This window comes from Lynx rufus, unplaced genomic scaffold (assembly GCF_022079265.1).
Source record: "Lynx rufus isolate CCGP_SWC_20201006 ecotype Redwood Valley unplaced genomic scaffold, mLynRuf1.p SCAF_8, whole genome shotgun sequence".
NCBI classification, from domain to species: Eukaryota; Metazoa; Chordata; class Mammalia; order Carnivora; family Felidae; genus Lynx; species Lynx rufus.
In genome coordinates, this window is record NW_025814896.1 from 63,905,552 (window position 1) to 64,049,730 (window position 144,179).

At 38.1% G+C, this 144,179-nt stretch overlaps 1 protein-coding gene across 1 annotated transcript; it reads right to left on the reverse strand.

The window, feature by feature from the left end:
- Positions 1 to 529: 529 nt before the first annotated feature.
- Positions 530 to 111,196, reverse strand: LRPPRC (leucine rich pentatricopeptide repeat containing). The gene is made up of 38 exons (XM_047068807.1): positions 111,037 to 111,196; positions 96,032 to 96,228; positions 94,584 to 94,706; positions 91,748 to 91,869; positions 91,583 to 91,641; positions 90,797 to 90,883; positions 89,583 to 89,709; positions 89,089 to 89,233; positions 88,627 to 88,772; positions 88,267 to 88,372; positions 88,078 to 88,185; positions 79,391 to 79,509; positions 77,805 to 77,898; positions 74,712 to 74,778; positions 61,963 to 61,990; positions 59,905 to 59,962; positions 58,680 to 58,786; positions 58,382 to 58,459; positions 57,998 to 58,042; positions 57,533 to 57,646; positions 56,376 to 56,506; positions 55,586 to 55,671; positions 53,959 to 54,166; positions 44,035 to 44,159; positions 43,448 to 43,554; positions 34,121 to 34,189; positions 33,234 to 33,324; positions 25,841 to 25,983; positions 25,597 to 25,705; positions 22,162 to 22,288; positions 15,820 to 15,908; positions 12,162 to 12,366; positions 10,265 to 10,404; positions 10,017 to 10,132; positions 7,428 to 7,502; positions 5,472 to 5,556; positions 3,128 to 3,270; positions 530 to 1,260 (listed from the first exon to the last, which is right to left on the reverse strand). The coding sequence occupies exons 1-38, from the start codon at positions 111,183 to 111,185 to the stop codon at positions 1,204 to 1,206; spliced, it is 4,185 nt and encodes a 1,394-aa protein (XP_046924763.1). The 5' UTR covers positions 111,186 to 111,196; the 3' UTR covers positions 530 to 1,203.
- Between the last annotated feature and the right edge of the window lie 32,983 nt (positions 111,197 to 144,179).

A 144,179-nucleotide genomic window follows, 5' to 3' on the forward strand; every position in this document is an offset into this window, starting at 1 on the left:
AAACAATGCCACGATGACATTTACTTCTTGGCTTCCCTCCTTCAGCCTCCTCTTTCATGCTACTTGAAGGCTCTAGATGAAGGATGGTTGGTTCCATGAAGACTCAGGTTAGCAGCACAACCAGCATGAGGCCAGCTTACTTCCTGCAAGGCAAGGTCTCCCCTCGTGTAGATAGTGGGAACCACTGATTTCAAATGGGAGAAGCAATACGCCAAAACAAGGATAAACATTTTCAGCTTTCTTGGTAATTAACTACCTAATCCCCAAAGAGGTCACTGTTACATATTAAGATACTTTTGTAATGGTAAACTGTTTCACAACTCAGCCTGCATTCTTTTACAGTAACTGCTAAACGATTTGGGGATAACTTTGACAAAACTGAATACAAACCACAATCTCCTTCCTATATAAGATCACATATTCATAGGATGAGTATGAAGTAACAAGCCTGGTATGGGATGTACCTATGCTGACAAACACCCGAAACCAAGACAAGAGGAAATGCGCTGCTCGGCTTCATGACCAAGTCATGGCTAGGACTCAGAGGCATCTATGAACAGAGGCCCTTGGAATTCTTCGTGATAGAAGGGAAAGCATAGTGGGGAGTGTCCAGGTGTTGGCAAATAGCACACTGACCAAGAGCAAGCAACAGTCTGAGTTTCTGCTTTCCACTGGAAAACAAGTGCTAGATGACTTACAACATGGCTGCTAGTGCCAGCATTTTACAAAATTGGAAAATTATGCAGGGTTTCACACATGAAGAGAATTTCCTATCATAGAATAGTAAAGCCTTAGAAGGCGCACTGAGCATCATTTTGTCTAGCTCCAAAATTTTCACATAAACAATATTAACAAGCAAGTCTTAAATAAAGGAATAACATTTTATGAAAATAATGAACAAAACAGAGCAGGGGAGACATCACGAGTGTTTGAGAGAAGAACCTTGAAAAGGTACAGCTTCAAACGTCAGACACCATGAAGAAAATGCCGTATATTTATGTTGTAGGCAAAACCCCAACAAAGCCTAGTGACTAAGTGCACGCCATTGCTGTCAATAAGGTGTTGGACATGTACTTTATGAATAAAAAAAATACACAAAGTAACTTTTCATTTATTTATTCTGTCCTCTCAAATATATTTAAAAAATAACATTTTAGACACTGAACCACAAATACACACAAAATAAAGTAGTGACTGCTTATTTCACAGAGGATTTCCCCTTGATTCCTTTAGCTGCTTTGCATAAAATTCGAAGCTTTCCTGTTGAGACAAAAAGGGAGGGAAGTTACAGGTACAGTTTCTAGCAAGAGCTGATGGCACAAAACTCAGAAGTCATAAAATGCTGCAAAGTGATAGCAAAGACCACCGGGCCCGTGACAGCTGCTGTCTTCTCAAGCCTCCGCACTCCTTTCTATTCATGAAATCACCAGTTCAAAGGCCCCAAGTCCAGAGTTAAAGCCAGCACCAAGAGCCTCCACTGTGTGGGCACATAGGTATTTACACCTGGGTACGGAGGGTTCAAATAAACATGGTGTACTAACTTGCAAATTAATGACACAATAAAAAGGAATTTGGCATGTATGATTTCTTATTAGAACAAAGCAAAACAAAATTTACTGGGCAACCAATTAAAAATGGGCAGAGGACCTGAACAGACATTTTTTCCAAAGAAGACTTCCAGATGGCCAACAGACCCAAGAAAAGGTGCTCAACATCACTCATCATCAGGAAAAAGGCAAATCAAAACCACAGTGAGGTAGCACCTAATACCTGGCTAGTATCAGAAAGACAAGAAGTTAACTGATGGCAAGGATGTGGAGATAAGGGAACCCTCGTGCACTGCTGGTGAGAATGCAAACTGGTATAGCCAGTGGAAAAGGCAGTATGGAGGGGTTCTTCAAAAAACTAAAAATGGAAATACCATATGATCCAGTAAGTCCACTACTGAGTATTCACCAAAAGAAAACAAAAACAGCAATTTGAAAAGACATGCACCCTCATGTTCACCGCAGTATTATTTACGGTAGCCAAGACACGGAGACAACTTAAGTGTGCACGAGCGGAAGAATGGATAAAGAAAATGTGATGTACGTATCATTATATATGTATGACACATACAACGGATTATTATTCAGCCACAAGAAGAATAAAATCTTCTCATTTGCAACAACATGGATGGACCCTTGAGAACGTTAAGCGAAACGGAATAAATCAGAAAAGGTAGATAGTATATAGCCTCACTTACCTGTGGAATATAAAAAACAAAACAAAAATCAAAAAACATAAAGCCCCAAGCTCATGGATATAGAGAACAGACTTGTGGTTGCCTCAGGTGGGTGAAGGGGGTCAAAAGGTACAAATTTCTGGTTATAAAATGATTAAATCATGGGGATGTAATGTATAGGGCTAGAATATTGTAGTGCATGTCTTTTTTTTTTTTTTTTTTTAAATAGGCTCCACGTCCAACATGGGGCATAAACTCAAAACTCTGAGGTTAAGAGTCAGATGCTCTACCAACTGGGCCAAACAGGTGTCCCACATATTTTAAAGTAGCTAGGAGAGTGGATCTTGAAAATTCTCATCACAAGAAAAAAAAATTTATAACTATGTGTGGTATGGATATTAATGGATTTACTGTGATCATTATAAAAAAAAATACCGAATCATTACGTTATACTTCTGAAACTATTAATTATAAGGTTACGTCAATTACACCTCAATAAAAAAAGAAACCTTCCTAGATGAAGAAATAAAAACCAACTTGTTTAAAATGAACAAGTAATTAATAGGGACACAATATACTAGGCTATTGAAATACAGGCCATTAAATCCTATTTCAAGTTGAAATGATGAGAGAACTGCCCCAAGGACATTTGATAAATCCATACCTATAGTTGAAGGTCTGAGACTGACCTTGTGTTTTAAACCTCAGTCCCAGAGTGCTACGTTCTCCCACAGCCAAACTCACGGCAGGACTATTCAGTTCCTGAAGCTCTCCCCTGAGGGTTCTTCACAGAGATCTAATCCTCATGTAATTAAGTATTCAACTTATTTTTTTTTACACATTAATATGAAGCATACGTAAATCTGTAGAGGTATTTTTTCTCCTTAATTAAGAAATACTCACAGGGGGTTCGGTGAAAGGGACAGGCTCACCAGCATTCTTCAGCAAAACTGCATAACGCTTTAGAAACAGATCATTCAATTTTATATTCCTTGCAGTCAAATTTTCATACAGTGCTTTAGCAGACGCAGCATCCTTGTCTAAGACTGAAAAAAAAGATATTAATCATAGATAAAGACCACCTACCTTACTCTCTTCTCAAAACACAGCCGTTCAAGGACTCCCGAATCCCTTTATCCAAAGGCAAATGAATAGTTAACTACTTTCAGCAAAAAGCCACATTCAGAAACTACCAGCTCCCTCCCTCGCTCTTCCCCACACGTCTAATTCAGCATTATTCAGTATAAAAGAGAAGATGATAAATAAGGCTATTAAGAGACCCAGGATAGTTAAAGTGGCCATAAACCAAAGTAAACATACACCATTCAACACTCTTCTGCTTAAAACCATACTTAAAAAAAGAAAAAAATTTTAACACTTATTTATTTTTGAGAGAGAGAGAGAGACAGAGTGTGAGTGGGAGAGGGGCAGAGAGAGAGGGAGACAGAATCCAAAGTAGGCTCCAGGCTCTGAGCTTGTTAGCACAGAGCCCTACGCGGGGCTTAAACTCAAGGACCATAAGATCACGCTCTAAGCCGAAGTCGAACACTTAACTGACTGAGCCACCCAGGCACCCCTTAATCCACACTGCGAAATCAAGCCAATTCAAGGATTGTTGTGGGGAGGGTCATGTAAATTATGTGGATTCTAGATCTACATCATGGTGAAGATCATCAGCTAAACACCACCAAAAAGACTTTCAATACATTCTCCTATTGTAAACTAAGCAAATATGAGGGATATATAGTTAGCTACAATGACAAAAATAATCTAAATATGTTAATCAATCTACATAAAAAAAACTACATACATCTACATAACATTAACGACTTACACTAATATTTCACTTAAATGGATGATGAAGTAGCCTAGGAGCTAAGTTTAGCTGGCTTTCCAGTTGTAGCTGATGTGTAGAAATTTTACTTTGAGGTTTACTATTGGGATCACAAGGTCTCTGCTAACAATCACTGTTGGTAACTCAACTCTTTAACATTTAAGCACCTAACAATCTCCTACCCTACACCAGTGCTGTATAACCAATCCCAACTCCAGCACAGCCAGGGCAAGCCTGCAGGATGGATAGGAGAAGTCTAGGGATCAATCTCAGGATCTCCGAAAAGGGAACAAGTGTGGGTGACTCATCAGCTCTCACTGGGCTTGAACAGATCTTTGCAGTTTGGGTGAAGTCAATTTCCTATCTATAAATCCTTTGTTATCCTCCCTCAGGGACCAAATCCTTTCCCTGACACTGTCAAGGGCACAGCCCAAACTCTACCATCTTCCAGGAAGCTATTCAGAAAACTCTTCCCTCTTGCCTTTCACTACCTTCCTGGTCTCCCTGCTCTTTCCTGTCCCAATTCCCAAGTGGGATTACAAAAGTTAGTAGCAGTTTTATGCTGTTTGACACTATTTTGTGGTATTTAGTCATTATTTAACATCTCCCAATCCCCCAAATGGAACTTTGAGAAATTTTGTGATTATTGCCTCTATTTTGAAATAGATCACGGTCACCTTGTAAGGTGGGGAGAAACGAAGAACCAGTTGACTAATTCTGATTGCAGTTTGTTGTCCTGACAACAATAAAATCAACAAAGCAATTCTTTATTTAGCCCTTGCCTCATGTGAGCAAATCAGTTCGTGGCAGGTGGATAGGTGATCATCACTTAGAAATGAAATGCTTACATTTATCTTGACTACTGAGGAAACTTTAGCATGGCTCCCTTTCATGTGTGATGAGCTGGCAATCAGGGAGCAAAGTGCTTAAAAGAGTGGAATTTCAACTGTGGTTTAAAGTAAAATCTTGGGGCCCACTTTTAATGAAGAGGTCTGTTATTTCAGAAATGTAGGCAGGTGGGGAGGGTACTGAAGAGGCAAGAAGGAAAGTCACGTGACAGTCTCAAATATGTGCCTATCTCATGTTTTGTTTCAGGTGGCCTTGGGGAGACTGGATTAGTTCCCAGTGTGTGCACTCAAGTGGATTTCCAAGTCTTGCCAGGAGTCCAGGATCTATTCAACAAAGCTGGGCTCCTCTGAAGATGCCCAGTGATACTTTTTAATGTTAAAATTAGACGAATAATTACCTATTTTTCTTAAATGTGCTTTTAAAACATATTCTGAAGCTAAGTCAATTATTTATATCATGATTACCTGATATTTAGGATTACTGTCTTTGAGCCAAAGACTTAGTTGACAACACTACAAATATCTAAATGACTTAAATATAACATAGTCAGATTAAACTTATTACCATAGCTTTTCATGATAGAAGTGTATGCTTCTTCCTTTTCAATTAATTCAGGAATCAATTCTAACAAAGATTTCAGAGTTGATGCCTAGGAAATTAAATACAGGAAATGTTACCACAGCTCAAAAGAAGAGTGAAATAAAACACTGGTATACATACATTATATCAGAGAATCTTCACAACAGTTAGAACAGAACTGCCTATTCAATTTAATAAACTTTTTTCCCTTCTAGTGTATCTTAGTATTTTATTGTTGATTGGATAACTAACAGCCAAACAAACATTTTTCAAAAGTTAATGCAATTCCACTTACACTTCTATAAACTGTTTTCTAAAATATCATAAAGACTGCTTCTTTTGTCAACTAGTAACCTTAGCAAGAAATTAGGAAATCCTAAAGAGCAGAAACAGGTATCAACGATGTCTCAAGGTGCCAAGATTTTTAAACAAAATGTGAAGAATTCAGTCCTTCTGAGTTTTCATGCTTTGAATATAAACAGAGCATTTCCAGATATCCCTGGAATGTTTACTTGGTTACTTTCAGAGGTATCTAGACATGCCAATGGGTTTGGCTCCTATAGTGAAGACAGACCTGCCATACTCTAGTGAGTAACCAAACACATTCCAATATTGCTGGATAAACCAAGGATGGGTTTTATATACTACCTGGCTTAATTATTCTACTGTCAAACAGGCAGACACTGTAACTGGAATTTTAAAAAATCCTAATTCACTTTTTACATGTTTTCTCAACCTATATATCTGGACCTGCATCCTTCTAGGACTTCCTGCAATTTAAAGTCTCCTGGGAGGAACGTCCTCAACAGATGTTTTACTGTACATTTCCTGTCCATCTTCCAAGCAAGGCAGTAGGTACTTGGCACGTGGGCACAGACCCGTGTGTAGAGCGACAAATGCCTTTTAGATTCCTTATACTTTTTAATCCACAAATTAAAAAAAAAAGTCTCTTTGAAAGGAAAAAGAGCAACTAATAAGTACTTCTGAAAAGCTGTTTGCTGTAAATAAATATGAGTAAGAGATAAAAAGTGCAACTGGGTAAATTAAAAACACCCCAAAACCAGTATGTTAGTATGAGGGAAATTAAGGAGAACTAGACAGACTCTCAGACTAGAAACCTAAATGTTTTGCATAAAACAAACATTACAACTGGCACTTGGTTTAAAACTTTGTATGTACCCAAATAAACTGACAATGAGGTTTATGTTGCTTCAGAGGTAAAATCAGACCTACAAATATTTTTTGGAACTGTACTTTTATTTTTTTTCACATCAAAAATAGGACTTGGCTTTGTTTTATACACACATACACACACGTAGCTTTTTAGTGTAAATGAGGTAACCACACAAATTGAGAACATTAATTTGTGGCACGTGCCAGTTTTAAAGCCAAGTGGCTCATCTACCTGACGGCTTGGACCTGAGAAATGGCTGGCATAGCCACCAGCACAGAGACGCTCTGCAGGAGGACAGCTCCCTCTGTAGGGCTTCCCCACTGTTAAATGGACCAAGTGACCTAAGCAACAGGATATTTATCTTCCTTTCTAGGGCCCTGTCTTTCTTCTTCTTTTTTTTTTTTAAAGTAATCTCTGCTTATAATGAAGGGCTCAAACTTACAACCCTGAGATCAAGACTCGCACGCTCTGTCGACTGAGCCAGCTGGGTGCCCCTGTAAGGGCCCTTTCTTGAGGCTCTTCACACACAACTACATGAACGGGCGATTCACTGCATGAACGTGTTTTGCATTTCCAGGACAAAAGGAGCCTGGACTGACTCTGTCTCAGTATCTAAAAAAGTGAACAAGTATAGACAAGCAAAATCTTCGGTCTCTGTAGTGTTTTTATGTAAGGCACTGAACCAACAAGCTCTTCTGTGAAACTCAGGTTCCCGAACAAGACTGGCTTCTAGCCTCCTTGACTGGCTAGCAAATCCCGCACAGTACCTTTCCTGGTTTCCGAGAACTCCTAACGCAGAACACCAAGAAAATTGCAGTTTGTTCAGCAATCGCACCGCATCTCTAAAAATTGAAACGTTATTCAGTAAGCGAAGGTTTTTGATAAACAAGGAGACCAAGGTGAATATTTCCAATTAACAAAGTTCACAATAATACAGTAATGTGTCATTACCAACAGGAAGGCCTAATTGTCAACCACTTTTTTTAAGGCAAGAAAAAGAAAACAAACTCCAGCTATGCCAAGCTTTTGTGAGTGGAGTGCTGTCCTTGGCACCGCGAGTATGAAGTTTGTTTAAAAAGAAAAGGGAAAAATTAAACCGATGCTTCAACAACCACAGAATAAGGTTTAGGACTGCAAAGAAAGAGGGGAAAAAAGAAGCACTATTCCTCTCCAATTATTCTGCCAAGCATTCACAAGTGAGCTAGGGATCATAAGGTTAATTATACATTTAATAAGGTGTCAGGGAGATAACTGCTCGTTTCTTTATAAAAATTAAAATGTACAAAGCAAGTTCTCTTTAAAGTATAATTACCTACACTTATGCATACAAAAGGACTGATTTCAATCTCTCTATTTTATAAAAGGCTTTCATTGCAACAGACAGCCAGCGCTTGAGAAAGAGACAAAAGTTAAACTCAAAAAAAAAAGTTTATATGACAGACCAGAGAAATCAAGTGTCTATCCCATCTTAGATGCTATAGTAAAATCAAATATGGCAAGACAATATTTTAGTTTACACTCATCACGGATGTCATTCTCTTAAGTTTCTAAGAGCACACTGTTCTTTCAAAGCTTTAAAACATTGTCAATACTAAAACGGATAGTATAAAAAGAACTTTTGGGAACACACAGAGCATTTACATTATAAACTGATGTTTTCGACATCTGTGAATAAAATATTCTTCACCGTGGCAAGAATAACCTTTTACTGTTTGACAAGCAGGTAAAGGACAGGTGAAGGGTTTATCATCCAAAGCGTCTGTCTGCTGAAGGGGTTGACAACGAAGAGACTGTGGCCGATGTCTCAACGCACAGCTGCCACCAAGAGCCCTGCAGAGGCCGCCGTGTGAGTGCGGCTCCGAGGGCACAGGCACCCACCTCACCCGCTGGCCGCTGTGCACGCTAAGAGCCAGGGCGATGATGGCTCAGGACAAGCTGGCAGATAAAACAGCAAGTGCCACTTTCTGAAGAACTATCAAAATAGTGTGTTGAAATGGAGTGAATACTATCACATGTATAATTAGAGACACGTAACCCCCCCAGTAGGTACACTTAGATATGTACAGATACGTACACGCAAAGATAAAGCTTTAGAGTTTATTTCTTTTAGGTGGAACTTTTAACACTAAAGGCAGCAAGACAAAACCACGAAAAGATTCCTGAAATCCCTATGTATGATCAACTGCCTTTGCTGTTTAGTTAAAAAAAAAAAAAAAAAAAAAAAAAAAAAAGGCGGGGAAGGGGAGAGGAGAAAAAAGTAACCAAACCAAACAAGAACATTCCCAATTAATTAGAATTTCTCTCTGTCCAGGAACAAAAAGTAAAAAAAAAAAAAAAAAACAACAACCTCAGAGGCACATGCCAATTTCCACCTTTTGCAAAACTGTTCACACAGGAATTTCTCAAGAACTCCTTTTAAAAATGGCTTGGGTTCTGTTGTCAAACTAGCTGAACTTCAAGGATTAAAACTAGGGCTCCAGCACAGGGGTACGGTTTCCCCTTCCCCATCTACCACTTAATATGTTTCGCAGCTCGTAAAAATGGAATGGAATATAGTACTATTTACTATCAGAAATTGGTCCCAGGCCTCAATTTGACACAGGGAGTCTACACAAACACTGCTGTTGGCGGGATCACGGTGACTGTTTGACTGCCACCTGCTGGGAAGGGCTCCCCAGCGGTGCCTGTTTGTGTACATTGCCAGTGGCAGCTCCGATCACCCACCGTTCTGTCGGCACTTGGCACAGCTTTATATTTAGTGCTGTTAAAATGGCATGAATGCAGTTGTCTCCTTCCCTGAAGATTGCTAATTTAACTGCAAGTGCGGGCCACAGAGACCTGCATTTGTCATTTAATGTGTCTGTGACACACAAGTGAATAGAAAGCAAATTCAACTCTTAATAAACCTTGAATAAGGCACTGAGAATGTTTGAGTATTCAAGTGAGAAGCTGTACTTGAAAAGCAAACATTTCCTACTTTTTGTTTGCAAACTGTGTTGCCATGGTGATGCAGTCTTTAGAGCATTAGAGAAATTAAAGTAGGAAATCAAAGGAAGGGCTTTGCATTACCTATCTGCACAAAAGCATTTGTCTTTAAATCGTTCAGCAAAACACATCTTCCCTCACTCCCCCTTAAATCTAAGGGCAGTTCTAGTCCAGTCTGGCATCTTTCAAACCAACAACCTCCCGCTTACAAGCCAGTCTTTGTCATGTGACCTGGATCCACAGTGAATTTAAATGTACTAGCAGCACCATGCTCTATTTCCAGTATGCTACCCTATACTTAGGTCTAGTAATTTCTCAGTTTATTTCCCATAAGCCACAAGCCCCACTGTCCAGATGTGGTGACTCGTTACCTGTAGGAGAGCTCTGGCGTCATCCACTTTGCCTGAATCCAGAAGCTGAAGGAAAAGATCAGTGACAGGTTTGTAAACTGCAAACTGATTGGCCAGTCTCTCTGCCATGATGCTTACTGAAAAAATAACAGGTAAGAAAACTCTTTTGTTTAAACTGTAGTATAACTCATCCACCAAAGAAACCTGGTCCAGCCTCACCAGAGAGAAAATGTGCTTCTGTGTTCTTTTAGCAAGAACAGCTCACTTACTCTTTTCAACTGCTGGTTCCAACTGCTCCTCTATTACTTTTCTGAATAAGTATGTCAAGCCAAAGTACTGGGGTTTCACGGTTTCATTTCCAGAAGTAAGCATATTTTCAATGTTTTCAATTGCAACATCTATGTTATTGCTGTCAAAGAGTAAAACAAATTATTAAAGAAGTATTTGCTTTTGTATTAATCTTGTAGGCAGTTTCAGTATAAGAACTTAAGAGATTGACACATACAAATACTTTAGGAAAAAGGGAAAACAGATTTACAACTAACCAGATAAAAACCACTAGGCAAAGCTGAACTGCACATTTACGTCGCAAAAGCAATCGCTAGGCAGTTTATGCTACAATAATCGAAGTAGCTGCTCATTGTAAAACACTGCCCTAGAGACAAGATCAAACAGCTAATTAATGACAGTCCCTTAAGAAAATAGTTTACCTTAAATATTTAATTTGATTTTGTAGCTCTTTGGGTATCAAATGAAAACTTGTTTAAGTGCTCTAACTTCAGCTTTCTGATCTACAACTGCTTCCTGCTGCATGAGGTGAAGATAATAATTGCATAACACCTCAGGATTCTTCAAGCTGCTGCTGAGGTCTTCGAAGGTCTATTTGCATGTCTTTCAACCAGTCACATCAATTTGTTTTTGTCAGGTATCATACATTTGAAAAATAATTAATTTATACTAAAATTCTCAGAAAAAAGTACCTTTATACTCAAAAAAAAATCAATTACATGGCCCTATTTAACAAGTTATGATAAAAAATGATCTGTATGACTATCTTTTTGGCCAAGGTACTCCTGACTGATACTTTACAGTCATGATACGGTACTCAGAATCCAAATAATCAATTTTTTGTTGGAATTCTTACCTAAAACATAAGAATCCTCTAATAAAAATGAACACCCTGTTACAGTAAGTTTTTCTCATGGGTTTCAGTGAGATAGTTCCTTAATAGTGAATAAAATCACATTCTCTACATCATATAAAACTGTGTTTAATATGGTAGCATTTAAAAATTCATCCAGATCTTACTTGGATAATTTCCTTGATCTTCTAACCTAAAATAATCACATCCTCTTATTAAGGGAAAATTCAAAGTTCTCTCTGGCAGGGGATGGGAACCATTTTAAAAGGAAAAAACAAAACAAAACACAGCTTTTCTGCCCAAAGAAATAGAAACAAACAAAAGACCCTGCAAAAACAAACATTATATTTTGATTATCGCAACCCATCAACTGTATGTGAGATTAACTACTCAAGAACAAAGCACGCAGAGTGTCAATTCCATAATTATCCCATGAATCTTTAACTTAGGCAACGTACTTTGCTAGAGACGTTAATAAAAATCAAGTTCTGATTTACTGCTACAGTGGCATGTCTCCATAAGGAATCTAGAGGTGATGGTAAAAGAACCACCTCTAAACACCTCTTTTCCTATGCGTGTGTGTTGACAGCAGGGATGGGAAGGATGGTTGGGGGAGACAGAAATGCCTATTTTTAACAAGCTTGCTTGTCCCTCCCCACTCACAATGTTCTAGCAGAGTGTCACCTTCAGTGTTGATGACAATCATATGAACTCATTTTTCACGTTTGTAACAGTGTTTCAACACAAGGGCCTGGCATGCACATGAAGAAAGTTACCACCATGGAGAAAGTTTCACAATTTTGAAAAATTTGGTAAATGTCATTCGTTGGTCTAATTTAAAGCTAAAACACATTTTGTAACACATAATTATTCCCTAATAGTTCGAGGACAATCAGCAACTGACATCAATATTTCCTCTGTGTTGATACGGCTTCTAATAGCCTAAGAAAAGTTTTTAAAGGTGGTATTTGAGATAATGCTCTTTCTAGTATCCAGTGAAAGAAAAGAAACTTGAAAATACTCACTTCTTTATTTGTGCCAAAGCAATGTTATTGATGAAAACCATATTTGAAAGTCCAATCGAATCTTCAAGTCCATTTACCATCTTCTGAATCTCCTGTATACTTTCTACATCACCCTTCAAGGCACATGCCTGAATAAGGCGGGTCACTGCTATCCTAGAAGGTGTTTGCTCCAGATCTAAGGCGGTTTTTAGCGTTTTTAGAGCCTCTACAACAGAAAAGCAGGCGACAGAGTTCTTCTTTTATGAACCGTACTGACTAATGCATTTTGAAAACCAGCTTTTAGATACGAGTACCAAATGGCTACACACAAAAAGCTATGAATAATTTATTCTAGATTACAGAAAACATTAATACTTTATGAGAAACCTAAAAAAAAATAATGATCTATTTGGCTATCTATAAAATATCAGAGGCCAGAGAAATTTCTTCTTTAAATCTCAGAGAAAACACAAATGTTACTGACAGAATATGGGTTCCCTTCAGGGATAACATTTAGTGACCAATTTTAAGGAAACTGACAAGTTCAGAAAAATAGAAATAATTTTAAAAATTAAAGAGTCTCCATAAATACTGTAACTTCTACCACATTCATACTTTACCAGATTTTATTACATTCAAACATTACCTGCTTATCCAAATCTAATATCCCAAAGATTCATCTTTGGAAACAATGTCTCTCTCTAAACAGGAGCGATTACACAGAAGCAGCCAAACTAGAACATTCAACTTCCACACTAACAAATTCATTTTAAATGACTGAACACTTGGTAGATATAGAAAATAAAGATCATCAGATTCCCATGGATATAGCCACAGGTTTTTTTTTTTTTTTTTTTAAGTATCATGCTTGTAAGTACTTGATTATGGATAAATATGAAATATCTTGATTTACTGACTCATGTGCCAGTGTAGCGAAATCATTACATTAAAGTAAAGTGGTAGACTGGGGGGGAAATTTAACACTTAGCCTAACAATCACTACTGCTATCAAGAAAAACTTCACGGCTGTTTAGAATTAAAGCAATGTAACCTAGAAAAAATGGAGACTCTGAAGGCAGCTTCCAAATGAGAACAAACCTATCTTTTACAGAAGAACGAGGGAAAGGGAATAACTAAACAGTCTATTAAAAGTGCTACAATAAAAAAAAAAAAAATACGCTCAGTGTTTATTATTGAGGCAACAATTTTTAACTACTACAAACAAAAAATCCAAATCCGTGATTCTCAAATGGGAAAAATAGGTACTTCAAAAGGCACATTCTCTAATATTTTGTAAATACACACGTATAACTAGGAAACAAAATGTTATTGATATTGTTTTAATAATATAATCTATGAAACAAGCTTGATAAAATCTTCTTTAACTGGTAGTCACACATAGATAATCAACTTAAAAATATTCTTTTAACTAAGAATACAGGCTGCTAGGGAGGATCTTCCCATGACTGGATCAAAACAGTACCAAAAACAAGATAACAATAGTGTTGAGCATTTACTACACGTAGACACAATAGTCAGCAGCTACAATCACAAGTACCCTTCTGAAGTAAGTACCAATTTTATAAGTGAGAAACTGAGACAACAGAGTTTAAATAATTTGCCCAAGGTCATATTGCTAGACAGCAACCCAAGAATCCAACACCCCCACACCTGCATCTACGGGTGCATGTGTGAGTGAGAGAGAAGGACTGGGACAACAGACCATTGTATGTCCACTCAAAGGGAGCATGAGACCTTAGAACCTAAATCAAATTCCCAGAACAGGAATTGCCTTCCATATAGTTTAGGACCCAAGAGACACTCAAACGGTACCCATCCACACTCTCCCCGAGTCCTTTTCACAGTCTCCTTAATTTACTAGTAACACTGATTATATTGCCAAGATGCCATATAAATCAGCTATTAATATTCCAGAACAGTATACGCTTATAAAATTACATTAAGATTGAACTGGCTTTATTTTTCTGCGTTAGATGGCATTGAGAAAAAGAAACCTGAAAAAGAGAAGGGAATTTTAAAAACTGGGAGCCCTAGTCAGCCATGGAGCAAGATAAGGAGATGGGGACTGTACCAACACCATTGCCATCCTTGCCGACGACCACAGGACTCTAACAGGTTAGCTGACGGCGACGGTGGCATGGGGGGTGGAGGCGGGAGTGTGGCAGGGCTCCCACTCTCGGCCAACTTCCTGCTGAACTGAACAACTGAGAGGAGTAGATGTGAAATCACATCGTGAAGTTTCTTGTAGTTTTCATAGGGTATCTAATATACAAGCGAAGGACAGTAGTCAAGTTAAAAAAATTCAGTTCAGATTCAGCTCAAAAATTAACCCCTCAAAATTAAAAAAATGATGTGTCTTTATCTCCATGTCTACAGAAATATTTATATGGGGAGCAAGTTTACAATGTTTTAAAACTCTTTTTCATTCTACATTAAATGTCAACTTGACAAAAAGCCTTTTTTTTTTTTTACATTGAAAATGAAATGACAGCTTTTAAAGTTTTAGTAACAAGCCCTGTCCAAAAGGACTGTCTAGATGGGCTGGCCCTGCCTGTGGAGTGCTGTGATAGAAATTTTGCAAAAGAGAAAAATCATCATTTACCTACTCTGTCCTAATCAATGAGAAGACCTCTAAAGACCAGCGTATTTAAATATTACAGGCCAACATTAAAGATGCACAATTAACAACTTTCTCTCAGGGATGGGAAATTATTTTATAAATGTGCAAGTGAAGAATCACATCATTACTACAGAGCGAGGAAGAAAGGAGACACCATACTGAACAGTGAGAGTTTTTTCAACATTCCTTAAAGATTTCCTACGTGGGTTTTGTTAGATTGGAAAACTGTGGTTTTAATGGTTTTACTGTATTGACTAAAATTCAAACGTAAAGCCTGAGAGAGGACGCTTACCTACATTTAAGAGAGTCATCGTTTTCCTCCTGGGGAGCTCACTCATAAGATCTCCAGATCCAAATCCATCCACAAATACCCTCTACCAAACAAACGGCCCCCTTTCCAGTCTTCCCCAAAGTCCTCTCCGCAGCTTTCTAGGGTTATTTCCTTAACGTTAATTTAAAAACACTAAACTCTAAACTCCAAACACTGTATTTTATTGCTGTTGGTATTATGAACTATTGAAAAAGTATTAGATTAAGTTTTAAAAATCAATATTATAATCATTTGGTGCACAACCCCACACATTTAACACTCAATTTAACTCATTTGCTATCTCACACACAACCAACACAATATGCAAGAAACAACTGCTGGGAATTGTTTCAGATGCTCTAAAGTATGTTAATTTCCAAAGCAAAATGACTTGTGCTGTGAATTTTAACGCACTTGAAAGCCTGTACTTTCTCTCGTTCTGGAACACAAATTTTGCATGTCTGAAGAGCTGTGATTCATCTTAAGAAAACCCATCTTGTGTTAAATGGAATGGAAACTGGACTAAGTGGTCAAATGACAAGTACATTCATATTCAAGCTGTATTATAAATGCATGTACAGTAATTTACGTCTCTCAGCTACCACAAAAGGCTCTTGATAAGCAGGTAATTTGCTAAATGGACTCCTTTATCCAAGTATTCGAAGGGCGTTACAAGAAAAATCTGCAGAGGCATTAATGTGACGTAAAGGTCAAGCATTGTGACATACCTTTCAAATAATCCCGCCTAACTTGCGTTATGATGAGGAGGCTGTTGGCAGCATCGTTCAGTGTGAAGCCCTTGATGTGGGTCTCAGCGCTAAAAGAAGCAGACATTTAGAAAGGAATTACTGACATGCTTCTGATACGATAATAAATGGTTGAGCACCAAGGTGAAATTATAAAAACTACTGTTCGTATGTTAAAAATATTGCTGCAAAATATCGACCTGGAGACAGCTTTTGTGTTATCCTGTCAATGGTTATAGAAGGATAATTTTTTTTTGCATTCTGACAGATGACAAAGTTGGAAATGAGCAACAAAAGAAACAAAGTACAAGATTTTTTTTAAACAATCGGTTCAGATTCTTGAATGCTGACATATTAGATGACTAAAATAACTGCATGCCCTGCATTGTTCGGCTGTATCCTAAGCTGGATACTTTTTCCTCTTTTTTCTACATTCACCATAATTATAAAATGTAAAACTATTCTTTCGGCAACAAAAATGAACATTTATTTCCAGCGCTGTATATTTTAAATATAAATGAAAGCATATTACTAACACCATATCATTTGGTTGATTAATTTTCAAATTTCTGTCATCTAGATACATACAGGTTTTAAAGGTGAGCATACTGCACAACTAAATCCATCGTGACATTAAAATTGAAAATTTCACTCAACAATCTTGTCCCAGCCTTTTAATTTGGCAATCCCCCCCCCCCAACTTTTTAAAACTCAAGAGCAAAAATCGCTTGACTTCTGGCTAAAACCGACATGATTAAAAAACCCTAGCCTGGGATGATTTCTGTTTGCTACACTGTTTGCACATCTCCTGTGATGAAATTCCAGTACCCTTAATGCCCCCAAGGGTTCATCTCCCGATGAGGAAATCCCCACAGGTCACGAGGAGCAAAAGCAATCGCCGCCATTTGCCTTAGCAAGCTCGGTGCTGATCTTGCTGCCAACAACCTCAGCCTGTCGACATGAACATTGAAGCTGAGCAGATTGCGAGAAAAGCAGGGTCACTCCTAAATTATTCTCGTCAATCCCAAGAAAATCCTCCAAAGACACGGTGACGTGCCCAGCCTCTCAGTCACTTCCAGCCTCTGAGATTCACCCCTGCAGTCCCCGGGCACAGGATTTTCTTATCCCCCCCCACCCCTTGCCTGACCAATCCTCTTAATCCCACCAAAGCACCCATTGCTCAGTTTGACTTTTTTCCTTTGTCCCATCTGTCAAAGCTTTTAAGTCAACAACTCGTGCATGAGACTATAAACTGCATAAAGGATTTACTTTCTCATTCTTTAGCATGATTAAATAAACAGAAGACACATTAAAATTAAGCTCACTTCTTAAGTCAACATTATTACATGTATTATACCATATTTACATGAAAATATTACCTAAAATTCATTGAGACCATGCAGTAACAAAACTTCCCTTTTAACTGACATTAAGTGTGAACTATCAACCTTTCAAAAACCTCAGAACACAGAACATTTTCTTTCAATAATTTCTTTCAATCTCAAGAAACTGCCTTTTCTATACAAATATGAAAGTGGGGATCAACAGAAAGACAGAAACTCTCCTCAGTTCTATAATACACTGAGCATCTATATTTTACATATGTACAAACTGACCAATCACAATAAAAATATATTCCAAACTGGCAAAAGGAAAAAAAAAAAAAACTACAAAAAGTTACTGGCAGAGATCTTTTTGTTGGACAATAAAAGTTTACTTCTGACCTATACTTTGGATCTTTCCTTTTATTAAAAAAAAAAAAAAATCTAGTTCAGAGCCATCAAATCAAACTTCCTGTGATGATGGGAATATTCCTTATCCGTGTTGTCCAGCACGGTCGTTAGCCACCAGCCACACGTGGTTATACGGCTACTGTGATGGAGGAATGGAAATGTCAATTTCCTAAAAACGCAGTTTAGTGTTATCAGAGATTTAAAACAATAATTTATCTCCCTTACTGATCTTTGGATAAGCACTTCTCCTCCCTTGAAAGCATTCATTATATCTAAATTTTTATTTTGAAACATGAGGAAGTGTAATTCTAACTAAAAATGAAAGAAAGTTGACTTCTTTAATTTTTTAAAGGCTGCTGTCACTGTTGAGGTGACATACTTTTGAGGTGCCATTATTTGTGGGGAAGGTTTAAATGACCTCCTGAAAATGAAGAAATCTCATTAGAGGTCAAGTAAATGCAACATATCAGAGAGTACAGCAAGGGTACAGCAAAAAAGACTGCATTCTTTAGTTCACAGAGAAAACTGCTCTGAAGACTGAACAAGAGGCATCATGCAGGTAAAGTAACAACAGGTTGCTATCTATGGACTGCCAATAACAGTGCCAAAATACATGGGGGCACTGCCACTTGCTCATTTGGTCACGCTACATCACAATAAAGAAGGCCATTTGAAAAAAGCAACCGTTCTTTTTTACTCAGAGCACTGGTACGAAACTGGAAGAAGTGATGACCTAATTAGAAACGTGAACTTCAACTACCATTTCTGAAGTTCCAGGCCAGAGTTATTTTCAAAACAACCCAATGTAGATCTAACCCAAGGTACAATTCTTCAGAGTTCGATATAACATCTTCTCAGTTCAAGGGAAAGGATGTGCATCCAATCCCCAGATTAGGTGCTTATGGCATGGTAAGGCTTTGCATCTAGGATTCTCTTAGGTGCACCCAGCTGCATGTGGAAGGCAGCTACAAAATCCTCCTGGAAGGATAACACAGCTAAGATAAAAGTGCCCTCAGAGTACAGAAAGGCTTCATGGAGATCCAGAGAAGGAGGAAAAATCAACGTACATTTTACACGTTGTGCACATAAGGGCAAACAGGAGGGCTGTGATTGCAGGCATCTTCTACCATCTTCTAGATCAGCAGCTTTCACAACAACTTGTTTGATCAAGATCCCCATCACACAGGGTAAGGAACGTTTCACAGAACCTACTAGTGTACATTTTACTAAATAAAACTCACAAAACCATCTTTATCACATGGAATGCTTCGATATTTTCTATTCTATTTCATTTACACAAAATGTTGGTCCTGTCTCACTAAAGAGATTCCATGACCCTTACTGGTTACAACTGCAGTTTGAAAAACCACTTCAATGAAAGATGTGCACACTGCATGAGCACTCTAGGGGGGAGGCAAGAGGCTGTTTAATCCTCTATTTTTAAATCTTATCCTCTGAAAAGTGTCTATTTTTTAAAGTTTATTTATTTATTTTGAGAGAGAGTGAGTGCATGCAAGTGAGGGAGGGGCAGAAAGAGGGAGGGAGAGAATCCCAAGCAGGCTCTGCGCTGTCAGCACAGAGCCCGGCATGGGGCTTGATCTCAATGAACCATGAGATCATAACTTGAGCCAAGATCAAGAGTCAGATGCCCAAAAACTGAGTTACCCAGATGCCCCTCTATTTTTTGAGTATGTTTTATAATACACTTAACATGTGCTACATTAGTACAATTCATTACTAAAGGATATGATAAAAATGTTTATGACGTGATTATTGAATCACTTGGGGTGTTTAGTAATTCTGGGCCCCAAACCATTGCTGGGTGGATGGACTGAGTCAGATGGACTGAATCAGAACTTTTGGAGTGGGCTGTGGGGAATCTTCATGCTACCAGAATGTGAGGCTTACAGTTCTAGAACAAACCCAATTAAAATGAGAAAAAATTACAATCTGTGCTTTGGGGAATTTCAGAGATCTCTGTGACCAACCCCAGAATTAAAAGTTTAAAAAAAAAAGTTTGGGGGCGCCTAGTTGGCTCAGTCAGTTAAGTGTCTGACTTCGGCTCAGGCAGGTCATGATCTCATGGTTCATGGGCTCGAGCCCCACGTTGGGTTCTATGCTGATAGCTCAGAGCCTAGAGCCTGCTTTGGAATCTGTGTCTCCCTCTCTCTCTCGGCCCTTCCCCTGCTCATGCTGTCTCTTTCTCTCGCTCTTTCTCAAAAATAAATATGTTTTCTTTTAAAGTTAAAAAAAAAAAAAAACTTTCCTTCTTTGCTTCTATCCCTTCACTTAATCACACCCAGTTCACAACACAAAATGCTCTTCTCTTTATGCTGCCTCCCTTTCCTCCTAAATCACTATTGCTTCAGAATGCCTTTGATTACTATGCGCAGTGTTAGGATAGAGAGTTTAGGTAATAATTTTCTGAGAAAAGTAATTTTAGGAAAATACCACATCCCCTTGATGACTTCAATGATTACAGATGGCAATAGGCTGTTCAATGTAAAATTTTTCAAGTCACTAATGGAGCATGTCTCGAGTATTCTAGAGATACGTAATTTAATTAGCAACTGAGTAAAAACACAAATGGGATACAGAATACATTAAAAACCTGAACTTTCAAAAAGTCTTAGTGTGACTGTCCTTGATATAGGACATACAAATGATGGTTGAAGACCACAGATATATATAGTGTGCATGTGTGTGTATAAGTATATATTATACTTGTATGTATACATCTATATATACTATATGTATACACACTGTACATGGGTGTGTTATGTATTTCCAGACAAGTACAGTCAGATACATTTTTCAAAATGTAATGAAATACAAACAGTAAATATGACCCTATGGTGCATAACATTTTTTTTTTAATTTTTTTTTTAATGTTTATTTATTTTTGAGACAGGGAGAGACAGAGCATGAACTGGGGAGGGTCAGAGAGAGGGAGACACAGAATCTGAAACAGGCTCCAGGCTCTGAGCTGTCAGCACAGAGCCCGGCGCGGGGCTCGAACTCACGGACCGCGAGATCATGACCTGAGCCGAAGTCGGCCACTTAACTGACTGAGCCACCCAGGCGCCCCTATGGTGCATAACTTTAACGTAACACTAGCATTAACACCAAATTTTCCAGCAAACTGCAAGAATGCCAAGCACCCACTTTCTGTTCAGGACTCTAATATTCCAAAAGTACTGTGACTTAAAAATTCTGAAGGCCAACGTTGAGCCAAGAGAGATTATTTAAGAACTTGTAATATGTTAGGAAAAGGCTGACCTTTGCCACTGAAAATAAGGTTATTGACTCATCACCAGGACAGCTCTATATTCCTGGGCAGGTGACTGTGATCTATTCCTTTCTAGGCCCTTTCTGGTTAATAACTCAACTTTTCGCATTAACTTCTTGGGGATAAGACAACAGAGTCCATTACCTGACACACCAGGTAAGAAAACTTCACTCTTGTTCTGATTAACGAAGTATTTTACTCTGAGGAACTAGCCAGAGAAACAAAATCCCTACCATGACCACCACACAGATTTTTTTTTTTTTGTAAAAAGTCCAAAATCAAACAAAAAACCCAACAGAAGGGCAAAGAGAAAGGCATTTAAAATGTGCTGAGGGGCGCCTGGGTGGCTCAGTTGGTTAAGCCCGACTTGATTTCGGCTCAGGTCATGATCTCGTGATTTGTGAGACAGAGCCCTGCATCGGGCTCTGTGCCGACAGAGATTCTCTCTCTCCCTCCCACCCCCCAAATAAACATTTTTTTTTTTAAATAAGTAAAATCAGGGGTGCCTGGGTGGCGCAGTCGGTTAAGCGACCGACTTCAGCCAGGTCACGATCTCGCGGTGCGTGAGTTCGAGCCCCGCATCAGGCTCTGAGCTGATGGCTCAGAGCCTGGAGCCTGTTTCCGATTCTGTGTCTCCCTCTCTCTCTCTGCCCCTCCCCCGTTCATGCTCTGTCTCTCTCTGTCCCAAAAATAAATAAACGTTGAAAAAAAAAATTAAAAAAAAAATAAGTAAAATCAGTCATTCAATAAAATGTGTTGAGCACCTATATTTTCTCTACTTCACTCTATGTTCTTCAACACCTAGAAGAGATCTCTAATGTAAGTCTTATTATCATCTCCTCATCACATAAAAGAAAAAATGAGGCTCACAGATGGGAGGCAATTTCCCCAATAGAAATTTCAAGTAAGATTCGAACCCTTGCCTAAGTTCAAAGCCTTTGGGTGTTTTCATTATATTAGGGTCCTCCCACCAAAAAAGGTTCACAGATCTAGCTGCTGAACAAGAAACAGAGTATGATGAAGAAAAAGCAATTACTTTTCTGTATATGGACATCATAAATGAGTGGCAAAGTTATATTAGGCAAATAAAATGTACTGCACTGTGCAGGGCCAGTAAAGGTTTTTTTTTTTTTTGTAGGTTAAAAAGAAACCCATAAAATTAGAAAACCATTTCATAGGATTTTTGTGTGTAGTTGAGGATAATTAAGCAGCTGCTGCTACCAGTACAAATCATTAGAAAAATTCTAATGAGAGCTGATACTTTTTTTAAGTGACAGGTTTAATACAGAGACTAATACTTACACATCTTTCACTTGTATTGCTTGTAAGAAGCTATCCTTCTCCAAAAGTAATTTTATAAGACTGCCATAAGTTTCATTGTTCAGCACAATGTTTTGCTTGTGTGCTTTCAGGAAAATACTATATGCATCTATGAAGGAAAAAAACATAAAATGAGGTGACATTACTCTGAAATGGCAAAAAAGGAGGGAAGAAACCCTAGAACATGGCCCCCAAACCACATTATTTCTCCTTGTTTCCATACTCAGCCACCATACCACTCTCCACACACACACTGACCTAAACAGCAGATGCCGTCACCCTTCTCATCTTTGTAAACACAAAGTCACAGCTTTGGAAACTCTACTTAAGCCACATGGAAGGTACCTGAAAGGACTTCCTTTTAAAATGACTTTTCATACTAGTTTTTCTGAAGTCAATAAATTATTCTCATGCCAATAAAAATGAAAAAGAGCTCTTCTGAATTTGTTTGTCAAAAGATGATACCAGTTTCAAAATAAGCTGCAAAATGTGTGTTAAAGTCCAAATAAACCACAGTTATAATTTAGATTGAGGGGAGCAAAAGATGCATTTTAAAGCACTCTTTAATCTATAAGTGGGTGGTTACAATGGTTAACATTTCAACACAATAGCATTAAAATGAATATAGCCTATAATTCTAAAATTAGGAGATCAAATTATTTGGCTACGACAGGACTTATACAAAAACATACAATTTTCAAATATACAGGTATCTAACAAGTAAACTAAGCAACATTTGTTTGACTGATTAACAGTTTTATTTCACTTGTTCACAATAACTGTCAGTGAATGAAAAGATGTTACCAAAAGAGAAGTAACTACACTTTTCAGTCACTTACTTTTCTGAAATAAAATTGCCTGGCTATAAACATCCAACTGAAACTATAATCCACTCTCTGGTGTGTATAAACAAACCACAAAAGAGAGGGCATAAGTGAACTACACGTACGAACTTCTATAGGTATAAAGCTCAATGTAAGGAAATGCAGTACATACAATTAGGAGGGAACACGATATTAATGCTCAAAAAAACATTCAGAGCTACTTTAGAGGTTTCTGAACAAGCAGACATTACACTTGTATTTCTAAGTTAGGGGAGTTTGTATGAGCCCTTCAATTTAAACTGAAGTGACAATGTGAAAAACCCTCTTTCAAGGTAAACTCAGAGAAAACAAGAGAGAAAAGGTATGACATTAATATCTGTGTCTTAACCAAGGAGAACAGATAAAATCTGTCATTCTGTACACAGTGCTCCCTTTTAAGGGAGCTAAGAGGTTAAATGCAGTGCAATTTTTGTTTACTCCCCAACAAGCATGGTTTCCTGAATGGAAATATAAGTATAAGTCGAATATTTAAGATTGACAAAACAATCTAGAAAATCTTACTGTTTTCTAAAACTATAGGCATTGTAAGAAATCAGTATGTCTGTTTATTATTCTCTACTAGTTGAAGGAAGGAAGGATTGAAGGAGGGAAGGAAAGAGGGAAAAGAAGGAAGGGGCTATCATTGTAAAGTGCCACACTCATTCACCACAGGTTTCTGGTGTAAAAGTTGGTAAGGATGCTAAACTACCAGAAATTCGATAAAGTGCTATCATGTAAAGCATTCAAATTCCAAAGTATTTATATTTTGCTAAGCACTCAAATCCTGAGATTTGTGAATAAAAACTCTGAAGAATTAACAGGATAAAACAAGTACAATAAATGTAAGTTGCATACTAAAACCAGAATTGGGGTGTATCTCCACGTTTATAATAAACACTACATTATATTTATCTAGTTAACTAGGTAAGGTTTTCATTTAAAAACAATTTTTTTAATTAAATGTTTAATTTCTGAGAGAGACAGAGCATGAGTGGGGGACGGGCAGAGAGAGTGAGGGAGACACAGAATCTGAAGCAGGCTCCAGGATCTGAGCTGTCAGCACAGAGCCTGATGCGGGGCTCAAACCCACCAACCACGAGATCGTGACCTGAGCTGAAGTCAGATGCTTTAAGGGGCGCCTGGGTGGCGCAGTCGGTTAAGCGTCCGACTTCAGCCAGGTCACGATCTCGCGGTCCGGGAGTTCGAGCCCCGCGTCAGGCTCTGGGCTGATGGCTCAGAGCCTGGAGCCTGCTTCCGGTTCTGTGTCTCCCTCTCTCTCTGCCCCTCCCCCGTTCATGCTCTGTCTCTCTCTGTCCCAAAAATAAATAAACGTTGAAAAAAAAAAAAAATTTTTTTTTGAAGTCAGATGCTTTAACTGACTGAGCCACCCAGGTGCCCCCCAAAACAACAATTTTTAAAAAGGTAATATATGAAGGAGCTCTAGAGTCTTCAAAAAGTAACCATATACTAATTTCATATTTGTTTCAGTCAAATAAATACTCCACTGGAATATTTAAATAGTATTGATGATCATAATTAATTTTATATTTAGGTTTACCATATATAAGGTAAGGACTCAAGGATGTATAGGGTGAGTATGCAGCAAAGGAAAATGACACAAAGGATAAAGTTACTCTTCGTGACCCTGTACACTTTACATCAGTGTCACAAAATTCAGTTAAGAAATAAGAGGAAATTATAAATTTCTAAATTGATTCCTTTCTATTGAACAGAGCTCAAAATGATCAATACTAAAATGAATAAAAATCTACGTAACGGTTTAAGTATCATAAAGCATACTTGAAAATCCACAGAAAACTGAAAGAATTAAAGAGCATGCTAGCATGCTGTGGAGAAAAATTAACAACAAAAAAAGGGAAACAACAGTAATGTATGATTCTGAAAGAGTACAATGAAGTCTAAATGGAAATGTCTACAACGTAATAGGCAAGCTGCTATCAGAGTGTTCAAGATGGTCATAAAATTTTTAAAGTAGTCATAAAGGTGGTAGGCACGTCACGTCAGAAGTTTACTGCTAGAAAACAGGAAGATGAGCAAGACACAGGGTTCACGTCCAGCCTCTAACCTTGGAATGGTCCTTGATCACTTTGGCTTAGATATTTTAAAACAAGTTTTAGATATCTTGATTTTTTTTTTCATCTCTCAGTACTTCATTATAGATCTCAACATTTAAGGATATTGTCCTATAAGTCGTAAATTCCACTATCATACCTAATAAAAATGAGATGGGGCACCTGGCTAGCTCAGTCAGAAGAGCATGCGACTCTTGATCTCAGGGTCATGAGTTCAAGCCCCACACTAGACATAAAGATTACTAAAAAAATAAACATAAAAACAAAATGAGATAATTCCTTATTATTATCTACTACTCAGTTTATATGTAAGTTTTCCCAACTATCCCAAAATATCTTTGTTAATTTAAAAAATGAAAGAAAGTAATTTAAACAAGTTCCATCTCTGTCCTAGAGCACTTCTAATTTGTTAAATGGACTTGGATCTCATGCTACTATTAGACCCCTGTGTACAGGTTTACCTTTGCTTTTCTTTCGTTGGCAGGCATTCAACAGATCTTTCTGGATATTTGCTTCTTCACGTGAAGGTGGTGATGAACTCAGGGAATGCTTTTCATCCTCATACCACAACTTAAAAACAAAATTCTTCAGTTAAACAAAAACTGGTATACACAGTGATTTTTTTAGTATAAAACCGGGCTCACCTATGCCCTAACATTATACTGACAACAAAATCTGTTATGCTTACAGTTAAAAACAAATTACCTCAGGTACATCAAATGGAACCTCCTGATTATTGTTTCTAAGGATTTCTGCTAATAATCTTAAGGTCTTCGCACGAGGAATAATATTTTCTTCTTGCATTTTATTCCAGACAGCATCAGCTCTTTGCCAGTCACCATTTATTTCTGTAAAATTTGATTAGGCAGAAATTAATGAGCATAACGAAGTAGAATTCATAAAAATGTTTAGAATTTCCTCCTATTTGATGTTGAATTGTAAGCATTACCCCCAAATTACTGCTACCAGGGAAAGGAACAGGATGATTGTGGACCAAAGATGAGAAGACTTCTTTATGTATACCTTTTGAATTTTCAAATTCAAATAGAAATCCCTTACCTATTAAAAAATAACAACAAACCTCCTACCCTTTACTACATACTCTGAAAACCTTTTTAAAGTAACTGAGAAGTTGCCCATTTCTGAAATCAAAATCAGAAATAGCTAACAATTCAACTATGTCCGTGAAACTCTGGAAAGATGATGGGTACATGTATGCAGTATAATACACAGCTGAAGGTCTAAAGGGAGTGAATACGCGCAGATGTATGATTTTCTTCAAAGGGGACGAATCAACAAATGCTTTTCACTTAGTCGAATAGGGAGAATTCTGTCTCTTCTGCTGACTTGAAGAATGTCTGTGACATTGTGTGATAGATTTCTCACCCCAACAAATAATGCCACCAGACTATAAGTATTATAGGGCAAGGGAAGTTTACTGGAAGGAAATAGGCAGATTCCTTCATACTGAATATGTGGTATTCCTTTTATGTTCCTTTTGTGTCGTAACCTAGTCTTCACAAATAGCAAAAATTTAATAATCAAGACTTTTTTAAAACCTTCTAATGGGTTTTAAAAAGAGAAAAGCTCAAAGTCATTTAATATAATAAACTTTTACTTGTGAAAAACTAGACCAAAATATGAAAAATATCATGACACTAATTAAGTTCAATATAACTATTAAGCACAAAGAAATACTCCTTTAAAAGTGTTTTTTAAATTTTCAAATATGAATAAAGAGTCTTCATTGTGTACCATCAGCTCTAGGAAAGGGGTTATTTCAGAGCACAAAATGTTCCAGAAAACATAAATAAATGTTTCTCAGGAATTCCAAAATATTAAAACAAATCGGATTTTCCTAGATTCTCCCTGACCCCTCCAACTGAAAAGCTAAGTTTTTTGATAACTAATGACTCCTAAAAGTAAACAACTCAAACAAGAAAAACAAAACACATTCATACTCCATCAGAAACCTAAGTAAAAGGGTAGTAAGTAGGAAAATTTCACCAGGTCATACACAGATTGCAGTGATTTTGTACACACTTTGATAATAAAATCATTTGTATATAAAACGCTTAAATTTACAATCTATTTTCAAAACAAGATTCACATAAGCTAATTATGCTTATCCTTCATTAGAATGTTCTTATGTAACGTAAAATTCAGCAGCAACTTTTCAATTATGTGAATATAGAAAACTAATTGAACTAAACACATTAAAAGCAAAATGCCAAGCTCCAGTATCTTTAATCCTGTAGAAAAGGTGGAACACTTCTGTTCCCTGCCAGAGTACTATGGACTATACAAGACACAGGAAAGGTTTCCAAGAACTGGAAACAGCACTGCTAAGGTGCTTTCTAAAGAGATTCATTTTTACACTAACATAACTATTCCAAACACTGAAGAGAAGATGGGTAGAGGATGTACAAGTCTGTGCCTTCAACTGTAAGAATTAGAGGAAGACAATTTTCTTCTAAAAGAGGCACATGTATATGGAAGCTTCCAGTTTGGGGGTACAAGATATTACAGAGATGTACCTTTAATTAACTAGCAACTTATACAAGAGAATATTTCAAAATACATGAAAATTAGATAGTGTTTATACCATGAAACAACTCAGTCATTTATATTTACACACCCACACCCACACCCCCCCCCCCCCCACACACACACAAAACACAGACGCTTTTTTTTTGTTTAAAGGGAAAAAACTTCTTGGAAATATGCCTGGGTCACAAAATACGTAACAAACCTTTGAGGCAAACTAGTCAGCGTGCCAACATTTGCACCTGTGTACAAAAACTCACAAAGGCACAGAAAGGCCATGCCTTTCTTGTATAATATCCCTCTGGGGCTTAAAATGCCTTCTACCAAGACAACAACACTCCTACTCGTTGCCTGGGCTGTGGCCAGGGAATGGACACTCTGCCTCTATAATCCCATCACCAACCTCCTGGCACTCTTGGTTCCCCCTCTTTAAAGAATGAGAGGACTGACCACTACACAATCTCTGAGGATTGTTAAGCTATACAACCAACGATTCTGGACACCACTAGTGATTTTACCAGAATCCACACTATTGTGGGATTGTAATTTATGGCAATAGGACCAGTGTGTAACAAGTTGTCACTGTATGCGTAGCCGCTATGGTAATGAACTAAGAAATGAAAATGTCTAGTTTGGGGTTTTGGTTGAAATCGAAAGTTTTTACATATTACTGATCAGAGGGGGTAATTTCCAAATGATGGTTCCACTCTAAAATAACAAATCTAGGGCTCAGACAGGGATCTCGCTATGCAAGCCTGCACAGTCTTGCTTTGCCTGAATACAATCCAAGACTAGCGAGGGGTGTTCTATGACCTGGGAGACAAGGTAAAGGAGTACCCACTGGTCAAAGATGGAACAATGTGAGCACCTAGAAAACAATGATCGCAATAAACTGAAACACAAATAAATTTTTAAAATATGAGCTCACGAATTGAAAAAAAAAATCAATGTTCAACTTTGGAGATTCCAAGGACACCAGCACTTAAATATGGTAATTAAAAAGAGAAAAGGCACTGATCTTTCCCTGTGAATTTATTTCACATTAAGTAAAAAAGGAAGCCACAGACCATAACGTAGAGTATGAAACATGTAGAGGATAAAATAATCAAAATAATATGTGTATATGTAAAAACTATATGGATACAAATATACAGAAAAAAGGCTGGAAGGCTGGCCAATTGACAAGTTACTTCTGAGGTGTGGACAAAAGGACATTTCCACATTTTGTTCTGTATACTACACTACTGCATTGCTTGACTCTTTAGTAATTTGGAATATACTCATGCCTTATTTGTATAATAAATACACAGTGTGAAAAGAAATGTCAATGGAAGTACTTGAAAAAAAGGAAAAGCACATAAATAACTTCAGAGGTAGAATAAATGCTAAAGTGTAAATGTTGGCTTTTTAAAAATCGATTTGTAAGTCATATAGAGAAGGACAGATTCCATATGTTTTCACTCCTATGTGGATCCTGAGAAACTTGACAGAAGACCATGGGGGAGGGGAAGGAAAAAAAAATGGTTAGAGAGGGAGGGAGCCAAGATATAAGAGACTCCTAAAAACTGAGAACAAACTGAGGGTTTATGGGGGGTGGGAGGGAAGGGTGGGTGGGTGATGGGTATTGAGGAGGGCACCTGTTGGGATAAGCACTGGTATTGTATGGAAACCAATTTGACAATAAATTTCCTATTAAAAAAATAATAAATAAAAATAAAAATCGATTTGTAACATTTTAAGACAAAATTACAAACAAACATAAAGCAGTCTGTTTTCCAATAATGTATACAAATAATAAGCTATCTGTATATATGTAAAAAGAAATTGACATGTTTAGAATATAAGAAAATGTTCAATAAGGTAAAAATACTATCTCAAAATAATAGTATATTCATTATGCAGATGAGGGGGCTGCTTCATTCATGTTTGTTACAGGTCTTAGGAACTAATTTTGCAAGACTATCACCATGAAAGGTGATATTAGAAAATGTACTAGAAAAGACAGAGGGGCACCCGGGTGGCTCAGTTGGTTAAGAGTCCAACTTCGGCTCAGGTCATGATCTCACGGTTTGTGAGTTCGAGCCCTGCATCAGGCTCTGTGCTGACAGCTTGCTCAGAGCCTGGAGCCTGCTCCAGATTGTCTCCCTTTCTCTCTGGCCCTGCCCTGCTCACACTCTGTCTCTGTCTCTCTCAAAAATAAATAAACATTAAAAAAAAAAAATTAAAAAAAAAAAGAAAAGATAGTTCAAACTAAAATTTGAATTGTGACAGATTCTTTTTAACAGATCACCTATGGACATCATACTGTATACAGTAAGTAGAAAATGAAACGCGTTTAGTACAATTAGTATTTATTTATTTATTTATTTTAGTACAACTAGTATTTAAAGATATGAAAAGTTTCATTTTCTATTTCTTCATCTAGATTACAGTTACATGAATGTTGGCTATCATAAACCACTGAGCCATGTGTATCGTTGTTTTGTGCCTGTTTCTGTAGTATGCTGTAATTCACAACCTGAAGGGTGTGGTGGGTGGGGGATACTCTTTTAAAACAAAACAAAACCACTCTTTGACAAATACCCCAAAATAATCAGGCCAATCGCTTTTAAAGGCTAAAATTACACCATGAGAAAGAATGAGTTCATAAAAAGTTCTGGTAGGTCAAACAAATTACTTTTTCAGAAATCCACAATCCAAGATAGGCATTTTTCAAGTATGATAGGACCACATCTCATACATCATTCCATATTATATGTTCCTTTTCAAACAAATTGAGTCCATAGTGCTTTATAAATTATTTAACACGTTTAAGTAGTGGTCCAAGTCAGAGGGCAAAAAGAAGAGCACTGGTTTATTCGGCAGAAAGGGAAGGATTAGGATTATCACAACCATATTATCTATTTGTTTTTTTTTTAATTTTTTTAATGTTTTTAATTTATTTTTGAGACAGAGAGAGACAGAGCATGAACAGGGGAGGAGGGTCAGAGAGAGAGGGAGACATCTGAAGACATCTGAAGGAGGGTCAGAGAGAGAGGGAGAATCTGAAGCAGGCTCCAGGCTCCGAGCTGTCAGCACAGAGCCCGACGCAGGGCTTGAACCCTCGGACCGTGAGATCATGACCTGAGCCGAAGTCGGATGCTTAACCGACTGAGCCACCCAGGCGCCCCCCATATTATCTATTTGTAGCACTACAAAGGTTATGAAGTACACCAACTGGGTTAAAAAGTATACTTCAATATAACGATTCCTCTGGCTTCCAGCCTCACAAGAGGCTACTCTCACATGACTGTGCTCTTCAGACTGCTGGCTCAAATACAGAGCAAAACACTGGAAGGAGGTGTCCAACAGAGCAAAGAGAGGGTGAAGGAGAAAAAATGGTGATAAACCTCAGAGACTGCTTATCCCTAAAGGAAAGTTGAACTTAGAAATTGTTTTCTTTTCTTTAAAAAACAAAACAAAACAAAACAAAACAAAACAAAACAAAACAGCAAAGGTCATCTGGACAGGGAAATAGAAGTCTGTGAGGCTGGCTACTTCCACCTTCCCTGGACTAGTGCTGTATCTCGTACATTCTTCCAGTTGTTCTTTCACTCTGTATAGCTAGTCTTTAGTCTTGGTCACAGGCCTAACTCTTTCCATAGGGCACTACCTTTTTATCTGCAGGGCCCTCCTCAATGTCTAGCACAGTAAGGGATTAGGGTCTTCTATGGGGATGACTTTAAACGCTGGGACTTGTGTGGAAACATAAATTCAGGGTTTTTTTTTTCGTTTCCAGTTTGCATAAAATTAAAATTTAAGTGTGAAACTGTTCCTCAAAAGGAAGAAAAGGGGGGTGGGGAAGGGAAAGAATTAGCACCTGAATGAATACAGGTTATAATCCACCGACTGAGGACTAAACTCCTAAAATGTAAGCTTTCTAATTATATATTCAACAACAACAACCTCAGTATTATAGGCCAGAATTCATTCAAACCAAAGAATTGAATTTTAAGAATTTTGAGACTTTAAGAACTACATAGTGAAGTGTGTACTTCAATGCAGCCAACAAGTGAAATGTAAATTTTATGGAAAGTCTTATTTATACCATCAACATAGAAGACAAAGCTTCTAAAGATAATAAATACAAATTCAAAAAGACAAATGAACTAACTTATTCACTGCTGTCTATGGTGTTTGGTGAAGGAAAATTTCCCATGAGAAAAAGAAAATAATCTAGAGCAAATATCTATGAAGTGAAAAAGGGAGGGGAGGGAGAGGAGGGGATGGGAGGTCAGGTCACTATTCTTTTTTTTTTTTATTAAAAAAAAAATTTTTTTTATGTTTATTTTTGAGAGAGAGAGAGAGACAGTGAGCAGGGGAGGGGCAGAGAGAGTGGGAGACACAGAATCTGAAACAGGCTCCAGGCTCTGAGCTGTCAGCACAGAGCCTGATGTGGGGCTCGAACTCACAGACCGCGAGATCATGACCTGAGCCAAAGTTGGACGCTCAACTGACTGAGCCACCCAGGCGCCCCAGGGTCACTGACTATTATAAGTGTTGTTCCTCTCTACCCAAATACCTTAAAAGAGACTACCAAGTTCCCAGATGTATAAACTGGAATCAACACACTAGAGCAATGTTTGGTACTAGAGATCAAAAGTTTCAGAACACAGGGGAGCCTGGGTGGCTCAGTCAATTGGGTGGCCGACTTCGGCTCAGGTCATGATCTCATGGTCCGTGAGTCTGTGAGTTTCAGCCCCACGTCGGGCTCTGTGCTCACAGCTCGGAGCCTGGAGTCTGCTTCGAGTTCTGTGTCTCCCTCTCTCTCTGCACATCCCCCACTTGCACTCTGTCTCTCTCTCTCAAAAATAAATAAATATAAAAAAAAAAGGTCAGGACACAAATATAAATGCAGTACAAGGAAACAACTAAGAGTATGCGCAAAGATTATGGCACACAGATGGTTAATGCAGCGCTATTTTATAACACGGGAAACTGAATTCTATTCCAACGTCTAGCATTAGGAGATTGGCTGGGTAAATCTAGTACATCCATTCAATGAAGTTATTTGTAGGTAATAAAATATAAGAAAATGTCTATAGTATAGAAGCAGTCAAAACCGTATTATAACATAATCACATTTTAAAAACTAGCAACAAGTTTGTATATCAATATGCGTTCTTCTGGAAAAGGATCTTATAGACATGAACAGGTCAATGATTATGCTATTTATAGAAGTGACTGATTGATAAGTCTACTAGAGCACTTAAATAAAAAGAAAACATTAGTCTCTCCTCAAAAAGTCCCATTACATTCTGTGGCCCTGATGAAGATTTTTCTCATCTTCTGATTACTGCAGTAAGATTGTCAGAAATTATGAAACTTGTATGGTATCTAGTGATACAATGTAACATTCTGTGATAAAACTCAATCTGGCCTCTACTTAAACCTCCGTTAAAGGCTACACATTTAACAATCCCTGGACCTTCCTGATACTCCTTTCTAGCACCTGCCTTCAACAGAATAAATGTCACAAGATGAAAACATGAGGAATGGTCAGATTACTTACTATATAGTTTTAGCAGACTGTAGTACAGCTGGTCTCTATCACATTCAAATAGCTTCTGCGTTAGCTCCACTAATTTTTCTAGAGTTTCAACCTTAAAAATAAGAGTAACAGATGGATCTAGACTGTGTAAAGGATATATTTTATAATTCACAAATGTCAGTTGAATAATCCTTCAAATAAGCTTTACTCAAAGGGCAGATTAACTTCATTTAAAAATTTAAAGAGCCAAACCGAACAATGTGAATGTAGTTAATGCTTAAAAATGGCTAAAATGATAAATTTTGTTAGATGTATTTTACCACCATTAAAAAAAATGTTTTAGGTTGAAAAGCTGAAGGACTCTGCAGTCAAGAACAAAACATGAACAATCACCTAACTGAGGGAATCTCCATGAACATGCATTTTGAATAATTCAAAGATACTTGGGGTAGAGGGTAGAATTAGCACATCCTCTATTTATTAATAAGAACATTCCTCCACCCAAGTGGTATACTCCTCTTCCCCTGTGGCTTTTACTTTGCAGGATATGAACAAATATCTGCACTGGAGGAGACAGAAAGTAGAAATTCGACTTGGGCTCCCATCAAGCGACTCCTCTGGTCACTAAGAACTGAAGCAGATTTAAACTGCCAAGGAAACAAGGTTAGCCTGCTCAAGCCAACAACTAGGATAAAGCAAGTGAAAATCTTCAGGGCCCCAATTAAAATTTTTTGGGATTCCACGGCACCTCAGAAACAAGAATTAAGCTACCGCTTACCTGGAAAACAACCAAGATAACGCTGCTTCTATTAATAATGCTGTATGTCCCCAAATGCTCATATGACATGGAGGACACTTGCTTTCTACTCACAGTTTTAGGTGCTTGAGACCAGAAATTAAACACAAACCTGATTACTTGAAATGCATCTATCACAAAACCACTGAAGTCTTGAAGATCGAGCTCTAATGCCTGGAGTCTATAAAATAAAATAATCATACAGCACGTGAGGTAAAACTTAGCTAAATGTTAATTTCCCTTCAAAGTTTTCCTTCTACTGAATTTGCCACTTCCTTCCCAAATATATATCATAATAAAAGAAACCTGTAACTTAATACCATAGTTATCAAAGACTTTTAGGATTAAAACAGCATAAATGGTAACCGATATTTAACCAGTATCTAGAAGATTTGATTTACATCAAAATGTTGCTTTGTAGGTCAATTCTCATTCAATAAATCATTTTTTAAATATTAAAATGGTTAAGCTTTCTTTAGTTCAAAAAGAAACCTTGACTCGAACTAAACTCCAAAAGATGTCAAATCAAATACACACACACACAGTTTCTCTCTCTCTCAGAGATCCCAATGGACTCAAGAAGCAAAAACTATTGTTACAAAAACTTATTAACCATTATCACAACCATAAACCAATGGCTTTTACTTTTTCCTTTAACATGCTTTGTGAAGTTTAGTGATCAAAAAGTACTGACTACCACAAATGTCTGCCTAGTATCTAAAACTAAATGTTTAAAGAGCTAGGTACTTAAAACAAACTAAGTACTTTAAACTAGCTCACAGTCTTAGTTTACTTTAATGACTGAGACATAGGTTATATCCTCAATTGGAAATTACTAAGGTTTAGTCAATAACTCTGGCTGTAAAGCAATTATTTTACAATTCTCATACTGAAATAAAAGGAAAACCAATTCACACATAATTCCAAGGATTTGTCATTCTAACTATAGTATTTTCATCATCTGTAAGAGGGCTTCACCATTAAATACTACATTTCAATCACAGCATTATGATAAGAAAACTACACACTCATTAGCCCTGGCTGCTCCAGTCTAGAGGAGGTACCTTTACTGCTTTCTCCACTCCGCTTTGTTGACTAAACCAGGTACCCCTCCAATCTGATCTCTTATTTATAAGTCTTCATTATTTTTTACCTCTTAAAATAATATTGTACAATGTTAAATTAAGAAACGAAGCAGACACTAACACCTCAGAGTTTTGGCAGAATGACAGAAAAGCTGGTACAGCAGAAGCTGTTTAAGTGTTCTCATTCTAACTGTGCAAGTATGCACATTTGGGGATACAAGAATGAAATGCTGAATAAATTACTTGTTTAAATATATTCTCAAATATCATTAATATTTACATTTGCACACAATTTCTACTCAAGGGTTTTCTCATCTAATTACCTGTTTTGTTTCAAGTACATTACACTGAAAATGAAACCAAATGAAATCTAACATATCCAAAAAGCACTTGCAAAAATTCTGGACAGTCTTCATTAGAAGAAGGCAAAACGCCAGGACTGTTACATTCATTCACTTATAACTTTCAACGTTAACGCTGATCCAAATGCCAACAATCTTCTATGGTAAACTCTTCCTTTTTGTGGCTGATTAATCTGCCTGTCACTGGCAGGACAGCTTACAGCAGATATTCCTATGTTTCATTTTGAAATTGAGAACTGTTTTCACATTATAAATCTCAATCATCAAAAGAACATCTAGGTCAGATTAACTAAATCTCCTAGGCTTCTGTAATAGTCTACATTTCTGGCTTATCTCTTAACATCTTATTGAATTTTAAACACTACAAGTTGAAAGCAAAAATAGAAAATGTAATAAAAATATGGAGAAGAACAGAATTCTAATTGGGATGTTAAATATAACTTATCAAAAAAACCGGTTAACACTTAATTAAAACAAGTGAACTTACCTAGTTTTTTTTCTCGTTTTGCGACAATCTAATTAATGGACAGTGAGGATAAAGTAATTACTGTAATAAAAAACCTGGCATGTTTGTTTCCCCCTGGGTTACTGGGCTTCAAAACATTCTTTGTGATGTTCCAATTTAGTAGTAAGTTCACTTGTATAAGAATAATAGTAAGCCAAAAGAAAAAATAATTTTCATTTAATTTCATTCCATTACTCTGATATAAATTTCCTGTTATCGTAATAGGCTTCTATACATACTAGTAAAAATACCTATCAAGTAATTATTGTCTTTAAAGCAGAAAGAGATGAAGATTCTTCTACTTCAAATCGATCTCAAGGAAAACTATCTTAAATTTGACTCAAATACAAGTTTTTACCTGTTTTGATTTTTCCTGCCATTAGTGCTAGAAACATGAAATGGAAAACAAACAACTACCCTAGCCCCACACCCTCTAGGCAGCATGGGAGGAAAACCAAGTGCATGAGAGGGACCGGAAGTTTATGTCCAACTATTTATGTCCATAGCTAGAAAAGCAAAGGAGGAAAAGGGTATCATGGAGCTTACTAAATCTTCTGATATTTGTCCTTTGCTCTAAAATCTTCTGAGATTGACAATAAAGACCATGTCTAGAGGAGTAAGGAAAATATGGCTGAGCAAGTCAAACTAGCAGACTAACTATGGTAAAGTAAACATGACCCATTTAACTAGGCATTACAGGAGATGCTAAAGAGAGGGGGTATGAACTGGTATGAGAACTGACATCCATCTCTTGAAATGTGGGAAGTCACGGGGGAAAAAACTAGCTCTAAAAATCCTTCTGAGGGGCGTCTAGCTGGCTCAGTGGGAAGAGCGTGCAACTCTTGATTTCCAGGTTGTGAGTCTGAGTCCCACGTGGAGTGCAGAGATTTCTTAAAAATAAAATCTTTTTTAAGATTTGGTGCAGAGCCCAATGCGGGGGGCTCGAAGTCACAAACTGTGAGATCATGACCTGGGCCAAAATCAAGAGTCAGACGCTTAAGCAACTGTGCCACCCAGGCGCCCCTAACCTTTTGGTTCTAAACACAAAACCATAAAAAGAAAAAAGGTTTTGCCCCCCTGAGAAGATAGCAAAATTACTCTGGCTACAATGTGATGGAAGAGTAACAGCAGATAAGAAGAGGGAGAAAAATCAAGAGAATAATTCTGGAGAAAGGATAAGTTCTTTTGATGGTTTAGATTACTAAGGGGTCAAGAGATCATGGAGGTCATACTGCAATATATAAATGCATCAAATCAACATGCTGCATGCCTTAAACTTATGCAATGCTGTATCTTATCTCAATTTTAAAAAGAGAGAGAGGTCACAGAGATAGGAATTGGTGTAAAAGAACCAAGAGAAAATGTGAAATCAGGACCCGATTTCAAATTCCATGCCTACTACTAACTAAACAAGCTCCACATGGACACTCCAAACTAGTTTCTTTGCCCTAATTACTTCTCAGAGTTGTTTTGTGAGAGAACCCCAAGCAGGCGCCGCACTGTCAGTGTAGAGCCTGATGTGGGGCTCAAATTCACAAACCGTGAGATCATGACCTGAGCTGCCACCAGGAGTCAGATGCTTAACCAACTAAGCCACCAGGTGTCCCCATAATAAAGTCCTTTCTTAAATGAGAAAATACCATTACACTATATGCCAACAAATTGGAGAACCAAGAAAAAATGGATAAATTTCTGGAAACATACAACCTTCCAAAACCAAATCAGGAAGAAATAGAATATTTGAACAGATCAATTCCTAGCAATGAAATCGATTCAGTAAACAAGTAAGTCCCAGGACCAGATAGCTTCACAGGTAAATTCTACCAAATATCGGAAGAACAGTAAATTCCTATTCTTCTCAAATTATTAAAAAAAAAAAAAAAAAAAAACAGAAAAGAAAGCTTCGAAATTCATTCTACAAGGGCAGCATTACCCAGATTTAAAAAAGTAAAACCATTTTAGTTTATGATAATTTCTAGCTATGGGACTAAAACTCGGGAGGCCTGCACTTTAGACCAAATCTCTGCTAAGATAATCATAAAAGAGGTATCATCTATAAAGACAGAACCGGGGCACCCAGGTGGCTCAGTCGGTTAAGCAGCTGACTTCGGCTCAGGTCACGATCTCACGGTCTGTGGGTTCAAGCCCTGCATCGGGCCGGGCTCTGTGCTGACAGCTCAGAGCCTGGAGCCTGTTTTGGATTCTGTGTCTCCCTCTCTCTCTGCCCCTCCCCTGCTCACACTCTGTCTCTCTCTCTCTCTCTCAAAAATAAACAAACATTAAAAAAAATTTTTTTTAAATAAATAAAATAAAGACATAACAAAGTTTCTGTCTCTGTGTATCAGGGGCCTTAATGGTAATAACATTTCACCTACTTCTAAGAAATGGTCCTATGTAAATAATCTGAAAACCAAATATACCTGCATCTATAGCTTAAGATGTGAGTTATGATTTCTTTGTAATAGTAAAAATTTTTCTCAAAAGAAAAATGGGCAAATAAACTTTTTTTATTTAAAAGTTTATATAAAAGTTTATATAAAAGTGGGCAAATTCACTTATACAATGGAATGATAAGGTCATTAAAAATAATGCTTAGAAGAGTTCTTAATTACATGGAGGGAAATGCAGAAGCAGAGATGTAGGGTAAAGCTATGGTACGATTTATTTCAATTATATATAAAAGAAACAGGCACTGAATAAAGTACAGAAAAACCACAGGGATGACTAGACGAGTAGTGAGATTAATAGTGTGTCTTCGGACTTGGAATATTTTAAACAGTAACATGTGCAGTAAATTTTGTTTGAGTCTATTCACAGGGGAAAAAACAAACGTCAGATTGATCATCATCACTGGTACAACACAGAATACAGTTCACAAAATATTTACCTGATATTATTAAATAAGTTTGTAAAAATAATTTGTGAACATTTCCCCAATTTCATTCCAGAATGTGCCAGAAGAACACTGAGAGGAACTAGGGATAGTTAGCCTGCAGAGGATGAGACTGCAGGAGAGAGACAAAAGGTCTGACTTCAACACAGGGAAGAAGGCCACACAGAAGGAAGGGAATAAAACTAACATTTATTAAGTGTTTGATAATGCTGCCCCTCACCTGCTTGTGCTCTCTCTCTCTCTCAAAATAATAAATAAACCTTATTTAAGGGGGGGGGGGAAGGCACCTGGGTGGCTCTGTCAGTTAAGCGTCTGACTCTTGACCTCAGTTCAGGTCATGATCTCACAGTTCATGAGTTCAGGCCCCACATCAAGCTCTGAGCTGATGGCTCAGAGCCTGCTTGAGATTCTGTCACTCTTTCTCTCTGCCCCTCACCTGCTGTGCTCTCTTTCGCTCTCTCAAAATAAACAAATAAACTTTATATTTAAAAAAAGTGTTTGATAATGTACCACTCTTTGAGTGTTATCTGATAGAGTCCTGAAAGACAGAACAAGGATGAAAGATGGAAGCACTTTCCTACCTCAGAGCCTTTGCACAGGGAGTTCCCTCTACATGAAATGTTTTTGCCGCCACTCTACATGGCTGGTTCCCAATCCATCCTTTAGTTCTCATCCCAAACATCACTTTCTCAGAAAGACTGAGTCTGGAACAGACCCTTTCTATGTCAATTACTACATTATATAGACTCATTTTTTTAAGGTCTTTCTCTAGGATTAGATTGCAAGATGTCATCAGTAATTATTTGTTAATGATATAAAGAAGAAAAGGAAAGAGGGAAGAAGGGAAGAAGGGAGAGAGGGGAAATTGGTCAAACAGGATTGACCTGGAGGGCATTATGCTAAGTGAAGTCAGGCAGAGAAAAGACAAATACAGTATAATCTCAAACTCCTAGAACAGTGGTTGTCAGGGGCTCAGAGAAAATGAGGAGACGTTGGTCAAAGGGTACAAACTTCCTCTATAAGATGAACAGGTTCTGGGGACCTAATGTACAACATGGTGATAGTATAATATAATAGTATGTTATAGGGGTGTCTGGCTGGCTCAGTCAGAGAAGAATGTGCAACTCTTGATCTTGGGATTGTTGAGTCTGAGCCCCACACTGGACATTACTTAAATAAATACAACTTTAAAAAATGTTATTAATTTAAAAAATATATCCTTGAAAGCTGCTGAGAGTAAATTGTAAATGTTCTCACCATAAAAATGGTGTATGTAATGTAATTACATAAATGTAATTTACATAAATGTAAATCAGAGGCGCCTGGGTGGCTCAGTTGGTTAAGTGTCTGACTCTCGGTTTCAGCTCAGGTAATGATCTCATGGTTCGTGAGTTCGAGTCCTTCATCGGACTCTGCACTGACAATGCAGAGCCTGCTTGAGATTCCTCTCTCCCTCTCCTCTCTCTCTCTCTGTCCCACTTTCTCTCTCAAAATAAATAAATAAACTTAAAAAAGACAAGTAATCAAATCAACATAATGTACACTTAAACTGACACAATGTTATATGTCAGTTATCGCAATAAAGCTGGGGAAAAAGAACTATTTAGAGATTTCCCTTTCTACTTCTTTGCTCTACCTCTAATACCTGTAGTAACCTTCCCAGACCCCATCAGACTCTCAAATGTTAAAGTACTACTATATTCATCAACCCCCACCTCATACTCTATTTTCTCCAGAAAGTCTTGCCTAATTTCCTTCACTGGGAGTAAGTTCCACCCTTGAACTTTCAGAACGATTCATACTTTTCTTGTAGCAGTGAACATTTCTCAGTCTCATATAGTAATTATCCTCACACGTTAATCTCACATTCAAAGAGCTTCACATTAGTTCTTAGTCTGATTTCCTTTTCTCTCTTACTTTCATTTGGAAGAGAATACTTTCTCTGAGTATTAAGAATATGTATGCTCATTACAGAAAACTCAGAATATACGGAAAAGTATAAAGTAAAATAGCTATAAATCCAATCTCCTGCAATAAACCATGTGTAGAAGTAAAATATAAAGGCTATGTTAAAAGGTATTCTATATGATATATGTACATGGGCTCATTTAAAAAACAACACAAGTTGCTGTTACACTGAATACTGTAATACACACTGAATCCTGCCTCTTCTTTCTTCATTTAATGTGAACATTTTCATAACTGGTTTATCTGATCTCTCACAGTCCATGAAATACAAAGAAGCTTCACCATACATTCTGCTTTGAAAACTCAACGCCAGCAAGTCTACCCATTGACAAGACACTATTGGCATTTTTGGAAATGATAAAAAATGTTGCTCACTGTTTACAATATTCTTTCATACACTGATACAGTCATAGTTGATTAATTTTTATTATTTTTTATATTTCAACAATTCTGAGAAAACTATGAGAGAGAATTCCAGGTCTTGAATTATTTATTTTTTTGGGGGGGGGTAGTATGTGAGCAACAGAGAGAGAGAGAGAGAGAGAATCCTAAGCAGGCTCCCTACTCTCAGCATGGAACCAGACGCGGGGCTCAATCTCACCAACCATGAAATCATGACCTGAGCCGAAATCAAGAGTCAGGCACTTAACTCAGCCACCCAGGTGCCCCTGGGTCTTGAATTTTAATAGTGAAAAAAATAAGTAAGTTCCCACTTTAATTCAATTCCAACTAACCATCAAAAAAAGAAACTAAAAATGTGCTTCAGTCTATTCTCATGTATTACACACCTGCTGTCCTACCCTACAACACGACAGGGGTTCCACAAAGCCATTCTTTATCCTTTAAGCAATTTTGTACACATCCACTATGAAAATTCTGTCATCAGTAGACAGCCATCCCTAAATGATTATGCTCAATGATGTGGCATTTGGCAAAGCTTTAAAGTAATTAAGAGGCAGTTTTCTCTTGCCTATTCATGTGACAACATGTACCTTTCTGCTGAGCATCATATTGTGAATTGCGCAGGGTAAAGAAGATAACACAATCCCTACTTTTGAGGGGCAAAGAGAATTAATATTATTGATTACTACCATAATCCAGGAAACATGCAAGCTGCTTTACATACATTATGTGATTGAATCTTAAAGAAAGATACTATATTCCCTTTTATAGATGAGGAAGCTTAAAAAGGTTTAGTAAACTGTCCATTACCACACTAGCAAGTAGATGGCAAAAGGCAAACTCACTCTTATGCCTTTGGCTCTTCCTATAACATGTTGCTTATTCCATAAAGAGACACGCATGATTTCCTACCGTAGAGCCACTTGCCACTATTATCTGAATACCTGAGCTTCATTTCTCCTCTGATCAGTGCCCTGCTAATACTGATACCATGCATACAGAGCAGAAGAACTCAAAAGACTTCTGAAGAGGTGAATCTTAAGAGCTTCCTGCATTTTCAGATACACTGTGCACTTTCAATGAAAGAATTTATACTATTTTCTAGAAAATTCAAATGGACTATGTGAGCTACAGAAGCACCTGTCCAAGACAGCACATCCCACTTCCCTCTGACAGGAGGACAGATTGAGTTGTAAGACAGACAGACAGACAGACAGACAGGGAGGAACATTCTGAATCAGTATCACAGTCTTCCCTTTTCATATTTTTCTGCGAAAAACATCAAGAGAAACTAAAGATTTTCTGGGTTATATAACTACATTTTCAATTTCATGATAAGCAGTCATCAATATACAAACAAGGAAGCCACACATCACCTTTGGGAAATTTTGGAAAAAGACACAGAGTAATGGCAAAGTATGATCTGACAGAAACATGATTAAGGATATGTTTACAAGTCTATTCTATTTATTTCACATTAAGTATTTTTTTCTTAAGGTAATGGGTCTATCCTCTGTGGAATGTTTTATGTAGAGGAAACAGAATTGTTTAATAGTGAAAATAATCATAATTTGGACAGACTTTATATAGTTGCCCTTTGACTTATCAATTTCAGTAAGCAAAATTTCAATCAAGCCTAGATAAAATACACTAATCCTAAGTAGGCCAGGTTTGTCACCTACCATTTCCCATAAGCTGCTTACCATAGTTTAAAAAAAAAAAAAAAAAAAAAAAAAGGAGAAGAAGAAGAAGAAATTTTAAATTAAATGCCAAACAGTTGCAGACAGCACTTGTTTGGCTGATTAACTTGTAGACAAGCATTACAAATAAATCTGAGCATGGTCTGCAGCAAATTAAATTCCACTGCTTTTAAGAACAAAGAATTCCTTGGCAAAGAGGATTAGCAACTTTACACCCAGGAATGCCAGTTTAATTTAATTGTTCCACAATCCAAGATTTAATATGCAAATATCATTTTGATACATAACAGTGAATTTAACAAAGTGAGGAAACAAATTCAATATACAACCAGGCTGCCTTTTCTGAACTGTAATTACATACAATAAAGAAGCTGGCCGAGTACCCCCCCAGCCCCCATTACTGGGATTGAATTATATTAACATGAATCAGAACAACTGTAATTAAAGGTTAAAATTCTTAAACATATTCCAATTAAGAGTCTAAATAGCTGTCCAATTAGAATACTGTAGTTAAAAAATCATACCTCAATGATCTTCTTGGCCTCTTTGTAATTTCCTGTTTGTAGGAAGGCGAAAAAGAGATCATACAGCATTGTCATTTCACCTTGTTCTTGGCTCACAAAGTTCATTGCTGGAGAGGAAAGAAAAAAACAAAGCAGAGGAAAAAATACTAAAACACTTGAAGTTCTGGACAAATACAAGAAAACTTTAAAACAAATACTTAGAATGACTTAAAGACTGATGCTGTATCAACCTATTTTCTGTCACATTCCTTATCTAAGGGTATACATTTATGACAGTGAGGACCTAAGACTAGTTTCACGGAGGACTGGTGAGGGTGAGAGGGAAAAACTCCTCCTAAAGGCAGATTACCAAGAAGCAGAGCAAAAAATAATAGAGGGGCAAGTTTGCAAAATGAACAGTTATTACAATCAAGGACATTTATAGCATTGAAAATCTACCTTTTTAATTTAGAATTTAATTTAGAAGCACAACAAAGTTTCTCTGGATGTGCTTCCCTTCCTGTTAAATTTTCTCTTCACAGCAATGCATTCAGATTAAGCAAGCAAGAGGGGGAAAAGAATACACCAAGATACTGGAGGTGACCAACCTTTCTGAATTAGATCAGTCTCGCCTTTCTCTATTAGTTTACATAAGACATCATGAATCCTTGGTAATACTTTATACTTTTCATAGCAGTCAATGGTGACTTCAAGAGCGGCACTTAAGTCATCCCTTGGAAACATCAAAATATTAACAATGAATACACAAAATGTACAAGACCAGTCAAAATGTACAAGATGAGCTTTACTCAATAAAGCCAAAATGGGGAGGGGGGAGGGAGAGAAAATAATCCTTGTATAGTATAAATAAATGTTCAGAGTACAGACATCATGAGCAGTTCCCTGTTGTCCCTCCTTTATCTTTTATTATTTTGTTTGCTAAACAGCACTCTTAAAAATAAGTCCAGGTGCACCTGGGTGGCTCAGTCGGTTGACTGTCTCAATTTAGCTTAGGTCATGGTCTCGCGGTTCATGAGCTCGAGCCCCACGTTGGGCTCACAGCTCTCAGCACAGAGCCAGCTTCAGATCCTCTGTCCCACTTTCTCCGCTCTTCCCCCACTTGCCCTCTCCCTCAAAAATAAGCAAACATTAAAAAGAAAAAAATCCAAATGGGGGAGCCTGGGTGGCTCAGTCAGTTAAGCATCTGACTCTTAATTTAGGTTCAGGTTATGATCCCAGGGTTGTGAGACCAAGCCCCACATTTGGCTCTGTGCTGGGTGTGGAGCCTGTTTAGATTCTCTCTGTTTTTCTATCACACATGCACGCGTACTCCCTGTCTCTCAAAAAAACCCAAAAAGTCCAAATAAATGAAGGCATTCTCTGAGATTATTACAAATAAAACCTGATTTCACATATTAAGATGCTATAAGAACACATTATTTCTAAAAATAAGGACTACTATCAAATATTTTTTCCAAATACTTATGTATGTTCATGGCCCTTAATAATTCTAGATTTGGGAAGCTTTATGAAATGTCCAGCAATAACTACCAAGGAATTTTTGAGTACTTTTTTCTTTTTTTAAGTAATTTCTACACCCTGTATGGGGCTCAAACTCACGACCCCAAGATCAAGAGTTGCACACTCCTCTGACTGAGCCAGTCAGGTGCCCCTTGAGTACTTTCAACTTTATCATCCTAGTTTTCATACTGCCACCTCTCCAGACAAGGAGAAAATAACTTCAGGATTCATAATACAGAAACCTTACTGTGGGTAAAAACGAGGACATTCTTAAGATCAGTGAATTCTAGGAGAACCCTGAAGAAATTTCTCATTAGAGGGTGAGGTTTTTAAAATTATTTCCAGGAGTACCTGACTGGCTCAATCAGTGGAGCATGCAACTCTTGATCAAAAAGAGTTGTGAGTTTGAGACCCACAGTGGGCATAGAGATTACTTAAAAATAAAACCTTAAAAAAACATTATTTCTAATTGTAAAGTTAGGGCTTCTTTTCTGTGGTAATAAATTAAAATGAAAAGATATTTTCTAAATCAGAGTTTCTTCAATTTTTTTTTAATGTTTATTTTTGAGAGAAAGAGAGACAGAGGGCGAGCAGAGGAGGCAGAGAGAGAGAGAGAGAGAGAGAGAGAGAGAGGGAACCTAAAGCAGGCTCCAGGCTCTGAGCTGTTGGCACAGAGCCCAACACAGGGCTCGAACCCACAGGCTGCAAGATCATGACCTGAGCCAAAGTCGGCCGCTCAACCGACTGAGCCACCCAGGTGCCCCAAGCCAGAGTTTCTTAAACAAGAGTGTGGAAATACATCGTTATGAGTCCTCAAAAACCACTTTTTCCTTTAAAAGGAAAATGACAGTGTGAGAAATGTGTAAGACCTTAGAAAAACTGTAGAAACTGTGTGATCCAATTCTACATCCCATCCTCCTTTATTTTAAAATAGATGAGGAAATGAAGGCATGTACAGACTGAATGATTAGCCTAAGGCTACTAGGTAAACAGAGGAAGGCACTGCCTTCGGGTCCCTAGACTTCTCACTTTCAGCTAACTACCTCTACTTATACATTATGCTCTATTTAAAGCACTGCTGTTTGTTTAATCTTATAATAAGGTGGTGCAATTTGGAAGAGGAAATTAAGGAGTTTTGAAGAGAATGTATGAAATATAGACAGACAGGCATGGTTAGTGACAGTTCATAACAAGCTCTGTGGAGAAAACACCTTTCTCTCACACATGCAACAGTTTTCAAAAGGAAGAAAGCATTTTTAAATTTTCTGTTCAAGCCCTAACATTTTGGTCCATTATACAAATGTTCTGTTGCCCGAGACTGAATTACTATTTTATCTAGACTAAGATTTTAAGCTCTACTGAAAGGAAAATACCACGAAGAAGTGTTAATTTTACTGCAATAATACTGACACAGTGAAAACGAGCCGATCCTGAGGGAGCTCTACCTTCTCCCCTTCCTAAGCCCTGTTTACAGTGCATCTTCTGGCACCCCACAGAGTCATTTGAATTTTTGTCATTTGGGGTGAAGACTAAATTACAGGTTAATTTCAAAACTGCACGTAGATGTTGCAGGCTAGATTACTGTCATACAAGGGAAATGCTACAGTAGCTACCACATACGCTATAAACCTTTATATAATCAGTATTTCCCCTTGCTTCAGACACAAGTTCAGTTACTAGCTTTCTACAATTCCATTTAACGGAAAACCACTAAAATATTTTCAAGAGAATAAGTAACACATACTGATTTTTCTAAAGCAGTATGATCTGCTTTTTCAGATCAACTCCCAAACTAGAATAGTACGTCTCAATTGTATTTCCTCTACATTAGGTCAAAGCTATCAATAAATGAATGAATAATTGCTCTGTCAATCAAAGAGACATGTTAACAGTCTTTGGTCTCCAAATACATGCTTCTGAAGATTATACATACTCAGAACAACAACAGAAAAGACAAGAATACCAAACTGGAAATAATTCATATATTTGTTAGTAATTTTAAGTACCACTGTTACTGTTCTCAGGTTGCCAACAAAATGAGTTAGAAATCTATAATGAAACATTTCATACAAAGTGTACTCATGACAGAAATGAACTAATGTAATGACCTGGGGTGGGGGGTGGGGGGAGGGAGGAATGAACTAATAATTAGCCGGCTCTTTTCAATCCCTATCATCTACATTCTGACTTATGGCTGATTATGTCATTTTAAAAAGAGATAAAAATATCCATGTTTCATATGATATGATGTCATCATTAATCTTTCCTATTAAAGCTTAAAAACTTGTGTGATAAAAATGAAAAATACGAAAAAGTATCTAAAATCAACACAAGTAGCTGTATACTCACAGGACTTTTGAATTTCAATCCCACTTGGTAAGTACTACATGCAGCTTTGGCTGTAGCCATGTGATAAATTTCCAGAAGTGGTGATGAAAGGCAGATTATCACAATGGCTGAACTCAAGGATCTATGGGTTCCCTCCCAGTTCTAATTCTCTAATGTGAGGTTCTGTGAATTTGAGCTTATTAGATTAGATTCATCAACTCAAATGTTTCACACCACCAGAGAAAACCATCACATGAAAGTACGACTTTTATTAGACAAGATGAAATCAGTAAGAACAGCAAAACATAAAAAGGAAAAAGTGGAACTGCTTTATACCCAAGATGTGGGACAGCACTTTATCAGTGTGCCTCGAGGTTCCGTGACCTCAAATGATTCCATGATCTCCTTTGCACACTTTAAACCCTAGAATGGATTTAAAACCCTACTCTAAAATAACAATAATGCTTTGAAGAAATCTTGTTGGTAACATTAATTCTGGATCCAAAGCTTTTGATTCTATGCTTACTCAGCATATATTCATAACTCTGAAAGCTTTATGTACAATTGAATCACAAATTTTTAAAAGCCCATTCCTGATAAAAATTTAGCCACCGCTGTCACAAACCTCAAATAATGCTAAAAGAAAACAACTCTATAACATATCAGTATCTCTAAAAATAGGGGGGGTGGCCCCAAGGTGGCTCAGTCTGTTAAGGTTCTGTCTTCGGCTCAGGTCATGATCTCACAGTTCATGGCTTCAAGCCCCACATCAGCTTACATGCTGCGAGTGTGAAGCCTGCTTGGGACTGTCTCTGTCTCTCCCTGTCCCTCTCCCACTGAGGCTTTCTCCCACAAATTAAATAAACTTGAAAAAAAAAACAGAAAAAAGAAAAAAAAAAAACTGTAACTAAGACTTTTTTCCAATGACTAGACCCTCCCCCCCAAATATTTCAATGAAGTACATAAAACAATTTTCATGAATGAAACTATATATGCCAATAAGCAATCATTTAAAAACTTTTTTTCATTGATGCAAACATAAGGTTTATCAAATTCTGTGAGTCTATGAAATGAGGCAGAAGAGAGGAAAGGAATATCCTAAATTCTCAATTTTAAGAACAAGTATCTAAGATAGGTTGAGTCCAGTAAGTAATTTGAACATTTAAAAGAGAGTTCTGGGGCACCTGGGTGGCTCAGTTGGTTAAGCCTCCGACTTTGGCTCAGGTCATGGATCTCACGGTTCGGGAGTTTGAGCCCCGTGTCAGGCTCTGCCCTGACAGCGCAGAGCCTGGAGCCTATTTCGGATTGTGTGTCTCCCTCTCTCTCTCCGCCCCTCCCCTGCTCATGCGCTGTCCCTCTCTCAAAAATAAACATTAAAAAAAATTAAAGAAAAAATAAAAGAGAGTTTTATTTATCAACGTGAATGGACTCGGCCCATATTAAAATTCACTCTAGGGGCGCCTGGGTGGCGCAGTCGGTTAAGCGTCCAACTTCAGCCAGGTCACGATCTGGCGGTCTGTGAGTTCTAGCCCCGCGTTGGGCTCTGGGCTGATGGCTCAGAGCCTGGAGCCTGTTTCCGATTCTGTGTCTCCCTCTCTCTCTGCCCCTCGCCCGTTCATGCTCTGTCTCTCTCTGTCCCAAAAATAAATAAACGTTGAAAACAAAAAAACAAAACAAAACAAAACAAAAATTAAAAAAAATAAATAAATAAAATAAAATTCACTCTAGAATCTCTAATTCACTTTTTAAGGGAACATGACTGAACATAAAACTACTACAAACTGTAATTTTCCATTATTACATGGAGGAATATCCAAAATGGCAAGCTTGAAGCTCAGATAGCAAATCTGTTGCCACCTTTTGTTTCGGTCATTATTATGAAATTAAAGTATGTTATGTCACTGACGGAAAAACAAACACTGGACATACATCCATATGAGGCATCCACTGAACACAAAAATACCTTCTCAAAGATACTAGGAAACAAAGCACTCTTAAGTCAAATTCCTCACTATACATAACTGTAAAAACCACAAATGCATCTCACAGAATCTCATGTTGTTAGAACTAGTGACAACGATCTATTCACCTATCAGTAGCCTCAAACTTAATCTCCTTACTTATCGTAAATAACTTTCCAATCCAGAGAGTATACTTGATTTAAACAACGAAAAAGAGACAAATATTGATTTTTAATTGGAATAAGGTGCTTCGACATTATGCATAAAGTGTTCGTGAGGTGGTAATTTACCTAAAGGGCATACTGCCTGAAAAGCTCTCAAAATCGGAAATCACTAGAGAAAAGGGGAGTCTGGGGGAGAAAAAAGTTTAAAACAAGAAAAAAAAAACAATTCACTCTAAGAACAAACTATTCTATAAATCTTAAGCAGTTGTTCAGTGTGGAAAGAAATCAATTCAAGAGAAACCATCGTCCTCATAAAAATTATTCTGTAAGGAGAACCAGCCTTTGAAAGAGCTAAATGTTTTTTTTCTGTTCATCATCTATAAATGAGGAATCTTCAAGTAGACTGGTGTTGCAATTACAACTAATCCTCCCCAAAAAATTAACTGTGTTGAAGGCTTTGTAATTTCCCTAGGTACAATTTAGCTGTCACTTACTTTAAAATTTACTCAAACATGCGTTCGGAACAGCACTAACTTCACATGTCAAGAGCTTTCCAGCCAATTGAGTCTAAACTGGAAGTCGGTGTTAAACAACTGAATGATTAGACAAGATAGCTCATTTCCCTGCTCTTTTGTTCAGAATAAAATGCCACATTTACATTATCAGGCTCAACAGGATTTTCTGACAGAGGGAGAAAAAACCCTACTGAACACTGTCCGTACTAAGCACATGAAGCCTGTCATTTACCAATCATCCTTCAAAAAGCAATAGCCATGAATGTAACTTAATTACGACCCAATGATCCTTGACGAAAAATCATCTTATCACTGTCCTGTCCCCCTAGGGCAAATGAACCACTTTTGTCCTTTGGCACTGATGATGCTAAATTCTTAATTGCAATAATGGAGTAAAAGAGCCAAACCTCCTTAATTTCCTTTCAGCACATAAAGAGTTTTACTCTAGAAGGCAAGCATTCCCATAAATAATAAAAGTATCTAGTACAAATGAAGATGCTAAAATTGAAGGGGAGCAAATATGACAGAATAACCAGCATTTTAAAAAATATATTTCCCATTTACATAACATTCTAAAGTGCTACAATGAGTTTTAAAACTTTTATTATTATAGGTTCATCTTACAGAAATTGTGACCTTTATGAAGAACTCAAGATTAACTAAGCAAGAGTTCTGGGATGATTAAATATACAAAGTCCATGGTTCACTTAAATGAAATGCATGTGGACATATACAGATTATAGCACAAATCAGCACAGAAAAGTCCTTAATGGAAAGCAGAAATTAAAGCTTCTCTGATCATTTGCACTAAATAATCCAGTTAAACAGCTTCAGATATTTTTTTCACATGCAATGAAACCAAAATGGATAAGCTGTAAGACAAGTGAATCTGAAACTACATCATACAAATTTTTATGCTTTTAAACCTAATGGCCCAGATTTTATTAATTTCATTTCCTTTACCATGGCATAAAGACAAATCAAAAGCTCTTTTAACCTATTTTAAAGCATTTCTTTCTTCCTTAATATGGAGGGCCCAGATCATCTTCCAGAATCAGGCATGATTTCAATGAAAAGAAAAAAAATTTTAAGTAGTTACCTAAAATAAAGTAGCATTCATTTGGCCTACAGGTAGACACGTGGCTTATAAAATAATCCTAATGTAAATGAAACACCTGAAAGTTTTGTTCAACTTGGCCTATTTTTCCATTCAATACAAGTATTATAATTTTGATAATACAAAAACAGATTAGTTAACCAACTTCTTTACAATTTTCCAAAAGTGTTATTACTTTGTATTTCTCTTTGCAAATAAATGAAAACAAAGTGTATTGTTTTCAACACCCATAAACTTTTTATACACTTTCCAAGTAACAAACTGACACAGGATTACTTTCTCCTGTGTTTTATCTAATGCTGGAAAAGTCAGCATTATCTTTCAAAATTAAGATATTACGGAATCCGAAACATCATCTTTCTAAAAAACCCAATCTCACAGATTTGTTCCAGAATTACAGTACCTAAGTGATAGTCTCTTTAGAGTCTTTGCAGTGGCATTCCAAAATGATGCTTGTCTTTGAATGAAAAGATGAAGATTTTATATGATGTTCTGAAACATGTTTCATAATTTTATCTCAAGTCTGAATAAATAAGGCTCATTCTCTAGATGAGCTCACACCTGCTGAGGTCAATTACATGATATTATTGAAGATTAAATATATTTAATCAAATCAAATACATGTGGACTTTTTAGCAGGCTAGTGTAGTTAATCCTTGTACTGCTCTCGTCATGATTCTGAATTAATTAGTTATGTTCCACCAGTTACGGAAAACACAACAGAAAAAAAGTTTCAAAGACAATTTTTTCCTCCAACTTTTCCCAGACTAGAAGTGCAACTACTGTTTTCTGCAATTCTATAAAAAGGAAATCTCCTTTGTCTTCTCTTTATTACTCTCATGACTTATCTAGAACAGTCAACAAAACCTTTTTATTAAGATAAACTGAAAGATTCTGTCATGGAGACTGCCTCTGCAAAGATACTAAAAAAAAAAAAAAAAAAAGACTAGGCAAATCAAAATAGTGGGTAATAATTTCTCTATGTATCTGAAAGTAGTAAGAAATCAAAAAGCAAAGATACTAATTTAGATTTCTCTAGCCCAATTAAGAGAGACAGCCCAATTTTCCTGAGATCTACAAATCTCTGAGTGTCCTCTATAATCAGAAGCACAGAGCATGCTCTAGGTTAACATGTAGATTCCATGTTATTTCATTTTCCTGTGGATAAGCTCTCCTTGGTTCATGAGCCCCATCTGCAGACCTCTTTCAGAAAACTTTCATGTCTTCTCTGTATTCAAAGTATTTCTATTTGTAAGATACGATTCTACCATGGCCTCGTTTTCATTGTTAATTATTTTATTTTTGCCCAGTAGTGGAGGAGGGCCTAATTCTTCTGGGCACTGGGCCCATTTCTTTCAAATCCCTAAGCAGAGCTTCACATGCAATTTGCAGAGATGGGTCTCTCAAACAATCAAAAAAATTCTAGTAGGAAGCATATTAATTATAGGATTTCGATATAAAGTTGGCTGTGAACATGAGAACTCAGTAACACAGTAATTGTTTGAATCGTTATTTCTTTAAAAGGATGTAATGCTGAGATTGTAGAGGTTAAGATGTGGCCAATCATCTAACTTGATAAGCTTTTTTTTGATTGGATGACAAATTGTTTCATCAAACATATATATGTATGTATGTATCTGTGTGTGTATAAATATATATATATATATCTACATTTCCTAACATGGAGCCAAGATGATTTTTATTCCCCATTTTGAATTCAATACTAGGGACACCTGGCTGGCTTCAGCGGGAAAGCATGTGCTTCCTGATCCTGGCGTCGTGAGTTCGAGCCCCATGCTGAGTGCAGAGATTACTTAAATAAATAAAACTTAAAAAAAAAATTCAATAATAAACCATTCATTATATTCAATTAATTGTACCCTCTAATTAATAAAGGAAAACTACCAGAAATTTGGGAAGAATATGAGAACGATTAAGATGTATCTTTTATTTTTCCTGGCATTGATAGGGCAGTATCTATACTAAAATCAGAAAAATCCCTACACTTATCTTGATGAGCACTGACTAACATAAGGAACTGCTGAATCACTGTATTGTACACCTGAAACTAATATAACTCTATGTTAACTACAGTGGAATTAAAATAAAATCAGAAAATTAGAAAATCCCAATCACAAAACAGGTAAATTAAAAACTGCATTAAACCATGAAAAAGATGATAAAGAGGAAAGATGTAAGAAATTTTTTTTAAAAAGGCAAAAAAAAGGGAAAACAAATGCAAAAGGAAAAGAAGATATAATAAAGGGTGCATAGTGGTCTTACTAAAATGTTTTACTCACTGCAAGAGAGCAGGGTTGATTTTTATGATTTGTGTTGCAAATAATACCTTAAATTGGGCATATTAGCTTTAATATCAGTTGCTATCGAATGTAAAAATTTTCAAACTAAGTAAACCTCACCCTATCTACAAAATTCATCTTCCTCCTCCAACGCACAGAGACATCCTCTACAGCATTTATCAAAGCTAGAAAACCTGTATTGGCACGTACTATTAAAATCAATTACAACATGGAGAAAAGGAGCACTAAAGAGATGCTGCTACATTACTACTCGAATAACAATCAGGATGCAGAATCAAAAGCCCCAGAGAATCCTTCCTTCTTATATTAATAATTAACACCTCTAAGGCTCATAACTGGGAAAAATTAGATTCAATTTCATGTGATATCATCACATGCCCCACAAAAAAATTCAGCGCACACCAATCCATTGAGAAGTAAGCCATAGGGCCACAGAGCTGCTGGTCATTTTCAACATCATCTAGCCCACAAAAGTCTTCTTATTTGTGGTAAATAACCTCCAAGGCTTCCATAGCACCACAGAGTATTTACAAAGTGTAATTCCCAAATGATTAGCCTCATTATTTGAATGCCAAGATTTAAAATTCATAATTCACTTAACTTACTTTTCCAGATACAGAGTGACCAGTGGGGAACTTAAGGCAGTGGATGGTTTCGCTAACCCCAGAGTCATGATGGCTTTGTGCAACTGTTTTACTGTTTCAGTTTCACCTCTTAAAGCTGCGCCATTCAGGATGTGGAAAAAGGACAAGACTGTTGCATCTTTGATAAGAACATCCTTCTCTTTCATCTCCTTTAGAATGTTAATAGCATCTACAATGAAGTAACACAAAAGACCCTTAGGTAATTTCATGTAGGGAAAACAAACTGCTATTAAAACAGCATTTCAAGCCCAGCAGGAATGTAAATTCTAGTGTATAATGCCGATTTCAAGTTAATTACTACTTGCATTTCTAAACGAGACTACAATTATAAATCCACAATAGCATGGTTTTATCATTTCCCTGCAACTTTGACTACAAATTATAGATAGGGACTGTGTGCCCACTCTGCACCACATAACCCTGTACGGTCTGCCCTATAGCTGTAAGATCCTCCTAAATGGAGGCTTTTATCGTTCAAAGCTAACATCTGCTAAATCACATCATTGTTTCTTCAGCAGATGGCTTGTCAGGAGGCCAGATAATAAAGATGTGTTTACACTGTATATACAGCCAGACTAATGGTCTGATACCGATAGGGCCTGTTTGCTATGTCGATACTAATTAGCCAAGCAGAGCCAATGAAAGCTTTCCAAAAGACTGCATGTTAATACATTAGATTCATTAAGCTTCATTAGGAAGGCAGAAACAAACATTTTAGGATATGGAATAAGTGCGTTTTTATAATGTTGTTCTTAATTATTGCCCAGACAAAATGTTTTGACCGTTTTACAAAAAGTGATTTTTAAAAAGCAGGCTAATGCTTATAAAGAGTTTTCTGTATTAGAAGGACGTCCCAAGAAAAAATTCAACGTTCAGATCAAGTATTTCCTCCTTACATTTTTCACTGTAAAAATTTTCTTTAAATATCTTCTCTAGAAATAAAAAGGAGAGGAAGGCTAAAAAGGAAGTTTCAAAATCAAGCCCAATGAGAAATTTAAGAAACAAGCAAACAGTAAGAATATATGATCAAGTGTAAGTAATTAGGCTTAGTATTATCTCAACAGTGAGAAAATTACAGCATGCATCTCAGTTGTAAAATCAGCAAGGTTTTCCCTGCAAACTTCTAAATGAAAACTTATTAAGGTATATACATTTTTTGTTAATGTTATTAAAAGTTAAGACAAAGACTACAACAGAAATCATATTCTTAAATAAAGGGTATGTTTATAGGTTTTACGTTCAGCCTTCAGATGTTCTTAAGCAAAAACAAAGCCATTAGTGCAGGCATATAAGCAAATTGTGCCATAAGTCATGATCTTCAAACTCAATCCAAACAGCAATGCTAATAAAAACTAGCTGTAGAAATGCAAAAAGCACTGAGCTGTGCAAATGTAAATGACAAGCTTGCCAATCCATTAAAACTAATGGCCTACACTGTCCACGCAGCTCTGGATGGATTCACATGCAAATTTGTATGCAAAGTGTTCAAGCACTTTGCAGGACATGATATACCATTAATATCAATTCACATGTTATTCCAGTGGCAAGATACTTGCATCACCTATTTCCTTTATGTGCCGAGGCTTACCTTGGAGCTTGCCATGTTTTCCCAATACTTTTACAAGGCCTACATACTTGCTGGTGTCAAGGACAGCAGATGGATCTAAACGGTCACTAAAAATTAAAGGCACATTTATGTTATGTTAAAAGTTGATTGTGAAAAGAACTGCAATATCCATGTTATCACTTTTCAAAACTCATCAGTTCTGAATTGTTATTAGCGTAGGCCTCTACATTTCTGTGAAGGTTTATTTTTGAAGCCATATTCAAATTCACATGTAATTATACTCAAAGTGACAAAAGGGTAAAAACCTAACACTACATGTTTATTGCATCACACCATCTGCAAATGTTACAAACGAAGGAACTCTTTGCTTCGTGGCACTTTACGTGATTCTAACTTTGTGATAAACATTGAAATACTCAAAGACATTATTTTTAATTAAAAAATCTATCAGGATGGGAAACCAAAGATACCTGAGAAATGGACAGAATGTTGTTCACACTACAGAAGAGAAAGGGGAATGTTAAGCCTTATAATCACCCCTGTTGTGATATGCAGTTGTAGAATAATCAATGGGGAAAAATCCTTGGCTTTCAGGCACAGGATGTCTTATCATACTTAAACAAAGACTCTTTGCTGAAAACAAGCTGCAATTAATCAAAGGGAGTCATTTTTATGAAATTTCAAAAAACACTGACAAAAAAGATTTTTTAAAAATTACATTCTATAAGAGGAATATTCAATTTACACGATCCATGAAGGACTGACTATCCGCATAAATGCTGATGATTTGTTCCAGTGCCAGGGTACTCACAATTCTTGTTTCAGGTTCAATGCATCTTCTGCATTATCATGTCGACAGCACAAATTTATTAAAGCTGCATAGCCACCAACAACCATGTCAGATTCATATTTTGCTTTCAATTCAAGAGCTTTTTGCATGTTCTAAAATAAAGGACAGAAGTAAAAAAGAAAGAAGGAAGATGGTATAAAATGATATAAAAGTAAAAATGTAAAATCTCTAAGTTTAACACTTGGAGTGTAGAAAAAGTTAATAGCACTTTAAAAACAAATGGATCCGGTGTTAATAATTTCACCTTTCTCCTTGGGGTGTTTTTATTCACCTTTCAAAAGCAGCCAAGATACATATGTAGGGTTTAAAAGATTTGTCACATGTAACGCAACATGAGCTGCTATGCCAAATCTGATGTTTTAGCTTTGTAGGTACTGTATTGTAAAAAAAGATGTCCAAATTAAATGTGTACCAAGTCAGCTCCTACTCGCAGTCCAATGTCCACACAGAGAAATATGTATCATCGCAAAGCTCCTCACAGTCTACTTTAATATCCAAGTGAAGAAATATTTTACAATTCAACAGTACCGTGTTATAATCTTAAACTCAGTTATGCTTTTTTCCCCTAGAAACACAGGCATACAACCAAATCATACTGAACTAGAAACTGAAAAAGTCTAGTGATATACCACAAATTGCAGACACACACTAAAACGAACACAAAGTACAGCTGGACGCCTGCTGAAAAAATGCAAGAGACCCTTTATCTCAGAAAGAGCTTTTTTCCAGCAGGAAAATGGAATTTCAATCCCTGCATTAACAACCTAGTAATATTTGACTTGCAAATGACTACTGCATGTATCAGTTGCTTGACAATCTAGATATAAGAGACCGGAGCCATGGCTTGAAAGGACATTTGGCATGTATGATAAACCTATCACGGCTGTTACTATCATTCACTTTGCAGATTATCGTAAACAAACTACAGCAACCCGAAAACATGCCATTCAAGGTGTAGCTGAAATTAGTTAACCTTTCATTTAATTGCACTCTTCACACATGATGTATAATAATCAATTGTGAAAATCATAAATATTATATTTGGCTTTCTTACTTTTATCTATAAGAATTTTTTTTTTTTTTACCTTAATGGCATATTTGAAATACTTAAATATTACCTCTTCTGAACAAAGCACTAGTATGAGTTGTTTTAGGACATCTCCTATAGGTTGATTTTCAGCTTTTAGTTTTTCAAGTGTAGACTCCAAAACAGATGATGTAAGCTGCGTAGTCTACAGGAATGGAAAGAAAAGAGAAATTTACTACTAAAAGAAAATGTACCCCTTGTCATTCTTCCCTTTAAACTGACCTTTCCTAGATGTCAAAAGTGCTATCAAGGATATTAATCTGGGGAGCCGGATATGGATACACTCCAAGGGTTTTTGAAGTTCCTGAGATACATATGCGAATTTCTTGGATATGCTGATTTTTCTAAGATAGGGAATAGCTGTTACTAACTTCTTAGATATGTACTGATGACAAAAATGTTAGGAATCACTGGTTTTATAAGGACACAATCTAGAATTCTCATTAAATGTGGTGGTTATATAGCATCTAGAATCTACTCAAAAAAACCTACTTACTTTTCGAGAGTCTATCTTCTCTCTGTCAACCAACATATTAACATCCTAAAATTGAGATTTAAATTAGAATTAAAAAACATATGGAAAAGTATATCAGCAAATGTCAAAAGCAGATTTTAGGAGTTTCAGCTCATTTTACTATGTTTTCATCTTTTCAAAATCTTCCAGAAATTCTATTCATACTTCATTAACCATTGTAATTAATGTTTTAAACACATTCTTTGAGATATATAAGCAATATTTACCAACCATCAATGAAAAAAACCTTATTTTCATGGTTGCCACGTAAACTTTTTTTGCCCAAAAGCATCACACTTAAGTAAAATTTTAACATGCTTTTATATATAAATCAAGCATTTTTAAAAAGTTTACTATTTCACACACCTTAATCAATTCAGGAACGTGGTAGCTATCCAGTAGATTACGAATGCCTCTGTAGATATTTTCAGGAATTTTTACATTCTGTGCAAAGGGAAAGGAGGAAGGAAAAAAAAAAACATCCTGAGTTTTAGACAACCAAACTGAAATTTGTCTAACAGAAATTATCTCAGACATAATTTAAGTCTCCAACTCGTGTATGTCATTGAGAAGTGGTCTGGTTGTACTTAAAAGCAGCAATTTCAAATCTAATAGATACATGTCAGACAGGACAGGCATTATATAGCAAAAAATGAAATGGTACCATCTCCTTCAGCTGATGGAAGTATTGTCTCAAACGCTCCTCCTTGGCCTGTACCTCTGAGTCACTCATGCTGTCAATCAAGTTATAAAGAAAATAGCCAACAGCTTCTGTGGAAAAAAACAAGAGAAAGCATTCCACTAAAATTACTGAGACTGTCATGTTATCAAGATTAATTTATAAGAAATCATTTTGGTGTGAGATGTCACCCTGATGAGAGGCTCTGAAATGGCAACAATGATCACTGAGGCATAGAGATTATGTGGTTTGGGAGCACATATCTAACTGGTGAGTGAAAGGAATATTAATTATTTTCAGACCGAGTGACAGCTTTTCAGTACTGAATCTTACTTCAATCTATTTTTTTCCACCACTCTGTGACAGAAGTGGTCCTGCCCAAGGCCTTACCCCTTTCCTGTCCAAACCACGAGTAGGAAGAATAAATAAATGCCTTGTACACATTTCTGTACTATTTTTTTTTTGTGGACAATATTTGGGGAACACGTAAAATTAGAAATGGCTGCTAAATGTTGAGTACAGAAAGTTAAATAATTTTAATAAGCAGATACAGTAATCCTGTGGAGAGCTGCCTATTAGCCAATGAAAAACCAAGATTAACAAAGATGTTTTGTAACAACAGTAATTTTCCTATGCGTTCAAGCATAAAATGTAGAGGGCCATATGTTAATACCTAGAATAGAAAATCTGAACTTTCAAGAAGGGTACCTTCTTAAAGAAAACCATATAGGTTTTCTTTATAAACCTTCATAAAGAAAACCATCTAAGCTTCATTAGGTGGAAAACAAAAACCATTAAATGTCAAAATAAGGCATTTTGGATAATAAATTATATTTACGTAGGAATAAATCTAAAGATCTCTTTTACTATCTTACAAATTTAAAATTAACTATACCTCCAGAACATTAAAATAACAAACACTAAGAATACTGGTTTGTAAGCCTATTTTGGTAGGTGCTGTAAGAGGCATTTCTTCAATATCTAAGAAGGAAAAAGCCTCCAACCCTGTCTTTAAAAAAATTATAATGATAAAACCAAACACCTCATAGATCTCAAAATGTTGTAGTTATCAATATAAAGATTTATAACCAAATGTTTTCAAATTTCACTTTCAAAAAGAAAATGTTTACTGCCGTAATCCTTCTAGCCCATCATTACACAGAAGAATGGATTTGTGGATAAGTTACAATCATCGAAATTGAAACGCTACCCGTTGGTCCTGGAGGCTCCTGGCAATAACGTCCATCCTTGTACAACAGTTCTGTTATCTGGTAAGACAGAAAATGCGTGCATTGCAGCAAGAGAAGCAAACAAGAACAAATACAATCTGAAATTGAATTCTTGAAATAATAAAACCTCTCCCCAGTAAGGTATTATTCTATAACACAGTTATTCAACACTACCCCACTTGCCAAGGAGATTGTTTCGTTTTTAAATAATAGGTCTTTAAAAACAAAAACAAAACAAATCCATGTCGAAGAAAAACTACAGTGTTTCATGAAATGTCACTAAACCGATTTGTTTATATATTGTTTTAAATAAATTGTTAGAAACAGGACAGAGCTTATAGGAATTACCAACCAGTATTATTTCTCATCATGTTGTTTTGGTCTTGTTGAAACCTGGCCAGTTTCCACCTTTAAATGAAGTATTACAGAAGTAATAAAGTAAAAATATCCTGGACTCGTAAATAGCTTAATTTTTTTTTAGTTTTTTTTTTTTTTTTCAAACGACATTTTCCCAGTCATTTCAATGGCATTAAAACCAAAGGGGTCAAGAGCTCTAATGTGCTTGTTCTCAAGGATTCTTAGCAGAGGAATGCACAAATACTCAAAGACATACACACCACTAATTCTTCAACATTAATTCTGCAAGCCGATTTTAACAAAAGAAATCCAAATACGTATTTCATGATGAAAATGATTACAAAACCTATAGTACTGACTTGTAACTTTTGGACACAGTGTTTGACTATGTATCCTTGGGCTGAAGATAGTAAGAAGGGAGTTAAGAATTCTAAATTACTTTATGGGTATTCTACGACTGAATTTATTTGCTCTTAAAATACTGCCTGGCACATATTACAAGTGTTGACAACTCAAAATGCAGTTACTTCTACTACTATTTATTTGCTAATATAGAAAATTAGGCAAAATTGGCCACATCCCACTTTACTCCACCATGTAAATCATGCTGCAGTTAATGGCAATTCAAAGGATAGTTAAGGTAGACAGTACTTAAAAACAAAGTAAAATGAAACAGTTCTTACCTACAAACTATTTTTCACTAACACAGACATGTACAGAAGATAGACAATATAATCCTACTAGAAGTTGTAATTTATAGCCATCTAATAGATGTAAGATAGCCACATTTAATACTAAATTTTGAACAAAAACACATTTCATGAATAAACCAATAAAAAAATCTTTCTAGTCAAAAAATCATTTCTAAATACAGATATCCCAAGCATAAGTTATAACTGACTGTATAGTTTGGCAGTATAATACTTAAAACAGAATTAAAGGAAATTTAGATTAAAAAAACCTTTTTTTTAATGTTTATTTATTTTTGAGAGAGAGAGAGAGAGACAGAGCGTGAGTGGGGGAGGAGCAGAGAGAGAGACACACACACAGAATCCGAGGCAGGCTCTAGGCTCTGAGCTGTCAGCACAGAGACCAATGTGGGGCTCGAACTCACAAATTGTGAGATCATAACCTGAGCCGAAGTCAGACCCTCTACCAACTGAGCCACCCAAGCACCCCTATGGAAATTTAGATTTTAAAAAATATATAAATTGGAAATTCCTGTTAACGATGTATGTTCTGATTTTATTTAGCTACAAATGTTTCCTGCAATTCAGCATAAGGGTAACGGTACTTCTTGCATAAAAGCAATTAACTTTTTAAAAAACTAGCAATTTAAAATTGATCTATACATCATTCATATACAGAGACACATAAATGTCCATATGTATATATAACTTAAAAACTAATTATTAAATTTTATGCCAAACGTCACTGCAATAATGTTAACAGCTGTCCTTTGGAAAAGATGAAAACCTTACGAAGAATTTAGGACGAAGTCAAGGATCACTGCAATAATCAATTTCAGGCTCTAGGAAGACAGTTTGAAAACTACCGATTTCAAGACTCTAAAATTCATTAATTTATAATAATATATCATAAATGTACGAAGCTACTATAACTTTTGCTCTTAAAAGCATTTTAGAAATCACCTTACGAATTGCATTATGAGGAGTACTTACCTTGCTCCAAAGATTTATATCCATAGACCTGCAGAGGGCAGCAAAGGATTAAAAATAAATCCAGAGGCTTAAAAAACATTGTAAGTTACAACACACTGGCAACTATTATATGCAGTGCAGATAAAAGCCATAAAAAAAAGTAAGTAAATACATTTTTCCAAAGTTAAGTTGAATTTTTGGGATAATCTGGAAAGGCTGACTCTTTGAACTCAATCAAAATAATGATTAATTTAAACAAGAATCATTAAGAATCATCCCTAAATCTTTGCGTCCAAGTTTGAAAGAGCAGGATATATATGCATACTCTCGAAGCATCTGCCCACAGACTGTTTATTACTTGTCTTAGTAAAGATAGAAACCATATAATGGAGAAATTGAACAACATCTTCACTAGGTGATCAAAATTAGACTAATGGACAATGCTGATGGACAATGTGTGATTTTTAGATTTAACTCCCTGAGGGCAGAATATCACTCCAGTGCTATTCCTCCAGGCAGGAATGTAAAACCTAAAGTTAATCATGGGGAACCATAGTAAGGAATATTCTATAAAATAACTGGCTTGTATTCCCCAAAAATGTTAATGTCGTAAAAGACAAAAGCCGAAGAAACATTCTGGATTAGAGAAAATTAAAGAAAAAGGACAACATCCATCCATGAAGGAGCTTCTGGAAGAGAGGGGGGGAAATACATACATACATACATAAATCTATCTATCTATCTAGAATAAAAAGAGCCATATTAGATAAAAGTATTCCATCAATGTTAAATTTTCTGAATTTGTAAACTGTGCTGTGGTTGTGTAACAATATCCTTGTTGTGTAGCGGGGCCCCTGGTTGGTTCAGTCAGTAGAGCATGTACCCTTCTAAATTCAAGCTCCTTGTAGGGTATACAGATTACTTAAAAATAAAACCTTAACAAAAAAAAAAAAAAAAAAAAAAAAAGAATATCCTTATTCTGTAGAATAACCCCCCCAAAATCATAAATTTTATTATGTATATGTGTGTACATTGACTGATACATGTACACATGCATACACACAATAAGCATGGGTGTATATTGATTGATAGAGTGAATGAATAATAATAATGTAGAAAAATAATGTCGAAAATGCTAAAAGTTAGTAAACGGGGCATATAAGAGTTCTTTGTACCATCCTTCCAATTTTCTATACATCTGAAATTACTCCAAAGAAAGCAAAAAGAATGTCTCACCCAAATTTCTCCTATTTAAATGAAAAGCCATTTATGAAACAGAATAACCAGTGAACCAGTGTAACCAGTCTTACACTATTTTTAAGCTTCATAAATTTAATGTCTACAAGTTCTGTACATTTAATTTAAATATATCATCTACTTTAAAAAGACTATGTATTTTAATGGTAATTTTATTTTTTTAACGTTTGTTTATTTTGGGAAGAGAAAGCATGAGTGGGATAGCAGCAGAAACCCAGGCTGCACACTGTCGGCACAGAGACTGACATGGGGCGCAAACCCACTAACCGTGAGATCATGACCCAAGCCAAACTCAGGAATCGGGACACTCAACCGCCCGAGCCACCAAGGCACCCCTTAATGGTAATTTTATAATGCAAATATAATTTACTAAAACTTACAGACTATATTTACTACATATATTTACATTGTAAAATACCCACAAAATCTACAAGCCTTTTTAAATCTATACCTTTTTAAACTTGATGTTGGGCAGCTTTGAGTGGACTGAATTTTGGTATATGGAGTTAACAAGGCACTTATTTTTTATTCTAAAAACATATTCAGAATGGGGGCGCCAGGGTGGCTCAGTCGGTAGAGCATGCAACTCTTTATCTCAGGGTTGTAAGTCTGAGCCTCATGCTGGGTGCAGATAGATATTATTTAAAAATAAAATCTTAATCCCTCTCAAAATAACACCAGGATTCTTCACAGAACTAGAACAAATAATCCTAAAATTTGTATGGAACCAGAAGAGACCCTGATAGCCAAAGCAATCTTGAAAAAGAAAACCAAAGCAGGAAGGCATCACAATCCTGGACTTCAAGCTATGCTACAAAGCTGTAATCATCAAGATAGTATGGTACTGGCACAAGAACAGACACTCAGGTCAATGGAACAGAAAAGAGAACCCAGAAATGGACCCACAAATGTATGGCCAACTAATCTTTGACAAAGCAGGAAAGAATATCCAATGGAATAAAGACAGTCTCTTCAGCAAATGGTGCTGGGAAAACTGGACAGCAACATGCAGAAGAATGAACCTGGACCACTTTCTTACACCATACACAAAAATACACTCAAAATGAATGAAAGACCTAAACATACGACAGGAAGCCATCAAAATCCTCAAGGAGAAAGCAGGCAAAAACCTTTTCGATCTTGGCCACAGACACTTCTTACTCAACAGGTCTCTATAGGCAATGGAAACAAAAGCAAAAACAAACTACTGGGACCTCATCAAAATAAAAAGCTTCTGCACAGCAAAGGAAACAATCAGCAAAACTAATGGGAGAAGATATTTGCAAACGACACATCACATAAAGGGTTAGTATCCAAAATCTATAAAGAACTTCTCAAACTCTACACCCAAAAAACAAATAATCCAGTGAAGAAATGGGCAAAAGACATGAATAGACACTTCTCCAAAGAAGACATCCAGATGGCCAACCGACACATGAAAACATGCTCAACATCACTCATTATCAGGGAATTACAAATCAAAACCACAATGAGATACCACCTTACACCTGTCAGAATGGCTAACATTAACAACTCAGGCAACAACAGATGTTGGTGAGGATGCAGAGAAAGAGGATCTCTTTTGCACTATTGGTGGGAATGCAAGCTGGTGCAGCCACTTTGGAAAACAGTGTGGAGGTTCCTCAAAAAGTTAAAAATAGAACTACCCTACGACCCAGCAATTGCACTACTAGGCATCTATCCAAGGGATACAGGTGTGCTGTTTCAAAGGGACACATGCACCCCCATGTTTATAGCAGCACTATTAACAATAGCCAAAGTACGGAAAGAGCCCAAATGTCCATCGATGGATGAATGGATAAAGAAGATGTGGTATATATATACAATGGAGTATTACTCGGCAATCAAAAAGAATGAAATCTCACCATTTGCAACTACGTGGATGGAACTGGAGGGTATTATGCTAAGTGAAATTAGTCAGAGAAAGACAAATATCATATGACTTCACTCATATGAGGACTTTGAGACAAAACAGATGAACATAAGGGAAGCAAAAATAATATAAAAACAGGGAGGAGGACAAAACATAAGAGACTCTTAAATATGGAGAACAAACAGAGGGTTACTGGAGGGGTTGTGGGAAGAGTGATGGGCTAAATGGGTAAGGGCATTAAGGAATCTACTCCTCAAATCATTGTTACACTATATGCTAACTAATTTGGATGTAAATTTAAAAAAATAAAATTGAAAAAAAATAAGTAAAATAAAATAAAGTAACATAAAATAAAATAAAACAAAACAAAATAAAATAAAATAAAATCTTAAGAGGTGCCTGGGTGGTTCAGTTGGTTCAATATCCAACTCTTGATTTCAGCTCAGGTTGTGATGTCTCAGTTTGTGAGTTCAAGTCCCCCATCAAGCTCTGGCTGACAGTGCAGAGGCTGCTTGGGATTCTCTGTCCCCCTCTCTCTCTGTCCCGCCCCCATCTCACGCGCGTGCATGCACTCTCTGTCTCTCTCAAAATAAATAAATAAACATTTAAAATATAAAAATAAAATAATATCTTAAAAAAATTATTTTTTCAGAATGCACTATCAACACACACCAAAAACTTACATGAATTTCAGGGGCATTATGCTGAGTAAAAACAGGCCTGTCTCAAAACATGATTTACTTTGTGTGTCCATTCATATTATCTTTGCAAAATAACAAAATTATATAAATTGAAAACAAATTAGTGGTTGCCACAGGTTAGGGATGGGGTGGGGGCAGGGGTAGGACTACAGGGGGAGTCCTGGGGGGGGGGTATGCAGGATAACTGTGGTGATGGAGTAGTTCTTTATCATCACTGCAGGGATGGTTACGCAAAGCTACACACACAATATAAAATGTCAGAACTATACACACACATTATACCAATGTGTTTTGATAATGTACTATAATTATGTAAGATATAACCAGTGGGGGGAAATGGGTAGAGAGCACATAGGCCTTCTGTGTCCTATCTTTGCAACTTCCTATGATTCCATAATTATTTCAAAATAAAAACTACAAACATGTCCATGCATGATGAAATCATCCCTCCCACTGATGCACATTAAGGAATTTTGGAAAAAGAAGATGGACTCTTAGCTATAGGTGTAGAAAAAAATGTGTATGAAGCCCTGTGTTTAGTATAGTGTTTGTTTTCATTTGGGAAAAATTCTTTGAGAAATCAGTTAACAGAAGAAATGATAAACTGACCTAAAAATCATAGCTTAGGGCTGTAGCAGAAAACAATGTCTCAACTACAGTGCAGCCTCCTTGGACTACTTGACGTTTCCATATGCAAAAAGAAAAGAAAAAAAAAAACTTTTATTTTGCCAAATAGTTAACTGAAAGAAGGGTGAGAACTCAAGATATGAAAATATAATGCCGCACAGTGAATGTAAGATATAGTAAAGTCTATATTGATAAAAATAAGGCATCTTTTCTGACCAGGCCAGAAACAGCTTTGATTTAATTCCAAGGAATCTTAACCTATGGGTACCTACCACATCTAAGGAATTGGTAGGGGTGCAGGGTGGTGGGGTAGTGAGAAGCAGGGAAGTTTGCAGGCAAGTTAGAAGCCAATGCCCCAAAGCACACAACAGTAAGTGGCAAGACTTAAGAGCGGTTTGTCACCTTTTTGGTATCATGGACCCCTTTTTGGGAAGCTGATGAATCCCTCTTCTCAGGTACTGCTAATTTTGTCAGGTGTGATAATATTATAGTGGTCATGTTGTTGTATTTAAAGTAAGTTCTGAGGTGTATACTGAAGTATTTATAGGTAGAATGACAAGAGGTCTGTAATTTAAACAGTCCAAGTTGGGGGGGGGGGGCAGGGGAGGAAACAAATGAAACAAGATGGTCTAAATCTTAACTGTTTGCTAATGGGTACTTGGGAGTCTACTTTTGTGAATGTTTGAAAACTCCATAGTAGAAGACAAACATTAAATAATTTGGGTGTAAATTTTAAAAAATAAAAAATAAAATAAATAAAAAATAAAAAATTCTTATTAATAAATAAATAAATAAATAAATAAATAAATAAATAAAAAGACAAACACTATCTCTGGTCTAAATGTTGCATCTCTATTCCAATGCTCAACATTAATAAGCTGGGCTTCCTTTTTTAAGAAAAGCTACTTAATCATATCTCTCACCAAACATCAACGTACATAAAATAAAAAATATTAAGATACTAAACTGCCCTCCAACCTGGCAATAAGTACCTAGGAAAGGCATAGAAATAAACTTTCAAAACTGTACATTTATCTAAAACAACTGACAATGACTAAAAGCACTACCTTGAATGTGAACCTTCATGATGGATGGCACAGGTTCAAAGAAAAAGTGCAGAATCTTTTAAAACTAAGTTTTTGTCAAGAAAAGGCAACACTTCTTCACTGAATGTTCACTGCTATCTGGTCTCTGGCCTCAAACCTCCACTGAACGTACTCTTGCTAAAATAACCACTAATCTCAATTCAAATTTCAACTAACGCTTTTTAATCTCCCTTGACTAAGTTTTGAGATTTGTGTTGTTGATCATTCTCCACCAGTCTCCTACTGATGCTTCTCCTTTCAAAGGACTCCTTCCAAAAATTTCCTTCCTATCTGCTCCTTAAGCAATCCTCTGTACTGGGTTCCAGGTACCTCATATCTTTTTACTTATTTTTAAGACAATCCTGTAGGTTTTAAAATTCCTTATGTTTTATAAGGAATATAAAAATATTCCTTATGTTTTATAAGGAATATAAAAATATTCCTTATGTTTTATAAGGAATATAAAAATATTCCTTATGTTTTATAAGGAATATAAAAATATTCCTTATAATTTATAAGGAATATAAATATATTCTTTATATTTAAGACAATCCTGTAGGTTTTAAAATTCCTTGTTTCACAGAAGATGAAACAGAGTTAGAAAGGCTAGGTACAGTAGAAAGAGAAAGACTGAGAAAGGCTGGCTCAGCTGGTACAACATGTGACTCTTGATCTCAGGGTCATGAGTTCAAGCCCCATATTGGGCACACAGATTATTTAAAACAAAACAAAACAAAACAAAACAAATCCATCTGGGGCGCCTAGGAGGCTCAGTGTGTTAAGCATCTGACTCTTGATTTTGGCTCAAGTCATGATCTCAGGGTTGTGAGATGGAGTCTTGCATCGGGCTTCACACTAAATGCAGAGCCTACTTGAGATTCTCTCCCTCCCTTTCTCTCTGCCCCTCTCTGTGCTCTCCATCTCTAAAAAAAAATTTTTTTTTAACAGCTAAATAAAGTTTCACAGGTCCCTCAAAAGGCAACTCAAAGGACCCCACAAACTGTGGATCACCTTCCCTTACCTGCACCCATTTCTCTCTTCTTTGAATATCCACTGTCAGCCTTACCTTCATTACATAAATCTTTCAATGGCTCAAAGCCATGACTCAAAGTCCAAACCTCACAACTTAGAAGAGATCATTGGAATGCACTTCCTTTGCCTTAAACAAATTCTTACTCATCCTTTAATACTCAGCTCAGCACCTTTTCTGCACATCTTAGCCCAGACTCATCCCTCCCTTGACCTTGGTAGAAGACATAGTACCTTCTCCTCTACACGTTGGTAATGATCAAGACCAGTTTGCAGGTGCTTTCTTACTTTCTGGTCTCCCAACTATGAACAACTTGGTGACGGTAAGTTTCCTGTTCATCCTTGGATTCAAGGATGAACCTATTATCTTGTGGTCCCAGCATTTGGCACACACAAATAAGTTAAAATTTCTGAGCACTTAAACCATAGTTCATGAAATACTTCCTCTGCTCCTATAAAGATGTCATGAATGGGAGCATCTTTTCTGACTGAAAAGAGGGCCTTACAATCCGGCATTTAACTTGGTGAATTCAATAGGGTAATGCCAGAAACTTCATTTTTTTCCCCCAACACATGGAAAGGAGCACCACTTCAATGGAATAAACAAACTCCTACTTGCCAAGTTTAGACTATTGCCATTGGGTCAGGAAATCCCTCCTTCTATCACAGAACTCTGTTTCTGTGGCAAAAAAAGACTTAAATACTGGCATGCCAATTTGGAAACATTTATCTTTTTGACATGGTATATTCCCAGCCAAGTTGTGAACTAGCTTCAGTGACATTTTGTCACTGAAGTGACATTTTAGAAGTGACTCAATATTTCTGGTGGTAGTATTCAGTAATATATAATATGTATACTGCCCTCTTTCTTATTTGAACTTTGTTCAGCTAGCACTATTATTAGGAGGAAAGAAAAGTCTTACTCATACTTAATGTCAGCCTGCCTTGAATCTGACATAGGAATTTACTAACTTTATCAGTCAGATCTAAAATGCCCTTTAAAATAGTCTTAAAAACAGCCTTATTTTTTTAAAAAAGTTTAGAGTTAAGAATTCCCTAATAATCTTAAATAATCTCATCTTCACTAAGCAGTATTGAATTTAAATAGTTTTCTACAGGTGACTTTGCCTACAAATGTTAACAGACAATTTATAAACTGGAAAATTTTAGGAAGGCATATACTTCTTTTTCTTTTAAAGAGAGAATGCGAGGGGGAGAGAGAGAGAGAGAGAGAGAGAGAGAGAGAGAGAGAGAGAGAGAGAGAGAATATCTCAAGTGGGCTCCATGCTCAGCACAGAGCCCGATACGGGGCTCAACCCCATGACCCTGGTATCATGACCCGAGCCAAAATCAAGAGTCAGATGCTTAACCAAATGAGCCACCCAGGCACCCCAGAAAGGCATATACTTGATTGGTAATCAATGACCAGGTCTTGAGATGATCAATTTACAGAAATACTAGCTCACCAAACACTACTCTCAGAAGACATGGAGAAAACAGTATTGGTATTTCAAAACTATTGTGGGATAGCATAAAAAATTAATCTGGGCCAACAGGTTACAGAACACATGCTAGGAACTATTTCCTCACAGACCCTGGATGTACTACTAGAAGGCAGTTTATTTGGTTTTTTTATTTTACTTTTTTTAAAAGGCAGTTTATATTAAGGGTAGAGAACTATCCCAAAATTGCATTCCAGTACTGAAATGCATATTCAAGTTTCCCTTATGATTAGCTAAAGTGACTACAGTATCTCATTTAATGCTCTAGAACTTCTTACATTTCGAATGACTATGAATAATCCTTCATAGTCTTTACTTTTGGTAAGGAGTAACTAAGTGAATCTCTTCTGTGTTCATCCTCCCGGCAGTTGCTGAGGGTTAATCTGGACTCTATTGGGAATGCTGATGAGTACCCAGTTGTCTTCTCATTCAGCCAATTCTAAACTAGAGTACAAGACCCTGGAGAAGCATGGGATAGGTGACTGTTTTAATAGTTGTATTAAATGTCCTGCAAAGGGATTTTAAAATATACATACTATTTGATTCAGCATCAAATAAAAGAACACAAAGCTACATTAATCCTAAGATACTGGACTGTAACAACATTGATTACATTCCGAATTTTTAATAGTTTTTGTGGTGGGAGAGAGCGAAAGAAATCACCTAGTTACAAATGCTTAAAAATATGCTATGAACAATGCCAAATTACCACAGGCTGAAACTTTTCTGTATCTACAATAAGACAAACTCACCAATGTAACAGTTTTGAACCTGAAGACTTAAAAATACTTTCCTGGAAGGGACTAGTTACAACTTGTTGCAGTGTAGACTATCAGAGAGAAGAGACCCTGGCCGAGAGCTCTGGAGATCTGCAGAGCCGGCCTCAGTCTTTAGCGGAGTACTTACAAACACATCTGAGTGAGGCAACAATCTGCAGCCTAGGGAACTATCCAAGACCTTTTGAGAGACTGAAAAAGACAATTCCCAAAACTCACACAGGGGTTGTAATAGCTCACATTCCCAATGATCTCAAAAATACATGGTCTAGGGGTGCCTGGCTGGCGGAGTTGGTGGAGCATGTGACTCTTGATCTCGGGGTTGTGGGTTCAAGCCCTATGCTGTGTGTAGAAATTATTTAAAAATACTAACAACAACAACAACAACAACAACAACAAAAACATAGGCTAGCAGGCAAAATACTCACAAGAATACTGCCTCAATAATGGAGCTGGATTAATTTACTGGGAATAATCCTAGACTGAAGGCTGATCTAGTCCTGCGTAAAGCATAAAAGCAACAAGCACTAAGAAAACTGTTCCAATAACTTAACTCAAAACATCAGAACAAAAGCTCAAAAATATTTAAAGGAATAAAAAAAAAATCCACATTTAACAGAATAAAATCTACAACTGGCCTCCAATCAGAAATTACAAAGAAACAGAAATGTATGATGTATACTGAGAAAAAATTTAACCAATGGAAACAGACTAGAAATGATACAAACAATAGAATTAATAGACACATCAAAACACCTATCGACAATATTCCATTTAGTCATGAAAGAAGAAAAAAAAAGCATAAGCATGTCAAGGAGATATGGAAGATATGTTTAAAAAATCCAAATTGGATTCCTAGAAATTAGAAATATATCCGAGATTAAAATACATTCTAAATGTATCTCTGCCTCAGCCAAGCCTCCGCACTGCACAAATTAAGTCTACTTTCTTCAAGATAAAGGACAAGTTCCCATATGTTATTCACCACATTTCAGTCTGATCCCAACCAGCACCTCCAATCTCCACAACAAATACTTGCTGAATTAAAGGGAATGCCTAAACACAGAGGCAGACAAAAAGGCCTCCGTAATTAATTCAACCATGTGCCAGGTATTAATCTAGAACTGGAGATAGCGCAATAAACCAAACAAACAAAAGGTGATGTTCTAATAATCCAAACAGCTGCCACAAAATCTGTCACAAAATAATAACAAAAAGATACATACCCATGCCCTTACTTAGAACTGTTTATTTTTCCAAATTACAACAACTTAGTTTACCTAATTTCCCAGCCCACAATAAATCAAAAATAGCAAATTACTGAATGATGCATAGGTTACTTAAATACACTGAAAGATGTCAAGAGCAAAGCAAAAGCTCTTACAGCAAAAATGATGACACAAAATTAAAAAGCAGAAACAGAGAGGTGCCTGCGTGGCTCAGTCAGTTAAGCATCCAACTTTTGATAATGGCTCAGATCATGATCTCACGGTTTGTGAGATTCAGCTGCACTGTCAGTGTGGAGCCTGCTTAGGATTCTCTCCCTCTCTCTCTGCATCCCCCCCAAATAAACAAACATTTTTTAAAAAACAGAAACAGAAAACACAACAAATTTAGTGTAGAGGCAAGCAACTCTGCATACTTCAATCACTGAGGCACTCCCAGCTCAATGACTGACCTAGGTATATACCAGAACGTACAGTGTGGTTTTTTTCCGTCACACTGGACCAACTTTACAGTCCAAATACCTTGTTTAAGAAGACTAGGACATGTGAAATGTAACAACTGCCATTCAAACGGACTACAAAAAACATAACATCAGTCAAGTTAAAGAAGGAAATACACAGGCCTGGAAGTTTATACAACAAACTTTCAAGGACAAACAAATGACAATGTTACTATTTCACTTCATAATATATTATGGGTTTTTATTTTAAGTTTATTTATTTATTTTGAGAGAGACAGAGCGCAGAGGAGGGGAAGAGAGAGAGGGAGAATCCCAAGATATGGGGCTCAAACTCACGAAACTGTAAGATAGTGACCTGAGCCGAAATCAGGAGTCAGATATTTAACCAACTGAGCCACTCATGTGCCCTGGTTCTTACTTAGTTTTATGGGCTTTTTAAAAATCTGGCTCTACTAGCATTTTGATCCACTTAATTATGTATTTTGTATTTTTAAACTTTAAAGGTGCAGCCCTTGGTTTGTGTTTTAACCTAATTCAAAACTATGACTGAAAAGAGTGGAACCACACTGGAAATGGTAGCAACACAGAATCCCACCGACCTGTTCTACCTCTCCTGGCCTGCAAGGGAGGTGCTGGAGAGGTCTACAAAAAACCCTAGTGTTCCCACCGATGAAACAGGCTAAAAATTACTGAGATTAGTATCAGAAATTAGAAAACAAAATTAGAAACCTGTCCTTTTGTAATTACCACTGTGAACAACTGATTCAACAAGGATTACCAACAACTGCTAAAAAATACTAAATGAAAGGTTCTGTGAAAGAGGACAGACCCACTGTCTCAAAGTATCATCCCACAGACTTCTCACTAATCACAAAGGGAGTGAGGTTCCTTTGCAAGAGAGACATGGCGGCCACCACCATAACCAAGTGATCAAACTCAGCTGATGGCACCAACATTGTATCTCTTGCTGCAATAAGAAATGCCATCACCTATCAAGTATTCTTGCTAAAAATATTCAACCTGAGTCTGATTATGAGAAAGAAACTGGATGAATACAAAATGTGGGAGGGACATTCTATAGATCAAGTAGCCTGGGACCCTTCAAAAAAAGTTAATGTCATAAAGACAAAAAGAAGGTAGGGGAATTGTTCTGGATTAAGAGAATATAAAGAGGCAGCAACCAATGCAATGCATGCACTTACTGAATCCTCAATCAAAAAGTAAAATAGCTATAAAAGAAATATTTAGAACTAGGGACAATCTAAACATGAACTATGTATACTAGATGATATTATAATATTATTAAATTTTAGGAGTGATATCGGTATTGTGATTATATAGACGATGACCTTATTTTTTTTTTAATTTTTTTCAACATTTATTTATTTTTGAGAGAAAGACAGAGTGTGAGCAGCAGAGGGACAGAGAGAGAGGGAGACACACGATCCAAAGCAGGGTCCAGGCTCTGAGCTGTCAGCACAGAGCCCGACATGGGGTTCGAACCCACAGACCGCAAGATTGTGACCGGAGCCCAAGTCAGACACTTAACTGACTGAGCCACCCAGGTGCCCCACGACGATGACCTTGTTCTTAAAGAGATAAAAGCTGAAGGATCCAGAATCATGATGTCTACAACTTCAAGTGGTTCAGCAAAAATGGAAAAAGCATATATACATATGTGCTTGTGTGTACATACATGTTTGAGAAAGCAAATATAGCAAAATATCAAAAAAGGTGACTCTACATAAAGGGTATGTGGATGTTTCCTCTACTATTCTTTCAACTCATTATGTTTGAATTATTTTGAAAATAACAACACTAAGAAGGAAAAAGGTCATTAACATCCCCTGAGCACACAGAGGAAGACCGTAGTATTATCCTCACTAAAGTCACCTTGTAATTAAATATTCAAAGTACCATTCAAACATACATACAACTTTGGAACTCCAACCTGCCATTTTCAAACAGTGCTTTCTTCTCTGATACAAGACCTTTACCAAATCTGTGTGTATTTCTTGGAAAAGATGATATAAAAGACTGCCTGCACTCAAGTCAACTACTTAACAGGAAGAAGAAAACAGGTAAGGTTATTTCAGGTAACTAGTGAATGGAAAGATTTGGAAGACAAGAATATCTGTATGTTTCCTTACACAGCAGGTCAAAAAAACAGGAGCAATTAGGCATAGAACATTATGTAAGGCAATCATCTTACCTCCTAAAGCCTAGAATTAGGCTGCCTCTCAAAGAAGCAAATGAGAAAGGCAATGTATTCGATTCCACTGCAAAAGAAAGTGATCATCATTAAATCCCAGACCAAACCCAAAAAACTTAAAAATTATCACCTTATTTGGAAACACATTTATAGCAATACTTTTTCATTTTCATTTTGGAAATTGTTTTTAAAATGGAAATGTTCTGATACAAAATTAATTAGATAATGCAGTAATATATACCTACAACATAAGCCATCCTTTAAAAACATTTTTATTCCATGTTCATGAATATATACAACTAATGAATTTGTGTTTTTTTGGTATAAATGGTAATAAGTAATCTACCAGCACACTGACAGTCAGTCTGGTACGCATGCCAAAACTGTACATTACTAGACAATGTGGCCCTACAAAGGAAGAAACTGTAACTACCCATAGGACTTCTGTCCTTCAAAGGAGAAAAGTTCTGGGGTACTTGGGTGGCTCAGTTGGTTAAGCGTCTGACTTCGGTTCAGGTCATGATCTCACGGTTCGTGGGTTTGAGCCCCGTGTCAGGCTCTGTGCTAACAGCTCAGAGCCTGGAGCCTGCTTCAGATTCTGTGTCTCCCTCCCTTTCTCTCCCTCTCTGCCTGTTCCCTGCTCAAATTCTGACTCTGTCCGTCTCGCGCACGCTTGCTCTCAAAAATAAACATTAAAAAAAAATGTAAGGAGAAAAGTTCTTTTCTCAGAGTAGCACTGGGTTCTGTAGAACCACTTACACTTTGTCATTCCATTTTCCACTATGATCAATATAACCTCATACACGTAAGAGTGACAGCCTAAAGTCATAATAAGTCTTCACCTCTGTTAGATAACTGATTTATATTCACCTTCCACTTATCTAAGTATTTGCTTGTTCTATTATTCATTTTATCATTTAACAATTTACATCTTTGTATGTTTCAATGATGACATCGTAAGCCTGATTGCCTTACCACATAAGGCCTGATTCTTCACATAACCCTTACTAGCAAGGGAGGAAATCAAAGTAGGTAACTCCTGAATTTATTTTTCCCTGCCACTGTATTAAAATGGTGCCATGTTGCAAGTAACTGATTTAATCTTTTCATACATAATGTGACTACTGAATGATCCAAGATGGACAGAATTAGAGAGGAGCTCATAGTCGAGGTAAATTCTGAAAACAGAATCAATAAATACAGTTTAGTGAAGATTAAGATACCTGGTTAACTTAAAAACAAAAACACAACTCATGGGAAAGTCACATAAGATTTTAAGAGTATTTGCCCATCTCTTCTAAACATGAATTAAAATTTAACTCACACACATAAGAAAACTATTTTAGATCAACTGTTATATCCTTCAACAGGGAATATAAGTTTCTCAATGGTTTTACACATAACTAAAAAATCTGAAAATCATTTTTTAAATGACCAGCATTTAGTCACTCAAGGAAGTTTTAAAGTGGACATAACTACATGCTTTTCAGCAACCTTTAATAAAACTGCCTGATGAAATTAATTTTCCCGCCTACAAACAAGTGGGGAAATGTTTCCTACTACTACACAAAGTGGATCAAGACAAGCCACTTATTCTTCTCTACTACTTGCTATTCCTTTTGATGTAGTAACCAAAAGTGCCTACCTCAGAGCTGCCTACAGGGAATACCAGCAATTATAGAACTAACTGCTTTTCAAAGACCTGTAAATCAAAGCAGGGAGGGGAGGGCACTGACAGGAGTGGCCTGAAGTACTTCTTAAGTTCCTAGAATTTTTCTTTTTCAAATTTAATAGCCTCTTGAAACGTTATTTTTACACTATTCACACTAGTATTTTACAGAATACTGTCAAGTTTTTATTCATTAAAAAGTGACCAGAAACATCTTAGCAAGATGAAAGCTGCTGACAAAACGCATCTAGTTTCCTTAGCAACAAATAAGTCTTAAAATCAGGTGGCTGACAACAAAGCGGAATGGATGCTACAGGGAAAAGGCAGCTCTCGTGTATACACCTCGTGCACCCAGATTCCTCTGCTAACGCTTCTGTTTTTGACCTGTGAGGAAGGCAAATTTTTATATTATACTGAGTAGAAGGCAAAATCAATACCCTCAGATAGCAGCTAGCATTAACACCCAACCTTAAACTCAAATAACTACACCTCCAGGAGTCACCATTCTTCATAATGAACACCTTGCCTTTCCCTTATGATATTACGATGAACTATTTTCAATACCAGTAATATGGTTTTTACAATGTTTCCACCTATGCAATCTGGGTACACATTAATCCAAGATGGACTTCTAACATTTTAGGAGTATAGAAACTGATGTTTGTGCGTTTTCTTTTTAAACAGCATCTTTTTCACAGGATTAGAAAAATGGTCAAGTAATGTCATAGATAAGTTCAAAAATGAAAACTGTAAGAAATGTCTTATTCATCAAAATGTGGGTAGGGTGAAAGAATCAGGTCAAATGAGACAATCTTGGTTCCGGCTCAATCACTAACTTTGACCAAATCATTTAACATCTCTGCCTTTCTTCATCCATCAATGCAGGTAATTTTATTAACATGTGATGAACACTATAAAGCACCGTAGCATTTGTTAAGTGTTTAGTAAACATCTGCTGTATTTTGGTTAATGGGGACTAGGAGATGGGCTTCATGGAACAGTGGCTATAATATGCATCAGTTTGGAAAACACTTTCAGAAACAGTATCTCCTATGATTTTCACACTGACTTGCACAAGGCAGAGAAGTAACACTATCCCCATTTCAAGAAATTGAAGCAAAAGGACTGTTCCAGTTCCCATAATCAGTGGCTTAATTATAAATAGAACCAAGTCTTCTGGGTCCTAACCTACTACCAAATAATCTCCAAGGTTCTTTTAACTTTAAAATTACTTCCAAATTGTCCATAAGTTAAACTCATAAACTGTCTTATCAATCTCGCTTAAGCAAAACATATTAAAAAAACACAGAAAGTTACCTTGACCTTCCCTGAGGTACGTATCAAGGGCATGAACTACCCTGTATGCCCTCAATAGTAACTGAAATCAATACCTGTCAAGTTTACAGCTAATGTTGCATACTTACAAAATGATAAAACATAGGATAAATTCCCAGTAACTGCTTCACTTCTAAATTCAGCTTGTGAAAATACATTATTTTCAGGTAGACATCCATTTTCCTAGGGATAAAGCATATTTCAATGATAACATGCCTCAGCTATAAATATGTTGATATGCCATTCAAATTTCCTGTTTTCCCATTTCTTTATATCAACACATTCTTTGATAATCCTTCACCCAAAACAATCATTTTCTAGAACAATACGTAAACTGAATAAATGAACTTTAACAAAAACTATGAGATAGAGTTTCAACATTCCAAATTAAATACCTAATCTTCAAATTCAAATATGTGTTACCCTTAGGATGCCTTCCTTCCAGAAAGAATTTATTATTGAAGGCATGAGACCAATTCTCTCATTCATAACAAAATAAAAATTCAATGCACTTGGATTTAACACCAAATGGTGTTAAACAATTTAACACCAAATGGTTAATCATGTGGCCCAATGCCATCATTTGTTTAATAATTTAATATCTGAGCCAAAATTCAACTCCAATACATTTACTGACTCACTGTATACTAGCACAATATTGAAAGCAACCTAATCAATAATAAGCAATAACTAGAAATAAATTAAGGTATATCCATACAATAAAACAGCACTCAAGCATAAAAAAATAACTATTGGAATTACACACTGGAATAGAAAGTGCCAAGTGAAAAAAGTAGGTTGGGGAAGTAAGACCCTGTGGGGAAATGAATTTTTAAATATAAATTTTTTAACAGTAAAATATGTATACCACAGGCTCGAAATACTCTGCTAAATACTCAGGGAAGAGAGGTAAAGACACTTAAGATATAAACTCTGCCTTTAAAAGGACTGTAGTTATGTAATTATTTCAAAGAAAGAAAAGAACACTAAAATTATTAGAAAAATCTAGGCATTATGGGAATAACCACCTAGGAAACAGACCTTCTAAACAAAGTATTTCTTATTAAGGTGGCTGGTGCTCTGCCATAATGTTCCTAACTGCAGACCACTTTGTTCTGAAAACGCAAAGTACAGCCCTTGCTGATCCAATGCATTATCCAAGTCAATTACTTCATTTGCCCCTTCATAAATGCCTTGCCTCTTGTGACGGGAACAGGAATTACTGGGTAGGAAAATAATGCTTTGCAGTCAAACAAAAGATTATTTTAAAAAAAGAATAAGTGTACTATGTATGGTAAGTATACTAAGACTGTATTATGAAAATTCATATACAAGTGAAAAGTAATGGTCAAAAACTGAAAACTTGTAGTTACACTGTAAAGCAGGATTAAGGAGCGTCTAAATGTTTTATTTACATTTTTCTTGATATTGACATATTGCCTTTTAACACACAAGAAAATTGGTGTTTTACCTTTTCAAGTTTTTTAAGTTTAACCATTATAGATGTTACACTAACTGGTGTTTTTACAAAGCTTTTAGAAAATTGTATACAGACAATGACCATTTTTAGTACTAAGCTTAATGACTTTTCTTTTTTGGGGGTTACTACTAAACAATTAGGGAGGAAAGAAATCTCTTCAATTATGAACTTAAAACCACACTTACTTGTACTCACCTGCAAAACCCCACGAACTGACCTCACACTATCAAAGGAGGGAAACACGTAATTTATATAGGTCTCCTGATCAGGATTTACTCCCACTTCATTCATTGCTTTGAGAACTTCAATTATACCTATAAGATAAAATTTAGAAGCACAGAAATAAAATACTTGGAACAAATTAACAAAAGATCACAAAGTTCAGTTTATTTACTTTCTGAATCATAATGTATGAAAGAATACTCATTTTGTCTAAAAAGAGAAAGCAGAAAAGCAAAAGAAGTGGGAAATACGATGACAAATCTATTAATCCAGTGGCAAGTACTAAGGGAATATCCCACAAATTATAACTGTAAGAAAATTTAAAACAATTGAAAAATAAGCCTAATACTTCTGGTATTATACAAATGAACACAGATCATAAAATAGCATTGCTATTACACAGCAGTGATGGATCAACACAATAAAACTTGACCAGAATAAACACTGCAGAGGGAAGGGATGAGCGGGGCACAGGGCGAGGGGATCTGTCAAGGACAAAAGTGTTCTCTCAAGCCCTTATATTAAAAATTCCCTAATTGTTAACTTTAAAAAATTTTTTTGAAGTTTTTATTTATTATTCTTGAGAGAGAGAGAGAGAGAGAGCAAGTGAGCAAGCGAGCATGAGTGGGGTAGGGGCAGAGAGAGAATTCTAAGCAGGGTCCAAGCTGTCAGCTCAGAACCCAATGTGGGGCTTGAACTCACGAAACAGGAGATCATGACCTGAGCTGAGATCAAGAGTCAGACACTCAACCAACTGAACCACCCAGGCACCCCTTAACTTCCGATTTCCTATTTTATAGGAGTAAAAAGGAATAAGGAACAACAGATTCTAAGAAATTATTACCTCGATATAGTTAAAAATAAAAATCTACAAGATTGTTTCTCCCTTCTCCCACTTACAAAAAAAATCTTTTATTAACGTCTTAAAAGTCACTGCATGTTTTCCAAAGCTATAGTTAGGTTCAAATAATGCAAACAGATTCCTTTTTTTAAATTTATATTTTAATGTTTATTTATTTTTCAGATAATGCGAGAGACAGAGTGTAAGCAGCAGAGGGGAAGACAGAGGGAGACACAGAATCTGAAGCAGGCTCCAGGCTCTGAGCTGTCAGCCCAGAGCCCAACGTGGGGCTTAAACTCATAAACCGTGAGATAATGACCTGAGCGGAAGTCAGACACTTAACCAACTGAGCCACTCAGGCGCCCCCAAACTGATTTCTTTATACAAGACCAATTAATCTGGAAAATTACCAAACTACTCAGGTGTCACCTAACTTGACACACAGTTTAATAAAAGAAAGGACTCTTTAAAACTTATTTTCTTTAGTTTCATTACTTTCACATTAAAACTTCCCCTAAAGATCCCTGTGTTTGCCCTATCACATCATCTACAGAAAAATTACATTTCTACAGGGGCGCCTGGATGGCTCAGTCGGTTGAGCGTCCAATTTCAGCTCAGGTCATGATCTTGCAGTCCGTCAGTTCATGCCCCATGTCAGACTCTGTGCTGACAGTTCGGAGCCTGGAGCCTGCTTCAGATTCTGTGCCTCCCTCTCTCTCTGCCCCTCCCCATTCATGCTCTCTCTCTGTCAAAAATAAATAAACATTAAAAAAAATTTTTTTAATTACATTTCTACAAATTTGTTATATAATGTGCTCTAGCGCAATACTTGATTGTAAATTCCCACTGAGTACAGAAATGTATAGGCAAGTGTGACAACATTATGGATATCTGCACATTTATTTATTTATTTTAATGTTTCTTTATTCTTGAGAGACAGACAGAGACAGAGTATGAGTGGGGAGGGTCAGAGAGACAGGGAGACACAGAATCTGAAGCAGGCTCCAGGCTCTGAGCTGTTAGCACAGAGCCTGATGTAGGGCTTGAACTCACAAACTGTGAGATCATGACCTGAGCCGAAGTTGGATACTTAAGCGACTAAGCCACCCAGGCACCCTGCACAATTCTTTTAGATAAAATTCAGATTATTATTCAGATTAAACAGTTTATTATACTTAAAATCACCTAATGATCTTCAAAACCTTAAATATTTAAACGTATTTTTTAAGATACAAATACAATTCTTAAAAAACCCTCAAGGTAAAGCATGTGCTTAGTTCTAAGTTTAGGAGAACATGCATGCTGGTCCATAGAGCACACAACAGGCATAACAATATTTGTAAGCAAAATTTAGGAGAAGTATTCCTCTAACAATTCACTAGGAATTACTACTAGTAACATTGATGACTATCATAAAAAATGGCAAATCACACTATGCTCTTCTTTACATGCAAAGATTACTAAGCACTTGAGAGGAGGGCATAGCTAGTTGCCTTTCAATTGCTAGTAACAGACTTGTGCTAATTTAATGTCCTCAATGTCCTTTCTCACCAACAGGGATTGCTTTCATGACCACGGTTTAAAGTAAATAACTAAGTTTCTAGTAAGACTCTCCAACGAAATGACAAAACAAAAACAAGTTCAAAGTTTAAAGAGACCTTTAAGTTTAAAGAGCTTTCTACCCTGTTCTGGCACTTAATTCTAGTGTAAATCTGAGCAAATAACTTCCCCTCTCTGAGCCATAATTTTTTTTTTAATTTTTTAATGTTTATTTATTTTTGACAGAGAGACAGAGCATGAGTGGGGGAGGGGCAGAGAGAGGGAGACACAGAATCTGAAGTAGGCTCCAGGCTCTGAGCTGTCCGCACAGAGCCCGATGTGGGGCTCAAACTCATGGACCACAAGATCATGACCTGAGCCAAAGTCGGACGGTTAACTAACTGAGCCACCCAGGCGCCCCTCTGAGCCATAATTTCTTAGCTTACACATTAGAAATAACAATATGCCAGGAACCATGCCTTTTAGACACTTCATCAAAAAACACTTGGCTTAATCCTTCCTAACTACCATCCTTGTTAGATTCAGCAAATTGATATGTGTCAAGGCACTCAATGAATGGAAAATTTTTCTGACTTATAGAGTCTAGGCCTAGTGAATAAATAGAAACGGTATCAAGAACTGTAAGTACTACCCACAGGCATGGAAGAAATTCTTGTGGTCTAGGCCTAGAGGAAGACTGAGAACAGGAAAAAGAGAACACACTGAACAGAAAGAATCCTAGTACTTAGTTTTGATCAATTTATCAACAGCTGACTCCTGAACAACATGGGTTAGGGGCGCTGGCTCCAGTGCAATTGAAAATCCGCACATAACTTCTGAGTCTCTAAAAACTTAACTACTAACAGCCTAATGATGACCAGAAGCCTTATCAAAAACAATCAATTAGTACATTATTTTGTATGTGCTATGTATTAAATACTGTATTCTTACAATAAAGTAACCTAGAGAAAAAAATGTTATACAGAAAGTGTAAGTTCTCTCTCTCCCTCTCTCAAAAGAAAGAAAGAAAGAAAGAAAGAAAGAAAGAAAGAAAGAAAGAAAGAAAAGAAGGGGCTCAGTCAGTTAAGCATCCAACTCTTGATTTTGGCTCAGGACATGTTCTCACGGTTCTCTCACGGTTCATGAGATCAAGCCCCGCGTCCAGACAATGCAGAGCCTCCTTGGGATTCCTGCTCTCCCTCTCTCTCTCTGCCCCTCCCCCGCTCACATGCACATTCTCTCTCAAAATACTAAAAAATAAACTCAAAAAAAGAAAAAAAAATCGTTAAGGAAGAGAAAATACATTTTCAATACTGTATTTATTTAAAAAATCCGGGGGCGCCTGGGTGGCTCAGTCAGTTGGGTATCTGACTTCGGCTCAGGTCATGATCTCACAGTTCGTGAGTTTGAGCCCTGTGTCAGGCTCTGTGCTGACAACTCGGAGCCTGGAGCCTACTCCGGATTCTGTGTCTCCCTCTCTCTCTCTCTCTCTCTCTCTCTGCCTCACCCCTGCTTGCTGTCTCTCCGAACTGAATTAACATTTAAAAAAAAATTTTTTTAATAAATAAATAAATAATAAAAATAAAAAATCCATGTTTATGGGAACCTATGCAGTTCAAACCTGTTACCTGTATTTTCAGGGGCCAACTGTATTAACAAGGCTTTCGACTCAGTCTACTGGGGGCGGGGGGGTGTACTTCTCTATGTAAATAAAGCTGGAAATGTCTTCAGAAGTCAATCTTTATTTTAACCAAAGTGTTAAACTGAATGATTTCTCTAAGATCAAAGGCATATCTTGAATAAGAAACCAAGTCTCCTAGGGCAGGTGGGTAGCTCAGGCAGTTGAGCATCCAACTCTTAATTTTGGCTCAGGTCATGACCTCACAGTTTGTGGGTTTGAGCCTCATGTCAGGCTCTGCGCTGACAGTACAGAACCTGTTTGGGATTCTCTCTCTCCCTCTCTCTCTGTCCCTCTCCAGGTCGCATGCCCTCTCTCTCTCAAAATAAATAAATAAACATTAAAAACAAAAAAGTTTCCTAATTGCTGGCAGGTGCTCGTAACACCACAAAACTGCAAAAACCTACACTTTATCCTGGAATCAGAAGAACGTGGGATCAAGTCCTTGCTCTGTCACCAAAAACTGATTTTTAGCAGTTCTTCGTCTATAAGAATGATGATAATAAAACTTTGCACTTAGCTCTCAAGGTGGTCATTTAAATTAAAGGAAAAAATGTGTGAAACCCTAAAAATACTAAATAAATGTTACTAGTAACAATAATGATTTCATTTTTTTAGCTGTCTTAAAATACCCTAGTAATTTTTTAAATTTTCTTAGTGATACACAGATTAAATGCAGAATAATGTAACTATATATTTGATTTTCTGATGTCTGAAAATAGACCAACAAATTGAATGTAAACAGAAGATTCTTATTTCTGTACAAAACACTTCACTCTGATATCTAGGATCCAAAGACATTTTATTCTCTTAACTCATTGTTCTTCCAAAAGGTACATTAGGGGGAGGAGTGTATTCTGCTCATTTAGAGGATGTGTGATGCCAGCATTTTTTAACATGTATTTTTCTAACTGAAATTAAAGTTGGTTTAAGAAAACCCAGGTCCAGGGGCACCTGGGTGGCTCAGTCGGTTAAGCGTCCGACTTCGGCTCAGGTCATGATCTCGCGGTCCGTGAGTTCGAGCCCCGTGTCGGGCTCTGTGCTGACAGCTCAGAGCCTGGAGCCTGTTTCAGATTCTGTGTCTCCCTCTCTCTCTGACCCTCCCCCGTTCATGCTCTGTCTCAAAAATAAATAAACATTAAAAAAAAAATTTTTTTTTTAAAAGAAAACCCAGGTCCATACCTGCCTGATCAGTTTAGTCGCTCCCTTAGGCATTCTGAGGGAGGATACAAAGATATTCACTTCAATAATTACAGTCCGATGGGAGGACAGAAAAACTTATCAATAAGGAGAAAAACACATGATTGATCTCACATACCCACTTACCTCCTCCTAAAAAATACAATTCATGTATTTTTTTAATTTTTTAAATATTTATTTATGTATTTTGAAAGAGAGGGGACAGCAGGGGGGGAGGAGGAAAGAGAGAATCCCAAGCAGGTGCCTTCATATTTCTCTTTTACTTATTTTTACTTTTATCTTTTTTTAAAAATTTTTTTCTACGTTTATTCATTTATTTTGAGAGAGAGAGAGAAAGCACGAGTTGGGGAGGGGCAGAGAGAGAGGTGAGAGTGAGAATCCCAAACAGTCTCCATGCTGCCAGCACAGAGCCCAACACAGGGCTTGAACCCACGAACTGAACCATGAGATCATGACCTGAGCCGAAGTCAGATGCTTAACCAACTGAGCCACCTAGGTGCCCCTCGTATTTTTCTTTTAAATAAAAAGATTAAAATAATCATATATTAACCTAGGGAAACATAGATTCCAAACCTCTGTGAACTTAGAAAATTGAACTAAGACTAAGCAATCGAATACAAATATTTAAGGAGCACCTGATGGCTCAGTCGGTTGAGCCACCAACTCTTGATTTTGGCTCAGGTCACAATCTCACAGTTGTGAGATCTGAGCCCTCAGCAGGGCTCCGTGCTGGGCATGGAGCCTGCTTAAGATTCTCTCTCCCTTTCCCTCTGTCCCTCCCCCACTTGTGCACGTGCTCTCTCTCTCTCTCTCTCAAAAAAAAAAAAAAATTTTTTTCAAAGATAGTCACGACAAAGTTTATGAATCCAGAGGAAAGCCTCCATTCAAAAAGCTTTGTAGAATTAAAATAGTTTATACTTTTGGGAAAGATAAATGGTTGATCTGAACAACTTCCACAAACTATGACCACTTACTCCATATGATTTTTGACTCTTATGTAGGGCACTCCCTCTACCAGAGGCAATATCTTATTTCTTGAAAAGTATTCTCTATTCAACCAACTTTACTCAATTGGCATTCAAGCTTCTGTATGGCCCCTTCCTTACAGATCTTATCCCTTCTATACTCTTAACTTTTCGGTTTTCTAAATATACTCAGGGATATAAATCCTCAATCATTTTGGGTTATTCCCTCTCATTCAGGCCAACTTGCTAAAATTCTAAGTGGTGACTTTTCCATTTGTGCCACAGAGAAAAATACTAGTAAGATGAGCTATAAGGAAATCACTGTGAGAATCTTCCTTAGGGGTTGGTGATGGCTGAACTGGCAGCCAGAAATATTCTAGAATTCAATAATAGTATGAATGATCGTAGTATCGTGGAAAACTCTTGCTTCAGTTTGATCTGATCTCTAAATACCTTTCTTTGATTTCATGAAGAGTTTTATCTATTCCTTATGAAATGCTCCTCTACATCTTCCAACACTACAGCTGTTATTTTCTTCTGTTCTTTCTACCAGTTTATATAGGACATTTTCCTGGACAAGAACAAGTTCATTGCACTGATAAAAATGTGACCTTCTTACCTGACCCTGAAGAAACCATACAAAGTATGTATAGCCATTTTGTTGTCACATGAAGGACAACTGGAGAACACATACTTTACTATATTTCTGGACCTCCCACAAAGGGAGAAACTAGTTTTTAAAAACTGTAACACAACTGACAGTATCTTGTACCTCAAGTTACCTTTCTCAGCTTTTTAAATGTTTTTGCAGATAAAACCATCACTGATCAAAAAACTTATACCACTTTTTTAAATGTCCTAATGTAAAAACTGGCATCTAACTTTTAGTTAATAGCTAAGAATTTTTATAAAATAAACACAGCATAACACTTACAAATGTCTAATACGGAGGTGTTATGATATTTAAAAAGAGTGTTTAAAATAGAACAGAAATCCTCAGTTCTAAGCCCAGCAGCACTGACAGCTAGGTGTGGAACCCAAGGTCAGTCATGGAATCTCTCTGCTGCTCTCAGTTACTTCGTTAATATAAAGCAGTCTTTCAACAAGGCACCTTTGTGATCTGAATTATAAGCTTCTAAGAGAGGATGGATTGAAGATAAAGCCCATTTTTCTACTAGTCTGAGCTACAACTATCAAAAGAAATCACCTGAATTCTTCTATGCTTACTAAGTTGTTAAAGTGTGGTAACCAATTCAAGTGTAGGCACACTGATACGGTTGAAGAAAGCAAATTTTCCTGATGAACAAACAAACATTTCACCAGGGGTATTTTCCTATCTGTGTAGAGGTGGACAATATGAATATGCCCGAAGATTTTCATGGAATGATGTAAATTTTCTCTGGTTCAAAAATACTGTGTTAAAGGTTACTTCTTGCGAGCTTTCAGAACTGGAGGATGTGCAAAGAGTTAATCAACTAGCATACTGTTTTCATGAAGATTTTTCTAAAAAGGATTTTGAGACTTTTATAGCCAGAAACAATTAGGGAATACTTGTTTCACTATTTCCTTTAGACCAGAAGACGACTATATATTTAAAATAAAATTGCAATATGAAAGTCTGCTAAAAGCACTTTTTTTGTTGTTTGTGCATTTTGTTTGTCACCCAGTGTCATACTAACAACTCTGCATCTCATTCTAAAGCACATTATACTGCGAGATAAAATGAAAAAGACCATTTTTTGTTTCCCCAAGGGGGAAGTACTTCTGTTAAAAGCATCTTTTTATGAGACTACTCTTTCTGAATTACCAATAATGCAAACCAAAGAATTAGATACTGTACTCTAAAATTTAATATTTGTTCAATTCTTATTCATATCCTATAGGTATCCCATGTGTACAAGGAAAAAGTATGCTAAATGCGTAAGCGTACTTAAGAACCTGAGAGATTGAACATTTCTGTCCTTCAATCAGCAGGCTGTCAGGTCATGAGCACTCATTTTGCAATAAAAGTTTTCCTGCCTTTCCTATTATGTAACTCAGCTCAGTTAAGGAGACTGGTCCACAAAGAAAATGGCTTGATTATGTATAACTTTATCTTGAATAAGGCTAGACAAATTAATTTTGAACGGTATATGTAAAATCAAAAACTAAGGAGTTTTTTGAAAAACTTAAAAATAAAAAACTGTTTAAAACTACACTCATAAGTCTGAATATCAAGATCAGAGACGAAGTCAGAATGAAATTAAGACGAAAGAAATCCACTATGTTTTTAAAAATGCTTACCCAATTCTTGACTCTGACTGCAATCAATTCTATTTTCTCAGAAGGTCTACTACTCAGAGAGAAGTTTGCCTTCCCAAAGAATCCAACTAGATGTGTGTAGAAACTTACACTGGATCTCTGGACCATTATGAATCTGTAAAAGGCAAAACCTAACCTTGAACATTTTTCTCCTTCTGATGTCCAGCTAGCAATGGCCAGAAATAATGAGTTCTGACAGGAAAACCTTCTTCCTTCAGAGCCTTCATTAGAGCTTTTGCCAAATCTGAAAGAGATATCATAAAATATTACAAAGCTACTTCAGCAAAACTTATTTATGTCAGTTTTAATGATGAGAATATCATACCACTTTTATTGGCTTGTAATGCGCAGTGGAGTGTGAACTGCAAAGGAGATGTATGCATCTGGGATTCCTTTAACTGCTTGCAGTAATCTTTCAGCTTCTCTGCAGGCTAGGGGGAAAAGGTACCACACATCAGCCGGGTCTGCAAATATCCTACCATTTGACCTTCTGCAGATATGCTACCACTCCTGGAATGAAAAATTTCAACCTCTCGTCCTCTTTCTAACTGATAAACTTATAACACAGAAACAAAGTTTTCATAATGTTTGTAATTGGTCTCATCTCACAGTATGTTCTTCTACTTTATAGACTCTTATTTCACTGCCTATTACACTGTCAATAAAGTAAAAACAGACAGGATACCGTATTCATAGTCACACAGTGTCGTAAAAAGAAACTGCCAAAGTCATTCAGATTGTCTTCCCTTGATACAGGACATGCTAATAAAATTTGGAATGCTGTATCTTCCAATTTTTCAGTGACTAAAAGCAGAATGAGGTTCATTGCATCTGGGAAGAAAAGAAAAGAAGACATATTCTGTTACTGAATTGAATAATATTTTTACACTGCAGCCACTCTGAAAGACAAACTTATGAACTACAAAAGCCAAAAGGACATATCTCCCTAGATAACAGTGAAACACTTCCAAATCAAAACATTCCCATCTGCTCATTAACTCAAGTTGTTTAGTTCATTAATCTGACTTCTAAGAGTCCTGTGTTCATGTACTACAATCCTCTATCGTTAGAGAATGCCCTTTCCATCATGTAAGAATAGTAATTCAGATTTTTAGAAAAATCATAAAAATAAATTTTTAAAAACTACCTGGAATATATCTTCTTTCATATGTAATTTTTTCCAAAATTTCTGGGACATATTGAGAATACCCAGCTTTACTGAAACTAAAAATAATTTGCAATAAATCACGGTCCATAAGGTAAAGATCAGACTTCTTCACCTTCTCCAGAGTCTGTAGACAGTTTCAGAAATGAGAAGAACGAGTTAGAAACCAGTATTTTTAAATTATAGCCAAATAAATTAAAATACCAAAATTTAAAAAATTAGGAACATACACCGTCTAAAGGTTTAGGGCTTATATTATAAAACAGAAAACATTACATTTCATCAATAACTAAGATCAACACCAAGGTACCAAACTTTAAAAATTCTCCATCAATACTAATGTCTACAAGAAATACCTTTAACAACAGATATAAGCTACACTTTTCTGCTTCATGCAAAACATAACACAAGCTCACACAAATGATTTTTTTATATGCAATAGTTTTAAAGTATTATTTACATGACATAAGACATACCTGGTTAACATGATCAATGTCACCCTTTTCAGCATATGCATTCAATAATGCTAAGTATGTGTCTGGACCAGGCTCAATTCCAGCCTCTCTCATCACTGTGAGAATATTTTCTGCATTCTCTATATCTCTGGAAGTTATTCAAAGAAAACAGAACAGATTATTATAATACTGGCAAATATAATACCATCATTCTAAAATATATTAGCCTGTACTTATTAAAATTAACAACTCTTATAAACCATTTAGCAAAGGACATCAGAAAAGAGCAAATACACATGAAACCAGCTATAGGTTTCTGAAACAACAAAAATAATAAATGTTCCAAATTTTTACAGGTAACTTTTCCGAAAGAGAAACCAAACTGCATAATAATCACATAGACCTTAAATTAATGTGCCCTCTTTCATCAAGTGTGCTATCACTCAAATTTACCTTTTTAGGGAAGAATAATATTTAATAAATTATTCTTCAAAAATAAAACTGTTTTCCAAGATCATCAAGAGGGCAGTTAAAATACAAAGTCAAGGGGCGCCTGGGTGGCTCAGTCGGTTGAGCGTCCGACTTCAGCTCAGGTCATGATCTCACAGTTCGTGAGTTTGAGCCCCGCGTTGGGGCCTGTGCTGACAGCTCGGAGCCTAGAGCCTGCTTTGGATTCTGTGTCTCCCTCTCTCTCTGCCCCTCCCCCATGCATGCTCTGTCTCTCTCCCTCTGTCAAAAATAAAAAAAAATTTAAAAACAAACAAACAAAAAGTCAACTAGTTTGGATCAGGCCCAATTTTTAAAATTGAATTATTTTCAAATAAAAGTTTTATGAAACAGATAAATTTAAGAATAAGTTCTTAAAAAATTGCATGTTCGGGGCGCCTGGGTCGTGCAGTCGGTTAAGCGTCCGACTTCAGCCAGGTCACGATCTCGCAGTCCGTGAGTTCGAGCCCCGCGTCGGGCTCTGGGCTGATGGCTCAGAGCTTGGAGCCTGTTTCCGATTCTGTATCTCCCTCTCTCTCTGCCCCTCCCCCGTTCATGCTCTGTCTCTCTCTGTCCCAAAAAAAATAAATAAACGTTGAAAAAAAAAATTTTTTTTTTTTTAAATTGCATGTTCTACTTCACATGTCAAAATTTTTGAGGGGTTAGATAAACATGGTTTAAGAATTTTCTACAATAATTTCCTATAATTTAAACCTCACTCGAGAACAGAACCTTAAGTTGAACATTACCCGGCTCTTGCATGCCCTGTAACAAGAGCACTGAAAACTGCCTCCGTGATTGGCAGGTCCTTAGTTTTCATAAATCCAAGAATCTTGCTGCAATAAAAGAGAAATGAAAATACTTTTTGGAAATATACATCAGAACCACTTTTTACAACATACAAACACAAAATCTCACTCCCTCAAATTATATCAATTATATCAAATTATAGATCTTGAACTACCCTTGGTAAAAATAGCAGGTAAGTTTTTAAAATTTGATTGTTTCTTCTATACTAATTAACCTTTAAAAAGCCTATAAAGTTTAATAAAAATCCATTCAATTAAAAATGAATTATACATTTCAATTTATTCCTTATTTTCTAAAGCTGCCATCCAAAAGTAGTAGTAAATTTTACAGAGAAATAAACGTCACAACTGATTTTATATGAATCAGCAAGATAGAATATTGCAAGTTTTATAACTGAATACAGTTTAAATGGCTAAGAACATTTCCTTTAGGAAATAATCAATTTAAAAGGACTAAAGCCAACTTTATACACCTTAGCAATTTTAAGCTTCTGTTCCAGTAAATCAAAATTTTAATTAAAATAGCAATACTCATTTATCTTTCTCCTCTTACACAATTTTATATTTTATCTAAGTCATATTACCAAATTTGCTAGATTAAAATCCTTCTGAAATAATTTCCCTAAGAAGAAGCTTAAAAGAAAAAAAAAGACAAATGAACGTATCCTAGGTTTACAGGACTTAACAAATTTGTTTGCTTAAACATACATTTATAGAGCTCCATACCTGGCACCTTCAATATCTCCTACATTACAATAAGCTGCGATCAACCTCTGGTATGTCACCTGTCAATGAAACAGGCTAGTTAATATTTTTTTAAATACTATTTTTTTCCTGGGATTGAAAAAAAAGTGATATAACCAATAAACATTTACGATAGCAGCTACCTACTCGATTTGGTTGAATGTTTGCTTCCTCCATTTTTGCCAAGAAGTCAGTTGGTGAAAATTTATATTCATTTTGAAGATAGACTTTAAGTAAAGCATTATAATGACTTACATCATACACAGTACCTACAAATAAAATTTAAATCAAATTTTTAGAAAAGGACCTAAAATCATATTCTTTATCACAACTAAAATATGCATACTTAAATTTAACAAACAAAAGGGGTAAAATGGTCACTTCAGCATTTCACCCCATACTTAGGCCCAACTATACAGAAATCTTGTCAGAACAGAGCAAGTTAAGCATTTAAGACAGTAATTAACTGAATTACTATACAGTCACAAGTAACTGCTTATTCAGATGTTAAGATGTAAAGTGACAAAGATTTTCTTACTTATGAAGCATAATATCCCTTCCTGTTAGAAAATGTTGACAATATCTCTGTATTTAAAGTGACAAACATTTTTGATAGAAAGTAGTCCTTGCCAACAGAACAGACACACCAAGACGGACTGTGACTGCATTTGTTCTATACAGGGAGGACTGTACTAGCAGACCTGGTTATTTACTCACCAGGCTACTCAGTGTTTGTTTGAAGGCTCCATTTCCAGTTACAGTTTCTAGTCTGCTATTGTTAATTACCCCTATTCCAAAGCTCTCTGTTTTCTTCCATGTCCTATCTTGCCTAAGGCCACATCAATCAAGGTAACCATTCAGCCTTCCTCAACCCACTGATGACATCTTGGTCATCGTATCAATCTAATGCTAATGTTTTACTAAATTTGCATGAATTAAATTTTATATCTAAACTGCCTGTAGCAACACAGGCCTCTGGTCAGTCAGTTTGAGATTCTAGACCACACAGCACTTATTCTATTAATATTTACTTTTATCTTACTAGACTTGTACATACTGTGCTATGTTTCAGAAACTGTGCTAAGTGCTCTGCATCTAGAGGCTCTGTTAGTCTTCACAACGCTTTGAGACGTACTCTTATCCCCATCTTATGCATGAGAAAAACTGACTCTTCCACTTGTCCAAGGCCACATGGCTAGTAAGTGACCACAGATTTGAATGTAGGTGGTCTGCCCTGAGTGCCCAATCTGTTAACCATTGTAACACTTTATATAAGGCCTTAAGGGGAACCATGTACAATTCAACATCTGCAATGTGACTGTGCATCAAGGTTACCATACGGCGTCTGAAAACTTCTAAAAAATCATCAAGTTGAACTCTAATAATGGTTGGCTAAAAAGCGGCTCTAAGGCTGAAAGAAAGAACGTATATCCTTTTTCACAAAAATTTCTCCCAGTTCAACATGTATTTTTAAATCACATGACTTACTGACATACAGAAATTTCTAGTTTTTTTGAAGTCAATTCTTTATTTTCACTTTCCTGCTGCTTTTATACTTAGAAGACTATTTTCCATTCTGAAATCTATTATTCATCTATTCTCAAAACTTTAAACAAATGAACTTGTCATCAAAATTAGTTCTAGATGAATTCAAAACTGAGGTGAGGCTCTGTTTATTGTATAGTTTTCTTCCATATAGGTACTACATGTTTCTTGAAGGATATTCATAGATATTTTATATATTTGTGACTAAACTTAGAACCTTCTCCCCATTTTATTTTCTAACTAGGAAAAGTTATAGATTCCTGAACATTTAATATTTCCTACTACTTTACTGTAAGTTGATTTTCTGGGATTTTACAGGTAAACAAGTATATCATCTAAAGAACCGTAATTTCTCATATTGTTTCACAACTTATTTCACTGCATGATATTAGTTGTTGGCTTTAAATTTAACATGTTAAAGAAGTATCCTTCTATTCTTTGTTAAGGTTTTTAAAAATCAAGAATGAACATTGGATTTTATCTAATGGTCTTTTAAACTATGTTATTTTCTGAATAGATACTATGTTCACGGTTCAAAATTTTCAAAGCATAAAAAGGTACACAGTAAAACTGTATCTGGTATTTATTATCCTTCAAGAACTATTTTAATGTTATATGCATATACAGATATAAATATTTTTCTTCAAAATAGTAGCATACTATATACACCATTCTGCACCTTAATTTTTCCTTCTATTTTGGAGAATACCCCACGTTAGTATAGAAGAACTCCTTTTTTAACAGTTGCACAGTATCCCATTTCATGGACACCCCATAATTTATCTGATCCCCAGTGAGAGACATTAGAGTTGGTTCCAATTCCTAACTATTACAAACAAGCCACAATAAAGGATATCCCTTTGCACATTTGAATATATCTGTGATCTAAATTTTTTTTTTTTAATTTTTTAATGTTAATTTATTTTGGAGAATGGAGGAGAGGGAGGGGAGGGTCAGAGAGAGGGATACACAGAATTCGAAGCAGACTCCAAACTCTGAGCTGTCAGCACAGAGCCTGATGCGGGGCTCGAACTCATGAACTACAAGATCATGATTTGAGCTGAAGTCAGATGCTTAACCTGCTGAGCCACCAGGTACCCCTGTTATCTAAATTCTAACAAATGGAACTGCTTGGTCAAATGGTATGTGCGCTCCCAACTTTGACAATACAACTGCCTTTTTATCCTGTCCTTTTTCTTTTTAACTTACCATAAAAGTAATAATTGTTATAAAAATTACTTTATTTTTTCATTTGAGTATAGTTGACAATTATTTTATTCTCAATGCCTCTAGATGTCGCTATAACTCACCAGATAAATATTACCAAGTAGCTCTTCCATAAAATTGAATTATAGCATTTATGTAAATAAATTCTTATTTACCAAAAGAAAAAATATCTACACTTTTTACATATACACATATTTTTAAACAATCATACCCAATTTCTGAAGTTTGTCCCATATCCTATGAGCAAATTCGGTTCTCTCTGATAACTGTAGTTCAGGCAAGAGAGAACCACAGCTGCGCAGGAGAAGCAAGGCTTGATTACCACCTGGGCTCCCTGTGAAAAAAGGTAACAGATATCATTTAACACAACAGCAATATCATACAGGTAAATATCAAAACTTAAACTGAAATCCGTAAATAGTCAAAACTCTCCTGCCTCACTGAGATGTTAAGAATACCCACAAACTAGAAAAACCCTACCCAAATCCACAAGTAACATTTACAATGTTACTAAAAATTATGTTTTTAAAATTAGCCTGCTTTTAAAAAGCTAAGGTTATGAATCCATGTAATCTGCAAGGCTCTATACCATATAAAAATACACAGAACTTAATTTATAAGCACTACTTACTACAATTCAAAGGCTAAGCTTCTCAGTATCTTATGAAAATAGTACAGAGCAGTACAATTAAAACCCATGAACACCAAGTTTACAATCAATTACAAAATAATATAAACTTCCTTCTCCCCTTTATCCATGGCCTTTATCTACATGTCTCTGAAAGATGACTTTAAAACCAAACAAAAACAAAAAACAAACCACTCACTGTATGATTCCACTTAAATAAAGTATCCAAAATAAGAAACCTGCAAGGCCAAAAAGTACACTACTAGTCGTCTAAGGCTGGAAGGGATGAGGGGTTGGGGGATAATGGCTACAGGTTTGGAGATTTCTTTTTGAGGTGATAAAAATATTCTAAAATTAACTATGGTAATAGTCGTTCAACTCTGAATAAATCAAAAAGAGAAAATGATACAATAGCTTTTAAATACACACAATTATAACTGACACTTCTTTGATATCCATCATCATTAGATTCCATAGCTTCTTAATGTGAATGAAATCCACAGATGGGCTTTAGGAAGCTGGTGAATATTCTGTAACTACATGCAAAATTATGTGCATGTTTGCATGCTCGGCTTGTGGGGGGTGGGAGGTGGTAAGAGGGCCTACAACCTTCCACCAGATTATCAAAGTAAGTGATTCAAATGGATTATAATAGCTAAGTGAAAATGAAAGGGAAATAATGATTATTGGTCCTTCTGGGAATCTATCATATGTAAGCATCTTAGGGAAAGTTGACACCATACAAGGCAAGATAAGAAACAGCTTCCAAACGATTTACCACTGAGTGACTTTTTTTATAAAAAAGTGGAAAGCAAAAAGACAATTTTTATTTGCTGATTTTGGAATAAGTATCTAATACAAAAATGTTTCATGCAAAACTTTGCCCTGATGAGTTGGAAAGATCAAAAGATCACAATCATAACATAAAATCATGATCAACAGAAATAACAAACAAAATTAAAAGTATCAAATAACATGTTTTGCAGTGATCTTGCCCTGAAACAAGAAAATATACAAAAAATTTGAAATACCTGAGTGACAGGTGTTATCAAAGACTTTTTGTAGAAGAGTCTTTGGGATGCGGCCAGTTCTTCGGACAGAATTATCCAGTCTCATTAGAGCCCAGTCAAATTGACTGGCATTCTTTCTATGAGAGGAGGGCTCCTCTTGAAGATAATTCTTTTTCTCAACAGCAATGGCATATAGCCTGGCTTGGCTCAGCAGCCCTCTATAAAATGAAACACAATTGGTAATTAACTAAATTCACTTATTATCCATATAAATTCTTTTATTGAGCAAAATTTATACAAAGTTTATTGGTTACCAAATACCTAAATTCTGATACAAAACCAGAAATGCTCAGAGAAGTGTAAGATGGTAAGAAAGAAAAGTTCTGCCTTTTACTCTAAATAAAATCACAAGCACACACAAATTGTATGCAAAGTAAATCTCCTGAATGTGTCTTGATAACTTTCCACATGGAATCATTTCAAAGTAAGACAATAATATGATGTGGCTTAAGCGTGTGTGTGTGTGTGTGTGTGTGTGTGTGTGTGTGTTTTATTTTCCTTAAGTAAAACCAGCTTAATGAAGGAAAATGAAGCAGTTTATGCTACAAAGTTCTTCTCACCTTTACAGAGATCTAAATGTACTTAAAATTCTGATAACTGCTTTCAAATGTTTTCTAGGTGTAATCTCATTATGAATTTAAAAGAAGACCAATAACCAAGTTTAAATTACGCAATTTTTTAAAGAATCATTCAGGACCAAAGAATTTTCAATCTGTCTAAATAAATTTCAAACATTTTATAGTGACTGTTTCGGCTCTCAATTCATAGCTGCTTTCCATCTGTCAAAATACTAATTATATAGTACCTTTCTAGTTATTTTAACAACTTCAATCATTGAAAATAAAACTAGATTTCTGGTATTAAACATCATTAATTTTCAGGGGCTCCTGGGTGACTCAGTCAGTTAAGTGTCCAACTGTGGCTCAGGTCATGATCTCACGGTTTGTGGGTTCGAGCCCTGCCTTCGGCTCTGTGCTGTCAGCTCAGAGCCTGGAGCCTGCTTCGGATTCTGTGTATCCCTCACTCTCTGCCCCTCCCCCGCTTGTGCTCTGTCTCTCAAAAAATAAATAAACAGCATTAATTTTCAAAAATTAAAAAAAAAGTTTATAAATTAGATAAGGTCAGATTAATACATGTAGGTTTATAAAGAACAAAAACCTTTTGTTTTAATTTTTTTTAACGTTTATTTATTTTTGAGACAGAGAGAGACAGAGCACGAATGGGGGGAGGGTCAGAGAGAGGGAGACACAGAATCTGAAACAGGCTCCAGGCTCTGAGCTGTCAGCACAGAGCCCGACGCGGGGCTCGAACTCGCGGACCGTGAGATCATGACCTGAGCCGAAGTCGGCCACTCAACCGACTGAGCCACCCAGGTGCCCCAACAAAAAACCTTTAAAGCATTCAATATTTTAGTAATAGGAGAACTAACACATAAGCCAAATGCTCTAAAACATGAAATCAGAGGTATTCCATACTGCAGAAATATAGGCTATACCTGATTTACAAATAACAGACTTAAAAATAATCCTTATGTGTGAGAAATACCCTATCACGAAACTTTGAATTGAATTTAAACTTTCTCTGCATTCAAACACCACTTTTTAACACAAAATTTCTTTTTTTTTTTATTTAAAAAAATTTTTTTTTCTTAACATTTATTTATTTTTGAGACAGAGAGAGACAGAGCATGAACGGGGGAGGGGCAGAGAGAGAGGGAGACACAGAATCTGAAGCAGGCTCCAGGCTCTGACCCATCAGCCCAGAGCCCGACGCGGGGCTCGAACTCACAGACCGCGAGATCGTGACCCGGGCTGAAGTCGGACGCTTAACTGACTGAGCCACCCAGGCGCCCCTAACACAAAATTTCTAATGCACAAAGATTTACATTTATTCCAAAATATCTTAGAGTTTCCAATAGCAGCTAGTAAGTATAACTAAATAATATATACAAAGTACATATTAACAAAGTGTGATATAAAAAAATACTTATTAATCCAGGGACACCTTCATGATAATCCCATTTTTCTTGCATGTGCACATTTTTACCCCAATTGCCAATAAACATTTACATAGTAGTAAGTTTAAAAATAAAGCTACCCTATGTTCTCTACCTGGAAAACCAGTCACAAATTGAATGATTAAGTATATGATACTACATTAAAGAAATCTATGCCAAAAGTTTCACCACAAGGTTATGTAAAATACAGAGGCAGTAACAGATACTAGACTAGAAATTCTATTACTGTGATCTGGGACAAATCACAAGCACTCTGGCCATCAATGATTCTACCTATGTAAACAAATTGGAAAACAGTGGAAAAAATCAGGATACTAATTAAATAAGACAATGTTTTCTTACCTTTACAAACCTAATGATCAGCAAGCACACTGTAGATGGCTAATTGATTAATGTGTAAATGGCTCATTTGTTAAATGACTGAATTAATTAAATGCTAATTACCTATGAACCATAGAAGATACGCTCCTACTTATTTATTCATTATTTTCAAAGGTTTTCTCTGGCCATTTGCCTATCTACTGGATCAGCTGTTACTAAACTATGCCCTTGTTAGGCAAACACAAAACAGCATTATTTTAAATCACCCAGAACATGTCAAGTTCAGGTGAATATGCAATAAATAATACTGTTCAAAACAACCAAAGCTAATTAATACGGGAATTTCAAAATTGTAGTGAAGTACATTTGTCAAGATTTTCTTATACAACCCAAATCTTATAAACTGTGAAAAAGCACAAAAATAAAACCTTTGCTAAAATGCAGTTTTAAGACGTAAGATCAAACAAACACAAAATTCAGAGAGAAGATAAAGTACACTATTCTGAACATTTTAAAGCTAATTTTTCCACAAATAAATCTTTAATGCAGCCAACTCTCCTTCACACAAGTATACTCAATTTCATTTTTTTTTTTTAAGTTTATTTTGAGAGAGAGAGAGAGAGAGAGAGCGTGTGCACACACGTACAAGCAGGGAAGGAACAGAGAGAAGAAACAGAAGTCCAAGCAGGCTCCGCACCATCAGTGCAGAGCCTGACGTGGGGCTTGAAGTCATGAACCCGGAGATCATGACCTGAGCTGAGATCAAGAATTGGACGCTTAACTGCACCACCCGGGTGCCCCAGTATATTCACTCAACTTTCGTTAGATAAGCTGAACTATGGACCCACCATAGAATGAACTGGGGTGAGGGAAGGGTTACACATTTAACCAAAAGATTCTTCACTCTTCAAAAGGAAGTCTCCAGTGCTTCCCTACATGGTAGTGCTTTCTACATTTATTTAAAAAAAATTTTAATGTTTTTATTTATTTTTGAGACAGAGAGAGACAGAGCATGAACAGGGGAGGGGCAGAGAGAGAGGGAGACACAGAATCGGAAGCAGGCTCCAGGCTCTGAGCTGTTAGCACAGAGCCTGATGCGGGGCTCGAACTCATGGACTGTGAGATCATGACCTGAGCCGAAGTTGGACGCTTAGTGACTGAGCCACCCAGGCGCCCCATATTTATTTATTTTTTAATGTTTATTTATTTATGAGACAGAGAGAGACAGAGCATGAGCGGGGAAGGGATAGAGAGAGGGAGACACAGAATCCAAAGCAGACTCCAGGCTCCAAGCTGTCAGCACAAGAGCCTGACGCGGGGCTCAAACTCACAGACCGCGAGATCGTGAGCTGAGCCGAAGTCGGACCCTCAACCCACTGAGCCACCCAGGCGCCCCTACATTTATTATTTGGCCCAAAATTTATTTTTAAATTCCTCAGTAACAAGAATTTCATGCCTGGAACAACAGGTATGTTGTGATAGAAAGTAAAGAACAACTCCGGGTGAAGGAGAGTCTATGTAGTACAGGCACCTACCCATCAAGCTTGCACAAGCTGGAACGCACTGCCTCCAATCTGATGACCAAAACTGATGTAACCACATAAGTGAAAATTTCATCATCTCATCAACAAGTCATAAATGGCTCTTTTGAGTTTTTGAGTTAAACATCTTAGGTTCCCTCCAGAGACTCTGGCACTCACCACTAACATTCAGATTACCCACGAATTTCCTCTGGTAAAATGTGGCATTGTTTTTATCATTTTTTTTTTAACTGGTGGTTTTTATTTCAACTCTTTAGTACAAAAAAATAATGACTTTAAGTTGAGTGTCCATATTTCAAAAAGGTACAAGGACCTATTATTATAAGCAGGCTTCCGTGAGATTCCCCTCTTTAAGCCTGTACTTTTTTCTAATACTTTACTTTTTTCTAATATTTTACTTTTTCAAGGCATTTTTAGGTTTACAGAAAAAGTGTGCAGAGTACAGAGTTCCTGTATATCCTCTTCCCCTTCACCCAGTTTCCCCTATTTACATCTTGCATTAGTGTGGTACATGTGTTACAAATGATGAACCAATCATGATACATTAACTAAAGCCTATAGTTTACAATAGGGTTCACTCTGTGAAAAACCTATGGGTTCTGACAAATCTATGATAAGCACTACAGTACCACACATAAGAGTTTCACTGCCCTGAAAATGCCCTATGCTCCACCTATTCATCCCTTCCCCCCCTCCTCCTGAACCACTGTTAACTACCTTTGTCCTTCTCTATAGTTTAGCCTTTTCCAAAATGTCTTACAGTTGGAATCACACAGTACGGAGCCTTTTTCAGACTGGCTTCTTTCACCTACCAAAATACATTTAAGGTTCTTCCATGTCTTTTTGTGGCTTGATTAACACATTTCTTTTTAGTGCTGAATAATACTCCATTTTACAAATTTACCATAATTTGTTTATCTGTTCACCTAATGAAGAACAGACATACTGGCTGATTCCAACCTGGGCAAATATGAATAAAGCATCAATAAACATTTGTGTGCAGACTTTAATGTGGATGTAAATTTTCAATTCACTTAGGTAAATATCTAGGAGTGCGACTGCTGGATTATAGGGTAAGCTTATGTTTATTCAGCTTTGCAAGAAACTGACAAACTGCCTTCCAAAATGGCTGTACCACTTTGCATTCCCACCAGCAATAAATATGAGAGCTCCCTATTGCCCCACTCCTCACCAACATTTGATCCCGAAGATGTTTTGGATTTTAGTCATTTTAAAAAGTATGGTATCTAATTGTGGTTTGAATCTGCAATTCCCTAATGACATATGATGGTGAACATCTTTTCATATGCTTACTTGCCTCCTATATGTCTTCCTTTGTGAACTTTCCAAATCTTCTGTTCATTTCCAATTGGGTTATTACGTTTTTCTTTTTCTTTTTTAATTTTCTTGTTGTTGAGTTTTAAGAGATCTTTGTATGTTTTGGGTAGTCTTGGTGTTTATTTTTTCAAATAAACTTTTTATTGAAGTGTTACTCATTCTTTTTAAACTTCAAATGTAAACCAAACACACATTCTCAAAACATCATCTTCCCTGTTACTGTCATCATTTTGCTATTATAAGTCAATCCAGCTTCTAGCACTTTGGAGCTACTAGAGTTTAAAAAAAAGATATAGATATGCAATAGAATAGGTATAACCAGTAGTTAATGTATATTATGCATTTAATGATGCATGCTAAATAACAAAAAATTATTACTATAATCCTCATTTTACAGATAAAACTGAAGCAACTTGCCCAGAGTCACAGTAAAAGCTAGTTAATGACAGGATGACAGGTCCAGGATTTGTACTTGGGTAGTCATCTTCTGAAAGGAGTTCAACATGGCAGAAAGGCATCAAGAAAATGAATGCGGCTGCAAAGGGGGTTCACAATGGAAAGTGGTAGCAGTGGGAATCTCAAACTTATCTCATGTTCTTACCAATCCCCTATTTTAATTATTCCACTCGAGTTTTCTTTAGCCTGTTGATACGGCTGACTACATGGATTGATTTTCAGATGTTGAGCCACCACTGCACACAGTTATAATTCTTTTTATACATCTTATATATTACTGATTCCACTTAAGTTTTAACATGTTAAAAATTCAAAAAGATAATGCCTTTTTTTTTGGTAGGCTCCATGCCCCATGTGTGGCTTGAACTCATGACCCTGAGATCAAGAGTCACATGCTCTACTGACTGAGCCAACCACACGCTCCAACAGAGAAAGTTTTTAAATGTTTATTTATCTATTTTTATTTTTTTAACTTTTTTTTCAACATTTATTTATTTTTGGGACAGAGAGAGACAGAGCATGAACGGGGGAGGGGCAGAGAGAAAGGGAGACACAGAATCGGAAACAGGCTCCAGGCTCTGAGCCATCAGCCCAGAGCCTGACGCGGGGCTCGAACTCACGGACCGCAAGATCATGACCTGGCTGAAGTCGGACACTCAACCGACTGCGCCACCCAGGCGCCCCTTATTTATTTATTTAGAAAGAGAAAGAATGAGCACACGTGCGGGGAGAGGCAGAGAGAGGGTAAGAGAGAATCCCAAGCAGGCTCCACACTCAATGTGGAACTCAGTATGGAGCCTGACTTGGGGCTGGTTGCCACAGCCACCATATCATGACCTGAGTCAATATCAAGAGTCACTTAACCCACTAAGCCACCCAGGCACCCCCAGAGAAATGTTTTTTAAAAATATTAGTTGTTCACTTCACAATTCAGATTGGTACCCTAAACCATAAGCTGTATTGTGACTTAAATAAACCCTATCTTTGAGGGTCAAGGAGTATAATTTCTATAGTAGTCCACACAAGAAAAAAATACACAATGCCTCCTTTTAAAAGTGGATGGTGCTCCTTTCAAATTTCTCTACTGCTACTGACTATACCACCACTACCTGGGTTCCACAACCCTGGAATCGTGACCGGAGGTGAAATCAAGAGTTGGCTCCACCGACTGAGGCACCCAGATGCCCCCAGAATACATGGGTTTTTTGCAACAAACTCCTTACTTTCTTAGGCTTCAGCTTTTATTAATACAACTGCCAGATCAACCATCCCCCAAACCATCTTCATGTCATTCCCTCTTTAATATCCTTTAGTTGTTCTTTACTTTTATACAACAAACCTAAGTTCTTTGATTTATTAATACAAAAAATATTTACTGAGCACCTTCTATGTCCAAGGCACCATGCTAGGATCAGCCCTTCTACTTATCTAGTAAGTAAATCTGATAATCAATTAAACTTCAAAAAAATTTAAAAACGGCTGTTAAGCTCTAGAAGGAAATAAGAGACTTCAATGAAAGAGTAACAGCAGTGTTCTATTATGAATAAAATGTTCAAGAAAAATGGGGATGCCTGGCTGGCTCAGTTGGAAGAGCATGTGACTCTTGATCCCGAGGTCATGAGTTTGAGCCCACACAGGGTGTAGAGATTACTAAAAAATAAAATCTTTTAAAAAATGCTCAAGGTAAATGTAACTTTAATTTCTTAGCTGAGGATGAAAAGAAGCAGCCATAGAAAAGAGGGGATAAGTATTCCAAGCAAGCTAGAACAGTCAGCAGGCCAAGTAAGTGAGCAACAGATGGGATGAGGTTGGAGAGGGAGACTGTGCTAGATCATGAAGGATTATGAAGATAAAGAGTCTGGATTTTATTCTTGGTACAGATTTTATGCCAGGTACAGAACTGTATCAGAAACGTATTGAAGGTTTATAAGCAGGGGTTATGGCTTATTTCTGTTTTGAAAAGATTAGTCTAACTGCTGGGTGAAGAACAAATTAGAGGGCACCAAGAATTAAGACAGAGAGGGCCACCTGAATGGCCCAGTCAGTTAAGCATCTGACTTCGGCTCAGGTCATGATCTCAGCTTGTGGGTTCGAGCCCCACGTCGGGCTCTGTGCTGACAGCTCAGAGCCTGGAGCCTGCTTTGGATTGTGTCTCCCTCTCTTTCTGCCTCTCCTCCACTCACACTCTGTGTCTTTCTTGCTCAAAAATAAACATTAAAAAAATTTTTTTTGAAATAAAAAGTATTAAGACAGAGATACCATTTAGGAAACCACTGCAGTAGTTGAGGTAAAAGGCCAAGGGAAGCTACACACAGTGGGTGATGGAGATGGAAAAGAAATACCCGGTACCAAGGCCCCCAGCTGATTTTTTTTTTAATGTTTCTTCATTTCTGAGAGAGAGAGAGAGAGAGAGAGCACAAGCGGGGGAGAAGCAGAGACAGAGAGAGGGAGACACAGAATCCGAAGCAGGCTCCAGCCTCTGAGCTGTCAGCACAGAGCCCGGGGTGGGGCCTGAACTCATGAACCATGAGATCGTGACCTGAGCCGAAGTTGGATGCTTAACAGACTGAACCACCCAGGCATCCCGGCCTCCAGCTGATTTAACTACAAATTCCAAGCAACAAGTCTCACCAATACAATTTGTTAATTCTAACTCCCTTATAAATAACGAAGAGAATTTCATGTAAAAGTGCCTTAGAGAGGCTTCCTTAATCCTCCGTATACATCCTACCCTATTCCGTATCATTTTCACAAACACTGGATAAGGCCCATCTTAGAGACAAAAACAGAAGGCTCCACGGCATGGTGGAAACACAGGAGCTCTGAGCTTAAGAGCATGAGTCTGAGTCCTACAGTCCAGCCTGAATTCAGGCACTGCCATTTATAAGATGTGTGACTTGGCCAAGTTACTCCAACTTTCTCTCAGCCTGTAAATTCTGGGAGTATTTACCTCACAAGGACATCACAAAAGATTAATGGAGATAATACAGTGTTTCCCAAAATATCACCCTTCTGCTAGGCAGGATGATTTTAGATAGCATTTAGGCAAAAAATTTCCATTTCAGTACTTTTATCTATTTTAATTAATATTTAAAAATAACTATCACATCAAGCTCTTTATTTTACTAACATTTTTGCTTAAGATGAAATTAAGTTATAAAAAGATCACTTTAAACCTAAAACCAATGTAAAGAAAAATATTAAATATAATTAATGGTTGCAGTTATACTCAGATTTCACAAAAAAATCTGAAGGCAGTACACAAATGCCCGAAGTTTGAGCAACACTGAGACAGTGTACATAAAAGACCCGGCAGAGTAAGCATAATAAATATTAACTACGCATTTCCTAGAGCATTTTCTTCTTTTAAAGATGTATTAGCAGAGATGCCTGGGTGGCTCAGTCGGTTAAGCATCTGACTTCAGCTCAGGTCATGATCTTGTGGTTTGTGGGTTTGAGCCCCACATCGGGCTCTGTGCTGACAGCTCAGAGCCTAGAGCCCGCTTCAGATTCTGTGTCTCCCTCTCTCTCTGCCCCTCCCCTGTTCATGCTCTGTCTCTCTCTCTCAAAAATAAACATTAAAAAAAAATGTTTTGTAAAGCTACTTCAATGAACTTTCTCACTCAACTATTTTGCAAAACCTCAATTCTCCGAAAAGTCTTGCCCAGTTAAGCTGTATCCCAAACACAGTTCTATGCTTTATGGTAAGTCACAAAATTTTAGACTAAAAAAGCCACTTGAACTCTTCTACACTTAAACGTCTCCTGGCTTGGGCCACCTGGGTGGCTCAGTTGGTTAAGTGTCCAAGTTTGGCTCAGGTCATGGTCTCATGGTTTGTGGGTTCAAGCCCTTCATCGGGCTCTGTGCTGACAGCTCAGAACCTACTTCGGATTTTCAGTCTCCCCCTCTCTCTGCCTCTCCTTCACCTGCACACTTGTGTGCTTGCTCTCTCTCTCTCTCTCTCTCTCTCTCTCTCTCTCTCTCAAAAATAAATAAATATTAAAAGAAAGAAGAAGTCTCCCAGCTGGAAACACCAATTCCTTTCTACCTATCCAGACGTCCCCTCCACCTTAGGCTCTCCCGGTCCAAAGGTACGTCTCCTTTGTCTCAGCTATGACAGGAAGGGATGAATAGTCAATTACCCCAGCTGGGACCTATGATGTAATATGGAACAGGATACTCTCTAGAATCTATGAAGGGAGAATCTGGATGGACAAGATTACTCTAAAGATCCCTTGCAGAGTTTACATTCTAAGATCATATCATATGCTTACTCACTTAGGATAGTCTTTAATTCCTAAATTTATAATGTATCATATCACCTTTTTAAAATGGTATGCCCACAGGTAATCCATATTACTTACGTATATAAATAACCTAAACACCTAAAGCACAACACATTCAAAACACTTCAAAACTGGGCATCACAGTGTCTGTAGTAAATCCCAACTGGAGATTTCAGATAAATTACTTTGTTCTTCTAAGCTTCTTTCCTAATTTGTAATATGAACCCACAAGAGATGAAATGCATGTGTGATGTATTCATACAAAGCTTGAAAACAGTAAAGATCTAATCTGAAGGTACTACTATTTATCCTCATCTCCAAATCTATTCTGCGTAATTCTGCCAAGGTGCTGACCAACTTCCTGTTCTCAATCTCTCAAGAAGAAAAGGAAGTGTTTGTTTTTTGGTCTGCAGTTCTGCACCACCTAGCTAAGGTCCTATTAGCCCAAATCTGTGGTATCAATGTTGTTCCTACTGGTCTATCCATCCCTAGCCTCTATCTCTCCTATAGTCTGTGTTAACTTTGTCAAGACTTACACCTCTCAAAGCTCTCCAATGGCTTTCAACCATCAAATGACCAACTTTTTTTTTTTTTTTTAACATTTACTCATTTTTGAGAGTGAGAGAGACAGAGCATGAGTGGGGGAGGGGCGGAGAGAGAGGGAGACACAGAATCTGAAGCAGGCGCCAGGCTCCGGGCTGTCAGCACAGGCCCCGACGCGGGGCTCGAACTCACGGAGTGCGAGATCACGATCTGAGCTGAAGTTGGAAGCTTAACCAATTGAGCCACCCAGGCGCCCCCCAAATGACCAACTTCTAATCAACCTTAATAGCTACAAGAAATCAACCAGCCTTCGCAGTATCAACCCCACAAGTCTCCTCCTCTTCTCTTCCTCTGGAACACTCTGGCTGCTCATTACCAAATGTCCTCTTAAACTCAAGTGAGCCCCTAACATAAACAAATGTGACTGTTCTTCTATCTGAAATACTACAGTATTATATTTCTTTTTTAATGTTTATCTTTGAGAGTACACAAGTGGGAGAGGAGCAGAGACAGAGGGAGAGAGAGAATTCCAAGCAGGCTCTGCACTATTGGCGCAATAGCCCCAAACGGGGCTCAAACTCATGAACCTTGAGATCGTGACCTGAGCTGAAATCAAGAGTTGGATGCTTAACCGACTGAGCCACCCAGATGCCCCAGTATTACATTCCTCTTTTATGAACAGCATATATGAGTTGTACATGTGCCTATCGTAGCCCTCTGTAATGGATAAATTTATATACACAGAGGTTGAATCATAATGCCAAAAGGACCCAGACTCTTAATATTTGTTAAGATTCTTGTCTTATTAAGAAATAAATAAGGGAAAGTTTTCTTTCCTTCCAACTTGAGAAGTCACATCATTCTGTCACAGGGCAATATGTGCTCTTCATCTTTAAGCCAATCATCAATCTAGATACACTTCCAAATTGATTTGATTCAAAGCTTATCTTTCCTCTGAAGCACAGAGGTCTAAAAAAGTCTCACAAGAAAATATAAGCAGTTTCTGATCCAGAAGTGTGAGAAAAAGAGAGTCTGTGGGAAAGCAACAGTGTTTGCCCCTCAAATTCCCCAAAAAGATAAGCTAAGAGCTGGTTTTTAAGAAAACAATTGTCTAAAAAAATGAAAAAAAGTGCTGAAATGGGAAATGAAAAGCAAGACTAAAGAATATAAAAGTATATACTTTTTGGTGCTTGAATTTTGAAAACAAATTAATAAATTCTAATAATTTTACTCAATGATACTCATTTGTCCTTCCCAGGACATTCTAGGAAATCAAGACTGGGGTGAACGTGTGGAGCTTTGCCACACTATATGCATGGATTAAATATCCCTTCAAACTTCTCTGCGTGTCATGATATTCCTTCCTCCATGTCTAAGATTTTCACTGATGTACCCAACAAATATCTTACACCCATACTACTATGAGCCATGAAGTCAGCCACTAGAGGAGGCAAAAAGAATAAAACAAAGTCCTTACCTTCAAGGAAAGATGTCAATGAAATAAGAATGAAAAATCTCTAGGAAGCAGATAGAAATGGCAACATTCACTAAAACAGGGAATACACAAGGAACAGATTTGAGAGGAAAGATGAGTCCAGCTTGAGATTTGATGGGTTTGAGGCACAAGTAGTTTAACCACTGGAGGTGTCTATATCCAGGAAGAGAAAAAAAACACCATGATCAGATAGGCAGGTAGGGACTGATAAACCCAACACATCAGCATTTAAGAGATGAAGTGAAGAAAAAGGAAGCAACAAAGCAGGTGAGAAAAATCCTAAAGAGAAGAGAATCATGAAAGACTCATGCAAAGCAAAGGGTCTCATGAAGGGCAAAATGGGACACAGGGTAATATGCCAGAGCTCAAGGCCTTAAAAGTGGGTCTGGTAATTAAGAAGTCCCTGGGGGGGCCGCCTGGGTGGCGCAGTCGGTTAAGCGTCCGACTTCAGCCAGGTCACAATCTCACGGTCCGTGAGTTCGGGCCCCACGTCAGGCTCTGGGCTGATGGCTCAGAGCCTGGAGCCTGTTTCCGATTCTGTGTCTCCCTCTCTCTCTGCCCCTCCCCCGTTCATGCTCTGTCTCTCTCTGTCCCAAAAATAAATAAACGTTGAGAAAAAAATTAAAAAAAAAAAAAAAAGAAGTCCCTGGGGGAAAAAATAAATGAAATAAACTTTCATCTGCACATACATAAATTATGTATACATACATACATACAAACATCCATACACAAAGGACATATATATCTCAATGGCTCTCTCTGGGTGATAGAATTAAAGATAACTTTAAGATTTTATTTTTAAGTAATCTCTATACCCAATGTGGAGCTCAAACTCACATCAAGAGATCAAGAGCTGCACACTCCACCAACTGAGCCAAGCGCCCAACAGTGACTTTTAATTTATAACTATCCCCTCTCTATTTTGCAATTGCTCAAGGCACATGAGTTTTATAATTTAAAAATATACAAGAAAAAAGTAATAAGGCAACGATAGCTTTTACCAGTAGTGTGACTGCAGTGGGTGAAAGAGTGAACACAAAGAGAGGAAATAAAGGAGACAGGAACACAAACAGGGAAGGAAAACTGGTAAGCATCTACAGTTAAGTCCAGAGTTCTAGGAAAGGTTTTGTTTTCCAGGCGGGAAAGATGTGGGCATGCTTACATGAGACTGTATAAAAGGATTGTTAAGAGTGCAAGAGAAAGAAGGAATACTTCTTTATTGCTTGCTATGAGCTCAGCACACAGTGGGGAGCAAGACAAAGTCCTGCTCTTATGCAATTCACTTTCTCTACTAAGGAAACAAACAAGTCAGACACACCACCTAAAACAAAAATCGGATAGTTTTTTAGAGTGAATGTTGAGGTAAGCCTTCTCTGAAGAAACAGTGTTTAAGTTGAATCCTGAATGACAAGAAATCAGCTTTGCAAAGAAGGGAGAAAAGCCTTGTTACCTTTACTTTACAGATCATGAAATTGAGACTCAAAGAGGTTAGGTAAGATTACGTAGCAAGTAAATAGAATCCAGGTCTGATGAACACTGAGACCAATACTCTTTCTACCGATTGTGTTCTATTGTTTTCCACAAATGCAACAGTGAAGATGGAAGATAATATCGACCCTCCTCTGGGCTCACAGGAATAGTTAAGGATTAAAAAAATCAAGAGTAATTGGCACAACTTTCTCAAAATAAAGTCTTGGAAAGCAAAGAAATGCAGTTCTGTGGAAGCAGAGGCATGGCTCCTGAAGGTTAGCTGTTGCAGGCCTAATGAGAACAACCCAGGCAGGCCATAAGTTACAAGTAGGCTACACTCCAAAGATCTGTAACTGACTCCTTAAAAAGTCATAAAATGTTTCCTCCATATAATTTTATGCAGAGAGTAAGTTTCCAGGCTGCTTCACAAAGATCCATGTAATCATAGTTATTACTAGTGTAATAACTATTAAAGCACTAAGTACCAGGTCCTATGTTAAGTGCTTTTTATAGATAATCTCATGCGGTACTACCAATGTTATTACCACTCCGTCTAACTAAGGAAACTGAGGTCTAGAAATGTTGAGTAACTTGTCCAATAGCAAATCCTTAGCACTTAGTCCTGCTATCTCCCAAAGTACTTTTTATCTATAAACAGTCTTTCAAAATCACTTTTTCTCCTATTTTAAAAGCTCAGTGCCCATCTCCCCTTCTTAGGTGGGTCAGAATACTACTCATAACACTTTTCCATCAAAGTTCCTAATCCCCCTACTTCCAAGTCTATGTCTGACCTATCTCCTGATAAACCTCAATCCATCAGAGCATCCATTCACACACTGACACCCACTGGGAATTTAACTTCCCTTCCACGTGTTCACTTATTCATCCACTGACACTTTTACAGAGCCCTACTGTGACAATTCCCAACTCATACCACACTCTTGTAAATAGCTAGGGGAAAACCCCACTCCAGAAAATGCATGCAAAAGCCCAAGCTGGTGATAATTAAACGTCCCTCTCTAAATGATCCCTAGCTCACCCAAGTTCCCAAACTATTCCTCCCGTCCCCCCACAATAAACCTCTCGAAATACACGTCCTAGCTGATTACTGATCACCGATAACGTTCCCACGTGGGACAGCACACAAGCCGGGTCAATCCCAAGGAGAAGAGTAACACCCGATCCCAGCAGCCGCGTTCAAAGCCCACACCTCAGCCCCCAGCTTCATAGGCCGCTGGTAGCCGGAGGGCAGGACGACCCAGTCCTAGGCGAGAGCAGAATCCATGCCGGAAGCAAACCATGCACACGGCCATGACCTTCCGAACTCGACCGACCCTGTCAGCAGTAAACCCCCTGTGGGGAAGGGGGTCTAAGACCTCCAGGACGCTCGGCCCCTAGAGCGACGGAGAGGGACAGGCGGACCTGGCCCCCACCAGCGCGTCACGATCCCGGGGGACGCCCGCGCTGCAGGAGGACGGGGGCAGAGCATGGACACTCACCCGGCAACCGGCCCGGCGCGGGCGGCGGGCAGAAAAGGGGCGGCGTGCAGCCGGCTCGCGCCACCTGCCAGGAGGCGCAGGGATAGCGGGAGGCGCGGGGCCGCCCCGGCCCGGAGGAGCCAGCGGGCGGATCTCAGCAGGGCTGCCATGGCTCGGCCGTCCCCAAGGCAGAATGCACGCTCGGCGAGAGGGAATGGGGGAGCACGTGATCGCGGGGTCGCCCGGCGCGGAAGAGACCAAAGGCTGGGCGCGCCAGACGTAGGGGGAGCCACGCGTTGTTTTCACTTGGAAGGTGGATAAACCTATTTCTCTGAGGACAAATGAGCCCCATGCGATGTGCTATTAATAATGAGACTTGACTGATTATTTGAGAGAGGTTCTGTTTTCGTTTTCTAGCCTTCCTCCCAGCATGCTCAGTGCGTCCACCCCTGCGCTTTTCAGTTGGTAGAGTCAGAAGAGGTCAACTCCTCCCAGGTTAGCGCAGGGGCTTGCGGGGGGCCAACTAGCAAGGACACCCGGGAACTCTAGAGAAGAGCCGACCGTGAAAGTCCCAGAGTGTGGGACAATTCGCGGGCGTGCGCCGACGTTGTCGCCGACGTTCAGCCGTCTTGGCTTGGCGCCGACGGGAACGTATTGTTAGGAAAGCTCTGAGAAATGCGAGACGGAAAAAACGTTGAGGACCTTTGCGCTGTGCTAAGGACCTCTAAGGTTAATAGGATGAGATTTGTGTTATTGGGGCTTGAGAACAGTGTAAAAGGATACGCATGTCCGGGCCTAAGTCCATTACCAGTGCCTTGCTTTATGAAAGAGGGGTTGCTGACCAAGGTCGGATAGTTTTAAAGCTGGAACTGAACTCTCTACCCCCAACTCCCACTCCGCTTCTTCGTTCAGTAAATGCACCAGCATCGGAGGTAAGGTAACGATAGGATTAAGAGACTGGAGCCAAATCTGGGGATTTGGAGGTCCTAGCCTTTACAAGGCTTAGTCTGGAAGGGTTCCCCATGCACACGTGGGAAACCAGGAACAGGCTTCCACTCCCTCTTCACGTAACTGAATCCTACCCATTCCCTGGTGAACACTCAGAAGTTTTCGCTGGAAGCCCTCCATGGTAATTCCCCGTGTGGCTGGTTATCCCACTCAACATCCAACTCCTTGATCGCAGGGACTGTGACCTTTCCTTGTAGGTGAAGCACCTACTCAGTGCCAGGCACACAGTAGACAGCATTAAATATTTATTGAGTAAATGAGCATTTTGAGATTACCTAGATTATCTCTCTTTTGAGAGATGAGGAAAATGAGGTACAAGAAAGGCTAAATGATTTACTCTGGGTTATACTACTAGGCGTTAGTAGTATAATTAACTCACTCAACACTGATTTATTGAACACCTATTCAGTGCTATGCACTGTTTTGAGATGGGAATCCAGCAGGGAACAAAACAGCCCAAGTCTGAACTCTGATTAAGGGCTCCAAAGTTTAGTTTGGAAAGATAGATAAGAACTGCCATGTAAAATAAATCAGCATAGGGGCACCTGGGTGGCTCAGTCGGTTGAGCATCTGACCTCGGCTCAGTTTATGATCTCGTGGTTTGTGGGTTCGAGCCGTGCATCCGCCTGGGTGCTGACAGCTCAGAGCTTGGAGCCTGCTTCACATTCTGTGTCTCCCTCTCTCTCTGCCCCTTCCCCACCCACACTCGGTCTCTCTCTCAAAAATAAGATGTTTAAATAAATAAGTAAATAAATCAGTATAAAGAGATTGAAGGTGGCATATTCAGGCCCTTCAAAGAACAGCAAGGAGGACCATCTGGATTAAAGGAAAGACAAAGGCAGGGAGGGGAGGGAGGGTGAGCCTGGAGATCTGAGGTAGTTGGGGGCCAGATTATGCAGGATATTGTAGGCTGCTGTAAGGACTTTGATTTTTATTCAGAAAAAGATGGAAAACCATTGGAAAGCTTGGTGTCTTGCTGTGATATGAGTTCATTTGCATTATTTATTTATTTATTTATTTATTTGAAACATTTTTTAATGTTTATTTATTTTAAGAGAGAGAGAGAGAGAGAGCAGGGGAGGGGCAGAGAGACAAGGAGAGAGAGAATCCCAAGCAGACTCTGTGCTGTTTGCACCCAGCCAGATGTGGTGCTCAATCTCACCATGAGATCATGACCTGAGCAACCCAACAGACCCTACATTTGCATTTTTAAAGGATCACTCTGGCTGCTGTTTGTAGAGGTGATTTTAAGGGGGTAAAGGTAAATAAAAGTAGGGAGACCAGTTAGGAGGCTCTTGCAATAATCCAGATTAGCCCTAGTACGCTTGAACTAGGGGGTGGTAGTAGGTGAGACAATGGGCAAAGGTCAGGTTCTTACTTTATTTAAATAGTAGGACAAAGAGAATTTACTGATGGATTGGCTGTAGGATATCAGTCAAGGATGTCTCCAAAATTTGGAGCCTGGCAATTAGGAAGATGGAGATGGCACTGATTAAAATGTGAAAGACTCAGGGAAGAGCAGATTTAAAAGCTGAATCAAAAATGATCTTACAGAATATGAAGTTTGAGGTGCCTGTTAGACATCCAAATGTAAGGTTTCAGTAGGGGGTTTGCTATAGGATATGCAAGGAGTTCAGAGCTAGAGATATGTTTTGGGCATCCACCGCTTATAATATTTGAACCCATGGAGGTGGATGAAAGCATCTAGAAAGAAAATATAGATGAGAAATGAGGTTTAAGGACTGAGGCTTGTGACATTTCATTATTTGGAGGATGCAAAGGTGAAAATCCAGCACAAGAAACAGGAAGAATAGCCAGAGAGGTAGGAGGAGAACTGAGAGAGAGAGAGAGAGGGAAAGAGAGAAAGAGAGGGAAAATCCCAAATAACAGACAGGCAAGTCTTTCAAGAAAGGAATTAACACCCATGTAAAATGTTGCTGTTAGTTCGGGTAAAATGAAAACTCAACATTGACCATAGGATTTGGCAACACAGAGGTCCCTGGTGATGCTGAGAAGAGCATCATTTGGGTGACATGTTGAGTCAAAAGATAGATTGAAGTAAGTTGAAGAGTACACGAAGGAAGGGGGCACCTGGGTGGCTCAGTCGGTTGTGTCCAACTCTTGATTTTGGCTCAGGTAATGATCTCACGGTTTGAGGGATTGAGCCCCATGTCAGGCTCTGTGCTGACAGCGTGGAACCTGCTTGAGATTCTCTCTCTCTCCCCCTCTCTCTGCCCCTTCCCTGTTTGCACATGTGCTCTCTCTGTCTCTGTCAAAACAAATAAACTTTTAAAGCATACATAAAGGAAGGGAACTTGGATACAGGGAGCATAGACAAACAGTTTGTAGAATATGTTGTGAAGGAGGGAACAGAGAATGGGATATCTAGAAGTAGTGTGGAGTCAAGAGAGGTTATATTTTTTAAGATGGAAAAAATAACATGTTTGATGTTGACAGAAGTCATCTGTATGTAACTATTAAAGTTTGTTTAAATTAAATAAACTTTTTTTTTTAAAGTTTTTAACTTCATTAAAACCGGCTGAGACACCCAGGAGCGTAAATTAAATAAACTTTTCAAAATTTAGTTCCTCGGTGATTAACCACATTGCAAGTACTCAATAGCTATTCAAGTACTCAAGTGGATAGTAGCTACCATACTGAACAACACAGCCCAACAGAAAACATTTCCATCATCTTAGAAAATTCTATTGGATGGGGCTGCAGTAGGGAGTGAAAATGTGATAATGCATGAGAAAAGAGAATGAGTACATTGAGGAGGCAGGAGGGAATAGGATCCAGTACAAAGTGAAGGGGTTGACTTTAAATTTTTTTTTAATCTTAAAATTTTTCTTTTAAATTTTAGAGTGAGAAAGAGCACACATGTGCAAGTGGGGAAGAGAGAAAATCCCAAGCAGGCTCCATGCTCACTGTGGAGCCTGATGTGAGGCTTGATCCCACGACCCTGAGATCATGACCTGAGCCAAAATCAAGAGTCAGACACTCAACTGCCTGAGCCATGAAGGGGTTGACTTAGATAAGAATCCAGACGTTCCAGCCATTGTCACAGAAGGAAAGACAAGGTATGTGGTTAACAGATGCAGCAAGGCTGGTGGAGGTAGTGGCGAGAATGGATGATGTTCTCTTCTCATTGTTTCTAGCCCCCAAACCCTTCATTCCGAACCAACATTCTTTCTGTTGCTGTACCAGGCTTCCTCTTAAAGTATGAAGCAACTACTGATGAAATTTGCCTAGGCATTTATTCATTCGTGAACATATTCCCTATTTATTGAACACCTGAGATCTGTCAGGCAGCAGTTAAGTGCTAGAAAAAATATGATGGGCCAAAACAGTAGTTGTCCTTATGGTGTAGGAACTTGTATCCAAAAGGGCAAAGCAGTTATTAATCAAATAATCACACTAAATGAGTTTCACACTGAAACAGGTGTTCTGAGGGAAAGAGACATGTTTCCATGAGAGAATATACCTCACCTGGGAGTCAAAAAGATTACCAGAGAAAGGATTGTTAGATTGTGGTCTGAAGGATGAATAGCTAACACATGCAAGGTGCATGCACACACGTATGTGTGTGGCTGTGTGTGTGTGCACATGCATGTGTGTGTAAGAGGAAAAGAGTGGTGTTTGCTTGTTTTTCAGTTCAAACTTGCCTAATTCTTCTCCAAATTCTTCAGACTCCAGAAACTGGCAAATTGGAAGAGAAGTCGAGGTTGATCATCCTTGGTTTTGCCCTTAGTTTATCCTGAACTATGAAATGGATTCAAATGTTGGTTAAAAATTGAGAGTCCCTATCCCAGTGAATGGAATAGCCTCAGAACAGAATCTTATTAGGAAGGACAGCTTAGGGGGTGCCTGGGTGGCTCAGTTGGTTAAGCGTCCGACTTTGGCTCAGGTCATGATCTCACGGTTGGTGAGTTCAGCCCCACATCAGGCCCTATGCTGACAGCTCAGAGCCTGGAGCCTGTTTTGGATTCTGTGTCTCACTCTCTCTGTGTCCCTCCCTGCTTGCTTTCTATCTCTCTCTCATTCTCTTTTGAAAATAAATAAGCATTTAAAAAAAGAAAGAAAGAAAAGAAAGGACAGATTAGGTGCTAGACTTTGCGAAAGTACTTAACTGCTTGGTTTCTTTTGTTTATTTTGAGAGAGAGAGAGAGAGGGGGCACAAGTGAGCAGGAGGCAGAGAGAGAGAGAGAGAGAGAATCCCACGAGGGGCAGAGAAGGGGGGGAGAGAGGAAAAAAGAGAGAAGCATGGCTCACCCAAAGGGGGAGGCTCATACTCCCCAGAAGCGGGGTTTGAGGTCACCTGACGCAGGGCTCAAACGCACAAACCATGAAATCATGACCTGAGCCAAAGTCCAATGCTTAACCAACTGAGCCATCCAGTCGCCCCAATTGCTTGGTTTCTTATATGTAAGGCTGGTGATACCCTTCCAGAATTTTTGGGAAATATTAGATAAAATAAGTGAAGTTCTTACAGTAGCAGTCATATAGGAAGCTCTGAAGAATGATGTAGCTACCATTGTTGTTGCCTCTTATGATCTAGTCTAAACCTCATAAGTTTGGGTTCCTCTCTGGTCTCTCCTTGGGGTCTGGTTTTTTGACACTGCCTAATATAGCTCATGTCTCAAACTCCTAACTCAGTTTATTCAGTTGTTAAGTGCTTAGTGTTAACAAAGCACAGAGCAAGTAACATCTCAAGGCAAAGACGTTCTGCATCATACATGTAATGAGCTTAATTTATATGGTAGGATAAAACACATATTGTATCCAGATAACCATTACCAAAGGCAGTGTGATGAGTGCAAAAAAGAAGAGGCAAGCCAAGTGACAGCTGGGCAGGAGAACAGAAAAAGGCTCCATGATGGGAATGACATTTCAGCCCTTAGAGGCTGGGGAAGATACGAAATGGTAGACATGGTGGTGAGGGGAGTTCTAGGCAGAGGGAACGGCAGGAGCAAAGATACAGAGCTCTCCTTCTTGTGCATACATCCTTAAACTACAGAAAGTGTTTTGGATACCAAAATCTGCAGAGGAGAGGAACACCTAACCAATGGCTTTCACGCTTCTGGTGACCAGGGCCAGTGGTAAGGAAATACGTTTTACAAATGACACACATATACACATACAAAAAGAAATTCCATAAAACAATAACGAGCCTTACTACATATGATGCCCTTGGATATTCACTCATCTGTTTTCTCCTATTTTGCCTTTTTAAAAAATGCTGATTGATCTAATTTGAACAAACCAGTTCAAGAAAACATTATTTAGACATTTGAGGTATATTGCACAATACCAGGAATTATTGCTAACTTTTTAGGTGTGACAATGGGCTATGTGGTTATGTAAGAAAATATGTGATAATGTCTTGATAATCATTGTATATGGATGATGGGTGTATGGGAGTTCATTTTACTTTATTCCCTCTACTTTTCTATGTTTATGAATGTTCCTAAAGAAAAATCTTAAATGCTGGTTGTATCTTGATTTCACTACTCACTAGTACAGCATGACTGGAATTTTGAAAGACACTTTATTCAATCATGTTAATATAAATACAAAGCAAATAGCACCTGACAGGCAAATGTACCTGCGAGAGCTGGAGACCTGTTCATAGGGGCGATTGACTTCTCCAGCAAATAGTTTGCTCGGACATCAAAATTTGTTATTGTTGGGGCACCTGGGTGGCTCAGTTGGTTGAGCATCCAACTTCGGCTCGGGTCATGATCTTGTGGTTCATGAGTTCAAGCCCCACATCGGACTCGCTGCTGTCAGTGCAGAGCCCACTTTGGATCCTCTGTCCCTCCCCTGCCCACACTCTATCAAAAATAAACATTTGAAAAAAAAAACTTGTCGTTGTTGCTAAATCATTTTTACACATAATATAAAATACCTAAGGTTGTGGCCATTACAATCTACGACAAAAATTTTCGTTTAAGACCAAAGTGGGGTGTGTGTGTGTGGGTGGGTGTGTGTGTTTAAAGAAACATTTATCTTCAAAATTCGAGCTGAAAGTATGGTACTCAACACCCTAAGTGGAAAACTTATAAGGCAGTGGACATTAATCTCATTTTATTTTGGTCAATTAACTTTTTTTTCCCCCTCATAACAACTTATGATGGATCACAAAGAATCAGAAGATAGTACTGATCATTCACAACTGTTTGTTGGCCTTTTTGGAGTCTCCTCCAATTTTCACACAAATACATTCAAAATAGTGTGAGCAAAGGACCAAGTGATTGCCTTGAGTTTAAAAGCCTGTTTTGCTTAAAAGCCTTAACATATTTTAAGCAGCAGATTTAATGTATAGCTATGATTGTATTTTCTCTTAAGGCATTTGATGAATCAAGGGCTTCCTGCATCTGACTACATTTTTCATATCCAAACTTATTCATGTGTGTAATTCTCAATTATTCAAAAAATATTCTGCTCAAACCTTTATTTGCACATAGCCCCCAGATTCTCATTATAAGTGGAGGTCCAATTTGTCATTGTTACACCCTTCAGCAACACTTCTGTCAAACAATAATTGATTCATAAACACACAAACCAGGAAGACAGGTGCAGGGTCATTTACTATAAGAAAATAACCAGCACTGGCAACAAGGGGTTGTTGCTGATATTTTCCCAGTGTTACCATGTGTGAAGGCTGAAAGTTTAAGCATTTCCCACAGGGCTGATAGTGTCTAGATAAATCAATACAGAAAAGTAGTCAAACATAATTGCCATTTCAGTGTACTATAAACCCTTCAGACAGAAGACCGTTATAATCCTTGTAACAGCTGAACATAAACTTGAGAAAGTTTTTTGAGAGAGAGAAAGAGCATGAGTGGGGGAGGGGCAAAAGGAAGGAGAGAGAGAATCTTAAGCAGGCCCCATGCTCATCGCAGAGCCTAGTGTAGGGCTCAGGCTCACAGCCGTGCAGTTATGACCTGAGCTGAAATCAAGAGTCAGACACTTAACTGACTAAGCCACTCAGGTGCCCCAATTAACAGTCATTGTTAATTCCTAAAATGTGGCGTAGATTTTTTAAATTTCTTGGTTAATTGAAGTTTATTGTTTTGTTTTTAGGGAACTAGAAAATGTATTTAATTTTCTTGGAACAATAGATAATGTGGAGTTTTAGTTTGTGTCTCTCTAAGGGTTGAAAAATAATTTACCTTTTAATAGTTGGACACTCTGGGGGTGCCTGGCTGGCTCAGTCAGAAGAGTGTGCCACTCTTGATCTCAGGGTCATGACTTTGAGCCCCATGTTGGATATACAGGTTATTTAAATAAATAAAACTTTTTTAAAAAGTTGGGCACTTTTATGCAACTGCTTTCTGATAAGTTTAGTTCAGTTTGGAGAGGGAGATTAATAGCATTTACTTGGGCTCAGTAAAGAGTATATGGATTTTCTGGGGAGCCCACACCAGGCTCTCGGCTGTCAGTGCAGAGCCCCCTTCGGATGCTCTGTCTCTCTCTCTCTCTCTCCTCTCTCCTGCTTGTGCTCTCTCTCTCTCTCTCTCTCAAAAATAAAAAGACCAAAAAAAAAAAAAAAGAAAAAGTATTTGGATTTTCCATTGCATTAAGTTGCAAAGACATTAATATAGTTCTTGTTCCTGGCTGCCTATCTTGCTTTCCAAGCCTGTTTTGGAGGAATGCAAATGGCCTGGAAATATGGTACACAGAACGGAATATAGAAATGTTATGTGTCTTTGAGTTGTCTCCCACTGAGGAGTGAGTAGTGTGTTTTCAGGCAAGTGTGGACAGTTGAATTATGTTAGATTGAAACACTTTATATATAGGAAGAAAGATATGTGTCTGTAATGCATGTTAGAAGGCTTGTTTTAGTCAGCATTCTGAGTTACTCTACAGTGTTTCCCCTACATACACACTTTTGATTTCTTTTTTTTTTTTCAAGCTTCATGCCCAGCACAGAGCCCAGCATGGGGCTTGAACTCACAACCCTGAGATCAAGACCAGAGCTGAGATCAAGTTGGACACTTAACTGACCGAGCCACCCAGGTGCCCCCATACTTATGATTTCTGATATCACCCTCCCCCCCACTTCTGGTCACTGGGATCAGCACGTGACCCAGGCCCACCCTCTGAGACAATCCCATCTTTTTGGCCAGAGTGATTATTTTGGGGATCCAAACTAAGGCAATTCATATAATTCATTGGATTTTACTAATTGTGGCTGGTAGGTGAGAGGTCTCATCCTAGAGTCATCAGCCCTGAGAATGTGAATTAGTAATTGCTGGTGGCCATTCTTCCTGCCCCATGAAGACACCTGTATTTGGTTGAGAATAAGAACGTGTGGAGAAGCAGAGCTAAGGACTGGAGAAAGGCCTGATGACTTCATTGACTTCCACTTGTACTTGAAGACAAATTTACCCCTGGACTTCCCAGTTACTTGAGCCAACAAATCACCTTTGTACTTGAGCTAATTTGAGGGGTTTTTGCTGTTGCACTAGAAACAGGCCCTACTTAATGTTAACTTCAGATAGGAGCCCTATTCTCCCTAGTTTTAGGTTTCGCCCTTTAATAGTATCCTTCCTTTTTAAAAAAAAAAATTTTTTTTAATGTTTATTTTTGAGACAGAGAGAGACAGAGCATGAATGGGGGAGGGGCAGAGAGAGAGGGAGACACAGAATATGAAACAGGCTTCAGGCTCTGAGAAGTCAGCACAGAGCCTGACACGGGGCTCGAACTCACGGACTGTGAGATCATGACCTGAGCTGAAGTCGGACGCTTAACCGACTGAGCCACCCAGGCGCCCCAGTATCCTTCCTTTAAACATGAATAAGTGTTGGGGGTTTTTTTTGTTATTACTTAAATGTTTTAATTCATTCTCTGTGTTCTCATCATTTCTTTTATCATTTTGTTGATTGTAACCCATTCCACTTTTTTAAAAGAAAATAATGCACTGAAAATGCCGAAAGAGTAAAATATAACCAAGCTATCCTCCAGAGTCTCAAAAGGAACAAGGGTGACTGCATTTTTTCTTTTCTTTTATTATTTTTTTCAAAATGTTTATTTACTTTTGAGAGAGAGAACAAGAGCAGGGGAGGGGCAGAGAGGGAGGGAGACAGAACATCCGAAGTGGGCTCTGTGCTGACAGCAGAGAGCCCTACTTGGGGCTTGAACCCGTTAATTGTGAGATCATGACCTGAGCCAAAGTCAGACACTTAACTGACTGAGCCACTAGGTGTCGCTGCATTTTTTCTTTTAAATCAGATATACTCCTAATTGAAACTAACACACTGGGGCACCTGTGTGGCTCAGTCATTTTAAGCATCCACCTCTTGGTTTTCAGCTCAGGTCATGATCTCAGGGTTCCTGAGATCGAGCCCCACATGGATCCCCACATCAGGCTTCACACTGACAGTGTGGAGCCTGCTTGGTATTCTCTCTTTCTCTCTCTCTCTCTCTCCCCCTCTGTTTCCCTCTGTCCCTCTTCACTTGTGTGCATGCTCTCTCTCCCAAAATAAACTTAAAAAAAAAAAAAAAGAAAGAAAGAAACAAAGACACACCCAAAAGTATTTCACAGCAAAATAGTGCAAGAGGTTGAGGAGAACTACCCGAGGGCAAAGGTGGAATGGCCAGCTGAACAAGTGGCCTGGAAGTAAGACTTTCAAACAAAGTCTTAATTAAATTCTACACTACATGCTACCACTGTCTCCCCAGATATATTTAGGTGCCCTAGGGGGCATCATTTCTTCAACTTCTACAGACCCCATAACATAAATATGTTACATAAACTTCCCAGGTGATTCCTATGCACACCAAACTATCAATGTATTGAGTGAATTACATCAATTAACTCACTTAACTTTCATAATGGTTCTGTCAGGTGGATTCTATTAACTACATTTTAAAAGTGAGGAGGGGTGCCTGGGTGGCTCGGTTGGTTGAGCATTTGGCTCAGGTCATGATCCCAGGGTGGTGGGATAGAGCCCCACATGGGGCTCCATGCTCAGCATGGTGCCTGCTTGAGATTCTCTCTCTCTTTCTCTCTCTCTCCCTCCCTCTGCCTCTCTCCCTTGTTCATGCTCACTCTCGCTCACTCTCTCTCTCAAAAAATAAATTTAAAAAAATAAAAATGAGGAAACGGAGACACAGAACGGCTAAGTTGCCTAAAATCCCACAGATAGTCGATGGGTTGAGCCAGGTTTGAAACCCAGGCAGGTTGATTCCAAAGCCAGTTATTTAACCACTATCCTGTACTGTTTTAAAGTAATGGCCTTCGCGGCAATAATGGCACAGCAGTAATGGTGACTGACAATTGTAGGCAGGCCAGGGCGAGACATGTTTGGATTCATTTGGGGTTTTCTGCCTCCCAGGAACTCTTCCACCCCAGCCAACACTAGTTTTTCTCATTTCTGAACTTCTTTTTTTGAGAGAGAGAGAGAGAGCGTGCAAGCCAGGGGAGGAGCAGAGGGAGAGGGAGAGAGAATCTTAAGCAGAATCCAAGCCTAGCATAGAGCCTGATGCAGGGCTTGATCTCATGACGGTGAGATCATGACCTGACCTGAAATCAAGAGTCAGACTCTTAACCGACTGAGCCACCATGTGCCCTTGAACTTCTGACACTCAAAATCAGCATCATACAATTTGGTATCGAATTCTATCCCTTTTGTGCTGTTAGTCTTGTCTTTTCAACTGTATCAGAAATTAAGTGGGGTGCCTAGATAGCTGAGTCGATAAAGAATGCCATTCTTGGTGTCGGGGTAATGCGTTCAAGCCCCATGTTGATCGTGGAACCTACTTGAAAAAAAAAAAGAATTGACCATGAACTGAGGTCCAGTTTTGTCTCCCCTTGCATGTAGCACCTAGTATGGTGTACCATTATTTGCTGACCAGATTTGGAAGTGGTAAACTGACTTTTGAAACCTACTTACTTGTGAATTTTAGATGCATTTAGCACTGAACTCTTGAGATTGACATTACATTTTTTATCAGTTCCTGCCCTTTTGTAGTTTTAGATGTTCAACCAGATATCCCTTTCCTTCGGTCACATCAGATATCCTTTTGTTGATACCACTCAAAGCTCACATTTCTTTTGCTAATCAAATTGGTGTGGGAACATTCCTTTCCTGCAGCTGAGAGCAGTTCTTGAAATTTTTTGCTTTTGAGCATGCTTCCAGCAAGCTCTTTCCTCTTTGACTTTTCTTTGCTTCCTAGAAATGCTCATGCTGGGACAAAATTACTTTATCCAGATGCCAGTGATTGAAAAGACATTCTAATTTTCTGTCAATGGTAAATCATAAAACTTGTTTGGGAACCGATTTGTTGAGCTTGTGAGTGTTCAGGGCAAAGAGTGGTTTACCTAGTGCCACCAAAATAAGCTTCTATTTGGAAAGGCTGTGGGCTTGAATACATTGAATTATAAATTGAATCATTACTAACTTAACCTCTGGGAGGTTTTCAGTGATTGTTTTATTCAGCTTTGCTGACTACACTGCCCACAGCAACTCTGGCAATGATTCCCCTCGCGGCGCGAAGGGGCTGCCCAGCTGCAGAAATTCATGATGGCTGCATTTGCCTGCAGAGTTTGGAAAGATCTAAGGTCTTTGGAGACTAGAAATGTGTTTTTTCCTTGTCTTAACTGGCAGCATGAGCCTCTGGCATTTCAAAGTGCAAGTCATTAGTGTCCACCGGGGTGATGTTAATCTGTCTGTATTTCAGTCTCAGGACATTTTCCAGTTGCTTCTGCCACAACGATCCCTGCCATCTCAGTGCTTCTGATGCCCCTTGTGAATTCAGAAAGCTCTGCGGTGCCAGCAGGACTTCACAAAAACCCGTTGCTAACCGATCCTCATTCTCTTCTTTCTTTCAGTCATCGTTCAAGGAGTCTCAAAGCTTGTCTGAAAGGTGGGGCTTTTGCTTGGCATTTTCAAACATGAGCTGAGAGAAACCTGTCATTTTGTTTTTGTTTTTGGTTAATTTTCAGTAGGAAGGAGACTTCCTTTTATTTTGAACTTAGGGCTTGAGTCATGCAGTCTGGGGAACTTAAGCTGATGTTGATCATGTTCACGTTCAGGAGAACATAAGACTATCAGATGGGGAGGAGGGAGACGTGAGAATTGCCAGAAAGCAAACAGAACAAGGCACTTGAATGGTTGGAAGAGACTCGGGAAAGCCAGAGGGTCCCAGGTGATGCTTGAAATGGGTGTGAGGGGTCAGAATTGTCAGGACATCCTATCCTCCATCTCCCTAGAGTGACTAAGCTGGACCCCTGCTGTCTGAGCTATAGTTTGGTGGAGAGCCAAAAGGGGGAGGGTGTTCTCCTTTCATCAGATCGGTCCAGACTTCCCAGTGTGTTAATATGACATGGAGCCAAACCATACCGAAGAGCTAGTTGACGGCTGTTAGGAGCCTTGGCCTTTTATTTAATCATCAGAAAAACCAAGGCTCGTAGGCGCTGGGAAGGTGCCAGATTAATTATTCAGAAACAAGTGTCTGGGATTGGACCAAGTATTGTCTCATTAGCATGCAGTGTCCATGCTGGAGGCTGGTTAGAAAAGCCTCAGAGCCAGCAGGAGGGGTCGATGGGAGAGAACCAGGAAAAAAATGAAAAATTGACTTTCCCTATATTGTGCTGTGAAATCTATTGGTATAATAGAACGCCACCCTTTCCAATATAGGATACTCTTCAGTAATGTGCCCTGGCCCAGGCTTCTGGAATATGCAAGACAATTATTCTACCAGCCTCCTGCATCTGTGCCCATAAACCTGGCCTTCTTTCCTCTTACGATCCATTGTGTCGAAGGTTAATCCTCCCGCTTATATTCAGATCTCATCTCCTCTTGCCTCCTCAAGGACTTCACTCCTGACATTCTGCCTTCTTTTTCCTTTTTAAGTTGCCCTGTCTGCTAAATGATTCCCATCAGCATGCATTCTAATGTATTTTCCATCTTTAAAAAACCCTTCAGGCTCAATTTCTCCTTCCAGCAACTCCCTGGATTTTTTTCCTCTTTACAGTAAGATTCCTGACAGAGTTGTCTATACTGGTCTTCATCAGTTTCCATTCAGTCAGGCTTTTGTCCCCACCATTTCACTTAACATTAATACTTAATGTTGCCAAATCCAGAGGCGAATAGTCCTCCCAAGCCTATTTTTACTGGGTTTCCTCCTTTTTCCAACCTCCAAACATTGCAGTAACATGACCTCAGTCCTTGGATTCCTTCTCTCTCTGCCTTGGCAATCTCCTCTAATCTCGTGGCTTTATATACCATCTTTATGATGATGGCACCCAAAGTCCAGTGTCCAATTCCCCATTCCCACTTGGATGTTTACTAGAAATCTCTGAACCCAACTTTTTCTTCCAGTTTTCCGTGTTTCATTCATGGCAGTTACATTCTCCTAATTCCTGTAAGCAAAAACCTAAAAATCAGGTTTTTCCTCCCTTCTCCATGCATCCAATTCATCAATGAGCCCTGTCAACTCCACCATCAAGGCACATTGCACTTAAGATCACTTCTTGTGACTCACACCATCATCTCCCTCTACCATCAGCTCTCACCTGGACCATTAGAATAGCCTCCTGACTGTTCAACTGCAGTATATTTTCCACATAACAGCCAAAGTTGTATTTTTAAAACAAATCTAATCATTTTATTCCCCTGGCCAAAACCCTTTATGGCTTTTCTGTCACACTTAGAACAAAAATCCAACATCTTGGAGCACCTGGGTGGTTCAGTCGGTTAAGTGTCTGACCTTGGCTCAGGTCATGATCTCACGGTTTGTGAGTTTGAGCCCTGTGTCAGGCTCTGTGCTGACAGCTCAGAGCCTGGAGCCTGCTTCAGATTCTGTGTCTCCCTCTAACTCTGCCCCTCCCCTGCTCATGCTCTGCCTCTGTCTCTCTCAAAAATAAATAAAAACATTTTTAAAAATTAAAAAAAAATCCAACATCCTTGCCATGGTTGCATGAGATCCTATGTGATGTGGCCCCTGCTCCTTTTTCCAGCTCCATCAACTTGCTCCCTCTTGGTGCTTCTTTCCTCCTAGTACCCTTCCTGTGGTGTCCCCAACACCTAAGTTTGTCTCTCAGGTGTTGTAGTCTCAGGTTTCACTTATAATAACAGTGTTACCACTTATTGAGCTCCTACTACAGGCAAGCCAGTGTGTAGGTATTTTACATAGGTGATTTTTTAACCATGCCACCTCAGCATAGATATTATTATGTCCTTTTCACAAAGGAAGAAACTGAGGCTCAGGGAGGTTAGGTATTTGCCCAAAGTAGCAGAGCTGAACAGTGATAGAACTAGGATTCACATTCAAGTGTGTCTTGTTTTAAAGTTTAAGCACTTTCCATTGCATAATGGCACGTCTCTATGACCAGGACTTCATGCCCTCAGTAAAATGTGTTTTTTTTTTAGGGTATGCGTGAATGTGTGTGTGCTGATGTCCCAGGGTTCATTCTAAAGCTGACTTTAAGCTTTTGAAAGAGGTTGCTCAGGAAATTGATCCTGTTTGTAAACTCCTTGGATCTCCAGAAGAGAAGTGCATGGTGGAGTGGGGGTGGAGGAGATACAGCATCTTCCCACCTGAATGATGGAGCCCATAGTGCTGGGGAAATGAGCCCTAGGGGAATGGCTGCAGTGAAGACTCTTTTGTTTCCAAATGCTAATAGTTCTGGATTCAAAATCTTTTCTCTCTTTGACTGGACCCAGAGATAATAAAACAAAAAACTTACAGCATATAATTTGGCATTTTACTCGTATAGTAGGCTCACAAAATTTTGTTCTCCCTGACAAGGCTCAGATAATTCTATCAAAATAAATCTCTGAAGGAAAAAAAGCTTTCTTTTAAAGTCTATGAGAAGCCTTTTCAAGAACAAAAATAACACTTAAAAACCGATATTCTGTGTATCTTCTTTTTCTTCTTTTTCAGAAGAAATTCTGCCCTTTCTGATAATAGAAAATAAAAAATGTCAGTGGGGAAAATGTCAAAATTTGGCATGCTGTAGAGAGTGGAAATTTCTCCAACACTGTACTTTGAATTTTAAAGAGTTGGGGCACAGGTTGTTCAGGAGTCAGTGTTCCACATCCATTTGTATTCTTTGCCAGCGCCCATGTCTGTGAATGGCTTCACAGTATTTGCACTCATTCATCAGACCTTGACTGAGAACATGACTGTATTAGTCAAGGTTCTTCAGAGAAACAGAGCCAATGATATATTGATCAGTAGATAGTAGATAGATACATATGTACGTACATACGTATGTATGTACATACATACGTCCAGATATATGTAAGAAGAGATTTATTATAGGAATTGGCTTATAGAATAATGTAAGTTCAATAGTCCCACAAACTGTTGTCTGCAAGCTAGAGAACCCATAAAACTGGTAGTGTAATTCAGCCTGGATCTGAAGGCATGAGAACCATGGGAGCCAATCCTAATCTCAGTCCAAAGACCCAAACAAGAGTCAGGGGGCTAATGGTAAGTCCTGGTCTGAATCCAAAGGCTTAAGAATCAGGAGCTCTGATATCCAAAGGCAGGAGAAGGTGGATGTCCCAGCTCAGGTAGAGAGCAAATGCACCCTTCTTCTATCTTTTTGTTCTATTTAGGCCCTCAATGGATTGAATGGTGCCTACATTGGTGGGCTTTATCTTCTTTACTCAGTCTACTGATAGAAATGCCAACCTCTTTGGGAAATACCCACACAGACACATCCAGAAATGTTTTATCAGCTATCTGAGCATCCCTTAGCCCAGTCAAATTGACTCATAAAATTAGTCATCCTAATAACCATTTCAAGAGCCAAGTATTTCAACATCTTCTCCAAATGGTCTCTCTTATGTTTGCTCTCTCAGGTTTTGTGGACACTTCTCTGCCCAAAATGTGCTCGATCAGAGATGGTCAGTTTTTGCAGGTGGATCATATAGCAAGGTTGAGTAAACAAGCTGAATTTTGCATGCATTTCAGTACAGCCACATTTACCATGCATTTAACATGTGGTAGGTGGTATGAAGGTTACAGTGGGGAAGAAGAAGAGAGCTTTATGTAGGGTAAAGATACCTATATATATATTTACCTATAAGTAGGTAAAGACTGTTCTTCACAGTTAGAGAAGTGAGGCTCTGAAAGGTAAGGATCTCACTCAGCGAGGCAATGGAGGAGCTAGAATTGAAATTGAGAATTGTCTGATACTAAAATGCCCTTTCCATTGTACTACAGTGGCACAGAATTGAAGTTGAGATTCCCTTCTAAATGTACTATGGTCCAAGATGAAATGTCACATTTGTCAAATAATAAATTCTAAAGAAATTTGGAGAGGAGGAACAACTGAAAGTACTTGGGTTATCAAGGAAGGTTTCACAGAGGAGGCAAGGTCAGAACTAGAACTTGAAATCTGGGTAGGGTTTTTATGAGTAGAAAGGGAGACCATAACAGGTGAGAGGAATTACAGTCTGGGAACCAGAATGAGCTAAGACGTAGAGGGGAATGGCAGTGGCACATAATGAGGGAAGAGACCATTGCTCTTGCTATTGCTGAAAGTAGGAGATAGGGATGTGCAGGTATTGTGATCAGATTGTAGAGTAATTTCAGAACCAGATAGAATTATAAATGGAGAGATGTGAGGAAGGAGGGACAGACCACGTGCCTTCCAGGGGGGAAATTTTGTAATTAACTGACACATGATAGAACTCACTGTATGTGAATTTACTGCATATATTTGGATAGGTAAATGATAATTTAGTTCTGCAGTATAGTAAAAATGAAAGTTATTCTTCAGATAGAAAATCGAATACATACAACTATGCCCATTGTGGCATAAATGCTCACAAGGACTTTAATTTCACCATCATTATTGTCTCAGAGTTCAGAGAAACAATCATGTAGTACAGATGTGTCAGCACCATGGACAGCGATGCCGTGGCCGCATGCTGCATCCACCCGCAAAGGAGTTTAGACTTGGTGTAATAGATCTGTCACACCAAACCAGTGGAATGGAATCTTTTAGTGAATTTCAAAGACTAATTTTTCTACCCAATTTCCTTTTCTTTGGATTCCAATCAGAGGCAAGAGAGCCCCACATGTATTCTCTTTAGAGAGTTGGTGTGCAGATGTGTGCCTATGTGCATGTGTACACTCACAGAGAAAACTCAACGCTTTCAGAAAATTAAAACTAACTCTTTTTATGAAGAATGAGGACCCTAGAAGAAGAAAATAGGGAGATTTTAAAGGGTCACTTCTCCCGTTCTCAACTTTTCCTGCCATAGAACTCAATTATCCATTATATTGAGCACCCTAAGACCAGCCAATTATCCCTAGTCTGTGCCCCCCAGCTTGCTTCTCGCTAAGGCCCAAGACAGAAAAGGACAAAAATCTGCAAAGTTTGGGTGGCCTGATTCTAAGAGTGTATTTTGAGTTTTTTTCCACTTTCTTAATTCTCATCTACAAACTCGATCAGGCTTAGCTTGAGGTTGAGCCTAAATGACGTCTCAGGATAGAATGGTATTCTTTGCTTCAGAGAGAGAGAGAAAAAGGATGGAAAGAGAATTGTAAAGGGATTTAGAATCCATAAAAAGCATTTACAACACATCTCCTCTTTTAAAAAGGGGGACAATTCTGTGACTGAGGGACATTGCTTTTTTTTCTCTCTCTTTGGACACAACACAACTGTGATGGAACTACTTTCTGATGACAGACCTTCAATAGAAAATGCAGTCTTATTGTTCTAAGTCTTTAGCATGGATCTATTCCAGGCTGACCTCATACTAACGCCTATATCACACATTGGAAGGTTCTGCTTCTCTTTGTCTAGTGCTTTGCCCATTTAGACCGTATGGGCCTCTGAACCATAGTTCTCACTGTTTACTATGCCAGACATGCCAAACACACCCCACTTTGTCTCTTTCTGAAGATTTTACCCATCCTGTAAGCCCTTTGTTTTCCTAGGTTTGTTCTAATTCCCTAACTAAATAAGGTGCCTTAAGCCCCAGCAGCACCTACAGTGTGTAACTTTGCATATTGGTACTTTGTGTATTTGGATTATCTCTCTTCCACTAGTTTGTATGTTCCTTGAGAGTAGTGATTGTGACTTATGTTGTATGTACCACATGGCAATCCATAATGATTATTGAGTTTAATTATTTGAGAAAATTCTGTCAGTCAAGATATACTTGTGTACCAGTCCTTCAATTAGACCTTTAGCATAAATTCTGAAGGCTGAGAATTGCTCAGAAGTTAAGGTAAAACAGATAGGACCTGAGTGGATTGCCACAAGTCACCGCTTCCTCTCACCTCCCTTGAATTCCTTTGTAGCAAAGAGAGTGCAGTGTTGGCTTCTTCACTTAATCATCACTGTGGTTTTCAAGGCTCAGAAAAATTAGCTTTACCCTAATGCTTTTCTAAAATGCCACTTGACAACAGTGTATGGGTATTTTACATAACTACTGTATACTGGAGGTGTCTTCAATAGAATGTAGTGATCAAAATCCAGATCATAATTATATCTCATCAGTGTTTCCATTATAAGCTTCTCTCCGCAAGGATTTGTTACTCATTTGTTTAATTTGTGCCAGGGTTCAGCCTGACATGTAAGTTCTCAGTTCTACTGTAATGTAGAGAATCTTTTTCTGCTTCAAAATATACATGTTAATCAGTATAGTTAATCAGTATAGCGATTCTGTGTGTGGAATTCTGTGTTTCTCTATCAGGAAGCAGACTGAAGTGTCCACACCAGACATGCATATCAACACTGGATATTCGTATCATTTTATCTTCCTGGGGCAACTATGAAGGTCAGGCTGCTGCACTGCAGTGTTCCATGTGAGCCATCCTGTGGATTGGGTGTCATCCCTAAACACGCGACACAAGGGCTCTTGGGCACATGAGTGAGTGTTTGTCACTCTGAATCCTCATATTAAAATGCTAGAGACGAAGGGAACTCAAAACATATGTCAGCCAGGATGCCTGGCTTCCTCTTACCCGCTGACCCAAGCCACCAGTGGATCCTCAAGAGAACTGGAGACTCTCTGATCCCCCATCCCAGAAGTCAGTCTTATTTTCATTCTTCCAGGTTTGCCTCAGCCTTTGGAGCCCCAATGGTATTGCCCCTTCACTCATCCTAATTCTGAAAACTTTGTACCTAGCAGGGTTGAGGGTTAAGGAGGGAAGTGCTTGCCCTTCACAGGTTTACTTTAGGGAGGATGACATTTCTCACATCTGGTCTCCCACCACGCCCCTCCCCCAACCCCGGCCAATCCCTATTCTTCTTGATATTCTGTTTGTTTTTGGACATCTATAGTGGGTTTTTATTTTCCTTATCTTTATATTGAATTTTCCTGGGACACTTATGTGATGTTAAAGGGTGTAGAGAAGGAGGGATTGGAAGAATGGTGAGAAGGTAAAACCAAAGCATGTTCTTTTGATTCTCACAAGTTTGCTATGAGAATTCCTCCTAGAAAACTTTCTATTTAGAAACTTCCTGCTTTGAGAATTCTACCAAAAGACTTGCTCTGTAGCTCATGTCCTGTTTCTTTAGGTGGTGTGGGAGGGGATTCATTATTTAATGCAATAACAAACACATTGAGCCAGCAAGAGGAATACAAACCATATCCTTATGCTGCTCACAAACTAGCCATGGTAATAAACAGTTAATAAGCACTGGCAATATCAAAAAGGAAATACATATATGTCCACAGGGGCCCCTGACAAGGGAAGTTTTAATGGTGGTTTTCCAGAAATATCATTTTGGCTAAGGGCTGAGGATGAGTAGAGGTTGCCTGGCAAGAGAAGGATAAAATGCAATCCAGGCAGAAGTCTCGAGTAATAAACATGGTCTAATTTGAAGGCTATATGTATTTTATTAAAGCTCAACAATAGCCATAGCAATTGTTCAGAAGTTAGACCTATAAAAGAGATTCTGCATTGTATCAACGCCCTTCACCCAAACACAAACAGGGACACACATGTAGTGGAATAAGTTATGTTTATTGTTGTTGCACTGAGGGACAATGCACACCATGGGGAACTATGGGATGTCTCAGTAAAAGGGTGTTAGAAAGAACCTATTTGGTTTGGATTGGGGCTTTAGTTGGGTAATCTGGGGGAGGAAAGAAGGAATTTCTAAGGAAAGAAGGGCTCATTCTGAATTGGGTGCTATTAGAAAATGGGGCAATTCTGTGATTGGGCATCTCAACAAATCTTATCATGAGGAGAGTGGGTACTGAATCAAAGGTAAAGCTGTAACTGGTAAAGCAGTCAATCATATTAGCCAGGAGAGTGAGATATGTGGGATTGGGTTTTGCACAGTGACCATGTCTGAAGTGGATACTCTACAACATGTTTTTGTACAGCAGGAGAACAATATAGCTTAGCTTTATCAGATCAGTTTGTGATACATTGAACCGACTGCATTAGATCTGTTTCTGGAGATTAGAAGCTGGCTTTTTTTTTCTTCTCACTGTCATCATCTAGAGTTGCTAGCATACTGAAGGGGTTCAGAACATGCCACCTCACAGTATGCTGTTTTGACTTATTTTGTGCAGAAGGCACTTGAGGAACAGCAGGTACAGGAAGGGCTCTCTGACCTCTCCCTTTCTGCCTAAATCAAACCAATAAAATTTCCTCTCCCTGTATCAGGAAGAGAAGAACATTTTTATCACAGGAGACTGAGAATTAGTGCCATAATAAACCTGTGCAAACAAACCGAAAGTAACTGATCTTCCATCAGTTTCCTTCATGTATTTCCCAGCCACTGTCCCATAATTTACTGTCCCCTAGCCCAAACCCCTTTGTCTTGTCACTTCTCTACAAATTTATTTTTTATTTTTTAATTTAATTTTTTTTAATTTACATCCAAATTAGTTAGCATATAGTGCAACAATGATTTCAGGAGTAGATTCCTTAGTGCCCCTTAGCCATTTTAGCCCATCCCCACTCCCACACCCCCTTCAGTAACCCTCTGTTTGTTCTCCATATTTAAGAGTCTCTTATGTTTTGTCCCCCTCTCTGTTTTCATATTATTTTTATTTCCCTTCCCTTATGTTCCTCTGTTTTGTCTCTTAAAGTCTTCATATGAGTGAAGTCATATGATATTTGTCTTTTTCTGACTAATTTCGCTTAGCATAATACCCTCCAGTTCCATCCACGTAGTTGCAAATGGTGAGATTTCATTCCTTTTGATTGCCGAGTAATACTCCATTGTATTTATATACCACATCTTCTTTATGCATTCATCCATCGATGGACATTTGTGCTTTTTCAATACTTTGGCTATTGTTGATAGTGCTGCTATAAACATTGGGATGCATGTGTCCCTTTGAAACAGCACACCTATATCCCTTAGATAAATACCTACTAGTGCAATTGCTGGGTCGTAGGGTAGTTCTATTTTTAGTTTTTTGAGGAACCCTTATACTGTTTTCCAGAGTGGCTACACCAGCTTGCATTCCCACCAACAATGCAAAAGAGATCCACTTTCTCCGCATCCTCGTCAGCATCTGTTGTTGCCTGAGTTGTTAATGTTAGCCATTCTGACAGGTGTAAAGTGGTATCTCATTGTGGCTTTGATTTGTATTTCCCTGATGATGAGTGAAGTTGAGCATTTTTTCATGTGTCATTGGCCATCTGGATGTCTTTAGAGAAGTGTCTATTCATGTCTTTTGCCCATTTCTTCACTGGATTATTATTTGTTTTTTCAGTGTGGAGTTTGAGAAGTTCTTTATAGATTTTGGATACTAACCCTTTATCTGATATGTCGTTTGCAAGTATCTTCTCCCATTCTGTTGGTTGCCTTTTAGTTTTGTTGATTGTTTCCTTTGCTGTGCAGAAGCTTTTTATTTTGATGAGGTACCAGTAGTTCGTTTTTGCTTTTGTTTCCCTTGCCTGTGGAGACCTGTTGAGTAAGAAGTGTCTGCGGCCAAAATCAAAGAGGTTTTTGCCTGCTTTCTCCTCGAGGATTTTGATGGCTTCCTGTCTTACATTTAGGTCTTTCATCCATTTTGAGTTTATTTTTGTGTATGGTGTAAGAGAGTGGTCCAGGTTCATTCTTCTGCATGTCACTGTCCAGTTTTCCCAGCACCACTTGCTGAAGAGACTGTCTTTATTCCATTGGATATTCTTTCCTACTTTGTCAAAGATTAGTTGGCCATACGTTTGTGGGTTCTCCACAAATTTATAATTTTTTTGTTTAAAAAGTATATAAACTCTCAGTCTTAACTGCTTCCTTGGTCTTCATTTTCCATATACAATCCCCCATATGCACATGAAAATATTAAATACGATGTATATGCTTTTCTCCTATTAATCTATCTTATGTAAATTTAATTATTGGGCCCAGCCATAGAACCTAAAAGGGTAGGAGGGAATTTTTCCTCAGTATTTGTTTTTTTTCCAAATTTTTCCTGCAAAATTGGTTTTCAAACAACACCAGTTTAAACAAAAATATCCCCTATAGACAATGCATCAGACAACCCATTGCTGTCTCCACCCAGAACAGACTGCTCTCATCATTCCACTCTTGCTTCACCATTGTTTGTCTGTTGAGAAGGAATCTTGTGAGATCAAAGGTTGAAGGGGATGAGGAAGTAGATGACAGGGGTTGGTCACAAAGGGCCTAGTTAGTCAAGTTAAGACAATTAAACCACATCTCAAAACAAGGCAGAACCATTGTAAGATTTTAAGCTAGGATTACAGATCTATATTTTAGAAATCTGTACTTATTGGGGAGGACATTGAGACTTTTGCAATAATTCTGGCAAGAGATAATGGTAGTTGAACGAAGGCACTGGAGAGGTGAATACAGACTTGAGAGAAGATGAGAAGTAGGATTACCAAGCCTTAGTGGCTGGTAGGATATAGATGAGAAAGTCTCAATGGTGCCTTCTCCTTAAATAGGAGAGTTGTTGGTGAGGATATTCTCCCAGCCAGGGAGCACTAGCAGTTTGGGTTGAGGTGGGAGAAATGATGAGCTCAATCTCAGATATATTAAGTTTAAAGTTCCTTAGGGGCTTTCAAGTGGAGGTATCTACTGGGCAGTGGATAACAGAATCAGGATCTCAGAAGAGAACTCTGGAGAAACATTCATTAATTCATTAGACAACTATTGTTTTGCATCAGCTGCCTACCACCCACAGTGCTAATGATGACATAGCAGTGAGCAAAATGAAATTCCTATCTTCACCAACAAACAAGCAAATAATATGCCAGATAGTGATAGGTTTTAGGGAGAAAAATCAAGCAGAGACAGGGAATAGGGAGAGTTAGTAGAAGACTCATCAGAAATACAGGTTTAGTTTTAATTCCTTGGCTCCAGGAATTTATGAGAAATGCAAATTCTCAGACCACTCAAGAAAGGTCAAGATCCAGTCTCTGATGGCATGGTCCTGTCTATTTAGATCCAGAGCAGAGTCTACTCTGGGGTTTGCCAGACTTCCCAGATGATAAGGATCATCTGAGGGTACTTGTTAAAAATATATAAACTTCTGCTTCTCCTAATTAGAGTTTCTTGGGGAGGGGCCTGTGAACTCGAGACTCTTACCATAAGGGAAGTCTGGGAAATATTGATCTCGTCTTTTTCTTTAGAAGGGCAGCTTTTTTTTTTTTTTTTAACGTTTATTTATTTTTGAGAGAGAGACAGACAGACAGAGCGTGAGCAGGGGAGGGGCAGAGAGAGAGGGAGACAGAATTTGAAGCAGGCTCCAGGCTCTGAACTGTTAGCACAGAGCCCGGTCTGGAGCTCGAACTCTCGAAGCCCAAGACCGTGACCTGAACTGAAGTCTGATGCTAAACCAACTGAGCCACCCAGGCACCCCTGGAAGGGCAGCTTTTTATGTTAGATTATTTAATAAGTGGCTGAAGGGTAACTGTCCAGTGGATGGGGAAAAGAATAAAGCTGGATCACTCTATCAAGATAAAATTATTATTTTTTAATTTTTTTTGATGTTTTTATTTATTTTTGAGACAGAGAGAAGGCATAAGCTGGGGAGGGGCAGAGAGAAAGGGAGACAGGAACTGAAGCAGGCTCCACGCTGACAGCAGAGAGCCTGATGCAGGGCTAAAACCCACAAGCTGTGAGATCATGACCTGAGCTGAAGTCAGATGCTTAGCCAACTGAGTCACCCTGGTGCCCCATCAAGATAAAATTCCAATAAGTCAAAGATTCAACCTTAAAAACACAAGTCCATAAAAAGTGAGAGAGGAAAATGGGTGAAATTTTAAAAATATAATCTGCAATAGAGAATATTTTGAACTTTCTAACTTTCAAAATATAAAACCATGAAGAGGGGTGCCTGGGTGGCTCACTCAGTTAAGTGTCGGACTTTGGCTCAGGTCATGATCACAAAGTTCGTGAATTTAAGCCCCTTTCTGGCTCTGTGCTCATAGCTCAGAGCCTGGAGCGTGCTTTGCATTCTGTGTTTCCCTCTCTCTCTGCCCCTCCCCTGCTCTCTCTCTCTCAAAAATAAATAAACATGGGGGAAAAAAAAACATTAGATAGTAAGAAAAAGATTGACCCAATTATTTAACCAACCACTAATCTAGATGTTGCTGTGAAGATATTTTGTAGATATCATAGCATCTACAACCAGTTGAATTGAAGTAAAGGAGATTACCTTTGATAATGTGGGTGGGCCTTGCAATCAGTTGAAGGTCTTAAGAACAAAAACTGAGGTTTCCCAGAGAAGAGATTCTGCTTCAAGACTGCAGCATTGGGGTGCCTGGGTAGCTCAGTTGGTTAAGCATCTGGCTCAGGTCATGATCTCACAGTCCATGGGTTTGAGCCCCCCAGCAGGCTCTGTGCTGACAGCTCAGAGCCTGGAGCCCGTTTTGAATTCTGTGTCTCCTTCTCTCTCTGCCACTCCCCACTCTCAAAAATAAACATTAAAAAAAATTTTTTTTTAAATAGTAGAAAAAGATTAATGTATATGCTTGGATGTAACAAATTTCAAAACATGTAAATTCAAAAAATGACCACAAAGTTAAAGCAAACCTGAAAGATATTTGTAACCCAAATGCAGACAGAAGGTTGTATTAAATTGACGAGAAAAAAAAAAAAAACAATCCTATTAAAATAGGGAAGAGATATGTATCAAAAGGTAGTTCACAGAAAAAGAAATACAAATGTGAACTCTCTCACTCAGAATGAAAGATAAGTAAATCAAACTAATGAGATCTTAGGTTTTTTATTTTTTTTCTTTTTGTGTTTTGTCTACCAAGTTGTCTCATTCAATTAGAGCTTTAGATATTTTTTCTTTATAAATATATAAATGTTTATTTTTGAGAGAAGGAGAGAGACAGAGTGTGAGTGGGGGAGGGGAAGAGAGAGAGGGAAACAGAATCTGAAGCAGGCTCTAGGCTCTGAGCTGTTAGCACAGAGCCCAACTCGGGACTCCAACTCACAAATCAAATCTCGAATCTCGAGATCATGACCTGAACCGTAGCCGGATGCTTAACTGACTGAGCCACCCAGGCACACCTCTTTATATTTTTAAGACCAAGATGACAATGAGGTTTTCAGGTTTTTTTCTCACTTTAACATTTGTTGTTGCCATTTTGAACCTTTTTTTTTTCTTTTTAACGTTTATTCATCTTCGAGAGAGGCACAGAGAGACAGAGCGTGAGTGAGGGAGAGGCAGAGAGGGAGGCACAGAATCCAAAGCAGGACCCAGGCTCGGAGCTGTCAGCACAGAGCCCGACGTGGGGCTCAAACCCATAATCCATGAAACCATGACCTGAGCCGAAGTTGGACGCTTAACAAACTGAGCCACCCAGGTGCCCACTGTTGTTGCCATTAAAAAAAAAAAAAATTTTAGCGTTTATTTATTTTTGAGACAGAGAGAGGCAGAGCATGAATGGGGGAGGGTCAGAGAGAGAGGGAGACAGAGAATCTGAAACAGGCTTCAGGCTCTGAACTGTCAGCACAGAGCCTGACTCAGGGCTTGAACTCACAGACCATGAGATCATGACCTGAGCCGAAGTTGGATGCTTAATCGACTGAGCCACCCAGGTGCCCACTGTTGTTGCCATTAAAAAAAATTTTTTTAATGTTTATTTATTTTTGAGACAGAGAGAGACAGAGCATGAGCAGGGAAGGGGCAGAGAGAGAGGGAGACACAGAATGTGAAGCAGGCTCCAGGCTGTCAGCACAGAGCCCGATGTGGAGCTCGAACTCACAAACTGTGAGATCATGACCTGAGCCGAAGTCGGACACTTAACCGACTGAGCCACCCAGGCGCCCCTGTTGTTGCCATTTTAAATCACATCACTTGAATGCCTTGATTGTTGCATACGTCTGGGTCATGTTATAATTCAAAATTATGTTTTGAGTAGTATTATAGACCTGCAAATGGATGCTCTGTCTGGATAGGTGAGGTAGCCACCTTAGGTTACTTTAAATTTTCTTGAAAGCAGTGTTTCTCAGTGTGTGGTCCCCAGACTGACAGCAATAGAATTACCTGGGAATTTATGAGATGTACAGATTCTCAGGCTCCTTCCCAGGCCCACTAAATCAGAAATTCTGGCAATCTATGTTTTAAGAAGACTCCAGGTGACTCTGATGCCAGTTTAAGTTTGAGAGCCACTGCTTAAGAGGATCCTGATCCCACCTTCAACTTGGCCAATCATGTCATCATCTGGGTCTGCCCTTAAATACCAACTTAGAATACTTGTACATGTTTGGGAATATAACCTTACATTCACTGCTACTTGTTACTAGATTTTATTTGTAAGCAATCTCTACATGCAACGTGGGGCTCAAACTCACAACCCCAAGATCAAGGGTCGCTTGCTCTACCGACTGAGCCAGCCAGGCACCCTGAGACTTCATTTCTAGTGAAGCCTGCTGTTAAAGAGAGTTTGAAAAGTATTGTCACAAACCAGAGTACCTGGACTACACTGTTTTGGCCCTCCCTATGTTTACTTTAAAAAAAAAATCTGGGGGCACCTGGGTGGCTCAGTCGGTTAAGCGGCCGACTTTGGCTCAGGTCATGATCTCGCGGTCTGTGAGTTCGAGCCCCGCGTCGGGCTCTGTGCTGGCAGCTCAGATCCTGGAGCCTGTTTCAGATTCTGTGTCTCCCTCTTTCTGACCCTCCCCCATTCATACTCTGTCTCTCTCTGTCTCAAAAATAAATAAACGTTAAAAAAATTTTTTTTAAATAAATAAAAATAAGAAAAAAAATCTGATTCGGGGTGCCTGGGTGGCTCTGTCAGTTGAGCGTCCAACTTCAGCTCAGGTCATGGTCTCATGAGTTCGAGCCCCACATTGAACTCACAGCTGTCAGTGCAGAGCCCTAACTCTAACTCATCAATATTGAGAGGCATTATTTTTTTTAAAAAACAACCTGTGGAAAAACATTGTTGTATTCACTGATACACTGTGCGATGCTCCGTAATATAGTGCAGTGTCCCCCTTATGAGGACCCATAGGACAAAATGCTTCTATCTCAGAACCATACATGTTGTGCTTCTGTGGAGCAAACTGTTTACTTTTATTTCAGGAACACAGTGAAACATATGCATTATTCTGTTTTCCTTTTTGCATCGACTGCAAGAAATCTTAGAGCCAAATTTTGTGTTCTACTTCCTTCCCCTGTCCCATGCCCTTTTGCCTAGATTTTCTGTTAATTTTTTCAATGGATATTTTAGTGACATATCTTAGGTTCATTTTCAAATAGAGTAGAGTGTGAGTAAATAAATAAGTATATAGGAAATTATTAGCATTTGAGTAGTAGTGGAAATTGAGGGGTGAATGAGATAACCCAGGGAGAGTGGGCAAAATAGGAAGAGACAACGGCCAAGGACCCCCCAGAAAAGCAAATTTATGTGGTTGGCTAAAGAAGGAGAAACCAGAGAAAGGGAACTAGCAAAAGAGAGCACTTCAAGAAAGAGGAACTGGCCAGTGGTGTCCAAGAGTAGAAAGAAGTCACATAAGATAAAAACTGAAAAATGGTCATTGGATTTAGCAGCAAGGAAGACAGTGGGGACCTTCACAACAGTTTCAGCAGAGGTATATAGCCCCGGGCTAGATGGCGTGAGTTGAGAGACAGCACGGGTTGGGGAGGGAATGGGAAATGAAGTAATGCTGATGGACCTCACAAAAGGTTGGCTAAGAAAAGAATTAGAGAAGGGGCGCCTGGGTGGCTCAGTCCGTTGAGTATCCGACTTTAGCTCAGGTCATGATCTGGTGGTTGGTGGAGACTGGAGCCTGCTTCAGATTCTGTGTCTCCTTCTCTCTCTGCCCCTCTCCCACTCACATTCTGTCTGTCTCTCTCAAAGATAAACATTTAAATAAATAAATAAATAAATAAATAAATAAATAAATAAATAAAGTTTAAAAAAAAGAAAAAAGAATTAGAGAAGAAGGTGGCTAAAGAGAATATAAAATGGAAAAGGAGCAGTTTGTCTTAGTTTTTAAAGATAGGTAGATACAAATATGATTATACGCTGAAGGAAAAGTTCCAGGAGAGAAAGGTTAAAAGTAGAGAAAAAGAGAGGTGCCTGGGTGGCTCAGTCAGTCAATCATCCGGCTTCAGCTCAGGTCACAATCTGGCAGTTTGTGAGTTCGAGCCCCACATCTAGCTCTGTGCTGACAGCTCAGAGCCTGGAGCCTACTTCGAATTCCGTGTCTCCGTCTTTCTGCCCCTCACAAGCTCACTTTCTTCTCTCTCTCTCAAAAGTAAATGAACATTTTTTTTAAGTAAAAAAAAAAAGTACAGAAAAAGAGAAGAGACAGCAGTTGGTGGTGCAAGATCCTGAAGGAGAGGAGAGGGGTGGAATTCTGAGAATCATTTCCTAAGGCTGGTGATGGGTGGAGGCATACAGAGAGGAGTGAAGACGTAGGTCACTGAAGCTAGGGTGTCAAGGAAACATTTTTGCTCCCAAATTAGAACTACTTAGAAAAATATGCTCATGAGACACATGAAAAGTATATCCTAATATTTCAAAGAAGGTTAAAAAAATTGAGAAAATGATAGAAGAGATAAAAGAATGGCAACTTCAAATGAGAAAAATTCGGAAATGAAGTGATAGGCCCAGAAAGAATTCAAAATAAAGGGAAAGATTTATTTCAGAAATGAAGACTAAATTAGGAAATCTCAAAAGAGAATAAGCACAGAGGCACCTGGGTAACTCAGTCAGTTGAACATCTGACTCTTGGTTTCTGTTCTGGTAATGATCTCACCATTCATGGGATCAAGCCCCAAGTCGGGCTCTGTGCTGACAGCATGGAGCCTGCCTGGGATCCTTTCTCTTCATCTGTCACTGCCTCTTCCCTGCTCACTCTCTCTCTCAAAATAAATAAATAAAAACTTAAAAAAAAGAGAGAGAATAAACACAATAGACAAATGACTGAAGAGAAATAGTAAAAAGGAATAAAGAGATTTTTTTGAAGGAATATGGGCCAAAACAGAGTAAAAACATACAAATACTTCCTGTGAGAAGGGGAGGGACTAGAGTAGGAGGATTAGAGATAATTAGAATTCTCAAGGGGCGCCTGGGTGGCTCAGTTGGTTGAGCATTGGACTTCGGCTCAGGTCATGATCTCACGGCTTATGGGTTCGAGCCCCGCATCGGGCTCTGTGCTGACAGCTCAGAGCCTAGACCCTGCTTTGGATTCTGTGTCTCCGTCTCTCTGCTCCTCCCCAACTCACGCTCTGTCTCTGTCTCTCAAAAACAAATAAAAATTAAAAAAAAAAAGAATTCTCTAAATATACATTGTTCTCTGGATTTGCTTTGAAGCCATCTAAGTGTTACACAGCTATAAAACAAAATAATATTTAAAAAGCAATCCTGAAAATAAAAAATAGAACACACACACACACACACACACACACACACATACACACAAGTTTGACTTAATCTCCCTAAAGATTTCAATGTTCAGTATTGGTAATCCTAGCAAAGTCCTTCCTGTTTCAATCTTGTTTGTTCCTGTGGAAAGTCAAAGAACACTTTCCTCATAATAGACTTTTTGCATTGGAAGGGAGTGAACAGAACTTCCCTTATCCTGGGCCAAATGACCTCAATTCTGCTTCACTTTTCTCTGAGTTCCAGTTTTAGCTTGCTTCCCAAACTTTACCTTGATGCTTGTTAAGATTCTCTAGGTTCAAGCCTAAGATAGAGATGGGTCAGATTCGTGGCAAGAACATTTAAACTTGGCTTTCTCTCACAATGACCTGAGGCAAAGGCATCACCAGGAGAGTAAAGAGTAATTAAAATGTCTTGGAAATTGCCAAAGAGTGATTGGGAAGATCCCAGAACATATTAGTTCGTATGGATATTGCTTATTCTCTGAGCAGTTTGTTTGTCAAGACCCCAAGTAATCTGGCAAAAAAAACCCACTCCCTCCAAGCTAAATCCTCTGGGTTACAAGAGGTGGCATGTGACCTGCCTTCACAGAACTTACAGTTTAGTGGGGGAGGAATGGCCACCACACATGAAACCGAGAACCAGATTTAAGCTGAAACAAACACACTTCAGCACTGTTGACTTGTCCTTCTGTATCCTCCAAGTAGGAAAGGTCATCAGTCCCCAGGGAGTTACTGTGTGGTGTCCCTGACCCCCACTGGGACTAACATGTATAGACATGTAACTATGGACATGATGGACAGAAGATGGGCGGCTAAGCACCCTCCCAAACACCATCAACCTGAAATGGAATCCCCAAGCACCCCAACCCCGGGTAGATGAAATCAAGCAGCAAAAAAGGAAAGCAGTGATTTTCCTGGAATCTGAAAAACAAGATGAGGAAGATGGAGAATGTAGAAGAGAAATAAACCTTTGAGGGGAGTTGGGGTAGGGCAGCTGACCTTCATCATCTCATGTAACCAATAAGCTTGTGAGATTAATTGTACCTTCCCACTTTGCAAATGAGGAAACAATCACAGACAAGTAGCTAGCCTAAAATAAAGAATTTGCTTAAGATCCATCTGCTTTCTAAAGCTATAAGCCTTTCATCTGTGACAGCAATTATCCCTCTCTTCTTTAGGTGATCCTTGCTATCTTGTGGAGCATCTGCTGGCAGGAATACACTTGCTGTAGGAGCGATATGGAGCCAGGAGATAGTAGTTTCTCCACCCCCCTTGAGCTGGGAGCTTTGCTGATCCTCTTTTCCCATCTGCTCTTATAGGATCAATAGTCATTAGAGACCTCTACCTTACAAGTGTTATAGGTTGGGGCCACCAGGAAGCAGATTCCAAGGTGGGTTTTAGCAGTCAGTTTATTTATTAGGGGGTGCTCTTGGGTTTGATACCTATGAGAGGAGAAGAAATGAAGATTGGGTAAGAGAGAAATTGGACTGTGATGCTATCCCAACAAAGGTGTTAGCCAACCCTGTAGGGAACTCTGACACCAGGATGACCTTCACTTCTCCCAAATTGGGCCAGTCTTTGTACCCTGACACTGATCAGAAATTGGATGGCAGCCAGCCCTGTAAGGAACTGTGGCCTTGTTGAGGAGGGGCAGTTTTTGAGGCTAACAGCTGAAGGCCAAATTCTAGTAGCTCTCCCAGCAGCTGGGGCAGTAAGTCCTTCCTTGCTGAAGGGGGTCTGGACAACACATTATAGCATTCACTAAAACTCCCCCAAATTGTGGAGATTCAGCCAAAGTCAAGACTTTAGCCCAAATGATTATTATCCCCTTCTGTCCATTTCTTATGACTTTCCAGTTTGTATCTGCCCATCTCTGTCTATTTCAGAGCATGACAAACCTTCCAGAGTAATTGAAATGCAAAGAGAAGAGGTGTTGTCTGGAAGAATAAGCCATCTGACTGGAGAGAAGGGCAAAAGAGGAAATTATAGAATCACCCATTGTCATGACTGGTTGGCTTACAGTGGGGATGAAATCAGAACTGAGTGACGGATCCACTTCAGGTCATTGAGAATGGCTGGTGAGCAGGTGCCATGTTAGTTCTGGATCAGATTTAAAGGTCATCCATGGTTCTTCTTCTATCCACTGTTCACCTTAGGTATATTAAGGAATCACTGGGAGGATAAAGAAAAACATGCCCTCACACCTTGACCAGCTATGTTCTCCCCAACTGCTCCTCAGGACCCCACTGTTGTAACCCGAGGCCTCCAGTGTAAGCCGAGAGATAAGAAAGAGGGGGAAAATATCTTTTAAAAATGAAGATAATATTCCCATTTTCTGCTCACCCTGGAGGCTTATTTTGAAAATCACAGTGATTTAACTTGTTAGCGGTTTAA

Coding starts and splice junctions, on each gene's coding strand:
- LRPPRC (XM_047068807.1), bottom strand. CDS start 111,185: ATGGCAGCCCTGCTGAGATCCGCCCGCTGGCTCCTCCGGGCCGGGGCG. Junction 89,710..90,796: donor ACAGGGCATGCAAGAGCCGG/GTAATGTTCAAC, acceptor AATAACTTCCAG/AGATATAGAGAATGCAGAAA. Junction 61,991..74,711: donor CTAATTCTAGGCTTTAGGAG/GTAAGATGATTG, acceptor TGCCCTCTGCAG/GTCTATGGATATAAATCTTT.